Source organism: Aedes albopictus, chromosome 1, assembly GCF_035046485.1.
Source record: "Aedes albopictus strain Foshan chromosome 1, AalbF5, whole genome shotgun sequence".
In the NCBI taxonomy this organism is placed as follows: domain Eukaryota; kingdom Metazoa; phylum Arthropoda; class Insecta; order Diptera; family Culicidae; genus Aedes; species Aedes albopictus.
This window is the reverse complement of record NC_085136.1, coordinates 9372974-9517152: the sequence shown is the minus strand read 5'-3', so window position 1 is coordinate 9517152 and position 144179 is coordinate 9372974. Positions and strand designations below refer to the sequence as shown.

Below are 144179 nucleotides of genomic sequence, written 5' to 3'. Positions count from 1 at the left end.
GTAAATCAGAACACTGATGATTACATCACCAGTTTGATACATGAAGATCACCCACTTGAACATCTGACATCATCTTTCATTTCCATTCAAATCACATATCCGCTCCCTCTACGTTACTCAACGAATCTGGAAGAAAACCTCTCTAAATCCCATTCTCCGCAACCTTCATGTTCAAATGATTGGTTTCATTGCCGCACCAAGCTGCGCCCACCTCTCCCTCGATATCTACATTTTAAATACCGCCAAGCAAATGGACACGACCACGCGATTGAGCTGGATAGAGGGACCTAACGTCGCGCCGTCATCGTCGCTGGCGATTTATGCGCCTGCCGTTCAGTATGGCTTTGGTTTCTTCTAGCATCGGTAGTAGGTACTAGAAGCACACACCCTCCGTCGTCGTAACATTGGAAAAACAAGAGTGAATCATCGGATTTATCACCTTCTCCGCCAGTAGGTGCCGCCATGTGGAAATCGAACTGACACAGATTTAGTGATTACGCAGCTAATAACGTGCAGTTCAAATCTTTTTGAGATGTGCAATAAGGATTCCGTTCGATCACGTTTCCCTCGCGTCTTAATGGACGTTACGAAAAGTGTTGGATCAAGTGTGAGATGTGCAATCTAGTTAGCATCGATGTGACGCGGACAAGTGTCTCCTTATCGGTGAAATAAACTTCACCAGATATCGTCAAAGTGTGCCTTGCGTTTATCAGTCGATACGCGCCCCGCCCCGCACAGCCTACCATGATTAGGAAAATGAAACGAAATCGCATGATGTTGTGCCTGCTGTTTGTGGTGTTTTGTTTGCTAGTGACCGCCAATTTTTTGATTCACACCCAGTGCCTAAAGCCTTCGATCAGCTACTACAAGATCTTGGAAGATCACATACGCGATCGCCGGTTAGAAGACCGGTCCAAGTACATCCTGTTGTACACGAACTTCTTCGACGTTAAGAACTGGAAACTGTCCGCGGAAACCGTTGGACCGGATTATTTCCGATCGCTAGAATGCCCGGTAACGGATTGTGTCCTGACCAACAACCGGGATCTGCTGTCCACCGTAACGGACTACGACGCACTTGTGTTCCACATTGCCGAACCTTGGGCGTACTCGCTGTTCGAAAAGGTGCCCAAGCTTCGCTCGCCGAATCAGATCTACGTCGCCGCCAACATGGAATCTCCTGCTCATACAAAGCATCTGCTAGGCGGCGATCACCACTTCTTCAACTGGACCATGACCTATCGGCTGGACTCGGACGTCGTGTGGAACTACAACAACTTCGTCGATGCGGAAACTGAAGTCGTGGTGGGTCCTAGCGAGCGACCCCAGTGGCGGAGGGACTTTGAGGAGTACTACAACGAAACTGTTCTGGGAATCGTCCTGGAAAAGACCAAAATGGGAGTTCAATTCGTTTCCCACTGTGGAACCATTTCCAAGCGGGACGACTTGGTTCGGGAGATTCAGAAGCTGATGTCGGTGGACATCTACGGAAAATGTGGAACCCTGGAGTAAGTACCCTAAAGAACAATACTGCTTCCAATTCATCAAAGCACACCGAAACCGTGATTCCGAAGCATACTAGCCTATTTCATTATTCATTCATCACCCGTAAAGCTACAAGTTAACTAATGATGGACACTTTTTTACGTGCCATTGGACTTCGGACTATGTATTCCGTGTTCATGATTGGTAGTTAAACTGCTTCGATGCAGACACAGGATGTTGTCAAACACGATAAAGATCAATTCGGTTGCACTTTCCACAATGTATGGCGAGGGGGGGTCATGCGGTGTTGACATAATAGCTAACTTTCGGCGCCAAGCAAAATTACAGGATAGATAGTAGAAAGCATCGTGGTGCTTGGAGTGACACGTTTCTGCTACATAAAATCGCCCGTTTACTATCATGCAGGGTTACACTGAAACCTCCGTTTAGGTAGGATCCATTTAGGTAAAACCTATTTAGATCCCTCCATTTAGGTAACGTTACCTAAATAGAATTTGATTGTGTTCAAAGCACTCCAACTGCACTCAACAAAACAGATAAAGTTGGTTTACGAAAAAAAAGCAGAATTAAAAGTTAAAGGACGTTTACGGAGTGTTTAAGAGTACCCGAGAACTTCCTGAAGTTTAGGCCATCTGATCTACAACCGTAATCAGTGATCTTTTGGAGCATTATGAATGAAATTTATGCTTACACAGCCTCATGTTCCTATGTGTTGTCAAGTGGTGAGTTCGTTGTCAGTTTGAGGATCTCCAAGAACTTCCTTGCGTATAGGTCATCGAATCTACCAATTATTCTTTAAGGTTCTCCAAGAACTCCATTGAGTACAGGTCATCGAATCTACGAGGGCTACTAGTTGTATCTAAGAGCATTAAGATTGAGGTTAACACTAACACAGCCCCAGGCATCTATGGTCTATCAAGTGGTGGGTTCTATGATTGTATAGGAATATCCGAGAACTCCCTGGAGTTAAGGCCATCTGATCTGCAAGCGTAATCAGTGATCTATTGGAGTATTATGAATGAAATGTATGCTTGCATAGCTTCATGCAATTACACAGCGCAACATTTTTTTGTCTCAAGAGCAAACTTACAAAAAGTTAATTGGTCAATCAACTTCTAAATCAACGACTCAGGCAAAATATTTCGTTTTACTTAATCAAATTTGATAGATTTAAGCATTTTATGTTAGTATGAAAACTTGCATTAAACTTTTGGAGGGTGACTTGTATGGGAAATATCGTACCTAACATAAATCGCTTATATCTATCAAATTCGATTTGGTAAAACGAAATATTTTTCATGAGTCGTTAATTTAGATGTTAATTGACCAATTAACCTTTTGATTGATTAAAAAAAATAGTTCCTTGCTTAATTACTTGCAGTCAAAAAAGCCCAAAATCGCATATTTTGCCCTATAAATTGAGGTATAGCTCAAAAGTGTGACGTGTTGGAGCAAATCTGAGCCCGGATTCGGATTCAGCGGCCCAAAATCTGTTAGAGACACATAAGTTTGCTCTTGAGACAGTCCAAAAGTTAATTTTTGTTACGCTGTGTTATGTGCTGTCAAGTGGTGAGTTCGTTGTCTGTTTGGCTGTCTCTAAGAGATATACGCAATAGAGAAAAAGTTAAATGGACTTGTATATTCCCCTGAAACTGCTCTGAAGACCATTGAGATACCTTGAAACGCTTTGAAACACTTTGAAACGCCTCTAAAACCCCTTTAAAACCTGCGTGAAAGCAACCTACGAGCCTTTGAGGCCTCCTAAAGCCCTCTTGAAACCTCCTGGGACGCCCTGAAACGCCTTGAAACGCTTCAAAACGCTTTGAAACACCTTTTAAATCCCTAAAAAACCTCCGTGAAGGTCTCTTGAGAGCCTCTGAAGCCCCCTAAAACCGCTGTGAAACCTCCTGAAATGTCCTGAAACGCGTTGAAGTGCCTTGAAACACTTTGGAACGCCTCTGAAACCCTCATTAAACCTCCATTAAATTCACCTGCGAACTTCTTATGTCACCTTAAGTCACCTCAAACTCTCCGGAAACATCCTGAAATGGCCTGAAATGCTTTGAAACGCCTGGAAACGCTTTGAAACGCCATGAAACGCCTGTGAAGCCCCTATGAATCCTCCATGAAACTCGCCTGAGAGTTTCTGAAGCCTCGCAAAACCTCTCTGAAACCTCCTGAAACGCCTTGAAACACCTCTGAAACACAAATGAAATCCATGTGAAACGCACTTGAAAGCCTCTGAAGCCCCCTAAAATACCTCTGAAACCTCCTGATACGCCCTGAAACGCCTTGAAACGCTTTGAAACGCTTCGGAACGCCTCTGAAACTACTGCGAAGTTCCCCTGAGAGCATATAAAGCCTCCTAAAAGCCCTCGGAATCCTTCCGAAACGCCTGGAAACGCTTTTGCCTTCCCCAACTCCCTTGAAATTCCTTTGACCATCCCCCCTTTACATCTGAAAGCCTTAACCCCCTCCCCTTTCCATCTGCAAGGCACTCGCCCTTCTCAAACTTCTTTGCAACCTTGAAATCCATTTAGGTAATGAACTGAATCTATTTAGGTAAAAATTCTAATTAGGCAGTCCCGTCTCGTTACCTAAATGGAGGTTCGGGTGTAACTGTAATGATCGATTTTCATCGATCTGTTGTTCACCATCATCTAGATGGTGCACAGGGGTGAATTGAAAGATCTCCCTCATGGGCGATTGCCCGCCATCGCCTTGACATGTGGCCAGGTCAAATTTCTATCGACTTGCATTATTTCGTTGTTGAGACTGCGCCACCATGAGCCTCTGGGTCTGCCTCTGCTGCGATGTCCTGCTGGGTTCCAGTCTAGCGTTTGTTTCCAGATTTCGTTTCCGCCCCTGCGTAGAGTGTGGCCGACCCACCTCCACTTTCGCTCCCGAATTTCTGTCGCTATCGGCTTTCGATGACATCGACGATGGAGCTCCACGTTGGAGATCCAATTGTGAGGCCACCATGCACGAACTATGTACCGCAGGCATCTATTGATGAAGACCTGCAGCCGTTAAGTGTTCTCCACTGATACACACCAGATTTCACTGGCATATAGCAGCACAGATTTCACGTTCGAGTAGAAAATTCGGATTTTGGTGCGTCGACTAATCTGGTTGTTTTTCCATACATTTCTTAAACTCGCAAAAGCAGCCCTCGCCTTCTTGATCCGTGCACCTATGTCGATCTTGGTGCCGCCATCGTCCGCCATTTGACTACCAAGATATTGGAAGCTTTCAACATTCTCCACTGATTGTCCAGCTACCGTAAAGCTGGAAGGGATGACCGTGTTTATATCCAACGATTTGGTATTGTTGACGTTAATGGTAAGACCTGCCGTTGAGGAGCGATATTGGCAAGATCATCGAGCTTGCTCTGCATATCAGAGCGCCGTTGAGATAGGAGAGCAACGTCATCAGCCAGTTCGAAGTCATTTAGGTGCTCCATGGTAATGGGCTGCCACAGCAATCCACGATTTGGTTCACGGTCAATCGCACCTACCCGTCGATTACGTTGAGGAACAGTAGCGGTGATAGTATATACATCCTTGCCTCACTCCAGCAACGACCCGGATGGGATCGGACAAAACACCATTGTGCAGTACTCTGCACGAAAATGTCCTGTACTGTGCTTCAATGAGGCCGATGATTTTCTCAGGGACACCCTTGCGCCTGAAGGCTTCTCACATGTTTCCGTGATTGAGACGGTCCAAAGCTTTTTCATAATCAATGAACACCAGGAAGAGAGACTCTTGGAATGCCTTGATTTGCTCCAGCATGATACGAAGCGTGACAATATGGTTCATACAGGATCGTCCGGCACGGAATCCTGCTTGCTGCCGTCGGAGAGTTGCATCAATCTTCTCCTGTATCCTCCTGTATCCACAGTAACATGATGCCTCGCCAACCATCGCATACAGTCAGGTCACCCTTCTTGGGTACCTTCACTAAGACGCCTTGCATCCAGTCGGCCGGAAATGTCGCGGTTTCCCATATGTTGCAGAATAATGGATGCAGTAGTTACGCGGATACTACGGGGTCAGCTTTGAGCATCTCAGCTGATATGCGATCGACCCCTGGGGCTCTGTTCGATTTCATGCTACGGATGGCTGTTTCTATCTCCTGCACTCGGAAGGTGAACCCATAGGTTGATACCGAGGGTGGATAGTTGGATTAATAGGCGCCATGGGGAAGTTACATTCCACCTGACACAGGTCATGGTTGCTTCCGACAGTATCTACACCGTTTCGGGCATGCGGATTCTCCCGAATGCCCAGTGTGCAATGGTTTAGAGGAAACGGCGGAACACGTTTTGTTCGTGTGCCTGCGTTTTCGCACAATGCGTGACCGCATGCTTGCCACATGCGGGGAGGACACAAACCCGGACAACTTGGTCCAGAGGATGTGTAGGGATGAGTTTGGCTGGAACGCCGTTTCAACGGCTATCACCAATATCGTCTGGGAGCTACAGAGGAGGTGGCGCGTGGACTCGGAGAATGGCTAGTTCAGATGCAGTACAAGAGGTGGTCCAGGGGTTCGGAGTCGGCTTCGTAGGTCATACCGGTGCCCTGCGGTCGAGATCGACCCTTACAGCGATTAAGTGGCCGCGGAGAGGAAGTCCCGGTAGCGGTGCTGTCGTGGCGTCGGTCTACTGGGTTGGATCCGAGCCCGCGGTTGGAAAGGGGTCCCCGGCAAGGGTCGGGGCAGGTGGAGACCCTGCTGTCAGCCACCTTCTGGTGCAGCTGATAGGGCCTGAAGGGTAGTGATACCCTTGCCTTCAGCAGGTCAGATCGGGTTGCACGTGGGCATCAGTTCTTGATGTCTGCAAAGCAGTTGGGCGCGGGCGGGGTTGACCCTGCCCGCCTTCCGAGGACAAAGGGAGTGGCGAGGACCACTCGGGAAACTGGCTAAGCGCCAGCATGTTACCGTGATGGACTCTTCAGAGCGAGTCATCGATGTTCGTTGCTGCTAGGCTACGGCAGCTAACCTTGAGGGTGCGATGTGCACTAGCCCCTCTCTGAAGCAATACCTTCTTGGTGGTTCCGGAGAGACGTAGGGTTTGGCGACCATAGGAATGGTTTAGTGGGTACGAGGAGAGAGTAGTCCTGGCTTTTACTTTTGTTGTAGAAGACGGCCTCAGCCCTACACTACCCTAACCTTCCTGTTAGGGTGTCTGTTGAGCAGATTATCCCCCTATGGTTTAGAAGGAAAAAAAATCTCCTGCACTGATGGAGCTTCGGTGTTGACACGGGTAATGCGTCGAACCCTTGGCGGATCATGCTGTGGTGTTGATGGCGTGACCGACACTTGAAAAAGGTTTCCAAAGTGCTCGAACCAGCGTTTCAACTGATCAGCCGGGTCGGTCAGTAACTGTCCAGACGTGTCTTTCACGGGCATCGTAGCATTCATTTTAGTCCCACTAAGGCGACGTGAAAAATCGTAAAGGAGAAGTTATTATGGGGGGAAGAAAAGAGTTTGAAATTAGGAAATTTTGCATTACGTAATATGCGATATGGCACGGTAAAGGCTGGGCATGCTGCGCAATTCAGATCCCATTGTGATCCATTAGCCTCTGCCCAGCAACTCCTATCCCTACCTCCTGGTGGTACCGGCCGGAAACTATGAGCAACCTTAGGGAAGATCGGGTAACCAACCCCGGGGGGAACTTTGGTCGTAGGCTGACAGGGAAGGGCGGGGGGGATTGCTTCGGCAAACCTGAGCGTCTGTTCTCCAGGAGGAGCGGCTCACAACAGTGTCTGATCCCCATGTTAGCTGCGGCTGATCAACGTCCGAGTGCCAGGGAAGGACTCTAAGCTCAACTGTGCACTATGGTCCTCCGGAAAGTAGGGGGTTGGTGTCAGGCCCTACGAGCCAGCCGTAAAAAAACATTATAACGGAAAATCAGCAACAGAATAATACGAACCGCGACCAACGGCAACGACCCCCAGCGAACAAAATGGACTTGCGATTGGAAACTCGGTACGTGGAACTGCAGATCTCTCAACTTCATTGGGAGCACCCACATACTCGCCGATCTACTGAAGGACCGCGGGTTTGGCATCGTAGCGCTGCAGGAGGTGTGTTGGACAGGATCCATGGTGCGAACGTTTAGAGGTAATCATACCATCTACCAGAGCTGCAGCAACACACGCAAGCTGGGAACAGCTTCCATCGTGATGGGTGATATGCAGAGGCGCGTGATCGGTTGATGGCCGATCGACGAAAGAATGTGCAGGTTGAGGATCAAGGGCCGATTCTTCAACTTCAGCATAATAAACGAGCACAGCCCACACTCCGGAAGCACTGATGATGCACTAAGGCGATTCAGGTGGCCAAAAATCGAAAATTGACTTTATTCAATTTGAGATTTAGGTTCGGTAGTTGAAAGAAGACCACTTGGACCGGTAAACCCTAGAATATTAGTTCGCTAATCCCTATACTTATCGAGATACTGACAGCAGAATGAGACCATTGTCAATTTTTGGTAAAATGAGTGAAATGTTCAACTTCGCATATCTTCGGCGTAAATGAACAATGGTAAACTTTTAAATAAGTTTCTAAAAGCTTGCCTATAAACCTTTCGAATGACGTATCAGACGTAGAAATGTTGATTGTAAAACTATTAATTGATGCAGCATTAAAACTATCAAATTTTCCATACAAAAAAGTTTCGCAAAGTTTCGCTTCGGGACTACTTCTATGTCTTTGTTTAGGATCCCTGGGAGGCATTGAAATCAAATTTGGCTGCTACTAGCTGCTATTCTGCAATTCCAATCAAGTTGTCGGCGATGATTGAGAAACTGCAATATAAAATCACTCTATTGGTAATTTAATACCTCTGAGGAAACATTATGTCGTCATGGCCACTTTTCACCCGAGCAGAAGGGAATAACAACAGCATAAAAAACTGTGTTATTTTGGCAAAATAACTGGGTAATGAAATAAGGTATTTTCATGTTATTAACATAACAAATTATGTTATAAACTTGGCTGTCATAAGCGGCAAAATAACTAAAATCATAACAATAAAATGTTCCTGGAAGACCAATTTGATAACATGTTTTGTTAGTTCGATAACAACATAAAAACAGTGAATTTTGAAAATATTTCAATAACAAATGTTGTTATTTTAAAGTTATTGATAACAATCCGAAAGCAAAATTAGTTATGATATCAAACTAATAACAAAGTAAGTAATAATGCTAGGGACGAATTTCGCGCCAACTCGACCAGTGGTTGGCAACACCCTCTCAGAATCGAATGAAACTTGGTGGACATAAAGACTAGGTTTTTATAAGCAACTTTGCATACTTAAATTTTCGAAAATTTTCAAGAGTAACATTTGAAGAGGGCCTAACTTTTTTTCGAAGATTTTTTTAAAATCAATGTAACTCAAAAATGACAAGACCTATAGAAAAGTGTTGTATGGGGGACTTTTAGAGAATTGTCCAAGCTTTCATGAAAAAATATTTTAAAAATTCTAAATACATTTTTACACGCTAAAAAATATATTTTTAAAATTAAAAGTCAATTTTCAGAAAATGCCCACATTTTTATGTTTTGAATTTTTTTTCCAAGAAAGTCAATATTGTTGCCTAACTTTCCTCCATACATCACAAGATGGGCACTTTTAAGGAAAAAAAGTTTTTCTAACAAAAACTTTTTCATGTTATTTTTTTAGCGTGTTGCGCATTAACTCGTACAGGATGTATCAAGAATCCTTATACCCATTTAATAACACTCATTGGGCATTACAACTTTGTTTGATTGGGTGCCTTCTTTTTCTTGGCGTTACATCCCAACTGGAATAGAACCTGTTTCTCAGCATGTTTTGATATCTGAATGCTTAAAACAGCATTCTGTTTGCTGAAATTGTATTATTGTGTGCCTAGAACCAGTGAACTAACATCATTATTAGAAGCGAATGATAAAGAATCGGTTTTATTTCAACAATGGCTAACCACTGATCGATGCAATTTGGAAACTATTACTAAGACTATAGACGAGTTTGTTCCGTATTTTGTAGAAAAAGTTGATAAGCTTATAACTCATGATTTCATTTATAAAGAACAATCCTCATTTTTGCGGGATAAAAAAGAATCTCTTAAACAGGGTGAAGTATTAACAATTTGTGACTTTTCAGAAAATTATTCATTTATCATTCAAAATTCAGCTCAAGGTTACCATTGGAATAATTCTCAAGCTACCATTCACCCCTTTGAAGTGTACTACAGAAAAGAAAATGAGTTGGAAAACTTGAGCTTTATAATAATATCTAAAGTACTTACACACGATACAACAGCAGTTCAGTTATTTATATCAAAACTGCTGGATTTCATTAAACAATCGATTGATTTCTCAAAAATTACTTTCATGTCAGATGGAGCAGCAGCTCATTATAAGAACAAAAAAAAAATTTGCCAGTTTGTGCAGTTTTCGGTCCAAGTATGGATTGGAAGCAGAATGGCACTTCTTCGCAACTTCACATGGCAAAGGTCCATGTGACGCTGTTGGAGGTACTCTCAAGCGAATGGTAAAACGAGCAAGTCTTGCTCGAGATTATGGAAACACAATCACAACTCCTCGAGAACTGTATGACTGGGCAGTTAAACAGCTAGATACACATATAACAAAATTGAATTTTAGCTTTATTTCAAATGAACAATATGCAAAAATGACGGATGAACTTGAAGAACTATACACATACAGTCACGTAAAAACAATACCTGGTACACAAAAATTTCATTCATTTGTGCCAATTTCTGAAAATCAAATTGAAGCGAAGAAGTTTTCGAATTCAAAAGATAATCCAAAAAAGTTTACTTTGTTTCAGATAGACTAAAGATCTAATATTCAAAAAACGTTACAATAGAATGTATAAAAGAAGGATGTATATATTGTAGAAAAGAAAATAATTGAATACACATATACATATGTACATATTTCATCAATACACAAGCGTTTTCATTGATATAAAACCCTAAAAGCAAATTTGTCTTGAGCCCTTTCCAATATCAAGCACGTTTTCAATGTCAAGCACGTTAAGATATTAAAAAAGTAGTTGAGCCCATTAAGTTTTAATAGATTGTCATTAGGATTCTGGATACATTACTGTACGAGGTAATGCACAACACGCAAAAAAAAAATAAAATGAAAAAGTTTTTTTTAGAAAATTTTATTTTCCTTAAAAGTGCCCATCTTGTGATGTATGGAGGAAAGTTAGGCAACTATATTGTCTTTCTTGGGAAAAAAAATTCAAAACATAAAAAAGTGGGCTTTTTCTGTAAATTGACTTTTAATTTTGAAAAGATATTTTTTAGCGTGTAAAACATTTTTTTTATATTTTTAAATATGTTTTCTTGAAAGCTTGGACAATTCCCTAAAAGTCCCCCATACATCACTTTTTTGTACAAGTTATCATATTCGAGTTATATTTTTTGTGAAAAAAACGGCTAATGCGTAACACGCTAAAAAAACTAACATGAAAAAGTTTTTGTTAGAAAAACTTTTTTTCCTTAAAAGTGCCCATCTTGTGATGTATGGAGGAAAGTTAGGCAACAATATTGACTTTCTTGGAAAAAAAAATTCAAAACATAAAAAAGTGGGCATTTTCTGTAAATTGACTTTTAATTTTAAAAATATATTTTTTAGCGTGTAAAAATGTATTTAGAATTTTTAAAATATTTTTTCATGAAAGCTTGGACAATTCTCTAAATGTCACTCATACATCACTTTTTTGCACATCTTATCATATTCGAGTTATTTTTTGTGAAAAAAAACGGTTAAAGAACTTTGACTCTTTTTAAATGCTAGTCTAGGTTAATTTTGAAAAAACAAAATACGCAAAGTTGCTTGAAAAGGTAAAGTCTTGAAACCTACAAAGTTTCATAACATTCTGAGGGGGTGCTGCCAACCCCGAAGACGAGTTGGTGCGAAATTCGTCTAGGGTCTTGTACCATTTGGGCAGGTGTACCTATTTTTGGCACTTGCCGCTGTAACTAAATCAATGTTATACCTAATTGGCACACGATGAGTATCTAATTGGTACACCTACAGTATCAGTAGGTCGGCTCCAGAGACACGTTCTTCTCCATTTGGGAAATTTGTGCCATTAACTTCATTCAATGTTTTGCCAATTGTTGCATACTTCATAACAAAAACATAGAGTGTGAAACAAAATTGGCAAGTTTTTAAGGCGTGCAATAATTAGCGGTTTGCCCTTCAATTACAAAATAATAAAAGTCGGTTCAGTGGTTAAAAAGTTACGATTATTTAAAAATTTAAGTAAATGGTAAATCTTTTTTTTTTTTTTGACTACCCTTTAAAACAATCCTAGACTTAAAGCCTGGAACACATAGCGTTCGTTCCGTCGAGATCTACGTTTGTTTTTACAGCTTTCCCATGGGAAATCTGTCAAAGTACTGTCAGTCACGCACACGCAAATGTATGAATTGTGTGGGGCACTTAATCCTAATGACGAAATAAAAAATATATATGTATGAGTCTAGGTATTTTTGATGAACTACAAACTCATAAAGTAAAACAACATTCTGAGGTCCACTATATTGAATTACTAAGGAATAGCTACAAATATACGTAACTAAATACTAAAAAAGGAACATAAAACAGGTCATAATTATCGGAGTGTTTATAAAATAATAAACTGAAAAGCTCGTTCAGTCTCAATTAGAGGAACTAATATTAGATCATACACACGGTATGCTGTAAGCAATGTACTGTAAACAAAATCGCGAATGATGTAGTTCTAATTTTGAAACTTGTTATTGTTGTGCTATTGTTTATTAAATATGTGTACACTCTCAATAGAATAATAAGAACTAAATATGTTCCATAACAAAACATATGATTAAAATATTATTTTATGGGTGTATATCAATAGCCTGATCATAACAAAATAAGATTGTCAAACAAAACATGTTATGGAAAACTAATGCCGTGATAAGTCAATAATAACAAAACACGATATAAAAACAGTATGTGTGATTTAATAGTTATTAGTTTGATATTTCCCTCTGCTCGGGCACTGTAGACCAATCATAGTGAAGTCTAAATCTGGTCTTGGATTTAGCGTTAGCGAAGCGTGTTTTTACGAATTGGAATCCATTTGGTAAATGGGAACAGAAATCCTTAAACGCCTAAAAGTATGCAATGCCCTTGTAATTTTATGCTATTTGAAACTGTTCTACATGTTTTTCATACATTTAAGGCATAAACCCTACGAATAGGAGCAATGCATTATAAAATTGACTCGAAAATATTTTTGACCACCTGTTTGTATGGAGCGGCCCCATAGTGTGATGACAAGGACGCATTTTACGCGCAGCTCGAACGCGAGTCCGATCGCTGCCCAAGCCACGACGTCAAGTTCATCATAAGAGATTTAAACGCTCAGGTAGGCCAGGAGGAGGAATTCAGACCGACGATTGGTAAGTTCAGCGCCCACCACCAGACGAACGAAAACGGCCTACGACTCATTGATTTCGCCACCTCCAAAAATATGGCCATACGTAGCACCTTTTTCCAACACAGCCTCCCTTATCGTTACACCTGGAGATCACCACAGCAGACGGAATCTCAAATCGACCACGTTCTGATTGACGGGCGGCACTTCTCCGACATTATCGACGTCAGGACCTATCGTGGCGCCAACATCGACTCCGACCACTATTTGGTGATGGTCAAACTGCGCCCAAAACTCTCCGTCATCAACCATGTACGGTACCGGCGACCGCCACGATACAACCTAGAGCGACTGAAACAACCGGATGTCGCCTCAGCATACGCGAAGAATCTCGAGGCCGCGTTGCCATGCGAGAGCGAGCTTGATGAGGCCCCTCTAGAGGACTGCTGGAGTACAGTGAAAGCAGCCATCAACGACGCAGCCGAGAGCACCATCGGGTACGTGGAACGGAATCGACGGAACGAATGGTTGTACAGCTCTGTAACGAAGAGTGCAGAACGGTTTTGGAGGACAAGAATGCAGCGAGGGCGGTAATGCTGCAGCAAGGGACTCGACAGAACGTGGAACGTTACAAACAGAAGCGGAAACAGCAGACCCGCCTCTTTCGAGAGAAAAAGCGCCGCCAGGAAGAAGCGGAGTGCGAAGAAATGAAACTGCTGTGCCGTTCCCAAGAAACACGGAAGTTCTATCAGAAGCTCAACGCATCCCGCAACGGCTTCGTGCCGTGAGCCGAAATATGCAGGGATAAAGACGGAGGCCTCTTGACGGACGGACGTGAGGTGATCGAAAGGTGGAAGCAGCACTGCGATCAGCACCGGAATGGCGTGGAGAACATAGGCACGGGTGACCACGACACCTGTCCATCGACTACAAATCGGCATACGACAGTATTGACCACGCAGAGCTATGGAGAATCATGGACGAAAACGGCTCTCCTGGGAAGCTGACTAGACTGATTAAAGCAACGATGGATGGTGTGCAAAACTGCATAAGGGTTTCGGGTGAACTATCCAGTTCATTCGAATCTCGCCGGGGACTGCGACAAGTTGACGGACTCTCATGCCTACTCTTCAACATCGCTCTTTTTTTTTTGCGGACCTTTGCGGACGACATGGACATTATCGCCAGAACATTTGGAACGACAGCAGAGCTGTACACCCGCCTGAAACGCGAAGCCGCAAAGGTCGGACTGGAGGTGAATGCGTCAAAAACAAAGTACATGCTGGTAGGCGGAACCGAACACGACCGGATCCGTCTGGGTAGTAATGTTACGATAGATGGGGATACTTTCGAGGTGGTGGAGGAATTCGTCTACCTCGGATCCTTACTGACGGCTGACAACAACGTGAGTTGTGAAATTCGAAGGCGCATCATCAGCGGAAGTCGGGCCTATTACGGGCTCCAGAAGAAACTGCGGTCGAAAAAGATTCACCCACGCACAAAATGCACCATGTACAAAACGCTAATAAGACCGGTGCTCCTTTACGGAAACGAGACATGGACCATGCTCGAGGAGGACCTGCAAGCACTCGGAGTTTTCGAGCGACGCGTGCTAAGGACGATCTTCGGCGGTGTGCAGGAGAACGGTGCGTGGCGGAGAAGGAAGAACCACGAGCTCGCTGCACTTTACGGCGAACCCAGCATCCAGAAGGTGGCCAAAGCCGGAAGGATACGATGGGCAGGGCATGTTGCAAGAATGCCGGACAACAACCCTGCAAAGCTGGTGTTTGCATCTGATCCGGTTGACACAAGAAGGCGTGGAGCGCAGAGAGCACAATGGGCGGACCAGGTAGAGCGTGATCTGGCGAGTGTTGGGCGTTGTAACGTTTTGACGTTTTTATTCTTTAGAGTAAAATAAAGTTTGAAGTCAATTAGATTAAATTGTTATATTTTTTGAATATTTTGTTTTTGATTTTAGAATTTGTTTTTTTATGATTAATTATTAGTTTTCATGATTATTTTAGTTAATTTGTAGCTTTTGACGTTTTTATCTTTTCAAGTAAAATCTCATTTGAATTAGATTCGTTGAATTTGCCTTAGAGTTTGAACCGTTTCATTTAGTATAGATTATCCGTTTCATATATGGTTTGTGTCTAGGCTAAGCTAATGACGATTCATGTTACGTATCTTATAGGACTTTTTCGATGGCGTTAAATAGTTTTACGGCCATGTGCGATTTAAATTTGGCGCACTTGTATATAATAGTTTTTAGATTCAATAGACGACTGCTTCAATAGCAGGAAATTTACTTGACTAGAGATTTCGACTGACTCCATCACTTGATAGTTGAGTCGGCTGGAGAACAGAAGCGAGCTTCGGCGACCTTCTGCCAGTTTTAAGTTTTGTTAAGGTGTGTAGTGTTTTGTAGTAATGTAGTTCTGTGAAGTAGTGCTGTTGAAGTGAATTTATAATAAATTGTCTTTGTTTTCCGTTCTATAGTTACTTAATTTTTGGATTTTGTCGCCAGGGGCAGACGCTCTGTTCCCTGTGCGTTTAATTGTTGTTAAAAAAGGTAAATATTAAAAATTGAATTCGTTTTAGTGTATGTTGTTTAATTTTGTGTTCGTCTTTGGACCTTAGCGTCCAAGACGCTTTTTATTTTGGGCTTTAAGCCACTAGTGCTCGTCCTCGCCCGCCAGTTACTGGCAGTTAAACGGACTCAAGGGGATACTTCCGGCCTACCTGCGTGCAGTTTAGGCACGATCAGGCAGAGTACCGGCGCCGACACCCCTCCGCACCTTTAGTTCGGCGAATGTCAAGGAGAGCCCACCGTCGGCGACGATTGGCCACGAAGATAGCACCGTCAACGACCAAAAACCTGCGCAGGTACGTTAATCATGGCCATGATCACACACACACAACACACACACACACACACACACACTTGACGAGCATTTTTGTAAAATAATATACACTCTGGTGAATTCAATTGTTTTAGTTTTTCTTTGTTTCTACAATTATTTTTTGTTCTATTCCTCAAATTCCTGTTTAATAAATTCACTTCACCGACCTCTAATTGTTTGTTATAGTTTATTCTGAGTTTTAGTCCGTTTTTGTGTAAATTTCCGTTATTGCTTCAGTTATTTGTGTATTCGATTTGATAAGTTTAGGGGTTTTACTACGGCCAGCGACCGTTCGAGAAAGCCCTTGAGATAAGAGTCGTTCAAGTCGGGCAAACTTTAGAATGAACCGGTGGTCTCTCGTTCGCGAGAGTGGCGCAAAAGCCACCGCGTTTTATAATCTCCCGAGCAAATTCGACGAACGGTTACATTGGCGCCCAACGTCAAAAACTATGAATTTCTTACTAAAATAGAAATCGTTTACTTTGTTTGAGTTTTTGTACTTTTGTTTGGATTTTGTTACTTCAATTTCCCTTTTTAGCTTAGATTTTGTTTTTTTTAAGTTTGTATGATAATTTTGGACTTTGAAGTTGATTTTTTGTATAGTTTACGGTTTTTAATTGAATTGAGTATGTATTTTATTAGTTTCTTTCGATTTTCGTTCATTTTTCGGTATTTCAGACTTTATTTCGTTAAATTTTTAGTTCAGTTCCGTTTTTTTTGTGAAATTACCTTTAGTTGAATCTAATTTGACGCGGAGATCTACTTTAAGCATGACTTGCATGTGAGATGCCTTTTTTTGAAAATACGAAGCAATTTTTTTTTTGAATAATGAAGAAATATATGCATAGAAAAACGTTTTCGACGTTTTTCTCTTTTTAAGCAAAATTACTCTTGAATTCGATAATCGAATTCATTTTGTGTTTGTTTCCTAGACGTGTTTGGTAGACTGCCTTTGGCTAGTCAACCAAATGCATTTCTCTTAATTGTTTTTGTTAGCGAAAAGGCTTATAAATCTATTTTAGTATTTTACTTATTCTATGTTAATTTTTAAATCTAGAATTAGTCAAAAATTAAAAGTGACTCACCCGTAGATTTGACCCTCGCGGAAATTGTCGTTGCAAAACTGAGGGAAGAAGTGCTGTGGCATCCAATCATGTGATGGTCCGGTAGTCCGTAGGCACACATGATGGTCCGGTGTGCGAAGAAAAATTTCCCCCGTAGGCAAAAGGATCGTCATCTGATTCATGCTGTAGTTTCCCATTTCTTTCGCGTTCCATCTCTTTTGCTTTGTACCGTCGAAGAATCGTCGTCGTCGTGCTATCTGTGAAAAGAAAATATGGATTAGAAAGTTGCAAAACATGTTTATATTTACGTTTGGATATTTTTTTTTATTGAAATAGTTTATATCGCGAAGTTAGTATAGTTTTTGTTGCAGTTAGTCTTGGGTATATTCCCCAGACAGCAACCGCAATAAAAATAATAAATAAATTGATCGTGTCGGGTACGGAAACAAAGTCCGTTAGCGATGTTTACATTCGATCCGTAACATAGTCGGATAGAAAACTGTCGCCATCTTAAACCAATGCCAAATTGCTTTTATACTTTACCTTTACCGTTTTCGCATATTCCCGACGAAGTCCCGCGACGAATACCTGTAAATAAACACAAAAAGCAATTAATTCTTAAGGTTAAAATAATAAAAGTATCAAATACTCCCCCGGTTTATCGAAGAATTTGTTTTTTTTTTTTAATTTTTCCACTCGCGATCGCGACGATCACCACCGATTTGTAAACACAAACTGATGTGTGTTTTTATTTTTCTTTTTCCGTTCATTTTCGTCTAGCGTCGGTGACAGCGCAGACGTCACTCGCGTTGACAGTATACGTTTCGTTCGTTTCGTTGCAGTTGGTAGTAGAACTTGCATGCAAGATGTTATGCTGTCAGTTTACATTGGATGTTTACATAGAGCTGTTCGATATTTTTTAGCAGATTCTGAGTTTTGTCAAATTAAGTTTGATGTTTAGAATTTATTTCTGCTTACGTTTATGCAGTGTTGGATTGCGAATGAGTCAAACAGAGTTTTGATGTGCAATCAGCTGCGGTTTAGTTCCGTTACGTTAAGGAGAGTCAGGGAGGAGGTCAGACGCAATGGGCTGATGGACTCTGACGATCCGAGTTTAAGCAGTTTGGTTTGCGATTGTGTCAACGAGGGTGTTGATGATGCAACTAACTGTAGTTCCGTTACGTTAAGATCATGGCTATGTAAGTTTTTTGACATTGCGGAGTTTCCATTGTGGTAATCGTTCAAGGAGTAACGGTTATGTAAGTTGTTTGACAGTGGAAAATTCCCTTTGTGGTAGTCGTGTTCGAGTCTTTCCGTGTTGTTAATTGCTCTATGACCATCAATGTAAACTGGACATAAGTTTTGTGTTTTACGTTAAGTTTGATTCAACTGTGCAGTTTTTTTTTGAGTATTTTGTGAGTTATGAAAATTTGATCAGTTTCTCTGATCAAATTTTCATAAAACTGGGTGGTGTGATGTAACGTTTTGACGTTTTTATTCTTTAGAGTAAAATAAAGTTTGAAGTCAATTAGATTAAATTGTTATATTTTTTGAATATTTTGTTTTTGATTTTAGAATTTGTTTTTTTATGATTAATTATTAGTTTTCATGATTATTTTAGTTAATTTGTAGCTTTTGACGTTTTTATCTTTTCAAGTAAAATCTCATTTGAATTAGATTCGTTGAATTTGCCTTAGAGTTTGAACCGTTTCATTTAGTATAGATTATCCGTTTCATATATGGTTTGTGTCTAGGCTAAGCTAATGACGATTCATGTTACGTATCTTATAGGACTTTTTCGATGGCGTTAAATAGTTTTACGGCCATGTGCGATTTAAATTTGGCGCACTTGTATATAATAGTTTTTAGATTCAATAGACGACTGCTTCAATAGCAGGAAATTTACTTGACTAGAGATTTCGACTGACTCCATCACTTGATAGTTGAGTCGGCTGGAGAACAGAAGCGAGCTTCGGCGACCTTCTGCCAGTTTTAAGTTTTGTTAAGGTGTGTAGTGTTTTGTAGTAATGTAGTTCTGTGAAGTAGTGCTGTTGAAGTGAATTTATAATAAATTGTCTTTGTTTTCCGTTCTATAGTTACTTAATTTTTGGATTTTGTCGCCAGGGGCAGACGCTCTGTTCCCTGTGCGTTTAATTGTTGTTAAAAAAGGTAAATATTAAAAATTGAATTCGTTTTAGTGTATGTTGTTTAATTTTGTGTTCGTCTTTGGACCTTAGCGTCCAAGACGCTTTTTATTTTGGGCTTTAAGCCACTAGTGCTCGTCCTCGCCCGCCAGTTACTGGCAGTTAAACGGACTCAAGGGGATACTTCCGGCCTACCTGCGTGCAGTTTAGGCACGATCAGGCAGAGTACCGGCGCCGACACCCCTCCGCACCTTTAGTTCGGCGAATGTCAAGGAGAGCCCACCGTCGGCGACGATTGGCCACGAAGATAGCACCGTCAACGACCAAAAACCTGCGCAGGTACGTTAATCATGGCCATGATCACACACACACAACACACACACACACACACACACACACTTGACGAGCATTTTTGTAAAATAATATACACTCTGGTGAATTCAATTGTTTTAGTTTTTCTTTGTTTCTACAATTATTTTTTGTTCTATTCCTCAAATTCCTGTTTAATAAATTCACTTCACCGACCTCTAATTGTTTGTTATAGTTTATTCTGAGTTTTAGTCCGTTTTTGTGTAAATTTCCGTTATTGTTGGAGTTCGTACGTTTTGTACATTAGCTTCAGTTTATTTGGAGTCTTTAATCGGCCGTTCGGGAAAGCCCTTGAGATAGGAGTCGTTCAAATAGTCGGGCGTATCGAAAATGAACCGGTGGTCTCTCGTACGCGAGAGTGGCGCAAAAGCCACCGCGTTTTTCAGATTCTCTCGAGCTAATTCGGCGAACGGTTACAGCGTGACCGACGTTGGAGAGCTGCAGCTGCAAATCGAGTATTATGGCGGCAAATTGTTGATTCAGTATTATCATGAATTTGATGTTAACTAAATAAATGAAATGAGGGTAAGCCCATGGTGAATTCCCCCGAGCTGACGGTGAATTCCCCCGAGAGGGTAAACTGATGGTGAATTCCCCCGAGAGAGTAAGCCGATGGTGAATTCCCCTGAGAGGGTAAGCCATAATAAAAAAACGAATTCCCCCGAGAGGGTAAGATGACGGCAAATTCTCCCGAGAGAGTAAGCCGATGGTGAATTTTCCCGAGAGGGTAAACCAGTGGTGAATTCCCCTGAGAGGGTATACCATAGTAAAAAGTGGATTCCCCCGAGAGGGTAGGCTGATGATGATAAAAATAAGGACGAGAGATGATGATGTGGAGAGATGAGAGGAGAGGTGAGAGATAAGAGATGATAATGGAAAAAGATGATGATGATGGTAATGAGAGATGTGAGATTAAAGGTGACAGATGATAGATAAGTGATGAGAGATGAAATATGAGGGACGAAATATGAGAGATGGTAGATGAGAGATGAGAGTTGATGATAATAAGAGATGTTGATGATGATGAAGGGTGAGAGATGAAAGATGAGAGAAGATGATGATGATGAGAGATGAAAGATGAGAGATGAGCGATGAGAGATGAAAAATAAGCGATGAGAGATGAAAAATGAGAGGTGAAAGATGAGATGAAAGTTGAGAGGTGAGAGATGCGAGATGAGAGGTGAGTAATGAGATATGAAAGATGACAGATGATGAGAGATGACTCATGAGAAATGATGACGATGATGAGAGCTGAAAGATGAGGGACGATATAGGTGAAATGGTAGGCGAAAGACGAGAGTTGAGAAATGTAAGATGATAATGATGAAAAATGAGAGAGAAGAGATAAGAGATGAGAGATCATGCTAATGAGAGATGATGATGATTAGAGATGAGAGAGGGTGATTAGAGATGAGAGATGATGATGAGCGATGAGAGATGAGAGAGTAGAAAAAATGAGATATGAGATATGAGAGATTGTTATGACTGTGGTAAAGGTCGAAAAAGGTAGTAAAAGTGACAAAGAAGGTTGTTGGAAATGAGGATAATTGTGATGGTGACGATTGATAGTATCGTTTTTAGAACGAAGGCAATTGTAAGTTGTAGTACAATAAAGTGAAATGTAAACAAAGTGAATATAGTTGATCGAAAAATGGAGGTGAGAGAGGAGAGATGAAAGATGAGAGATGACGGCGATGATGAGAGATGAGTGATGAGAGAAAAGAGATGAAAAATAAGAAAGAATTGATGATAGACGATAATAATGAAAGTAGAGATAGGCATGACTGTGGTAAAGGTTAAAAAAATAAGACAGTAAAAGTGACAAAGAATGTGGTTGAAAATGAGGATGATTGTGATGGAGATGATTGATAATATCGTTTTTAGAACGAAGGTACCGTAAACTGGGATGTAGTTGATCAGTGGGGTGAACCTGATCACTCAACTACCCACGAATATCGACTTTCAAGAAAGTTGCCATTCCATTTTAATGTTACGTCATTGGATTGCGGATGGTTAAAATAGAATTGTTGCTTCCTTGAAAGTCGATATCCGCGGGTAATTGAGTAATCAGATTCACCCCACTGATCAACTACACCCCAGTTTACGGTAATTATAAGTTGTAGTACAATAAAGTGAAATGTAAACGAACTTAATATTGTTGATTGAAAAACTGAAGTCAGCGGGGAGAGATGAAGATAATGAGAGATGAAAAATGAGGAACGATGATGATGATGAGTGATAAAAGACGATAATGAGAGAAGAGAGAAGTGAGATAAGAAAGAAGAGATGATAGACGATAATAATGAGAGATGAGAGATTGGCATGACTGTGATAATGGTGTTAAAAGGTAGTAAAAGTGACAAAGAAGGTAGTTGGAAATGATGATGATTGTGATGGTGATAATTGATAATATCGTTTGTAGAACGAAGGCAATTGTAAGTTGTACTACAATAAAGTGAAATGTAAATGATGTGAATATTGTTCATTGTAAATTTTAAACTTTCAAAATAATGAAAGAGTAGGACAGGGGGAGAATGTAGGGATTGAGTGGGATACCGAGAAAAGCATAAACAGGGCATATAGCATTAGAAGCGAGGATGCGTTATCGGATAAACAAAGCAAAGGAAACAAACGATCAAGATGAAATAAATCTGCAGTCTTGTAAAGTATTTCGTACGAGCAGGATGCGTCATTCATGATCTTCCTCGTCGGTGCAGTTTCGGCCGGCGGAATTGGCTGGACCGGAATGCCACGGTGTCCATCTGGACACGACAGTCAATACAATATATCCCAGAATCATGTCATTTAGGATCATGAGTATAGACTACCCACTAAGCCAGAAGAATCATGGCCTCTAAAAAAGCCAAACATTTTTATGCTCTTAAGAGCTTGAATTGAAATGAAATGTTAAAATTTGATTTATTTTGTTTGACGGATTCATTTTTCGTTCTCCAGATATGCATATTTGTTTGTATTGTTGTGAACTTTGGCTGAATTGTCAGTTTACGTGGCCGAACGAGGGAACTATGCCAACGAAGCATCCCAATACCCTAACTGTCCACTAGTGCGGGTCATCGGAACCGTTTCCTCAGATCAAAGCTTTTTTGGTTCCGTTTCGGGTCCTGAGTATCTGTGCAAAATTTGAGCATGATCGGTTGTGTCTACACTTTGCGCATTGCAATTGAATTTTGAATGGGGTTTTGTATGAGAAAACATACTTTTTCGCATGTTTGTCATAAGTTGAGAAAGTTTGTCTGAAACTTTTTAACAGATACTATAAAATGATAGCCTAGGATGTTCTGAAAAACTTTGTTGAAGACCGCAAAGCGATCCGATGCTTGTGAAAATAGTTATAACCAACGAACCACATGCATGTGCTTATGTTTTAACATGTAAAGGAATAACAATAGCAACAAATTCATGCTGTTTCGCCAAGCAATGCCAACGCTATAACTTTTTTCATACGCCTCAGATCACTTCGCGGTCTTCGACAAAGTTTTTCAGGACACTCTAGGCTATGTTTTCACTTTAACGGTTACACGGTTTTAGAAAAATTTGAGCTTGTTATGAGAGAAATGCATAAAAAGTGTGTTTTCCTATGTAAAACCCCATACAAACTTCAAACGCGATGCGCAAAATGTAAACATAACCGATCGTGCCCAAATTTTGCACACTTATTTGGGTCCTGAAATGGGATCAAAAAAGCTTTGATCTGATGGGATACCATTGAACTTTTCATTTTTCCATATAAACGATGACCCACTCTACTGTCCACCCAGCTAACACACGATCGCATATCCCGGTCAACCATTTCTTTGAAAATCTTTACATTTCGTTATAACGATCTTTAAAGACGCTCATATCAAAAATCGATAGCGATCGTCGTTTCTTAAAGAAATTTAAATAAAAGCAAAGTCACATCGTTATCGATTGATAAATATTTTAGAAGATAAATCGATACAAAAATAGTGGGTTCTGTTTCAACGACCTGCATATGCTGCAGAATAGGATGCTAAAATGGAGGCGATATGCGTACACTTTACACGCAGTTAAATGAAAGCATATACGCATATGGCCTCCACTTTAGCATTCTGTTCTATACATCATATGCGACTTCGTGTTGGGTGGGCAGTTTTTGAGGACCCATCGCCAAGAAGAACAGAAGAAAAGTCGAATAGTAGCATCTCTAAGCATTCAGCTTCTGATGGAACAGATTTTGTAAATCAAAACACTGATTGAACTGATCACAATTACATCATCAGTTAGATAGAGGAGATCGGGGTAAAACGCGCCCCCTAAGGATTGACTCGATTTTAGCCATTAAACGCACAATAATGACCATTCTAGTTGCTGGCATTCCAAAGTTCAATATGTTTTCTTCCAATTATTGAAAACATTAAATCAAATTACGTTGTAGAAGCTAAACTATGATTGTAAAAATGAAAAATTGTTGGTCAAATATGTGTTTTTCATTGTTTCGCCAAGAAATAACGTGATTTGGGTGTTGCATGCATCAAGGCGTTTACTCGACGTTAGTGCAGCAGCTAATAACGCTATAAATGCACATTTGAAAGGTTCTGATTTTTGTTTTTGTGTTACTGCAGTCATAATTCAAACGCCAACGGCTGCTTTGGAGTTACAGAAGTTACAGCGAAGGCCGGCGCATTTTGCCCCAAGAGTATTCGCGACTTTGGACCTTATAATACGCGTTTTTATACCTAAAACGGCACTGTTTTCGCGCAAATTATAAATTTAAAGGGATTTTTATATCAAGTTTTGCAATTTTGTTCTATTTTGACCTCCAAATCTGTCTTTGTAGGGCACATCTGCATCCACCCACGCACATCAATACCCTTAACAGATAGCTTGAAGAACACTCTTTCTGATAAGGGTGTTGATGTGCGTGGGTGAATGCAGATGGGCCCTACAGAGACAAAAACATGTTTGTTTACGCAAAGCAGATAGGCCGCATTCGCATTCTGACAACAAAAATGGTATAAATCGTTTTTCAATTTTATTATTTTATTAGTTTGCCAAATTCCAAATTGTATTGATTGAGAAGATAGAAAATTGAAAATGCTAAAATTTTATTATCAGGGAGGTATTGAGGGGGGTCGTTTTACCCCGGTGGCGCGTATTAAACCGATTCCCCCTACATGCAGAGATGTCACAGATGCACTGATACACAGCTCTGCGAACAGATCATCAATGTACAGGGTGCGGCAGGAAAAAATGCGAAAAGTTCAAGGCACTATTACACGCTAAATATAGCACATATATGACTATTTTTTCATGACAGTGTATCAGTCAATGTCTATATTCTAGCACTGAAAAATAAAAATGAACATATTTGATGTTTAGCATGTGATAATATAAGCCAAATATGCGGGTATCAATAAACTGCGCGCCCAATGGTCATTAAACAAAATGACTATAACAGTAACAAAATTAGCTTAAATTCGATGAACAACCAGACCACACTGATCCAGAACCATGTAGTTTCACATACTAGATGAAATAAGTATATATATTTGATGATACTGTAGAGAAAATTAAACATTTTGTTTTATCAGATACGAAATTTAGCGACCTGTGTACTTTTCTGCGGTTTGAAAATTCTGATAGTCTTCAGCTTCAGACGCCGCCCTATAAAGGTTAGTGACCAAAATAGGAAATTTTTTAATTAACTTTTCAGAAAACTAGCCTATTAGAGATCATGGAACGTTGAAGCATAGATCGGTTAACGTCAAATGGACGAAAACAAGGTTTGAAGTTGGAAAACACTTTCGCATTTTTTCCTGCCGCATACTGTAATGTGCGCTGCTGCTGTGCTTTGCTACGAATGAGGCCCAGCAGCAAACACACACCACTCAGCGGTGAAAACTTTGCGTGAGAGTGAGAGTGTGTAAAAGGCCACATCTGCTGCGCGAGACGCCTCAGAGCTCCAACATTTCTTGGCGTGAGCTTCGCTCATTCCTAGCTCTGCGTGGGACTCTGCGCTGTAGGCTCTCGGCCGGCAGAACAGAGTAGCGCAGCACATGCGTGATGTGCGTTGAATTCAAGGACACTGAGTTCTCCTAATTTTATCTCACGAAACCTATAAGGCAAGCGTATCCTTATACGGGAGAACAAAAGATGTTTACCGTCTACCCCCGTTGCGTTGGTTTGACCGTATCTAATCTGAACACTTTTTAAATTGACCCCCTCTAATCTGCACATCGTTCAAACCAAAAAAGGTTCAAACGTCATTCTGCTCATGGAACGGGGTGAAACGGAACGCAGCATCAAAACAAAACAGCAAAAAGGGTTACCATCAGTGTGTTATTCGATGCCCACAGGGTTACTAGAATTTCAAATTAAAAATGAACCCCCGTTGGTTTGCATGAGGTGTCGTTCAAGCCAACGGGGGTAGACGGTACACAGTTCCTACAAATTCTTAACACGGGGAATATGAACACAAATCACTACCACATAGGCATTTGGATTGGCTTATGGCATCCCTATCCCACCAATTGAGTTGTCCAAAAAATGTCTCACGAAACCTAATGCAAGCCTATCCATATACGTGAGAACAAAAGGTGTTTACAAAGTTCTTACAGATAGATTAACACGGGAAATCTGAACACAAACCACTACCACATAGGAATTTGGATTGGTCAATGCAATGTTTTCGTAGCCAGCATATGTAGCAGTGATTCAGGCGTAGGGCTTAAGGTGACAACCTATATGTCGTATATTTCAACACAGCAGCATAGTTTCATTATGGGGAAAGAAAACAAGAAGACCATAACAGTCCCGGGTTGAATTGTATTGTGCGTTGCATGAAAAACACAGTTATGGCACAGAGAACAGACATCCAAGTCCAGTTCCAGAGCTGTGTAAGGAATTTAACGGCCATTTGAAATGGCAACACAAGTGGCAACTTCGTGGTGGCGCTGCTGTCACAAAGTTCACACGCTGTTGTCGGTGGTGAATATAAAACTTATCTAGATATGCGTACTCACCACTGACTGTGGCAATTTGCCGCATAGGTGACGCTAGTGTTGTCAACGCTAAAAAAATTGAATCCTTACACAGCATTCGAGAAAATTTTCTATAGGCTTGGATGTCTGTTCTCTGTGGTTATGGCGACTACTTTTCCAGGTCTTAAATGATGGTTAATATTCAATCGCAGTGCAAATAACACGTGTAGTCGCAGCAGTCATCACATCACTCGGCCATGTGGTGGGTGACCTTTCTTTCATGAAATATCAAAGAGCGGTATGATGGAAAATTTGAAAACAAGCTCTGTTTCCTTAGGCGACTGTCTCGCGCGTATTTTTGACTGTGGCTAAAAGTAGTCGCCAAAGTAGATTTCATTTTTTGATTCATATAATACTTTCTCTTGCTTTCCTGCGCACACCGTTATGCGCGATGCGACGATTCCGAGTGCGTGCTAGGAAGAAGATAATTAAAAATACGCACCCTTATTCTTTGGCCGCGTATAATGTGTATTATTTCTCTTTCTTACTTTGCGCTCTGATGCGCATGCCATCTCTATCATACAAGAATCATACTTGAAAATTTGACATCATCCATACAAATCACATATCCGCTCCCTCTTCGGTACTCAACGAATCTGGAGGAAATCCTCTCTCAATTCCGCATCCTCAGTGACCTGCACGTTCAAATGATTGGTTCGTTCTGAGACTGCATACCAGCCCCTAGCAAATGGTCCTAACTATCGACATCTCGCACAATCTCGTTCAGTACGGCTTTGGTTTCTTATAGCATCAGTAGTAGGTACTAGAAGCACACACCTTCCGTCGTCGTAACGGTAGAAAAACCACCTTCTCCAGCTGGTGCCGCCATGTGGAAATCAGACTGACACAGAGTTAGTGATTACGCAACTAAGTTAACGTGCAGTTCAAATCTTTTTGGGATGTGCAATAAGAATTCCGTTCGATCACGTTTCCCTCGCGCCTTAATGGACGTTACGAAAAGTGGTGGATCAAGTGTGAGATGTGCAATCTAGTTAGCATCGATGTGACGCGGACAAGTGTCTCCTTATCGGTGAATTAAACTACACCAGATATCGTCAAAGTGTGCCTTGCGTTTATCAGTCGATACGCGTGTCGCCACACAGCCTACCATGATTAGAAAAATGAAACGAAATCGCTTGATGTTGTGCCTGCTGTTCGTTGTGTTCTGTTTGCTGGTGTCCGCCGGCTTTTTGATTCATACCCAGTGCCTTAAGCCTTCGATCAGCTACTACAAGATCTTGGAAGATCACATACGCGATCGCCGGCTAGAAGACCGGTCCAAGTACATCCTGTTGTACACGAACTTCTTCGATGTTAAAAACTGGAAACTGTCCGCGGAAACCGTTGGACCGGATTATTTCAGATCGCTGCAATGCCCGGTAACGGATTGTGTCCTGACCAACAACCGGGAGCTGTTGTCCACCATAACGGACTACGACGCGCTTGTGTTCCACATTGCCGAACCTTGGGCGTACTCGCTGTTCGAAAAGGTACCCAAGCTTCGCTCGCCGCGTCAAATCTACGTCGCCGCCAACATGGAATCTCCTGCTCATACAAAGCATCTGCTAGGCGGCGATCACGACTTCTTCAACTGGACCATGACCTATCGGCTGGACTCGGACGTCGTGTGGAACTACAACAACTTTGTCGATGCGGAAACTGAAGTTGTGTTGGGTCCTAGCGAGCGACCCCAATGGCGAAGGGGCTTCGAAGAGTACTACAACGAAACTGTTCTGGGAATCGTCCTGGAAAAGACCAAAATGGGAGTTCAATTCGTGTCCCACTGTGGAACCATTTCCAAGCGGGACGACTTGGTTCGGGAGATTCAGAAGCTGATGTCGGTGGACATCTACGGAAAATGTGGAACCCTAGAGTAAGTACCCTAAAGAACAATACTGCTTCCAATTCATCAAGGCACACCGAAACCGTGATTCCGAAGCATACTAGCCTATTTCATTATTCATTCATCACCCGTAAAGCTACAAGTTAACTAATGATGGACACTTTTTTACGTGCCATTGGTCTTCGGACTATGTATTCCGTGTTCATGATTGGTAGTTAAACTGCTTCGATGCAGACACAGGATGTTGTCAAACACGATAAAGATCAATTCGGTTGCACTTTCCACAATGTATGGAGAGCGGGTGGGGGTGCCATGCGGTGTTAAATTACGGACGGACTTTCGGCGCCAAGCAAAATTACAGGATTGATAGTAGAAAGCCTCGTGGTGCTTGGAGTGACACGTTTCTGCTATATAAAATCGTCCGTTTATTATCATGCAGGGGTAGCTGTAATGATCGATTTTCATCGATCTGTTGTTCACCATCATCTAGAAAGATCTCCATCATGGGCGATTGCCAGCCATCGGCATCGCCTTGACCTGTGGCCAGGTCAAATTTCTATCGACTTGCTTTATTTCGTTGTTGAGACTTCGCCGCCATTAGACCTGTGCGCCACCGCGCCACGCCGCCATCGCCGACACTTTTTGTCCCACGCCGACGCCGATCGTGGTATCGGCGGCGCGCCATACGCCGCTGTTTGTCACGCCGCCGATTTTCATTTGATCAGTGTACGAACACAATTAAGTTCACATAAAGTAAAGATAAATAAAATCTCACGATCACTTTTATAAAAGTTTGACTGCATTCATATTCGGTTACTCTTGCAGCTATAGACGATAGTTAAAACCATTCTGTAACAGGTTTCCATGAGATTATCCAAAAACGGATCGTATTTTGGAAATTATACTATTAAGAGAATATCATTAAAAATAAAATCAATAGCTAATGTTTTGCCCTTATGAAATTATAATTGACTGACGTACTGACGTTCTAACAATTTCAAGTCTGGTCATTGGAATTTTGGCCTGTCTATTTTTTTGAATTTCTATTGTTTTAGACAAACTCTGCAGAAGACTTTTATTAAGAACTTCTGAAGAAATTCAAATGGAATTTTAGGGTTTCCATTCAAATACGAAACTCTTGAGACTGTTTATTATTCTATTTTTCATTATATGTATTTCATTCATTATTCATCATTCACATCTCTCCAGAAGTTGCTTCAGAGATTCTTTCAGAAGGATTCAGTCATGCCTCCAGGAGTTTCATCATAGATTTTTTTTCTCAGAATATCTCTCCGGAAGATCTCGACAGAAGTACCTTCAGGGAAAACTCCAAGAGTTCTTCAGAAATTCTATTAGTAGTATTCAGGAGAAACATCATCCAGATTCATCCATGGAGCAGATCCTTCCCTTCAGAGATTTCTATGGGAAGTCATTCAGAGATTAGTGTTAGAGTTCCTTCAGGAATTCCAAAAGGAAGTTTTTCGGGAACTAGCCCAGACGTTTCCTCAGAAATTTCTTCAGGAGACCTTTCAGAAATTCCTCTAAAATTCCAACAAGGGATTTCTCCTGACGTTCAGTAGGGATCGCTCAAGGAGATCCTTCAGGGATCACTCTGGGAGTTTCATCAAGGGTTCCTACAAGAATTCCTTCTAGCATATTGAAAAAAAAAAAACAGATTAATCCACCTAGTGGTGATAGTGCCTTTCTCGTCGAACATGTACTCATGATCTTTCCTTGGTTGGGATACGACTGGGATGATTTTGATTCAGAATGTTGGCTTCAGCCTTTTGGGGGAATCGAAAACACTAGTTTATTATTTTTTCCGACGTTTCGATCTGTATGGGGCCTTTTCAAGGGTTCAATCGGTCAAGGTTTCCTAGTCAAGATGGCCTTGCCTAACTTAAAAATGTCATACGGAAGTTTTGGTATTTATTGAGTCCGTTCGGTTTGAAACCGTCGTGATGTGGACAATCTCCTACCTATCGGGCGGTTTAGAATTCGGTCCCTGTTTTTGGAATCTTCTACTATTGTTTGTTTAGCTAGTTTCTGTGCTAGGGCCATCATTCCGAAGCATGATCTTTCCGTCGACGTAATGTGAACTGTTCCTGAATCCTGAGAATACCTTATTTAGAAAAGCAATAATTTTAATAAAATTGGGAAATTTATTAATTGAACATATTCCGACGTTACGTTAAACGTATAGACTGGGCTGAAAAATATCAGAATTTTCAGTTGACTGCTTGAGCACCTTCACTATCACTGAAGACCGATCAACATCAAGACGATAATTACAAGCTAGGATATAACGTCTTTCACAATCACAGATGACTTTACGGCAGGCCTGCCCAACCTTTCGTGACCGCGGGCCACAAGTGATACTCCATACCAGTCGACGGGCCAGATATTAAATTTCGACATCAAATTTCGAAAGCACGAATGCAACAGTGAAATTTTGTACATCCGATTACCCGTTCTCACGGCAAATCACAACACTGACATCATTTGGGTCATAAAAATGTGTGCAAAGAATTCTTGATTTTTTGCAAAAATCACCCTGAATACTTTTTTTTCTGAATTTTGCCCAACTGCAGATTGCAGCAAACAATTTGCTGAAATTTAGCAAACTTCCCTGATTCGTTCAGTAAACTCTGCTGTTCAGCAGCAACGTTTTTCTGAAATTCAGTAAATTTTGCTGAAATTCTGCTTCAAATTTGGCTGTACCTTTCAAGTTTAAAATTTTTAAATTTATGTATTTAAATTTTTTAATCTTTGAAAATTTTTAACAAAACATTACCTATTTCGAGTTCATTTTTAATATTAAATTTTATTTAAATATGAAATATCTTCAAATATTTCAATCCTTGGGCCAAGTTTCATTCATCGATTCCGCGGGCCGTATGTTGGACAGCCCTGCTTTACGGTCTTCGACATAGTTTTTTCTTCACACTTTAGGCTATATTTTATTATCATAGGTTACAAAATTCATGTGAAATTGGACAAAAAATGCAAGCAAGTGAAATTGCCCATACTAAATCCCATAAAAAAATCCCAGTAGTTTTAGACGGAAAAGAGGATTGAAAAAACTTTCTCCGGGGTTGATGCGATAATTTTCTCATATAACGTTGGCCTATCCTACAGTATATTTTTACACCTCAGTGATTTGATGAGATTGCTTTAGTACAGACAAACAGACATATCATTTGTAACATATTGATATTATATTCATCGTTACGAAAAAACAATCGCCAAATGCTAATCAGGTTGCGTTTCACTGCGGCTTGATGTTGGTAGTGAGTAGACGTCAAACGAGCAACAACGATTAATATTTGTTTCAACCGATGAAAACAAGGACGATGGAGAGTGAGTAGAGTAAGACGTCTGTATGTATGTGGCCTTAGTTCAATCAAGATTTTGTTTTCTTACACATATTTATCGCTTGCATTGACTTTGTTCATTTTTGAAGTTCCTGCGAAGCACCCTAGGAAGCACCGAATGCTGGTTTTGCATCACTATCGGTAGCCTCTAATGTGGTCTGAGCCTATTTTCTTGCTAATCGTTCCTCATGGTTTAAAAAAAGACCGCGGTTCGATGTGTCGCATGCACAGGTTTGGTTCTTTTTGGCATTTGGCCACTTCCGGCTGGACATCCTAGATCGGTCCTGGAACACTATCGGTAGCCTTTATAAAGATCTTCGTTGTGGTCTGAGCCTATTTTCTGACTAATCGTTCATCACGTTATTTAAAAAGCCGCTGTTTAATGTGCCGCAGGCATGGGTTTTGTTATCTACTACATTTGACCACTTCCAGCGGGACACCCGGAACCGGTTCCGGAACTCTATCGGTTGATCCAAATATGATCTGAACCTATTCTCTTTTATTAACCGTTTATCAGGTTGCCTGAAGAGCTTGCGATTTGATGCGTCGCATGTAAGGGGTTGGTTAACTTTTATACTTGGCTACTTCCGGCGTGACATCTGGAACCGGTTCAGTAACACTACCGGTTCCGATATGGTCTGAGAATGTTTCCCTGCCCACTGTTCATCAGGCTATCGAAAAAGCCGCTGTTTGTTGTATCGCTTGCATGGGTTTGGTTCACTTTCATATTTAGCCACTTCCGGCGGAACATCCAGAACCGGCTCCGGAATACTACCGGTTCAGATATGGTCTGAGAATGTTTTCCTGCCTACTGTTTATCAGGTTATCGAAAAATCCGCTGTTTGATGTGTCGCATGAAGGGTTTGGTTCACTTTCATATTTGGCCACTTCCGGCGGGTCACCCGGAACCGGTTCCGGAACACTACCGGTTCAGATATGGCCCGAGACTATTTTCCTGTTTACCGTTCATCATGTTTTCGAAAGTGTCGTGGTTTGATGTGTCGCATGAATGGGTTTGTAGCGTTTTCATATCTGGCCCCTTCCTGGGGTACCGATCCGGAACACCTAAATGGCCATAACTCCGGAACGGCTGGACCGATCCGAACCATTTTCAATAGGAAACAATGGGACCAGATTCCGCGTCGAATGAACCGTTGGTCATTAAAATCGGTTGAGGTTTACTGCCAAAAAGTGATGTGAGTTTTCTTTTGTACACACACATACACACACACATACATACACACACACAGACATCACCTCAATTCGTCGAGCTGAGTTGATTGGTATATGTGACTCGACCCTCCGGGCCTTCTATCAAAAAGTCATTTTTGAAGTGAACATATAGCCTTTCCAGTACACTTAGTGTACGAGAAAGGCAAAAACTTGTAGTTAGAATGCACGAAATGTTGCTAATTGACAAATTAGACCCTTCTAGCATCCCTTCTGGAATTCCTTAATGAATTCCTTCTGAAACTTCTTCGGGGATTCCTCTTATTACTATGTATTACTACTTACAGGAGTTCTTTCAAGAATTGCTCCAGAAGTTCCTTCGGTGATCTCTCTAGGAGTTCGTTCAATTCCTTTGCGGGTTCTTCTGGAAGTTCTTCTAGGGATCGCTCCTGGGGTTCTTTCAGATTTTAGATGGAAATTTTCCAGGAGAACGCATGGATGCCCCCAGAAGTTACATCAGAGGTTTCTCCAGAAGCTCATTCAGGAATTCCTACAGGAGTTTCTTCAGGGAATCTCGTAGGAGTTCCTTCAATATTTTCTTTTCAATATTTTATTCTTTCGGGGATTCCTCTTAGAATTCCTTCGGGGGCTCTTCCTAGATTTTTTTTTTTCGGAGTTTCCTCCTTCCTCCTTCCTTCGCGATACCTGCTAAAGTTTTTTCTGGGATTCCTCCTGATATTCCGTCGTGGATTCCTCCTGAAATTCCTCCGCGGTCTCCTCCTGGAGTTCTTTTGGTGATTCCTCTTAGAATTCTTTCGGAGATTCCTCCTGGAATTACTTCAGGGATTCCTCATGGAATTCCTCCAAGGATTCCTCCAGGACTTCACTTAAGGGTTTTCTTCTGGAATTCTCTCGGGGATTCCTCCTGAACTTCCTTTATGGATGCTTCCTGAAATTGTTTCGGGGATTTCTCCTGTTACTCTATCGTGGATTTTCCCTTATATTCCCTTAAATTTCTTTAATGATTCCGCTTAGAATTCCATGAGAAATCCCTGGATTTCCTCCAGAGATTTCTCAGGGAATTCCCTCAGGAGTCCGACTGGAATTCCTTGGTGGATTCCTTCTGGAATTCCTTCGGTGATTTCTCCTAGAATTCTTTCGGGGATTCCTCCTGGATTTCCTCCAGAGATTTCTCAGGGAATTCCCTCAGAAGTCCTCTTGGAATTCCTTCGGGGTTTCCTCTTGAAAATCTTTCGGGTATTCCGCATGGAATTCCTTCGGAGATTCCTCCCAGAATTCCTTTAGGGGTTCCTTTAGGGAAATCCTTCGGGGATTTCTCCTGGAATTAATTCGAAGATTCCTTCTAGAGTTCCTTTGAAGATTCCTTCTTGAATTCTTTCAGGGATTCCTTTTGGAATTCCTTCAAAGATTCCTCCTAAAGTTTTCGGGAATTTCCCCTGTTATTCCTGATATTTCGTCGGGGATTGATCCTAACATTTTTACGGGAATTTCTTCTAGAATTTCTTCGGGAATTCCTAGAATCGCTTCGCGGATTCCTTCTGGAATTCTTCAGTGATTCCTCCTAAATTTCCCTCAAGTATTTGTTCTGGCATTTTTCGGGGATTCCTCTTGGAATTTCTTCGGTGATTTCTCTGGATATGTTTTGTTGATTCCTCCTAGAATTCCTTTGGGCACCTTTCGCTTGAAAATTCCCACTGGAGTCCTGCTGGAATTTCGTTGTGAATTACTGTTGTAATTCCTTTGGGATTCGTGCTGAAATTATTTCAGGTGTTCCTCATGGAATTCCAACGAGGATATCTCCTGGAACTCCATTCGACATTCCTCCTAAAATGCCCTCTAGAATTCCTCCAAAAATATTCCGGGGATTTCTCCCAAAATTTCTTCGGGGATTCTTCTTGAATTTCATTCAGGGGTTCCTCATGGGATTCCTTCGTGGATTTCTCCCGGAGTTCTTTCGAGAATTTCTCCTGGATATTTTTTATGATTTCTAGAAATCCTTCTCGACTTCCTTTGAAAATGCTTTCTGGAATCCCCAAAGATTCCTTTCGTGGATTCCTCCTGCAATTTCTGCAGGATTTCCTTCGGTGATTTCTTTTTGAATTTCTTCAGCAATTCCTCCTGGAATTTGAGGATTGTTCCTAGAGTTCCTTCTTGAATTTCTTCGGGGATTTCACCTGAACTTTCTGTGGGGGTTTCTCTTGAAAACCTTTGAGGATTCCGCTTGGAATTCTTTCCCGAAATTTCTTTGGTGTATGCCCCTGGAAATCCTGTAGGGATTACACCTGTAAATTCTTCGGGGATTCCTTCTAAACTTGCTTCGGAGGTTCTTCCTGGAATTCCTTAGAAGATTCTTCCTAGAATTCTTTCGGTATTCCTTTTGGATTTCCTTCGGGGATTCCTCTTAGAGTTCCTTCAAGGATTTCTACTAGAATTTCTTCGGGTTTCCTTCTGGATTCCTCATAAATATGGGATTCTTCCTAATATTTCGTCGGGGATTCCTCCTGGAATTCCTTAGGGATTTCCTCTTGGAATTCTTTTGGCGATTCCTCTTCGATTTTCATCAGAGATTTATCCTGGAACTCCTACGGAATCCTTCACAAAATTCTTCGGGAAATTCCTCATCGAATTCCTCTGGGGAATCCTCCTTGAACTCCTTCGATGATTCTTCCTAGAATTTCTTTGATAATTTGTAGTGTAGGATTAGCAAACGTTAAAATGCACAAAAAAATAAACCAAAAAAATCAGGGATTCCTATTGAAATTCTTTTGCTGAATCTTCCTAGGGTTTCTTCGGAGATTCCCTCTAGAATTCCTTCGGAGGTTTCTCCTGGGAGATCTTCCTTCGAGGATTCCAACTAAAATTCCTTCGGGAATATATTCTGATATTCGATCGGGGATGCCTTCTGGAATTCTTTCGGAATTTCTTTATGGATTCCTCATAATATTCCTTCGGGATTTCCTCCTGATATTCCGTCAAAGATTCCTCTTGGAATTCCTTCGATGATTCCTCTTTGAATTTTTTCGGAGATTCCTCTTGGAATTTCTTCGGCGATCCCTCACAAATTCCTTCGAGGATGGAGTTCATTCGGCAATTTCTCCTAAAAATCTCTGGCATTTCTCCTGGAATTCCTTCAAAGATTTTTGCTGGATAATTTTCGTTGATTCCTCCTAGAAATTCTTAGGGGTTTCCTTCTCGAATACTTTCAGACATTCTCGATGGAATTCCTTTGGGGATTGCTGCTGTAATTCCCTTGGGATTCCTGCTTGAATTCATTTGGGGAATCTTCCAGGAATTCCTTCCAGGGATTCTTCCTGGATTTCCTTCTGGAATTCTTATAAGAGATTTCTTCAGAAGTTTCTGCAGGGATCTCTCTAAGAGAGATTCTTGTCTCAAGAGCAAACTTATGTGTCTCTGACAGATTTTGGGCCGCTGAATCCGAATCCGGGGGCTCAGATTTGCTCCAGCACGTCACAATTTTAAGCTATACCTCAATTTATAGGGCAAAATATGCGATGTTGGGCTTATTTTGACTGCAAGCCATTAAGCATGGAAATATATGTTTAAGCAATCAAAAGGTAAAATGATCAATGAACATCTAAATTACCGGCTCATGCAAAGTATTTCGTTTTACCAAATCAAATTTAATAGATTTAAGCGGCCCAAAATCTGTCAAAGACACATAAGTTTGCTCTTGAGACAGACCAAAAGTTATATTTTGTTACGCTGTGTATTGTATTGCCCTTCATTGGCAATGTAGTAATGCAGCATGCACTACCCTAAGGATACGGGTAATGTCACAATAGGTCTAATTACTTCACTGGTCGCAATGACGGACCAGAACAGAAATAAAAAAGGTTTTCATTCAAATGCAATGTATGTAGTTTATATCATCAATGGTCATTAAAAAAAAACTCAGACTACAAATTCTAGAGCGAAATGACAACTTCTTTGCTTTGCATCATGGTCAAATTTTGGTCACGCCGATTCACGCCGCCGCACACAGGCGTAAATGGGCCAAATTCCTGGCCATAAGTCGAATTTTTTTTTTTTTTCAGGGTTTTCCAGAGTCTAATATTTTTTAAAGATAAATGAAGTAATGCTTCATCATGTGGCAATCAATAAAATACTTTGGGATGCATATTTTTGCCTTTCTCGTACACTAAGTGTACTGGAAAGGCTATATGTTCACTCCAAAAATGACTTTTCGATAGAAGGCCCGGAGGGTCGAGTCACATATACCAATCAACTCAGCTCGACGAATTGAGGTGATGTCTGTGTGTATGTATGTGTGTGTATGTATGTGTGTGTGTATGTGTGTATGTGTGTGTACAAAAAAACTCACATCACTTTTTGGCAGTGAACCTGAACCGATTTTAATGACCGACGGTTCATTCGACGGGGAATCTGGTCCCATTGTTTCCTATTGAAAATGTTTTGGATCGGTCCAGCCGTTCCGGAGTTATGGCCATTTAGGTGTTCCGGACCGGTACCACAGGAAGGGGCCAGATATGAAAATGCATTTAACACATGCATGCGACACATCAAACCACGGGATTTTCGATAACCTGATGAACGGTAAGCAGGAAAATAGTCTCAGACCATATCTGAACCAGTAGTGTTCCGGAACCGATTCCGGATGTCCCGCCAAAAGTGGCCAAACATAAAAGTGAACCAAACCCATGCATGCGACCCATCAAATAGCAGTTTTTTCGATAACCTGATGAACAGTGAGCAGGAAAATAGCCTGTGATCAGGCAGAGACCACTGGTAGTGTTCCGGAACCGGTTCCGGGTGCCCCGCCGGAAGTGACCAAATATAAAATTGAACCAAACCCATGCATGCGACACATCAAATCGCGGCTCTTTGGATAACCTGATGAACGGTTAACAATAAAATGAAATCAGATTATATTTAGGAAAACCAGTAGTATTCCGGAACCGGTTCCGTGTGTCCCGCCGGAAGTGGCCAAATGTAGATGGGAACCAAACCCATGCGTGCGACACATTAAATAGCAGCTTTTTCGATAACCTGAAGAACAGTAAGCTTGAGAATAGCCTTAGATCACAGCAGAGACTACCGGTAGTGATCCGAAACCGGTTCCGGGTGCCCCGCCGGAAATGGCGAAATATAAAAGTGAACCAAACCTTAGACCAAAGCAAATGCATGCGACACATCAAATAACGGCTTTTTCGATAACTTGGTGAACGGTAAGCAGGAAAGTAGCCTTAGATCACATCGAGACTACCGGTAGTGCTCTGGAACCAGTTCCGAATGCCCCTCCGGAAGTGGTCAAACATAAGAGTGAACCAAACCCATGCATGCGACACATCAAATCGCGGCTCTTTAGATAACCTGATGAACGGATAGCAAGAAAATGGTTTCAGACCATATTTGGTACAACCAGCAGTATTCCGGAACCGGTTCCGCTTGTTGCTGGAAATGCATATGAGAGCCAAACCCATGCGTGCGACACATTGAATCGCGGCTATTTTGATAACCTAATGAACGGTTTGCAGGAACACAGCCTTTGATCACATCAGATATTACCGGCAGTGTTCCAGAACCAGTTTTGTATGTCCCGCCAGAATGACCAAAATGTAAAATGAATCAAATCCATGCATCCACATCAATTTTCGGCTTTTCAGAAAACCTGTTGAACAGTTAGCAAGAAACTAGTCTCAGACCATATTTGAAACAATAGGTACAGTCTTGGAACCGGTTCCGGGTATCTCACAGAAGTGGTAAAAACAGTTAAAATAATAGATGCAAGCGATAAATATGTGTAAGAGAACAAAATCTTGACAAAACTGATGCAGGCTCATCAAATCACACCTTCTCATATTACTGAGGTGTAAATATACAGTAGAATGGGGGTTGCATGAGAAAATTGAAATTTAATCGCATCAACCTCGAGCAAAGTTTCTCAATCTCCTTTTGCGTCTATATTTTGATCCGACTGATTGCTCCTCGCGCTCTTTGATATGGTTCTAATTTGAATTGTATTTAGTACGAAAAATTTTACTTGCTTCCATTTTTTGGCCATTTTTGTTTTTGAATCTAGTAAGCAATGATAATAAAATATAGCCTGAAGTGTGCAGGACAAAGTTTATCGAAGACTGTAAAGTGATTTTTGGTTGTGAAATAAATTATATTTTTAAGCTTGTTATTATCGTGTTGGTATTGATGGGTCTCCAGTAATAGTAAAGGTGGTCACGCAGTCAACTAAGAGGTTTGATATTTTTCAGCTTTGCCTATAAATTGAACATAACACCGGAAATATGTGCCATCTGTAAGTTTTCCAACTCGACGGTGGCTTGGATAAAATTCTTGCTTTTATAAATAAAGTATTCACAGGATTCAGGATGCTTACGTCGACGGAAAGATCATGAGTACATATTCGACGAGAAAGGCACTATCACCACTAGGTGGATTAATCCGGGTTTTTTAAGAATAAATGCCGAAATTTGGCGACTTTCTCTACTGTTTTTTTTTTTTTCATTTGCATCATAACTCATCGGAAGAACTTCAATTATCGAAATATTGACAATTTGAAAAAATAACTGAGTATGTAACACAGTTCTCCTGATAAGGGTGTATCATTTAAACAAAAAACTTCACCTGGTGTCATTTATTTTGCAGAAAAGTTTTCAAAATCATGTTTCAATTTTGAACCATTTTCAGCATTCAAAAAGTTTTCAGATTCTGCAGCATTCCGCGATCTGGATAAAATTACAATAAAATATAAGGCATATCCTTTGTGAATCGCAAGAGAACGGGTACCAGAAAGGGGTCGTACACAAATTACGTCACGCTTTTAGGGGGGAGGGGGGTTTTGCAGAACGTGACGACCCATACAAAAAATATTGAGATTCCATACAAAAAGTGTGGCATAGGGGGGAGGGGGGGGGGGTGTTGAAAAAGGTCGATTTTTGCGTGACATAATTTGTGCATCACCCCAAAGTACCAGACGAAAAAATAAATCATTTTGAAATTTACACCTTTTTGACTAGTTTTTAGTTACAATTTAGGTTTAAGGTTGAAGGATTCGTCATTGATATTATCGTCATCATTGAAATTTCAAAAGCAGTTTTCTCGAGCAAAACACAAATGGTCGTTATGAAAATGTATTCACAGCATTCCGTTCTCCATCTGGCATACAGTGAATACATTTTCATAACGAACATTTGTGTTTTACTCGAGAAAACTGCTTTCGAAATTTCAAAGATGACGATAATGTCAATGACGAATCCTTCAACCTTAATTTCGAAAAAGCAACTTCGTTTCGACTACTTTTTCAATGAACGGCCACTTATTCTCGGTAGATAGATCATAGCAGAATACAAATCTGGTCTTCTATCTCATAACAAAATGTGTCAAATGGAATTAATTTAGTAAATTTGGGCAGAAATCTCCATGCACCGATAAACGCCTAAATGTATGCAATGCAGTAGTAATCTAATGTAGCTAGAACGGTTCTATACTATTTCCTGGAAAGACATTTCCCGGAAATCATTTCCCGGATACCCCATATCCCGGAATTTTCCGGAATAACCTATTTCCCGGAAAACCATTTTCCGGCATGCTCCATTTCCCGGAATGCCCCATTTTCCGGAAAGGCAGTTCTAGGAGCACCTGAGACCTCAGAAGATATTTTAGAATCTTCAAACATGATCTTGTTTTTTGTTTCTTATTACGACTAACTTTATCAGTTGATGATTAATTTCCAGAAAATCAAGCCTTTAAACTATATTCTATTTTTTTTTGTATAACTTTATAAATGAATGGAACTCAGATTCTCGTTTCAGTTCACTTAACAAAGAAGAGCCGGCATCGTTGAGTCGATTGGACATATTTTGACTGGCTTTTCAATAACAAATTGTTCTTCCTTTTCGTCAAAGGCTGTTCTAGGTGCATTTATATAGTTGAACTGCTAACTGCATAGGAGATTTGCCCTTCTTCAATTTACAGGCTGTTCTTTCTAACGATGTATCGTTACAGAATCGATTCTTGCCCAATTTATTAATTCCACACGCGGAAAAATAAATTGTAAACACAATTGAATTCCAGTTCAAATCAACCGATTTTTCAGTTTACTATAGCGACAAACTGATTTCTAGTTTAAACTGAACTGTTCTATTGTTTGATAATACAAACATTTTCATTTGTCGAAATTTTTGACAGTTTGTTAAAACAAACAGAGATATGGTTTTTTTTCAACATGAAATAATGGATTGATTCAAACGACTGCACTTTTGCCACTAGCAAACCCGGAATGTGATTGTGTTGGTGATTGCAGCAACTGCGGCAGCTCGGAAATCTATTTTTAGACCGCCAGTACGCGGATGGGGAGGAGAACGACTAAAAAAAAGACAAAAAAGGCGAAACCGATCAACTTTTTGTAGATGCTGTCGTGAGTACCTGCGCGTTATCCATCACGGCCAAAGCTGCACTTGGAAGTTGGTGTGATGGATTTGCTGCACCTTCTTCGTTGTGGCGATGTTGAGATAAGCATTTTATAGATGTGTGAGTGCTTTCGGACCATGTTTATGGTTTTTATTTTGTTGAAACAAATGAATTTTTTGACATTATATGAAATGATGGTAATCGGTTGTTTTTATCGATGAACTCTAAATGAAAACAATTAAATATAACTTTGGAATAAGTAAATTCTCAGTTTGAAAATCAACCATGCGTTTTATTGTTTTAAACAAGCGCCATTTTTCTGCGTGCATCTGGTATTTGTCCTTCTTTAAAAAGGGGCTGTTCTTTCGACCTGAAAGAACAACACTTTTTTAAGAGAAGGAAACATATCAGATAGGGTTAATAGTTTGGCCGCCACTCAAATAGAGGCTTGCAGCAAAAACCTAACCTCATCGAATTCTCATACGATTTGTAAACATTGCCCTCATTTTTTTTTTTTTGAGGGCAAAGACGGCTTTATGGACCGACGCCGAAGGAATGAAAGAGAAAGAGATAATGCTGACGTCACTGTGCAAGCTTTCATACGCAACGTTGTATTGCTCTGTGCGTTCAAGATGCAAACGGTGCCCAAATGCGCTTCAAATGCGGTAACACAGCGTCAACAAAGGGAACTAAGCAACCATAGCCAAAATCAACGCCAACCTTGGATCCAAGTGCTGCCACTGACATCGGGTTACTTGTTAGAAAATCTTACCGCATTTGGTGTTCCCGCATTTGATATTTGCATTTCGAATGCACACAGCAATAACTAGAAAGAACAGCCTATTAACCCGGAAGCGGTCGCGTCGTGTACTAAGTACACGCCCCGTTCCATGAAAAATGCATACTTGTGGTACACAGCGTAAGCGTGGTGTCGCTGAAGGTGATCGAAGACGTGACTGCTCGACGGTTAAATAACGAAGGGCAGATATCCTATACAGAAAGCAGCAAGTACAGTATCGGACAATAAAAATGCACCAAAGCCGTTTTCCCATATAAACTAGTCAACTTTGAAATGCCATATCTCAGTTATGGCTCAACCGGTGGTTTTCATTTTTCTGTGATGAATTACAAAACATTTCAATTTTCAAAAACTATTGAAAATGTTCAGTGATAACTATTGATACAAAAGTTACAGATAGGTTGAATTTTTACAATAAAAATGCACCAAGACAAAAAATTATGTAGCCAAAAATACTGAAGTCAAATCACTATGGTGTCTTCGGCAAATATGTTTCTTGTGTGATGACTAATAAATTTGCTGTAGATACCATAGCTATCTGACTTCAGCATTTAAGGGTACACAATTTTTTTGTCTTGGTGCATTTTTATTGTGAAAATTCAACCTATCTGTAACTTTTTTATCAATATTTATCACTGAACTTTTTCAATAGTTTTTGAAAATTGAAATGTTTTGTAGTTCGTCACAGAAAAATGGAAACAATCGGTTGAGACATAACTGAGATATGGCAATCCAAAGTTGACTAGTTTGTATGGGAAAACAGCTTTGGTGCATTTTTATTGTCCGATACTGTACATACCAATAAAACACATGGTAACAAACATGTGTTTTATTGGCACTTGCTGCTTTCTATATATGAGATTTGCCCTTCTTTATTTAATAGGCTGTTCTTTCTAGTTACAACGTTGCATATTTGATTGCCAGCCAAACTATTAACTCTATCTCATTCTCTAAAAAATGTGTTGTTCTTTCCAGTTAGACTGTTACAGAGTTGTTTAATTGCCAAACTGTCAACTGCACCTTTTGTGATTTTCCCTTCTTCTGGCAATAGGCTGTTCTTTCGAGGCCTGTTTCTTGATCGCTTTCGTTTCAATCTACCCTAATGACCATTTGGCTTAGTAATAATGTGGTCAAATGTTTTTCGATCACCATTACCTCAGTTGTTATTTGAAGGGCCTTTACTGACAGCTATGTATATCTCAAGTGTATTTGTGCAAATCATTCAAATTTTGGCTTCCCCATTTCTTAAATTTGACATTTCATCTCTCATATATTTTCTCATTTCAACGTTTTATTTTTGTTGTTTTTTTGTTTTTGTTCGCGTTTGATGTGTAGGTTTCAGAGATGTTGTCAAAAGACTTAAATTGACTAATCCGCAACCCACCCATAGAGCTCGCAAAAAGTATGGAAATTTTAAACCAATAGTATACTGGTTACTGCGCAAAATGCAACCGCTACCATTTTATTAGATATCATTCCTTTTTTTGTGTTTAGGCTATTCTCTCGAATGTTATCTTTTAGAATTGTAGCTGCCAGAAATGTCATTGAAGGTTTTCCTTCATTAAACAATGGCTGTTCAATGAAGCTGTAGTGATAAAACTGTCGGCATCATAACTGCTATTGTTATGCTTTCTCGATGATTTAGAAATAACGCTGAAAGCCCTTCTTCTATGAATACCAACCAAAATGAGTCATTTATTGTGCATTTTATAACAGTTTTCCAGGAAATGTGCCATTCCGGAAAATGGGTTTCCGGGAAATGGGTCATTCCAGGAAATGTTTTCCGGAAAATGTCTTTCCGGAAAATGATTTTCCGGGAATTGTCATAGAATCAGCTAGAACTGTTGTGTCCAAATTTTGTTATAAAAAAATCAAAAACAACTCAAATAAAGAGCTCGCTATTTGAAGCATGTAATCATATGTTGATGCACCGTTAAGAAAATATTTTCAGAAAAATATTGTTTTTTATAGCTAAACTCATTGAGTTTTTCACTCAGTACTCCACAAACTAACTTTTATGTATAAAGTTTTGTTAAAATGCCATGTTTTAATAGAAAAATTCAAACTGATATATTCCACACGGCTTCTATCATCATGTTCAAACTCCTAAAATTTCAATCCATGATTAATTTTTGAGTTTTGATGTGTTTTCCAGGGCACTATAAAAGTTACCCCAAAATGAAAATGTGATTCCCAAAATAGGGTAGGTTATCAAAAGTTGAACCAAATTGCGGCTTTCCGAAGTAGCGCAAATTTTGAGTGATGTTTTCTCCCATATGGAAACCTTATGTACATGAAAGCCACGGGTATAAGCTTTCTGTTAAGTGGAAAAAGTTTGTATTTGCACCGAATTTCATTGAAAAATTCGATTATTCGTCACCAATGATTTTAATCTTAATTTGAACCATCGTAATCAAAATTTGAACCAATTTTAATATTAATTTGAACTACTGGCGGCAGCAGCTCGAGCATCTCCCACAACATTTAATTTCGTGCTGAACAATAGAAAAACACATGGATCTGCTGATTCTCATAACTATTTTTCATTTGGCAGTGGAATTTGAACTAAGAATGTTCTAAACTCTTCAGGAACTTGGAAACTAAATTTGGAATTTTTCATCCCCCAAGAGTAAACAAAACAACCACTAGCGCAGTCTGCAGGCCAACACTGGAAGCTCGCCCCCGTTTACTAGTTCAAATTTAGATTACAAATGGTTCAACTTAAGATAACATTTTCCAAGTAAGAATTACTTAAATTTGATAATTTTATGACAAATAATGCGGAATATTATTCGGTTGGTCGATTCTACGATAAATAAGCTTTCATTTGACGTGTTCACATATTGCGTGTGATACAATGCATGAGCTGTACTGCCCCCATTCGCACAACAGTCCCATGTGAATAGGAAACCCAGCAAACATGGGACTGTTATGCGAATAGGGGCAGTGTACGAGTGCACCAAAAATGTGCTTTCTCTGGGGGGAAATGGGTGAAATCACAGTGATTTTTTCAATCGCCTGTTTTCCATGACAAAAACGCTTTTTTCAATGCTTTTAAAGTCCATGTTATCAGGTTTAATATTACGAAAAGCTGTTTGACATCTTTTTCGGGACAATATTTGCTTAAAAAGTACGTCGTTTTAATGAATTTAGAAATGGTTCAAATTAAGATTACAATTTGACTAGTTCAATGTTTGATTTCTTACCCTATCTAGAAAAAGATACAACATTTAAACTGAGTTTAAGGGTCCGTTCAAAAATAACGGCCCATATTCCCAAAACTTGTGAAGATAGAACAATTGTTCAACAAGTTTCCCAATTTTGACACTCCTTACAACTTTGCTGAAGACATAAACACGTTATCTACACTTATAAAAGAATTGAATTTCTCTCACACTTCTAGGAGAATTTCTATGAAACGAGGTGGCCGTTGTTTCCAAACAATATTTTACATGGAAATATAATTATTTTTCAGTTCTCTGTTGTCAAATAAAAATGTTCGACGCTTCAAGCGATTTTTGGGGGTGAAAATAAACGATGTCCTTGGAGAGGTTATAAGAAATCATTTCTAGCCTTTAAGTGGATTAATATGATTATTTATAATCCAAAATGCTTCCTCAATATCTAAATTCACAATTTTATCGCTAGTACATACATAATACACCATAAAAACGTGTTAAAATTTTTTGGCCATGAATTGGACCCTGTTACTCCAGTGTGCGCCGCCGCCGCCGCCGCCGCCGAAAGCTGCCACCGGCGTGACGCCGATGAAGCCGCCGCCGCCGGCTAAAAATGGCACTTACGCCGCCGCCGAGCAAAATAAAGTCGGCGCACAAATCTAGCCACCATGAGCCTCTGGGTCTGCCTCTGCTGCGATGTCCTGCTCGTTCGTTTCCACCCCTGCGTAGAGTGTGGCCGACCCACTTCCACTTTTGTTCGCGAATTATACAAAACGTCACTTTTCTATGAAGGGAAAGTATAGACCTTTCATTTGAAGTTGAAAAATTTTTGGCATCCATCTTGGATTTGGTCGCCATTTTGAATTTTATCATTAAATTGCGGTTTTCGCTGTGTTCACAACCACCGATTTCAAATCCGAACTCATCATTAGAAACCTGTGAGTCTAAGCCTACCAAAACATTCAAGAATTTAGGTGTGCATTGACCGCAATAATGATATATCGATTAAAACTTTAGGCGACCTCCCATTTTCCCATACATTCTCACGCACGCATCTGATCGTGCGATAACGGGATCGGTGGAATCGCATGCATGCGCGTGGCGTCTGCAGCAAAATGTACCAATGGCGACCAAATCCAAGATGGATGCCAAAAATTTTTCAACTTCAAATGAAAGGTCTATACTTTCCCTTCATAGAAAAGTGAAATTTTGTATATGTTACAACATTAAATTTTGAGATATTATGCGACAAATTAGGTGCAATTTGACAGGGGGAGCGACACTAGTTTTGCCAAGCCAAAAAACCTCAGAAAAAGTTGAAAAAAAGCCCAAAAAAGTCGCTAAAACCCACAAAAGTTGTGCGGGTTTTACCGGATTTTTTCGACTTTTTTCGGCTTTTTTGGGGGTTTTCGGCTTGGCAAAACTAGTGTCGCTCCCCCCGCAATTCGATGAAAAATCGTCATTTTTGTCACCTTGTCAGCCCCTTGCCAAGCGAGGGGTCCATCAATCTAACCCAACCAAAGTGGTTTTCATCCCTTTTTATCATATTCTAGCGAAAAAGCAAGAAAAAATTTAAATCCCAGACTTTATGTAAATGGCGGCCTGGTTTCATCGAGAATTACTCATTGTAAAATATGTACATACATCTGTAATTTTCATGGGATCCCACTGCTTATAGATGCAATACATTACAGCAACAATGAAAAAATAATGATCATCATCTTCTTCTTCTTCTTTATGGCTCTACGATCCCACTGGAACTTGGCGTGCCTCTAATCAACTTAGTGTTCTTAAAGAGGGAAAACATCATTTCGAAATCAGTATCAATAAGTTTTACGTAACTATGTTATGTTAGAACTGAAATGCAGTGAACAGTTGACCCAGCGACAACTCGGCCAAATGGCCTTCGGCCCATTGATCTTCGGTCGAATGGTCTGACACCGGTCCAGGTTCGTGGAATGTTATGTTGGTGTACAAAATGCCTAAGATTGTGCATAAATAAATACAATACGCATGTTATGCTGGCCGCCGTCTATCACCGATTGCAAGAGGGTCCGTGGGGCAATATCAGGCTGGATTTATGGGTGAACGCGCTACAACGGACCAGATGTTCGCCATCCGCCAGGTGTTGCAGAAATGCCGCGAATACAACGTGCCCACACATCACTTGTTCATCGATTTCAAATCGGCGTATGATACAATCGATCGAGAACAACTAAATATGGCAGATTATGCACGAATACGGATTCCCGGATAAACTGATACGATTGATCAAGGCGACGATGGATCGAGTGATGTGCGTAGTTCGAGTATCAGGGACACTCTCGAGTCCCTTCGAATCTCGCAGAGGGTTACGGCAAGGTGATGGTCTTTCGTGCTTGCTGTTCAACATTGCTTTAGAGGGTGTTATTAGGAGAGCGGGGATAAACACGAGTGGAACGATTTTCACGAAGTCCATTCAGCTGCTTGGTTTCGCTGATGATATAGATGTTATGGCTCGCAAATTTGAGACGATGGCGGAAACGTACATCCGACTAAAGAGTGAAGCCAGGCGAATCGGATTAGTCATTAATGTGTCCAAGACAAAATACATGATGGCAAAAAGCTCCAGGAAAGAATCACCGCGCCCGCCACCCCGAATTTCTATCGACGTTGATGAAATCGAGACGGTTGAAGAGTTCGTGTACTTGGGCTCACTGATGACCGCCGACAACGACACCAGCAGATAAATTCAAATTACAAAACGCTGATTAGACCGGTAGTCCTCTATGGGCACAAAGCGTGGACTCTACGTGCAGAGGACCAACGCACCCTTGGAGTTTTCGAACGGAAGGTGCTGAAGCCGTGCTATAACCGTCACAATCGTCACAATATTCCAAGCTCTTACCGTGGAAACTCTGGTTTCCAATCAAACAATCGCATTATGATTCATAATGCAACTCTTTGTCTTAGGGAAGAAAAGTAGGCCGTTACGATACCAAAAAGGCAAGTATAAAAATAGATATTATAGTGCGGAGTTGCAAAAAATATGCGGTGATGCTTTCTGACCACTTGACTAATTCCTAATCTTGGTAATGCTTTCAAAAATAATTAAATTGTCTTAAAAGGTTATTATCATTCTTAAGTTGTAACCGAAAAGATATTGGAACCCTACAAATTCTCATTTTATTTTCCGTATCGAGCCCCACGTTTGGGAATTTAGGTACCAAGAATAAAATGGCATATCAAGAGGGATTTGGAGAAATTTGCGGTTCGGTCGGTCGCAGTTGTAATGTACTGGTAGAATAAACCGTGTTTTTCGAGTAAAAAAAAACAGTTTTATATCCAAGTGGTGTTTTAACGAATAGACAAAGTCGCGATGACTGCAAACATGGTGTTTTCGAATATCTGTGGCTCTAAACAGAGTGAAATACCTAATTGCTTTTTTTTGAAACTTTGTCGGCATCCATTGAAGAGGACGCACGGCGTGTTGTGTTCTTTTTTTTTTCAACTTAGCTCGCGTGTGTGTGCTCTTGCGTTTTCTCTTCCAGCACCGCTACTGCGCAGAAGCAGAACAGTGTGTGCGATAAACGCAGTTGATTTTCGTGTCGTTGGGTGGAAGTTTCGGTGCATGCGTGTCTGTGCTCCAGATGGTGGGCGACAGTTCTTTGTCAAAAACGCAAACGTGTGTTGCAGTATATATTGCTGACTGCACCCCAAATTGGACTGACACAATAGTGTGCACACACCTTCAAAGTGTGATTGCAGCGCAAGGACACGTCGGATCGAGTTGAGGTCTTCGGTGCACTTATTCCTTGTAAATGGAGGAATAAATGCACCGAAGACGTCGAGACGATCCGAGGCAAATGTGCACTTTTATCACACTTTTTAGGCGTACCAAAAAAAGTGTGATAGTCCAATTTGGGATGTAGTCTGCAATAATATCGTCATCATGAAACGCGAAGTGAAGTGTGGTGTGTTATGTTGCATAATTTCGATGCAAATTGAGTAGAAACATTGGCAAAAAATGAAAAAAAAATCGGTACATCCTGTTGTTGTTCTTTATGCGGTTATGTTATTTTGAACAGTGCGATGTTTATGTTATGTGATTTGCTTTAATATTGTGAATGTAAAGTTGAAAAAATGTGTGCAGTGAATATGTGGTCAAATGATGACTAATTATGCGCGCGTTAAGGTGCAGCGAGGAGAATCGGAAGAAGCTGAACCGGCAGCCCATATCATATTTGGTGAGATTGTTCTGATTATTATTGATGCTACTATGACTCACTAAATACGCGCCAGTTTTGAAGACATTTTCTTTAAAACAGGAAGTGTGTTTGTATTATCATTATCCATTTGATAACGGTAGTGCACGCATGCGGGGCTTATTGCAAGTGAAAGTGACTTCTGAATGGAGTGTCTCTCCAACCATTCTGAAATGGGTCACCGGATCTGCAATAGAGCTATCACTGTCTAACTCCCGGACTAAAGCAATTTGCAACGACATAACGGTGTTGCAGGCTGCTTTCTTCCATAATATCACTGCCGGACAGTGGGTGTTAGATGGAGTACACACACACACACACACACACACACACACACACACACACACACACACACACACACACACACACACACACACACACACACACACACACACACACACACACACACACACACACACACACACACACACACACACACACACACACACACACACACACACACACACACACACACACACACACACACACACACACACACACACACACACACACACACACACACAAGAATAAAATGGCATATCAACACTTGAATAGTGCCCAGTTATCTAATAGATGACGAAGTCCAATCCCAGGATGACGAGGTTTCATTATTGTTCTTGGACCATCAGTCAATCCTGTAATCGTATTTCTTCTGGTGGATTGCCTTTAGTTCGCAGCGTTATTTGCTTACATTGCTTGAGTTTTGTCTAGGAATTTGTTATCCTAAGGGGGCATCCTGAATCGGGCAACAACACAAGACCGTCGATCGTTTGTTGTCCGTGTTAAGGCCGGACGGGACGGTGGTTGAATCGTCCGCCATTGCTCTGTTGTTAATAAGATGCAAATCTCAACTTCTACTGCATATTATTGGCTAGAAATTTGATCGTTCATTTGCTCACTCGCGGTGCACAATCGACTAAAGTTTCAGCTACGTCAGTGCAGTGGAAATTGATATTTGCATCTTCAAAATCGTGAGGCAAATTGTTAGAAAGAGAAGGAAGATAGGAAAAATTACACGTCGTCCCGTGCGGCCTTAAGGGACTGGGACGGCTTGCATGTTTTGTACTGGATTGCTGGCCAAAATGACTGGAACGCTAGAAATGCACATTTAAGTTCAGGGACAGATGTACAAACCACAGTATGGGGCCGTACACAAATTACGTCACGCTTTTAGGGGGGAGGGGGGGTTTTGCTAAGCGTGACGACCCTTACAAAAAATATTGAGGTCCCATACAAAAAGTGTGACATAGAGGGGAGGGGGGGTTGAAAAAGGTCGATTTTTGCGTGACATAATTTGTGTATCACCCCTATAGTATACAAAATAAACTAACAACATTTTCATAACAATTTATAAACGTTAAAAAGTTCCTCTGCTTTATGCCATTACAGTTAGAAGAGTTGTATATCTTTGAACTTTTGAAATATTATCTTGTTACTATCTGGTCAGCCTAAGTTAAATGGAAGCATGTACGCATATGGCCCCCACTTTAGCATCCTATACTACATCATATGCGACTTCGTGTTGGGTGGGCAGTTTGTGTGGACCCATCGCCAAGAAAAGAACAAAAGAAAAAGTCGAATAGTAGCACCTCTAAGCATTTCAGGCCAAACATGTCTAAAGGTCCTATCTGCAGAAGAGATACTCTCTTTGGTTTCCCTCTTTGTCGTTAATATCTCAACTGTTTATTTGTATGTATTATGATTGTCTCCTTGCATTGAACGATGGTTAAAACAATCGTCTTTTCATTTGTACTGCAAAAGTTGTTGAAAATTGTACCATTACATTGCAATAATTGAAAGAGAAAGTGAACAGAGAGAGCCTCTCAAATGCAGATAGGACCTATTGAAATGTTTGACCTGATTTGTATAAACGAAGCATTCAGCTTCTGATGGAACAGATTTGGTAAATCAAAACACTGATTGAACTGATCATAATTGCATCATCCGTTAGATACATGCAGAGATGGCATAGATGCACTGATACACAGCTCTGCGAACAGATCTTCAATGGAATGTGCGCTGTTGCTGCGTTTTGCTACGAATAAGGCCCGGCAGCAAACACACACCACTCAGCGGTGAAAACATTGCGTGAGAGTGAGAGTGTGTAAAAGGCCACATCTGTGGCGCGAGACGCCGCAGAGCTCCAACATTTCTTGGCGTGAGCTTCGTTCATTTCTAATTCTGCGTGGGACTCTGCGCTTGGCTGTAGGCTCTCAGCAGTACAGAATAGTATAGCACATGCGGTGTGTGATGTGTGTTGAATTCAAGGACACTGAGTTCTCCAGATTTTATCTCAGGAAACTTATGGCAAGCGTATCCATATACGGGAGAACAAAAGATGTTTACAAAGTTCTTACAAATTCTTAACACCGGGAATTTGAACACAAATCACTACCACATAGACATTTGGATTGGCTTATGGCATCCCTATCCCACCAATGCAATGTTTTCGTAGCCAACATGGACTTATCCACCGATGAACCAAATTCATCGCAGTCCGGGAATTTTGACACTAGAGCGGGGCCATTCCCAATCAAAATCGTTCAATTCTGATTGGAAACGGCCCCGCTCTAGTGTCAAAATACTCGGACAGCGATGAATTCGATTCATCGGTGGATATTGTGGATTTGGAAGAAAACCGAAGAATGAGCATCGCTCAAATTTCACTGCATTACTAGCGAACTTAAGGTGAGATGAGACGGACTCCCCATGGTACTCAGAAACATTTTTCCGTTGTGAAAACAAAAACCAATTTCACACAAAATTCCGGACTTGCTAACTTATTGTACCTGTGCGCTTATTGTTTTCAGTAAATATTATGCGTTGCGCGAAAATTTGTACGCGCAAGCGCCCATACATCTCCGCCTGTAAGAAAATCATTTTGGTGTTTTCAGCGCAGTATTCCTTGGCCAATTCGCGCACTTAAGACACTATAACGATTAAGGACAGACTTGTTAGGATCCCAAAATGGCCGCCACAATGGTCGACTTTGACACCTTCTCACGATTTCGAGCGCACAAATCTCTTCGTAAACAAAACCAGCACGCCTGATCTTCGTATTTTAAGTTTATTACAAGTGAGCAAGAACAGAATAATAAAATGCACTGTTATGTTGCCCTTAAACATACCAGTGGAGGTCTATTAGCGATTTTGCACCTTTCTCGTTCTCTATTTTCTTGCAACGGGTAATAAACACTTTCCAGTTTGAGTTTTCGCAAAAAAAGCAAAAAATAAATACCGAAATTATTTGTCCTATTAACAGCGGACAGCGGCTAGCGTACGATTTCACCTTAACCACCAACACCACATGCTCACTCACGCAAAATTTGGCGCGCTCGCACTGACAGACCCCCAGGTAGGATAAAGTCTTGACTGTCGACACCAAGTCGGACTGAAAACGAAAACATCAGGGATGCATGTCGGGTCGGATGAGAAATGACAGAAAGTTCGCTGAAAACTTCGCATCGCTGGTCCAACTGGCGAACTCCGATTTGGTGCTGCGAGGTCAATATTTCAACACAGCAGCATAGTTTTAATGCGGGGAAAGAAAACAAGAAGACCATAACAGTCCCAGTTGAATTATTGTACTTTATCTTGCTTTCCTGCGCACACCGTCATGCGCGATGCGACAATAACGATTCCGAGTTGAACTAGGTAGAAGATAATTCTAGAAACGCACCCTTACTCTTCCTGATGGCTGCTTGTAATGTGTATTTTTCACCAGGGTGCCAGGCCGCCATTTTTAAGAATCCAACATCAGTATGTAAACATTTGTGTATCCACAATGGATTCCATTGTGGATGCACGATAGATGTTGGCTCCTGTCAGATGCATTAGGTGGGACTAGGGTTGCCACATACGTGGTATTTTTCTCTTTTCTCACCTTGCGCTCTGATGTGCATGCCATCTCTATCATACAAGACGATCAAAGCGGTCCTGGAGAATTTGACATCATCCTTCATTACCATACATATCACATATCCGCTCCCTCTTCGGTACTCAACGAATCTGGAGTAAAACCTCTCTCAATCCCGCATCCTCGGCGACCTGCATGTTAAAATGATTGGTTTCATTGTCGCGCCCAGCTCCCCCTCAACATCTACATTCTACATACATACTAGCGTCTAGCAAATGGACATTACTATCGACACCTCGAACAACCGCAGCGATTGAGCTGGATAGAAGGAAATGCCGCCGTGCCGTCGTCGTCGATGGCGATTTATGCGCCTGCCGTTCAGTACGGCTTTGGTTTCTTCTAGCATCAGTAGTAGGTACTAGAAGCACACACCCTCCGTCATCGTAACGCTGGAAAAACAAGAGTGAATCATCGGATTTATCACCTTCTCCAGCTGGTGCCGCCATGTGGAAATCAGACTGACACAGAGTTAGTGATTACGCAACTAAGTTAACGTGCAGTTTAAATCTTTTTGGGATGTGCAATAAGGATTCCGGTCGATCACGTTTCCCTCGCGTCTTAATAGACGTTGCGAAAAGTGGTGGATCAAGTGTGAGATGTGCAATCTAGTTAGCATCGATGTGACGCGGACAAGTGTCTCCTTATCGGTGACTTAAACTACACCAGATATCGTCAAAGTGTGCCTTGCGTTTATCAGTCGATACGCGTGTCGCCACACAGCCTACCATGATTAGAAAAATGAAACGAAATCGCTTGATGTTGTGCCTGCTGTTCGTTGTGTTCTGTTTGCTGGTGACCGCCAGCTTTTTGATTCATACCCAGTGCCTTAAGCCTTCGATCAGCTACTACAAGATCTTGGAAGATCACATCCGCGATCGCCGTTTAGAAGACCGGTCCAAGTACATCTTGTTGTACACGAACTTCTTCGACGTTAAGAACTGGAAACTCTCCGCGGAAACCGTTGGGCCGGATTACTTCCGATCGCTACAATGCCCAGTAACGGATTGTGTCCTGACTAACAACCGGGAGCTGCTGTCCACCATAACGGACTACGACGCGCTTGTGTTCCACATTGCCGAACCTTGGGCGTACTCGCTGTTCGAAAAAGTACCCAAGCTTCGCTCGCCGCGTCAAATCTACGTCGCCGCCAACATGGAATCTCCAGCTCATACAAAGCATCTGCTAGGCGGCGATCACGACTTCTTCAACTGGACCATGACCTATCGGCTGGACTCGGACGTCGTGTGGAACTACAACAACTTCGTCGATGCGGAAACTGAAGTCGTGGTGGGTCCTAGCGAGCGACCCCAATGGCGAAGGGGCTTCGAAGAGTACTACAACGAAACAGTTCTGGAAATCGTCCTGGAAAAGACCAAGATGGGAGTTCAGTTCGTGTCCCACTGTGGAACCTTTTCCAAGCGGGACGACTTGGTCCGGGAGATTCAGAAGCTGATGTCGGTGGACATCTACGGAAAATGTGGAACCCTGGAGTAAGTACCCCAAAAAGACAACACTGCTTGTTCCAATTCATCAAAGTAAATCGATTAAACCGAAACTGTGATTCCGAAGCATACTATCCTATCATTCATTATTCATTCATCACCCGCAGAGCTCCAATTTAACTAATGATGGACAGACACTTTTCCACGCGCCATTGAGCTTCGGACTATGTATTCCGTGTTCATGATTGGTAGTAAAACAGCGGTCTGCATCAAACACGATAAAGATCAATTCGTTCGGTTGCACTTTCCACAATGTTGTTGATGGGTGATGGGGTGGGGGGTGACATGCGGTGTTGACATAGTAGCTGACAGAAATTAAATTACGGAAGGACGGACTTTTGGCGCCAAGTAAAATTGCAGGATAGATAGTGGAAAGCATCGTGTCGGTTGATGGTGACAGGTTTTTACTACATAAAATCCCCCGTTTACTATCATACAGGGGTAGGGGGAATCGGTTTAATACGCGCCACCGGGGTAAAACGACCTGTAGAATTCGGATGCATTAATCACACGCGTTTGTACTTCGAAATTACCGAATTTATTTCTCCGCTTCTTGTCTACGACCAGACCTCACACACGCGTCGTCTATCCCCTTCCGTTCTTGCTCGTCTTTTCTCCCGTACGCCCGGTTGCCAACTATACTGTCATTCTCTTCATCCAAATTACAGGGTCGGAGTGAGGCTCGACCCGACATCCCTCCCAGATCAAAATTCCCAATTAATATTCGTAATCCGTCAAGTATTTCGGTTTGCGATGCGACCGCATTGGACGATCAACCAACTCTTGTTGAATGGGTGGATTCAGTGGTTCCTCATTGATATTTTGGTCCACTGGCTCCATTCCTGCTGATGGATCTGTGGACCGCCTAATACAAACCTGTGCTGGAGTGTCTCCTTCATCTTCTCTTACATTTTTGTCCGGTCCGTGCGATGGTGCAAACTTCATCAGTGATTTCAAATGGGCCGTGTTGCGGTGAATAACTCGATTCGAATCGGTGATGATGATGATGATGGTCCCGCCACATATAGCCGATATAGCCCATATAGCCGAGGCGGTAAACGCACGGGTATTCAGCATGACCATGTTGAGGGTGACGGGTTCGATTCCCGGTCGGTCCAGGATCTTTTCGTAAAGGAAATTTCCTTGACTTCCTTGGGCATAGAGTATCTTCGTGCCTGCCACACGATATACACATGCAAAATGGTCATTGGCAGAGGAAGCTCTCAGTTAATAACTGTGGAAGTGCTCATAGAACACTAAGCTGAGAAGCAGGCTTTGTCCCAGTGAGGACGTTACGCCAAGAAGAGAGAGAGAGAGGTCCCGCCACATACCCCTACAAAGGTTTGAGCTAGACGAAATATCTTTAAGATAATTATTAATTATGATCAATGTAATCAGATTTTGCAAACTAAATACGGACTGATTATTTCTACAGATATAAACAACATTCGAATTTGTCATACTATACAGCAAAAACATAAATTTCAAAATACTGCTGCTCTCAACTACAGATCTTTGCAAGCATTACTAGTGATCATGAAAGATCAGAAAATCAAAAATATTGCGAGGATTGATAACGTTCGCGCGATGTCAAAACAGTCGGCAATATTCTCATCTTCAAGAAATTCCCGACATTCAACTAGACAACTCACTACTAATCTACAGAATCCTTCAACAGTATAAATATTCCATTTGATAAATAAATACAAAAATGTCATTTATACCTGTCACCGCGCGTGAGACTCAAACTTTTGTAGACTTCTCAAAAAAAGTTCAGTTATTGTCGCGCTTATCTTTTATTAGAGTCCTGCGGCGGTCGTACGCTCGCAAGGCATACCGCCGCATGACAGTCGCAAGGCAAAACAAAAGAAAAAGTGTTCCCGCCAAAAACAAAAGCACGTGGGTTTAGACCTGTGCGCCGCCGCGCCACGCCGCCGCCGCCGACACTTTTTGTCCCACGCCGACGCCGACCCAGGTGTCGGCGGCGCGCCATACGCCGCTGTTTGTCACGCCGCCGATTTTCATTTTTCGCGCCGGTGATCAATGATAAAAAAGATAAAAAAAATTCACGATCGCTATCATAAGAGTTTGATTACAATAAATGATTTCTCAACTCTTATGTCGTTTTCGTTTTTGCGGTGGTGCTACACCGGTGTAGCACTTTTGCACCGAAAATGCTCGTTTTTGATTATCGTGCTACATCGGTGTAGCACTTTTTCTGCACCGCGCACGATAGTGTAGCCCTCAAAAAATCGGGAGTGTAGCTGGTGCACACCGTGTCCACCAATCAGCGTTGGCAAAGTTGTCAATATGTTGGTGTTTATACACGCACACCAATGCAACTGCACCGGAAATGTTCGTTTATTCAGCGAAAAGTGTAGTACGAAGCGGTGTAGCACCGCCGCAAAAACAAAAACGACATTAGAATACACATTCACATATCTCCAGAAGTTTCCTTAGAGATTTTTCCAGAATGATTCATTGATGACCCCAGGAGATCCACCTGGGATTCCTTAAGACAATTCTTTAGGTATGCCTCCAGGATGATTTTTTCTCCAGAAGATCTCTCAAAAATTCTTTCAGGAGAACTCAGGGATGCCTCCTAGAGATACATCAGAGATCCTTCAGGGATGCTCATAGGAGGTCCTTCAGAAATTAGTCTCAAAGTTCCTTCGTGAATTCCTTCAGAAGTTCCTTCAGGAATTCCTACAGGAGTTTCTTTAGGAACTAATTCAGGAGTTTCTTTAGGAACTAATCCAGGAGTGTCCTCAGAGATTCCTCCAGAAGATCCATCAGAAATTTATGGAATTTGTTCAAGAATCCCTCCTTAAATTCCTTCGAGGATTTCTCTTGGAATTGGGTCTTTTAGGGGTATCCGAATTGGGTTTTTAAATTTAAAAAAATGTATTGATTTTTTATTTTTAAACAAAAGAGCACCTTTTTCTGAGCCGCTATGATTTTTTTCAGATTTTTAGAACTCTATTTTGGTATCCAAAATCAATTTCAAAGAGATTTTTTGAAATCACCTTTTGACAGCTGGGCAACTGCTTGACAGCTCCGCTCAGTACAAAATGCGACGAGGGGTGAATCGACAAATTGCTCCCATACAAATTTCAAATTGATTTTTAAATAGGTTCCCGGGCACCAAAATTGATGAAAATTTGGATTTCGGCTCAGTTTGGCATGCAGATTCAGAATATGGAATTATCTCAACACCACTAAAGAAGCCAATTGTTTCATAATCGGAATCTCCACCCAAAAATTAGTCGAAATCCAAAATTTCTGTTCAAAATCCAGTCCAGGAACTATTTTTAAAATGCATTTAAAATTTGTATGGTGAACAGTTTTTGTTCGGGTTGAACTGTCATTTTATCGACTGAACTGTCATTCTATCCACAAAAAATGAAGCTGTTTTGTTAATTTTACCATCAAAACGAAAGTATTGGAATGCAATCACATCACGTTATACTCAAAAAATGAGTTCTTTCGATTGGGCTATAGAAAATAGGAATATATTTTTAACTAAACAACCCAATTACCTCGGGATGTGAAGAAAGAGTAGGCGTTGCCGCGAGTGGATGTGTTTTAGTTTACATGTCACGCTTTTTTCGTGTCTTCGTGAAAATTTTCCACCGCGATTCCTCTTGTTATCTGTTAAGCACTACGCCACCGGGACAAAACTTCCGCGAGTGAAAATCAAAGTGTGGCCCTTCAATGTGTCGGAAGTGGCCCAGCGCACGATCCAGCGCAAGTGTATCGAATCGGGTGCGTTCACGGTGAGCGCGTTGCGGTGGAAAGAAGCAGCATTTTGTGTGGAAGAAGATCGGTGGAAGTGGTTCATTGGACAACCATACCGGATACTTTTCCGCAATCTATCTGCTGTAGTCAACTCCAAGAATTTGCGTCGGAAGAACAAGCCAATGGGAACATTTGCTGTTGGATAAGCGTAACAAAGAATAATCGTCATTTTCTCCTAATTTGGTAAGCTCGTTTCATGCTTTTCTTCTTGAATGTATTATCCGTGGAGTTGAAAACCGTGATTTTTCATACACAAAAATCGATTTTGCGGTGTCTTGTGTCTGGAGGAAAATCAACATCGATTAAAACGTTAATGACTTTCATTCCGCTCATTTTCCTTTTAAATTATTTAGCATTCTAATTTTCGTAGGATATTGTTCGGCTGATACTTTTCAAGTCAAGTAGTTGCAGGAGACTTATCTTGGTGAGCCCGTCCCAATTGAACGCCTTGTTTTGTTGTTCTTCTTTGTGTATATTTCAAAATAACTACACTAAATTAATTTCATAACAATCCAGTCCCATAACTTAATCATACCCGACCTTTCCCGTACCAAAATCCCTTCTCCTTTCTATTTACGAGAGCGTCGGTGAGTCGCTGGCATCTCGATAAATAGATATCATCCCTTCCCTATTATCCCTTCCAATCCACATAACGTGTTTCTTATCGTTTCAGAGAGCGATCAATGGCGCTTAAGCCTAGGCTTGTTAGCCAGGACACATGGTCCAAATGCCTGTGCCCCAACCCGGAAGCAAAAAGGCCCATGGAGTGACACAATTTCTTAGCTACGTCACTCCCAACGTTGGTGTTAAAAATCACTTACACTCACATCAACACATCTACATGATCAACTCAAATACACTTACACAATCTGAATCTTGCCGCATCACTCGCTTATGGTGAATCCCCAATCAACCCATTCCAAAAATCCAACTCCTTGACACCTATGGGGGCGCCGGTGAGTCGCTGGCCTTTCATAAAGTAGGTGTCATATCATCACATCCTTTCCTTTCCTCGTAACGGAGAAGATGGGCGTGGCCGGCAATGTAAGTTTTCATGTCTTTTTTACTTCAACCTCTGATTGGATAGCTGTTTCTTCCTAAATTGCATTCCATAAGCAATTAGAATAGGAGTATTAAAGTTTTAACATGACAACTTTCAGTATGCAATCTACGAATTACTCCGTTACAACGCAACGCAACGCAACGCAACGCAACAACCCAATTACCTCGGGATGCATCAAGAAAAATTTTCAGAGATTCTTTCAAGGATTGCTCCAGAAGTTTCTTCGGTGATCTCTCCAGGAGTTCGCTCAGAGATCCCCCTGAAATCTCCAGGAGGATTCTGGGATGCCTCCATCTGTTCATTCGGAATTCCTTCAGAAGTTCCCTGGGCCTAGACTATTTCAACGGGAGATCGTTCAGGTATCCTTCCAGAAGTCCCTTTAAAGATTTTTTCAGGAGGATTTATAAATGCCATCTGGAAATTTATCAAGAATCCCGTGAGGAACTCCTGCAGGAGGCCTTTAGAAATTAGTCTTGGAGTTTCTGCAGGGATTCCTTCTGAAGTACCATTGGAAATTGTTACAGGTGTTCTTTCCAGGAGTTCATAAGAGATTCCTCCAGGAGTTTCAGGGATTCTTGCAGATGTTTCTTCTGAGATTCCTCCTTAATTTCTTCAGGGATTCCTAAAGACGTTCCTTCAGCAAACCTTCAGAGAATCTTATACGAAGATCCAAGGATACCTCCAGGAGAATTCAGGAATTGTCCCAGAAGTTTATTCAGGGATTCCAATATAAGAGTTCCTTCCAAGATTCCTTTAGGATATCCTTAGGGGATTGCTCGAGAAGTTCCTTTAGGAATTCCTCCAGAAGTTCTTCCAGGGATCGCTCCTCGGGTTCTTTTAGATTGTAGATACCCACTGATGCCTTCAGGAGTGTTATCAGAGATTTCTCTAGAAGCTCATTCAGGAATTCTTACAGAAGTTCCTTCAGGGAATCTTGTAGGAATTCATACAATAATTCTCTTAGGATTATAATCACGCATATCTCCAGGATACTCTCGAGGGATCTTTCATGGAGTGTCTACAAGAATTCCTCAAGGATTTCCTTCTGGAATTCTTACAGAAGTTCTTTAGATACCACCTGCAAATCCTTCCCCCTACCCGAAAAGATTCGCTGAGGACTCCGCCTGGAAATCCTTTGGATATTCCTACCGGTATTCCTTCGAGCAGTCCCCTGGAATCCCTGCAGGAATTTCTTCTGTAATTTCTTCGGTAATTCATACTAGACTTCCTTCAAGGGTTCTTCTGGACTTCCTTCGAGAATTCCTTCTTGCCTTTTCTGGAATTCTTTCAGGGATCGCTCTTGGAATTCCTCCGGAGATTTTTCCTAGATTTTCTTTCGAGGTTTCCTCTTAGACTTCGTTCGAGGATTCCTCCTGAAATTTTTTCGGGATTCCTTCTAATATTCCGTCGAATTTCTTTGGTGATTTCTCTTCCTTCGGGGATACATTCATTCTGCAATGTCTACTGGAATTCCTTCGAGTATTCCTCCTGAACATCCTTCATGGTTTCCTTCTGAAATTGTTTCGAGGCTTTCTCCTGATATTGTAACGTGGATTTCTCCTGAAATTTCTTCGGGGTTTCCTCCTGGAATATCTGGAATAATATGATTTCTCTTAGAATTCCTTCGGAGATTCCTCCTCTATTTGCTTCATGGAATTCCTTCTGGAATTGCTTGAGTGATTTCGCCTAGAGTTGCTCCGGGGATTTTTCCTGGAATTCGTTCGGGGATTTCTCTTCAAGTTCCTTCAGGAATTTCTCCCGGAATTCCTTCGGAGATTTTTCCTGGACTTCTTATGAGGATTCCTCTTGAAAATCCTTCGAGTATTCCGCTTGGAAATCCTTCGGAGATTCCTCCCAGAATTCTTTCAGGGGTTCCCCCTGGGATTCCTGCAAGGATTTCTCCTGATATTTCTTCGGGAATATCTCTGGAATTCCTTGGTATTCCTGCTGGACTTCGTGCAGGGATTTGTCCTGCTCCTCGGGAATTTATTTAGAAATTCCTTCTGGAATTTATTCGAAGATTCCTCCTTAAATTCCTTCGGGGATTTCTTCTAGAGTTCCTTCGGAGATTTCTCCTGGAATCCTTTCCGGCATCCCTCTTGAACTTCCTTCGAGGATTCCTCTTGAAATTTCTTCGGGGATTCCTTCTGATACTCCATCGGGGATTCCTCCTGAAATTTCTACGAGAATATCTATTCGAATTTCTCCGGAGATTTTTCCTGGAGTTCTTTCGGGCTTTCCTCTTGGAATTCCTGCGGGAACTCTTCCAAGAATTATTTCAAGGGTTTCTCATGGAATCCCTACGAGGATTCCTTCTGGATACTTTTCGATGGTTCCTCCTAGAAATACATTGAGGATTTCCACGAATTCCGTAAAAAAATCTGGAATTTCTTCGGGGATTCCTCCTGGACTTCCTTCATTAAATCCTCCTGGGATTTTTTCGGGGATTCCTCTTGATATTCCGTCGTGGATTCCTTCTGAAATTTCTTTGGTGATTCCTCTTGGATTTCCTTCGGAGATTCTTCCTGAAATTCTTTCAAAAATTCAACATGGAATTACTCCAGGCTTCCTCCTGGAATTCCTTCTTAAATTTCTTCGATGATTTCTCCTAGGATTTCTTCGGAAAATTCTCCTGGTATTCGAAGAAACTTTCTTGAGTTCCTTCGAGGGTTCCTTTTTTAATTTCTTCAGAGATTCCTCCCGGAATTCCTTCAGAGGTGCCCTCTGGAATTTTTTCCAGACTTCCTTCGAGGATTTCTTTTAAAATTCATTCGGGGATTCCTCCTGACATTTTGTCGGGGATTACTCCTGGAATTCCTTTGGGATTTCCTCATTAAATTCCTTTGGTGATTTTTCTTCATATTTCTTTGGAGATTCCTCCTGGAATTCCTTCGGGAGACCTCATAGAATTGCAGGGTTTCTTCCTGGAATTCCTTCGGTGATTCCTAGAATTATTCCGGAAATTTATCTTGGAAATCTTTCGGGGAATCCTTCTAGAGTAATTTCGGGGATTCCTCTTAGAATTCCTCCGGGGATTCTTCCTAGAATTTCCTCGGAGTTTCCTGCTTGAATACCTTATAGGATTTCTCCTGGAATTCCTTCAAGGAATCCTCATGGAATTCTTTCGGAAATTCCTACTAGTATTCTCTCATGGATTTCTCCTAGAATTCTTTCAGAGATTCCTTCTCTATATTTTTCGTTGTTTCCTGTCAGAAATCCTATGGGGATTCCTTCTCGAATTTCTTTAGAAATTCCCGCTGGGATTCCGTCGGGGATTTCTCCTGGAATTCCTTTGGTTAGTTCTGCAGTAATTCCTTTAGGATTCCTGCTTGAATTACTTTGGGGAATCCTCCTGGAATTGCTTTCGAAGATTCGTTCTGGATTTCCTTCTGAAATTCCTCGAAAGCTTCAATCAGGGATTTCTTCAAAATTTTCTGCAGGGATCTCTAAAAGATATCCTTGAACCGCCAGAGATTCCTGCAGAAGTTTATTCTACACAAGTTCCGGCAGAGATAAGTTCAGAATTTTCTGCATGGATTTCTTCAGGAGTTTCATTCAGGTTCCTCCTAGGATTCCTTATGAGATTCCTCCCTGAAATTATTCGGAGATACCTTAGTGAAAATAGTTTGACCTTATTATCAAGTTTGATAGCTTCTTAAGGTTCTGAGAAGAAAAAAAAACAAAGAACTATAGCAAAATCAATATTGTATTCGAAAATTGAATTTGAAAATATGGTCAAATTATGGTCACGCCGATTCACGCCGCCGCCGCCGCCGCCGAAAGCTGCTACCGGCGTGACGCCGATGACGCCGCCGCCGCCGGCCAAAAATGGCTCTCACGCCGCCGCCGAGCAAAATATAGTCGGCGCACAGGTCTACGTGGGTTTCGCGAAGTGACAGATGTTTTTGGATGTATTTGTGACGAACGGCAAGAGTGGCTCAGTGGAATGAGTGTTCTTGCTGTCAAATCCCATATAATGGAATTATATACTTTTAAATCTGGTGACGCTGTTATGATTAGTGACTGTCGCGCTTATATCAGAAGCCAGAGGCAGATAATCGCCATATTCTGATTTTTCTTGAGAGGCATAATACTAAAACTACGTCAACAAATATGAAATCCATCATCATCATCAGGGCGAACATAATAGTCTACCAGTGCCTTGGGGCAAGACACTGTGCTGGAGAGTACATTTTCCGTCACAGAGTTGCTCAGAATTTCACTGGATTGCTCCCGTTTTTACATAAGTGTTGCCTGATTTATTGCAAAATCAAAACAATGTTGCCCGATATCTCGCTTCTCTTGCAGTTTTAGGGGTGTTTTTCAACAAATTTCATCGATCATTGGTGAAAAGAGTTACTCAGATTTTCTCAGAGTTACTCTCGTTTGCACAGTGTCTTGCCCCTAGACCAGTGCCCTAATAAATGAATAAAAATAAACTACAATCAGTCATACAAATAATCAGCTCACGAGAGCCACGTCAAGATACAAAATTATTAAATTGATAAAAACAATGATTAACAAGTTGTTTAAAAAACAGCTTTCACGTGTGAAATACATAGTCTCTTGAATTGTGATATTGTCGCTGCACCCGTGATGTAGTCAGGCATCGAATTGAAAACATTTATGCCTTTATAATACAATGAGTTTTGTGAAGCACCATGTAAAAAATTGGGTGTTCTTATCTGTTCCGCGTTGCTAGTGTTATATCTATGAATGTCACTTCCTCTTTCAATTCGATCAGACAAATATCGAGGTAGCAAACCATTTATTACTTTAAAAATGAACACCATCGTTAAATATATTATTCTTTGCTTCACCGATAACCATTGTAACGCGTCCAACAAAAAAGCGGAGGAAGTGAATCTGTTGCATCTTATACTTATGACACACATGTGATACAAGAATCACTGTACAATTGCGCTTGAAATGAGTGCCATACTGAAAATTCTCTCAGTTCAAGTCAGTCTTGTCAGAATTTTCTTGACACTGCGTACCGTTGTACAAGAATCACACTCGTATCACATGTCTGTCCGGGGTATTAAAATCAAACGCATTATTTTATTTTGCAAACGCTGTAACCTCGATATTTGTGTTTCATTAGCCAAAAATTAAATTGAAGGGCAGAAGTCCAAGTGAGGTGAGATGGTCGATTTGTACAACTGTATTTTACTACTAATAGTTAAATCGTGTTTTAATCTGCAAAGAATTCCATTTTCTTGATAACATTGTCAATATGAGAGTCAAATTTTAAGCTATCATCAATAATCACGCCAAGATATTTAATTTCTCTAACGCGTTCAAGGTTCTCCCCATCAATACTTAGAGAGACATTTACATTACTACGACTCCGCGAAATTATCATAAATTTTGTTTTACTGATGTTCAATTTTAATTGTTTGTACTTCAACCATCTACTTAGAGAATGCAAATCTTCATTCAAATGTTGTACGGCTTCATCTATATTTTTAGCTGCAATGAATAACACGGTATCATTAGGGTTACCATATTTGTCATACATGAAAAGAGTACATTTAAGAATTCTGATAATAGAGTACAAAAGAGTACGGTAATCCAAGGTGATATTAATTTTTCTCAAGTGGTTATTGTTTACAATTAAAAGTTCCTTATTGTGTCATCACAAGAATTGTTTTAAAAATTTGGTATGTGATTCAAAAACCTTTAGTTTCCTACTGAACATTAGCAATCGTGTACTTTTGAAGTTCTTCGATACTAGGAAATCTACCCAGGTAACCAATAAGAATTTGAATAAGCAGTACATCAGTTTTATATTTGCATTTATTGAGCTTACTGTCCTAGCATAGCAGTTCAACAGCTAAGACGTCTTTAATTAGCATACAAAAAGCTATCCAACAACCATTAGCTGTTATGTAGCATTTCAAATGCACAATATTTCTTGGGTTTTAAGCATCCCGAATGCTATTTTATTGCCTCAAAACTGCTAGGAATCTGATATGTTGCTGCTGATGTTGCTGAAAAACTCAATTCGTTTTTTTTTTTCATTTTTCTGTCTTATTGTCACGTTTATGTAGACTATAATCGACGGCAGTATTATTTATGTCTGGTAAGTTGCTCTAGCATAATTAAACTCATGCCAAATTAAACAAAACATCGGGAAGCATACGATTGTATACGTTTCCTCTATCTGTCGCTGGCGTTCCAGTTCAACTTCGCCAAAAGCAAAATTATTCAATTTGGGAGGAAATGTACTCAATCACAACAAACCTTAAATAGAACAAAAAATTAGCGCACTTCACAGTTTCATGTTTAGCTTATCCTGTAACGCGCAACAGCTCCTTCGCAATCGACGGGTCTTGAGATCAAATTTCATTCAGAGTAGAAATCAGAAAAAAAGGCTAAATAAACACAAACACCAAAAATATATGCAACAAAGAGCAGGATGGCAAAAAAACAGAGTGTGTGGTGGAGGGAAGTGAGAGGGGTGAAATTTCTATTTTTGTTTGTTTTGTATGATGCGTTACATTCAAGGCGTTACTATTTTGACAGTAGTTTATGAAGTTCCTGAAGGTCTAGCATTTAAGCAGCCGTATATTGGGTCAAAACCTGCATTTAAGTAGCATTTAAGGCGCATATACGGCTGAGTAGCATGAAATGGCCAGCTGTAAAGGCGCATATAGTGCAGAAGTAATGCTGAATAAAGTGCTTATTGGCTACCTGGGTATGGTTTACAGACTATCTGTAATCAATGACACTTAAAGGTGGGTCATTTCTCAGGGGAGAAAACACTACCCTTAATAAATTGATTTGTTAATAGACTTATTTCAATACAAATTTTGTGTATAAATTACAGTGCGGACTAAGCGGTTTGTTTTTAAAAATTGCCTGCCTTAGAGCTGATTGCTGGCTAAACATTTCAAAAGGCACTTGAAAAACAGACACCCTCCTTGTTCACTCTCTCTTTCGTTTATTAAGTAAGACGTTTTTAATCATATTTTCATTTAAAACGAGTTGTGAAACGAGGGGTGCCAAAGTACAATAAATTGCATTTTACCGATGGACTTATGACACATTCTACCGTGACGTTACAACGTTTTGACGCCTTTTTGGTCAGATTTTTCACCTTCAAACATTTTTGCATATTGTAACGTCACGCTACTCATTTTTAACATACTTCCCCGATGAAAACTAACTGTTCAACACATTAAACTTATTGGAAATTTTACAAGGAATCCGAATATGCAATAATATTTGTAATTGTTGTAATTTCACGGTAGAATGTGTCTTATGATTTTTTTTCGTTAGAAGAGATCGTTTTACAGAAATATTTCATCAAGAAAATATATGTTTGTAAAAAAGAGTACAATTGGAGCTATTTTACAAACAAGAATAGTACGTCTAGTTTTTTGCTGAAAAAGAGTACATGTACTCTTAAAAGAGTACGTCTGGTAACCCTAGGTATCATCCGCAAACAGGTTAATATCACAAAATCGTAAAACCCGTCGCATGTCATTAATATACATTATGAACAAAATGGGCCCTAATACACTTCCCTGCGGTACACCAAAGTTACATTCCACAGGGCTAGACACAGAGTCATTAAAAGCAGTCCTTTGGGTTCTTCCACACAAATAGCTTTCAAACCATTTATATGCAGTACCCGAAAATCCAAAGCGCTTGATTGTTTTTAACAATAAGGGCCTAGAAATTGTTTCAAAAGCGCGTTTAAGATCCAAAAATACAGCAAATATAGTATCTTTACGCTCTATGTTTTCTTTCCATTTAGCTAACACCAAGTTCAATGCGGTTTCACAGGAATGACCTTCCCGATAACCCGATTGCTCTGGTATTAGTAAGTTGTTAATGTTCAAATAATTCAATAGCTGGCCTTTGACTACAAGTTCTAAAATTTTTTCTAGTGTGTGCAACATGTTGATGGGACGAAACTCTTCGGCTTTAATCGTCCCAGCAACTTTTTGAATAGGAATCACTAAAGATTCCTTCCAAACCTGTGGCACGTGCCCAGTTTGCAATGATTGATTTACCAAGTCCAGCAAGTTGTATCCAATGACATGAAAGCAATCTTGTATGATTTTAGCGGTAACATTATCAATACCAGTCGTTTTTTTTTCAGCGAAAAGCATTTTTTTCTAAGTTCTTCAAGCGTAATAGGGTGAAAATCATCAAATCTACATCTACTATTAACTGGCTGCTTTATTTCGTCCGGTTCATCGACACCAGCGTACATTGCTTACAGCGTTTAACACAAGCTTCTGCCTCTTTATCAATCAATGGCCACCATACTTTTTGGCGGATGTGACAGGATAATCTACGACGAACTACATCCCCGCAACTTCGACATCGTGGCGTTGCAGGAACTTTGTTGGACTGGACAGAAAGTGTGGAAAAGCGGGCATCGAGCGGCTACCTTCTACCAAAGCTGTGGCACCACCAATGAACTGGGAACAGGATTTATAGTGTTGGGCAAGATGCGACAACGTGTGATCGGGTGGCAGCCGATCAACGCAAGGATGTGCATGTTGAGAGTTAAGGGCCGTTTCTTCAACTACAGCATCATCAACGTCCACTGCCCATACGAAGGGAGACCCGATGACGAGAAAGAAGCGTTCTACGCGCAGTTAGAGCAAACATACGATGGTTGCTCGCCGCGTGACGTGAAAATCGTTGTCGGCGACATGAACGCGCAGGTAGGAAGGGAGGAAATGTACAGACCGGTAATCGGGCGAAACAGCCTGCACGCCGTATCGAATGATAACGGTCAGCGATGCGTAAACTTTGCAGCCTCCCGTGGTATGGTAGTCCGAAGCACCTTCTTTCCCCGCAAAGATATCCACAAAGCCACCTGGAGATCACCCGACCACCAAACAGAAAACCAAATCGACCACGTTCTAATCGACGGTAAATTCTTCTCGGATATAACCAACGTCCGCACATACCGCAGTGCGAATATAGATTCGGATCACTACTTAGTCGCTGTATGCATGCGCTCAAAACGTTCGACAGTTATCACCACACGTCGAAGTCGAACGCCGCGGCTCAACATCGAGCAACTTCGTAACGTAGAAGTGGATCAAGACTACGCGCAGCAGTTAGCAGTGGCCCTACCAACGGAAGAGCAGCTTGGCGCAGCTACACTTGAAGATGGCTGGAGGGACATCCGATCCGCCATAGGTAGTACCTCGGCTACAGCACTAGGCTTCGCGACTCCGAATCACAGAAACGACTGGTACGACGGCGAATGTGAACAGTTGAAAAACGAGAAGAATGCAGCATGGGCGAGAATGCTGCAACACCGTACGAGAGCGAATGAGGCACGTTACAAACAGGCGCGGAACAGGCAGAACTCAGTCTTCCGGATGAAGAAGCGCCAGCAGGAAGAACGAGATCGCGAAGCGATGGAAGAGCTGTACCGCGCTAAGGACACACGAAAGTTCTACGAGAAGCTGAACCGCTCGCGCAGAGGCTTTGTGCCACAAGCCGACATGTGCCGAGATAATCACGGGAATATTCTCACGAGCGAGCGTGAGGTGGTCGAGAGCATTACGATGAGCACCTCAATGGCGACGTTGCAAGTACCGAAGGTGGCGTGGTAACAGATCTTGGAGTATGTGCACAGGACGAAAGACTTCCGGCCCCTGACCTTCAAGAGATTGAGGAGGAGGTTGGCCGGTTGAAAAACAACAAAGCCGCTGGAGCAGATCAACTACCAAGCGAGCTTCTAAAATACGGTGGAGAAGCACTGGTGAGAGCACTACACTGGGTCATTACCAAGATTTGGGAGGAGGAAGTATTACCGGAGGAATGGATGGAAGGTATCGTGTGTCCCATCTACAAAAAGGGCGACAAGTTGGATTGCGGAAACTACCGCGCGATCACACTACTGAGCGCTGCCTACAAGATACTCTCCCAAATTTTATGCCGCCGTCTATCACCGATTGCAAGAGAGTTCGTGGGGCAATATCAGGCTGGATTCACGGGTGAACGCGCTACAACGGACCAGATGTTCGCCATCCGCCAGGTGTTGCAGAAATGCCGCGAATACAACGTGCCCACACATCACTTGTTCATCGATTTCAAATCGGCGTATGATACAATCGATCGAGAACAGCTATGGCAGATTATGCACGAATACGGATTCCCGGATAAACTGATACGGTTGATCAAGGCGACGATGGATCGAGTGATGTGCGTAGTTCGAGTATCAGGGACACTCTCGAGTCCCTTCGAATCTCGCAGAGCGTTACGGCAAGGTGATGGTCTTTCGTGCTTGCTGTTCAACATTGCTTTAGAGGGTGTAATAAGGAGAGCGGGGATAAACACGAGTGGGACGATTTTCACGAAGTCCGTTCAGCTGCTTGGTTTCGCCGATGATATTGATATTATTGCTCGTAAATTTGAGACGATGGCGGAAACGTACATCCGACTAAAGAGTGAAGCCAGGCGAATCGGATTAGTCATTAATGTGTCGAAGACAAAGTACATGATGGCAAAGGGCTCCAGGGAGGAATCACCGCGCCCGCCACCCCGAATTCATATCGACGGTGATGAAATCGAGGCGGTTGAAGAATTCGTGTACTTGGGCTCACTGGTGACCGCCGACAACGACACCAGCAGAGAAATTCAAAGGCGCATTGTGGCAGGAAATCGTGCTTACTTTGGCCTCCGCAGAACTCTACGATCGAACAAAGTTCGCCGTAACACGAAGTTAACCATCTACAAAACGCTGATTAGACCGGTCGTCCTCTATGGGCACGAAACATGGACCCTACGTGCAGAGGACCAACGCGCCCTTGGAGTTTTCGAACGGAAGGTGTTGCGTACCATCTACGGCGGAGTGCAGATGGAAGACGGGACTTGGAGAAGGCGAATGAACCACGAGCTGCATCAGCTGCTAAGAGAACCAACCATCGTCCATACCGCGAAAATCGGGAGGCTACGGTGGGCGGGTCACGTCATCAGGATGTCGGATAGCAACCCGATTAAAATGGTTCTCGAGAGTCATCCGACCGGTACAAGAAGACGTGGAGCGCAGCGAGCTAGGTGGGTCGACCAAGTGGAGGACGATCTGCGGACCCTACGCAGAGTCCGGAACTGGAGACGAACAGCCATGGACCGAGTGGAATGGAGGCGGCTACTATGTACAGCAGAGGCCACCCCGGCCTTAGCCTGACCGGTAAGTAAGGTAAGGTAAGTAAGTTACAGAATGACCCATATTAAAAGCCTAAAGGTAGTCAATTTCTTTAAAAAAAAAATCGTCTCACTTTCGCAAGAATACCTATGCTCTTTTCAAAAAAATAAAACTTACAAGTAATCGTTTATTCGAGCTCCACAACTAAACTGAATGATTAATTCTCACATTCTAGAACTTTTATTACCTAAGGTTAGTTAAATGTTGTCTTTCTCTGTCTCTCCGTGGCGTGGGAATCATCTGTTGCCTCTTCTTGATGCGGCATCAACCCGTGGGATCGTGGGTAGCGGCTAAAGAAACGGACTCGGATGCTGTGATTCCAGAGGATTTGTACAATAGATTGCAGCAAAGGGCGACTCTTCTCTCAAAACTAGAGCAGTTGCAGATTCCTAACTGCTACTTTAGGTTCGGAATTTCGTGCAATTTGAGTCCTTTGTAGTCAAGGTCATGCAAATACATTTATGCATGTGAACTCATTTTTTACAATAGTGAGTGGCTACTGGTACACTGACGGTAATCCAAAAGTTACTTTGAAAGCACGATAAAGGCATTGCTAGGTAAATAAATTAGGTTTCTCTTTCCCCTTATTATGTCATAAGTATTTAAATTTACTTTGTAATCATCAAAAAGCTTCCATTTAGATCTTTTAGAAACTGTTCAACTTCAAGTATTTTATATTTTTTGAATTTTATTCTTCCAGATGCCCCCGAGGATCGCCCCGGTGCACCGAGATGCTCACCACCGACTATCGGTTCTACTTTGCGTTCGAAAACTCACTCTGCCGCGATTACGTCACCGAGAAAGTGTACACCGTGATGGATGCCAGCTGGATCGTACCGGTCGTTTTCGGGGGAGCAGACTACTCTCTGTTCCTACCACCAAACTCGTACATCGATGCGCAACAATTCAACACTGTTGAGGATCTGGTCGAATATCTAAGTTATCTGTCCCAGAATCCGAGGGAGTACGCGAAATATTTCTGGTGGAAGGAGCATTACCGGATCACGGGGAGTCAACCGTTTTGTGATCTGTGCCAGAAGTTGCACGACGTTGGAACGCGAGAGAGGGTGCAGTATTACAAGGATATTGAGGAGTGGTGGTTCGATGAGGCTTGCCAAGCACAAGCTAGAATAAAATTCTAAAGAGATTTATATGAATAATAAAATACTTTTAATATCATCAGATTCTTTAAGAAATTAAGTAACTCATTGCTCCTGGAATGGGTCCTTTTTAATATACTTATCCAGCTGACCGTTGCTCTCCGGGTCCACTTGGGACAACTGGGTGAAACCTTCATCGTCCACGAAGCAAATCTCGTGTCCATCCGGATCAGCCAAAATAATGACACGGACCGTGGCCTTGCCTGGAGTGTCCAACGAAATCAACGGCGTCAAAATGGTCCCATTGCTGGCCTTGATCACTTCATCGATCTTCGGCTGAAGATCAAATGGAACGGCAAAGGCAATCCGACCATAAGCTTTGGCGCGATCCAGAGGATCGTCAATCTTATTCAATTCCAGAACAAATCCGTTCCCTTTGTAGGTCAACTGCGCGCACTTGTCACTTTTCGCAAGTTGCTTCATTTCCAGTGTTCCGTGCCAGTACTTGACCGATCGCTCCAGATCGGTCACATTCAGCGTAACCTTCTTCACCGGGTCCTCGGCCGGATCATGCTTCTCGTTGATCACAAAGAACTTGTAACCATCCGGGGACACCAGCAGGAAGTGATCGTTCTCCTTGACCATGGGATAATTGTTCTTGGTGGCTCGATCGACCACATCCGACGATTTGACGGTGATACCCCCAAAATCGTTTCCCAGACTGTACTCCTTTACACCGTAGTTGTAAGTCAACTCGATGACAAAGTGGGTCGATTCCGGACCGTAGCCGATCATGGTTTTGCTCCAACGGTTATCGTACGGACTAGAATGAAACATTTTTAATTTCGATTATGAATCAAGAACATTTCTCATTTACCCATTACAAGCAGCGTCACAGCCCTGGGTGAATTCCTCATGACGAAGCACCTGAAGTGTAGAGAAAAAAAACTGCTAATCACTGTGTTCTGCTTCTCTAGTTATGATTCCAACAGGTGTTATGACCTTGAAATCAAACGAAACGATTAGTCATTCGCTTATAGGCTGTAAAATTCTCACCTGCATGCCGAGAATGTCTCGGAAAAAGTGGGCATTTTTAGCCCGATTTCCGATTTTGAAGACGTAGTGAAGGGCTCGGGCGGAAATCATCTTGGTCCCCAGATACAGTGAAGATGCCGTTCCGGAAATTCTACTGATAAAGCAAGATAGAGCTACGAGAACGACCCACTTGAGACGCTAGTCAAATAACTAACATAACACACTTATCTGTTATCGACGTACAGACAGACGATTCAGTACTGAGAGCGACGTCGCCACAAGATAACGGTACCGATGCAAGAGAAACTGACATGCACCGGTATCAATGCACAAAAATGCAACCACTGACTGGCTGCCGGTCGGAAAATCAAAACAAATCTCGAGGGGTCCACGCAGTGATGTTAAACGTGTTAAACAATAGAGGTAATAAACTATAGAGGGAGAATGTCGCTGGCGTCGCCGCCGCAACATCTCTTGCTGGCGAAGATAGGGAGGGATATAAGTGTCAAAACGAAAAAGTATGCAGTTTGACAGATAGATACCCGGGATGTTTGCAAACGAGAACAAAGGGAACAGCAGCGACATTCGTCCTCTATAGTTTATTAACTCTATTTGTTAAACACACTCAGTCTTATTTTTCGTGACGCACAAGGACAAGGACGTGACGTTGACAAGGAAATTTCCCGCTAGCTGAGCCATTTTACGAGACGTTTCGGATCAGCTGATCGCTCATTTCATGAATGAAAATTTGACAGGAGGTTGCGCCCAAGCCCGTGAGTGTTAACATCAATATCATCACTGTTGTCGTTTCGTAAAATAGACTATAAAAGACAATAAAAGACTATAAAAGACAATAAAATCATTCGAAATTTTAATAATCTAGATTATTTAAGCTTTAATAACTAAAATTCTCATCCAAAAGACAATGCCTGATGGACCGTTGAAAGACCCCTTGAAAATGGATATGTCACAGTTGATCTGCACAATGGGCTGAACCGAATGGAAAAGTGGTAATAATAAGCCATTTTAATAGACGTTTGGGTTCATTCAAATATTACGTAACGCTAATGAGGGAGGGAGGTGATCTACCTTGATAAAAATATCAAAAAAATATGAATAATTGCACAGCACACTCACCATCACCCCTATTGTTATATTCCATTCGGCGAATGGTAAAGGGCACTTTTACAATAAAAACCCGGATTAATCCACCTAGTGGTGATAGTGCCTTTCTCGCCGAATATGTACTCATGATCTTTACGTCGACATTAGCCGATCCTGAGAACACTTATACGCTTAATACGATTCATGTAAAATTTGACCTCCTTATGGACCAAATTGTGCACAGTAATTTTAGACGCAAAAGGAGATTGGAAAAACTTTATTCAGTTTGATGCGATCAAATTATAATTTTCCCATAACACATTGATCCATCCTAATTTATATTAACACCACAGGAATTTGAAATTGTGTGATTTGATGAGATTGCTTTGGTCACAATTTTATTCTCAAGCATATATGAAGACTTTGACCATTTCTTCACATTTAATCTTACCCAAAGTTTACCAGGCTTTTAAAAAAGTAAATATTTGATTTATCGCTAACATTGGTTTTGTTCACTTTCATAATTCCACTATTTGATGTACCGCATGCATGGGTTTGGTTCAATTCCACGTTGGATCATTTCCGGCGGATACCTGGAACCGATTCCATGACACTACTTGTTGTTCCAAATATTGTCTGTGGTTATTTTCTTGTCAACTGGTTATCAGGCTGGCTTATGAGCCGCGAATTGATATGTTCCATGGGGAGCATCCATTAAGTATGTCACGCTGACATTACCCAAGTAACATTACTAGCTGAACAATAGTTTCTTAAGCCAAAGTTTGCATAAGAGTGGTTTGTTCCACTCTTGTACAGCAAAAATGTTTGTTGGGTATGAATGTCCTTAGCTCCCCTCTGCCCCTCTCGTACGTGTTTCTCCTATACTTAATACATTGCTTGTCACACTTAACTACTCCCTCTCCCCTAGGATCGTGACGTACTTAATGGCCTCATGCATGAATTTGGTTTACTTCTATATTTTACCATTTCTGGCGGGGCACTCGTTACCTGTTCTTCAACACTACCGGTTCTCAAAATATGCGTCTGAGACTTTTTGCTGACAAACAGTTAATTAGGTTATTGAAGAAGCCGCGATTTGGTGTGTCACATGCACAGGTTCTGGTCACTTTTATATTTTACCGCTTATGACGAGACACCCAAAATCAGTTCCCGGTCAGGACCTGTTGTCCCAAATTTGGCTGAATTTTTCAGCACTGGTTCTATTACTACGTAACGGTTGAGATTTGACCATATGATTACACATTTTCGTCACCATTTATGATCCTCTATCACTCCTTAAAAAATTTGCATTCACGAACCTAACACCCTGCATAGTCTGAACCTATTTGCTTGCTAACGTTCATAAGGTTATCAAAAAAGCCGCCCTTTGCTGTGTCGCATGAATGGGTTTGGTTCATTTTTATATTTGGCCACTTCCGTTGGGACCCCCGGAACCGGTTCCGGAACACTACCAGTTAAGATGTGTTCTGATACTGTTTTCCTGCTAACCGTTGATCAGGTTATCGAAAATGTCGCTGTTTGATGTGTCGCATGCATGGGTTTGGTTCTCTTTTATATTTGGCCACTTTCGGCGGGACATCCGGAATCGGTTCCGGAACACTAACGGTTCAGATATGGTCTGATACTATTTTCCTGCTAACCGTTCATCAGGTTAACGAAAATACCGCTGTTTGATGTGTCGCAAGATGAGTTATGTTAAATTTTATATTTGGCCACTTCCGGCAGGACACCCAGAACCGGTTCCGGAACACTACCAGTTCAGATATAGTCTGATGCTATTTTCCTGCTAACAGTTCATCAGGTTATCAAAAATGCCGCTGATTGATGTGTCGCATGCATGGGTTTGGTTCTCTTTTATATTTGGCCACTTCCGGCAGGACACCTAGAACCGGTTCCAGAATACTACCGGTTCAGATATGGTCTGATACTATTTTCCTGCTGACCGTTCATCAGGTTACCCAAAATGCCGCTGTTTGATGAGTCGCATGAATGAGTTATGTTCAATTTTATATTTGGCCACTTCCGGCAGGACACCCAGAACCGGTTCCGGAACACTACCAGTTCAGATATGGTCTGATGCTATTTTCCTGCTAACAGTTCATCAGGTTATCAAAAATGCCGCTGATTGATGTGTCGCATGCATGGGTTTGGTTCTCTTTTATATTTGGCCACTTCCGGCGGGACATCCGGAACCGGTTCCGGAACACTACTTGTTCTGATATGGTCTGAGACAATTTTATTGCTTACCTTTCATCAGGGTATCGGAAATGCCATGGTTTGATGTGTCGCATGCATGGGTTTGTTGCATTTTTATGTTTGGCCCCTCCCAGGGGTACCGGTCCGGAACACCTAAATGGCCATAACTCCGGAACGGCTGGACCGATCCGAACCATTTTCAATAGGAAACAACAATGGGACTATATGCTGCGTCGAATGAACCGTCGGTCATTAAAATCGGTTGAGGTTTACTGTCAAAAAGTGATGTGAGTTTTTTGTACACACACATACACACATACACACACACGCACACACACACATACACACATACACACACACAGACATCACCTCAATTCGTCGAGCTGAGTTGATTGGTATATGTGACTCGACCCTCCGGACCTTCTATCAAAAAGTCATTTTTGGAGTGAACATATCCACTTATTCGCGAGCGGTAATGGCGGCGGCGGGCATATCCAACCGGTTCGGATTTTGACGTTTCTTGGGGGAAAGTCAAAACAGTTTCATTCTCCTCCTCACCCCTTCACCCATCGTTTGGTAGCGCCAACCGATTGCGATCCCCAAGAAACGTCAAAAATCGAATCGGTTATTTGTGCCCGCCACCGCCATTACCGCTCGCGGATAAGTGGATAGCCTTTCCAGTACACTTAGTGTACGAGAAAGGCAAAAATGGTGGTCGTTATGTATCTTAACCATAAAATTCTGAGAAAATTTTCATACACTGAAAAAAATCCAAACTTAAAATTTATAGAGTCAGCACCTTTACAGTTCATAAGACTCCTCGAGAATTATTTTTATGTGTGGTAATATAAACTTTATGTCAAGCTTTTTTCATTTCATCAGTCGACCAATATGAAGTGTATACGGTCGTTTTGAACTTTATGTTTGTGCAAACATTAAAATTATAAGGTTCTCTGTTATAGTTAAAAATTATAGAGGTTCACTTATAATTATAATGTTTGGTTTCCAGCCACGAATTGAAAGAGATTTGCAACGGTCGGCAACAGCTCTCCATGTTGATTTGCAGCAGAAGGACAAGCGCTTCATCCAAAAAGCTTCGAAGGCTGTCGGTAAGTAACTGCAATAAACGTGCACATTTTGCAATCATAGCTTTGCTTTATTTACAGGGAAGCATCGTAAGAACCGAGGTAAGAACCGTGGGAAATAAGAGCGGTCACAAAAGCCAGCAGGAAAAGCCATCGAAAGCATCAGTGCCACCGTGTCACCGTTTGAAACTGCGCAAAACTCCTTCGACACCGATATTTTCGTGCTTCATGCTTCCAGCGATCCAACCTCAATCGGTTTCCGGACCACCGTCCGAAATTAGCGGCTAAAAATCTGGAATGTTTGGACCTACGGATATCCAGTGAAAGCCATCAATGCCATCTTCGCCAACACCAGCACCAGCATGAGCAACGGGACGGCGAAGGTATGAACGGGATGTTTGATCGCCAACGGAACCAACGTCAGCATCTTCACCATGACCTGCCGCGACCGATCCATGTAAAAGACTGTTTTCAAGGTGCTGCCTCGGGTGGTGCGTCCGGACGATCTTCAAACTGCATCATTTGCCTAATAAAATATATGTATTTAATTCAATTTACATCAGATTGTTTTAATCAAAACAAGATTGAAGAAACATTATTAAATTAATTATAACTTTCATTTGAACAAAACTTATAAATATTATGTTTGCATGGCTAATATAAATCATAAACCTCACACATAAATTTCATGAATCGTCATTAATAGTTTCTATTAGATTTGAAACATAACTGTCATATGTGATACACGGTATAATTTTTATTTCTCTCTCATATAATATTTATTTGTGAATACAAATTGCAAAAATCTATGTAGTTTCACTTATAAAAGTTATACGGAAAATCGCCTCAGTGTACATTTTTCCGCGAAAAACAATAGAATGTATTGTGTTTTTAAGAGAAATTTTTAGGGCAATTTTCAAAAGAAAACAATATATCCTAATGTTTTTTTATTGTTCTTACAATACAAATACAATTAATTGGATGGCGTCAAAGGAATCGTTGTTATAATGAAAATATAATATTTGTTGTTATTTGTAAGCAGTTTTCGCTTTTGAAAATCCATAGAATTTATATTGTCCGCTAACATTTATATCCAGAATTTATGAGCACTACACACTTAAATTCAGAAATTGATCTCGGTAAACGGTTTACCGAGAATCCAACAGCTGATATCTCGGTAAAATATTTACTGATTCTCGGTAAAATTTTTACCGAGATTTCGGTAAACCATTACCGAGTCTCGGTGAACTTTGCCGAGATCTCGGTAAAAAGTTGGATTACCGAGATCTCGGCAAAGTTTTAACGACATCTCGGTAAACCTTTTACCGAGATTCAGTAAAAATTATTACCGGGTTCTCGGCTGTTGGATTCTCGGCAATCCGTTTGCTGAGGTCGGCGATTTAATTTAAGTGTGTAACGACCCCCAGAATCATATGCACTTTTTACCCTTCTTACACCCATAAGAAGGGTATAAATACCGCTCGAAAAACCGACTTTCGATCCGAGGCCCGCAGGGCCGAGTCTCATATACCAATCAACTCAGCTCGACCAACTGAGCAAATATCTGTGTGTGTGTGTGTATGTGTGTGTGTGTGTGTGTGTGTGTGTGTGTGTGTGTGTGTGTGTGTGTGTGTGTGTGTGTGTGTGTGTGTGTGTGTGTGTGTGTGTGTGTGTGTGTGTGTGTGTGTGTGTGTGTGTGTGTGTGTGTGTATGTGTGTGTGTATGTGTGTGTGTATGTGTGTGTGCGTATGTTACAAAAAAAATTCACGCACGTTTCTCAGCCGTCTGATATCCGATTTGGATTCTCTTAGTTGCAAATGAAAGCTATAACATCCTAGTAGAACCTAATTGAATTTTATTACGATCGGATATTTGGTTACCGAGATATCTTTCGATGAGTACTTTGAAGTCATATAGGTTAGCTTTTTGAGAGATTTTTGACATTTAGCATATTGATGAATATCTCAGCCGTCTGTCAACCGATTTGAGTTCTCTTGGCAGCAAATGAAAGCTACAACATCCTAGTAGAACGCTCTGAAATTTTATTTCATAATCTTTGTACTTGCCTGGAATTGCGCGCTCCCGATCGCTGCGCCTCAACTCCTGAGACTGCGGTGGATATGAAGATTGTCGCGGTTGGAGCGCCGTAATTGTCACGTCACCCTCAGCAACATCTGAATATTCGCCTGCGCTTGATTCTGCTTGCGAATAGAAATCTTCATCGGATCCAGATGCTTCGTCATCGGGAACTTCTTCATCTGTAGGCCGCGGTGGTTCAGCTGGTGGATTCGCTTCTATCGGACTGACGTCGAAGTCCAAATTAACGAACGTCCGCACTCGAGTTGGCTTGCTCTCCATGGCGACTGGTTGCGCCCGCGTCTCGGATTGAGACAGTTCGTCCATGAACACTACGTCACGGCTCTTGAAGATCCTTGAACATCCTTCTTCACTGGGTCGTAAAGGCGGTAGGCCGGTAGGCTTTGGTCAGCTCGTCGAAACCGACCAGGATGCACTCCATCGATTTCGCATCCCACTTCTTCCGCTTTTGCTTGGGAACGTGTGCCATCATCTTCGAACCGAAAACTCTCACAGCTTCCTTCCGCTCCAGGCTTCCTCTGGTGTCAATTCGTGACCTTTGGTGGGGGACCGATTGATCACGTACGTCGCAGCTGCCACCGATTCCGCCCAGAAGGACTTCGGTAGCTTCGCCTCGAATAGCATGCATGATTTTGACCTATTTAATATTCATTACAGCTTAGTGTGCATAGTCAACTGTGGCACAATACATTGAAATCTTCTTGAGCACCCCTACCCGCGAAAAGTGCATCCTGCATGTGTAGGTAACTGTCAGCTGTCAGCCGACGAACCACGAAAAGCGAAAAGTTGTTACGCGAGACCGGAACGGGGACCGCAAGAGCCGAAAACGCGACAAGAAAAGTGGTGATTAGGCGGAGGAATCGGACGTAATTTTTCGGGGCGCGTGAGGGACAAACGTAAGTACGCAATAAAATATCGAGCCGACTAGGTTGAGGGTGGCGCCGCTTGAGATGAGATTTATTTGAAGCCCGCGGGAGAACAACAAGAAAGCACGATACCTTTACGACGATGGCAGTTTCGTTCTGCGGAAAGCGGATTCTGTTGACCCGGTCCAACCTGCTGGCCAACCAGAAGCGACATGGTTATATCGTACTGTGAGTATCTTTGGGATTGATTACGTAGGTGAGATGTTTACATCATTTCGTTGTTTTTTTTTTTTTTTAGAGTACCGGAGATTGGGGAGGATCTTCCGGAGAGAAATCCCTTGGCCAAATCCGAGAATGGTTTACCGGAGTTCAACAGCGTAACGATCGAAAAGTGCGTCGGAGCGATTGGCCAGCAGGCGATTGCCGTGGAGAAGGGGGTTAAAGCTATTGAAGGGAAAATCACAGCGGATGGAGGTGGTCCATTGGACGTGATTAAGGATGTCATTCTGCCGCTGGAGACGGTAGGGGCTTCGTTGGAGACGACCTGGGGAGTGGCCAAAACGCTGTATTTGGGAAACAGCTCGAAGATGCCGACCAAGAGCTACTTGACCATTCACGAAAGAGCCCGCGGAGCGAGAAGGTGCAAGTTCAACAGTCTGCCAATTTATGGCGCCCTGAAGGAAGCCAACAAGAATCAGAAGTTTCCGCAGGAAGAAAGCAGGTAGGTCGTAGATATCGTTTTACCGGAATGCAATGCCTAAATGATGTTTTTTTCAGATTGATCAGCAAGTACCTTCTGGAGTCTAAGCTGAACGGAATCAAGGTGGAAGGATCGGCCAAGCAGGAACTCAAAGAAGTACTGGAAAAGTTAACCCAGGAGCGGTCCAAGTTCCATGGAAAGTGTGAAGTGGCCGTGAAGAAGTTTTCCCATGTGATTAAAGATCCGGCTTTGATGCAGGAGTTTCCCCCAACGTTGCTCCAGGCTTTGGCTGTGGATCAATCCCAGGTTATCAAGGGGCCCTGGAAGGTGACCCTGCAGCCGTACGTGGTTCAGAAGTTTTTGGAATACTGCCCGGATAGGACTCACCGGTGGAATTTGTGGCAGGCGGACACGAGGAAGTGCTCGAATCACACGGACAAGTCACTGGAGAACAGTACGCACCTGGAGCAGATTCGAGGGTTAAGGAAGCGCCAGGCAAAGTTGCTGGGGTACGAAAACTATGCGGACATGTCCATGGAGACGAAGATGGTCGGTTCAGTGGACGCACTGAGAGGGACTATGGCGGAGTTGCTTCAGTACGCAAGACCGGCGTTGGAGAGTGAGATGGCCTCCTTGGAGGAGTTTGCCGTAGATCACGGATTCAAGGCCAAGCTGGACCTCTACGATGTGCCGTACTGGAAGCGAAGGCAGCTAATTGAGTGCCATGATTTTGACAAGGAAGCGCTGAGAGAATACTTCCCGATGCCGAAGGTTTTGAGTGGGCTGTTCAAGCTGGCCGAGTCGATGTTTGACATCCGGATTGTGGAACGGACCGGCGTGGATACTTGGCACGAGGATGTTAAGTTCTTCGACATCTTCAATGGAAGCAAAGGCACCGAGCCGATTGCCGGATTCTACACCGATTTATACTCTCGCGAGGAGGAGAAGATATCCGTGGCCGGTAATTCCGGATGGATGGTCGGAATTGTGAACAAGAGCACCGTCGCCGGAGACAATCCGTTGGCAGCTCTGATCTGCAATTTCCCAGCTCCTTTGTACGGAAAACCTTCGCTGTTGTCTTTGGACGATGTAAACATCTTGTTCCACAAATTTGGTCACGCCCTGCAACATCTACTGACCGAGATGCCCTACAGCGAACTGGCTGGCCTTTCCAACGTCGAATGGGATGCCGTTGAAATCTCGGGACACGTCCTGACCCATCTGCTGTACGATCCGGATGTTCTTCGCTCAATCAGTTCCCACTACGGCACGGAACAACCCCTTCCAGACGAATGCATCGCAGCCATCCAGAAAAACCAGAAACACCTGGCCGGTTACAGCCTATGTAGGGAGCTATACTTCTCCCATCTGGATCTTGACCTGCACCTCACATCCGATTACTGGTGGGACATCGTCAAGAACCTATACCCGCAGTTCCATACCTTCCCGTTGGACAAAAAAGACGCCCATCCCTGCTCAATGACCACCATCTTCTCCGGTGACTGGGGAGCGGCCTACTTCAGCCGGCTCTGGTCCCGAATGGTCGCCGCGGACGTTTACAGTGCCTTCGTGGAGGCCAAATCCAAAGGCCAGCAGTCGGATGCCGGCCGAAGATTCCGTGAAACGTTCCTTGCCCTGGGCGGTGGATGCCATCCGTCGGAAGTGTTCCGTCAGTTCCGGGGACGCGATCCATCACCCAAGGCTCTGCTGCAGAACCTGGGCATCTACAAGCCGATTCATTCGACGACCACGACTGCTGGTAGTCCGAGCCCTAGTGGAAGCGAGTGAACAAAAAAAAAAAGAAACGATTGTTGTTAAAACTTTTACTTGAGTGTTGTTGAACGGAAACAGTCAATATAAGATTTATTGTATGGTTCAAACCGCACGCGCCGGCTACTCTGAATCCGTATCACATTCCTTCAGCTTTCGTTGCACCATTTCCACCTCTCGTCGGAGGCCCTCGTTTTGTGGATCCAGTTTGCAGGCGGCGATCAGCTCGTCACATCCTTGCCGGAGAAATCCAAGCTTAGTGAGGGCAGCGCCTCTTCGGGCTAGGCAGGCGACCCTTGCTTTTCGATTCGATTCCACCGGGGGATCCAGTAGATTGAGTGCCGTGGAGCAGTCTTCAGCCTGCAATGATTCCAGAGGTAAGCTTATGATCTATGAGATTGGTCCATGTTGGACAAAATTTGTGATCTCAGATAATCGAAAACGCAACTATCAGATCATTAACTGAGCTGGTCATATATCCCGAAATCCGGAACGCAACTTCAATATTTAGGTAACAAAAAGATAGACAAAATGTAGGAATTTCGGGAAACGGAATTCTGCGAAATATAACATTTTGGGAACTACACCAACTTATTCCGTGATTTTTCCAGGGATTCTTTAAAGGTTTTCTTATGGAATTCCTTTGGAATTCTTTATAGATTTTATCCAGGAATCCTTCAAAAATTTCAATGAGCATTATTGTGGTACCACGTGGTGGATGGTAGAAATATCGGCTGATTGATGAAAAGTGTTCGGATACCACATTATGGTTTCTCCAGAAATTTCTGAAAGGACCTCCATGAAGTACTGATAATAATCCTTTCGATATTTATTCTTGAATTCTTTCAGGAACCCTTCCGTCGTAGCTTGCCATGACTTACTTTCTCTTACATATGTGCAGTCAGTTTCTCAACGAACGCATGAAGCTTGTTTCGAAGATGAATAAACACCATTATGCGACATATCAAACTTCATGATTTTAAAAGTTATAGCATATTATCGGGTCTATCCCGTTTGGCATAATAGTCGTTTAGCATAGGTAATGGTCGCTTGGCATAACAATAACTTTGTAATACATTTTTACTGTGTATAAACATTTTTGTGTAGAAACTGTGTGCAAATATTTTTATGTGTAATTTTTCGCGTCAATATCTGTTGTGTTAAAATATACATCATAGACACTTCAAGCAATTCATTATTTTCCATCGATGCTAAAAATGCATGTACCATATAGGGTCTTGTACCATCTGGGCTGGTGTACCTATTTTGGGCACTTGCTGCTATAACTAACTCAATTTCAAACCGATTGATTTGAATTTTTGTATAGTGTTAGGCACGTACAGCATCTAACTCTATACAAAAATTCAAATCAATCGATTTGAAATTGACTTAGTTATAGCAGCAAGTGCCCAAAATAGGTACACCTGCCCAAATGGTACAAGACCCTACTCATTATTAACACTAGAAAACTTATTGAAGGTCAAATATGGGACCTTAGGCAGTAGAATTAATCAAGTTGACCATTTTTAGCTTCTCACATCTTACATTTACTGCCGTAATTCTGCAAAGTGACGTAAGCGACATTTGCCGGCTGTTCGGGTTCGTTTGGAAGTTGACCATCAATGTTAACTTCTTTTCCCGATCAGCCTAGATAGCTGTGTAGTGTCGGTAGCGGTTATCTCAATCGGCTAAGAATAACACTACGGACCGCCTGATCCAGTTGTAAGAGTCCACTAAACAGGTGACCCCTAATTCATGGTGTTATGCGGCTTTATGCTTACCGTGCCAAAGAATGAATGGTTAGGGGGGTCTAATAAAAACCTAACCACAAACGGAGCCTGTGGAGAATTAGGGCGTCCTCCACAGTATTACGCCCTTACTGCGCTAACCGGAGCAATGGTGCAGTGGACCTTGCGTTTCTCTGAGATAATCAGTTGCCCTTCTTAAGTCTCAAATTTGAGGCTAAATAAGGGCGGGGTTATTCAAATGTTGTTAATTAGCTTACATTACTGCCTATATGGGTTCGCTTAATGCGTTTCGCCATTGGCGTTTTTCAATTAACACCGATTTGGTTGGTCGTTGATGTTTCCTTTTTGTGCTGTGATTGTGAAGAGTGTAATCCTGTCTAGTTTGGGTAGTGGCTACGACAAGGAAACCTCAGAACAATTTTCAGCGTAAAAAGCGTATGTAGCCCAAGTGGATCTACTTCAAAAAGTTCAATTTCGTAGGGTAACTTCTGTATAGGTTACCTTGTGAACCCAGCTTTGCTTTTTTCATTATAGATGAACTGTCGTGCCTCGAGCATGCTATATTTTAGAATAACGTTAACAGTATGTTTCAACCTTTCCTTATGGATGCCTTCAAGCAAGCTCTTGTTTTCAGCATCTTTTCGCTGATGTTTGGCAGTATTGCTACGATGATTATATCATCTGAAGTAGCTCAAACATTGATTTGAGATGCTTCACTTTGATGGAATACTTAGGTAGTACAGTTCATGGTTAACTTAACATAGAATTGCACCTAACCCAACTCTGCATGAGCAGAATTTGTCAGTTGGTTGGCTGATTGGCATGTGTCAGATGAGGACTCTCCATTTGATCTTTTTGCACTTTGGAGTGTTCCTTCGCAAACTTTGCGTATTCAGGCGTCCCTGCTCAACAAGCTAGGGAACCTGTAATAATTGGTTGCGATCACATTTTATGGATAACTCGCTTCCATTGCTGCTCCAAGAGAGTTTCATTATGGTTTTGTTATTATACCGCCCTTCATTGTGGTATACCATAGCTACTGCTTTGAAAGAAGCTTGTCCTCTGCGGTCTGTGCGGACCGAAAGAGGTATTCCTGAATGGAACTCGGACCTGTTCAAGTTCTAAATGTCTTCGGATAAACCAGTCTTTTGTATAGCTACGAATCTTTAGCTTCTACCCCGAGGATTGTAGCTATAGAATCGATTTAGTGGGCACTAAAAAGCTCTGCTTACTTCAAATCTCCTGCAGCAAATGGGGCTTTGTCCTATTTATCTCCAGAGGGATTTGAGTTTTTCAAACATGTTTTGAACGCTTGTAGTTTTCTATTGGGTATTTTCATGGCGTGAAATTACTCTGTAGTTTTATCCCGAAAGGGTGCGCGCGTTGTAAAAAGAAGGAATAAGTTCCAGATTTATCTGGTTACGTCGTTCTTTCTGAAATGCTCGAAACGCATTGTCGATTATCACATCTGTGATGTTCGTCTGGCTAACATGCCTGTTCATGTGAACTCACATGTCTCCCAATTTGGGATGTCCACAGTGACTCTTTTACACAAAGTTGTATACGTTTTCAAGAAAGCACTCGCTCAAACGTAGTTTTTGCTTGGGTGATTTCTTGAATATTGAGGATGCTTTTGATGACGTGCCTTTCTATGTCATATTGAAAGTCGCATGACGTCGCAAGCTGCCTCCAATGAGCTATAGGCTCTTTTTACGCTTATGCGTTTTACAGTGTCCTTTTCAGGGCACTGATTAACCCCGTTGTGGTATGAGCTATGAGCTCTCGTTTCGCTTATGCGTTCATTCCCTCTTCTAGGGCACCTCTTCCTATTTCATCACCTTTCTCTTTCCCAATTCCCATCCCTTGTCCCATTCTCCCTCAGGTAAATGATGAAATAGGCTCATATGTATGGCGATGGCACAAATGTCCCAAATGGAGGATAACGTGCCTCTGGAGCCGGCCTTCTGATACCTGATAAGCGACATTGATGCTTTTGACCCATTTTTTGGTTACTATGCATTAAACTCTTGGCCATCCTCTAAGTTTCTTTCCATAGATCATAGATTACGACTAGATCTTGCATACCACAGTGTTATTTTTAATCCGGATCTATATATATAAAAATGGATTTCCGTCTGTCTGTCTGTCTGTCTGTCTGTCTGTCTGTCTGACCGCTATGCATTCGGAAACTACTGAACCGATCGGTGTGAAATTTTGTGTGTGGGTGCTGTTGGGGCCGGGGAAGGTTCTTAGCTTGGTGTGAGACCTCTCCGGTCTCTGGAACGGGGGGCTCCCATACAAGTGACTTTGCGGGGGACGTCCCTATGGAGCAACGTGTCAAAAAACGCAGTAGTCAGGCAGTACGACGTTTATCGGGACAGCAATCTAGAGTGCGTTGCTAAGATCCCATTGCTCAACAAATGTCAAATAAGTAATGTACACGCTGCAGGTTTTTTTTACTACGAAACTCACCCGGCCCTAGAGGAGGTCCGATTGGAGAGCCATACTAGCTGCCTGCCAACTACTTACACGCACAAGCTAGCAGCAGCAAGAAATCGATCGGTTTTGATACACACTACTTTAATCCTTCGGCGTTGGCCCACACGGTTACGCACGGGTGCGATAGCCCTACCGTGGGGCCGGATTATCACAGCGGGGCTGCTCGGGGATGTCCGTTGGTCCAGAATGGCATCGGAATCGTTCCAGCGGCTTTGGCGAATGTAGGCGTCTTCACTCATTGGCAATATCGACACGGCCCAGGACGAGACTGGAGTGACCGTGCCGAGAGAGGTCTCTCCTGGGTTTTTAGTCCTGCGTATAGACTCGGAAGCCATTTTGACTTCAGAGTCGACCCGTGTGAGACCGTATTTTATAATACGGGAAGAGGTCCTAAATAAAATAGTTGGTCCCGTCAGGGTGGCCGGTGATTTTAATGTAGACCAAATTACATGAACGGGAGTATGTCTTTGCCCCAATTCCTCCCATATCTGAATAGAAAGGGGGGGGGGGGGCTGTAGCAACACTACGCTGCACTACTTTTAGCCAATCGCAAAGAACGGTGTTTCTGGGTTGACGGCCATGCCACATCCCAATATAAAAATCATGATGACTATGCCCTACGCCCTTCATCAATGCTAGGTTGTAACGGTTTGGTAGCGGAGTAACCATCTCAGTCATGTGAGGCCTTCTGACAATAACAAGACAAAAAAAAAAAACATGAAATTTCCGCCAACTTTCGGCGGAACATACAAATAATAAAAATCTTAGGATGTCACCAACAGGATACACGTTAAAGCAAAATAAGAACCAGTAAGAGAGGACCTACAAGGGCTGTATTAGTTCCGGTCCAAGGACTGGTGATGTTAAATCGTAGTGGTAGCAGATGTCATTAAGAAGGTGACCCACACATTGACGGTTGGTAGTCGGCAAATATCGCAGCCACATGACAAAAAACAAATCAACGAATGATGCATAGACGTTCCAAACCTGTCACCGGAAGTACTTTGGAGGTATTAACCACACATGGATGGCCTTAGATAGTGCAGCTGCACTGGCATTTACAGACCAGGAAATAAAGGTACTGCCCATCAGAATAAATATGACGGATGGACCACGGTGATCATACAGAACACTTAACCTAGGGGTGTTTAAACGCTCAAACCGAAAACTATTCGATGAATCGCAAAGATGAAGGTATCAGTCTTTGTCGTAAAAATAAGGTGCCTTTAGGTTGTTCGTAATTATGCGTTTTTGATGTTCAAATTGTCACAAAAAGGGTCTGGTCAGAAAGGTTTCTGGAGTCCTCTTGGACGTTTTAGGGGATTTGCGTCGGTTTCAGACGCGCTCCGCGAGTATTCCTCCCAAAATCCCCTAAAATTTGAAAATTAAAATATGGCAAATTTGTAAAAGACAATTAAGAATTTCGAGTATCGGAGTGAACCGTTCATCAATTAGCGAGACAAGCGAGCGAGACCATTAGAATGAGCTACCAAATTTGGCATGTGGAGGTTTTAGAAGACAAAACATATTTATTTCAATGATGATGTAGAACTCTTTCTAGAAATGAGGGCTCCAGTGCAAATGGAACAAGAATGACCTCTCTCCTTCTGGAAAGAGGGGCTTCAATATAAATGAATTAGACATTTTGCATAACTTGAGAACCAGTAAATATAAAGAACCAAATTCGGCATGTGAAAATTACATAAAGCAAGACATGTTTCTTTAATGGTGTTATCCTTTCCTCTATTTGGGAGTAGGGGAGATGCTTTCATATAAATAAAAAAAGTTGTTTCTGCATATCTTTTATAGAAGGCCCTTGCTTCTGAAAGACAGAGTTTATTGCTCACTCCATCTGAGAATTACCCTTTTTTTAATTCTCCTTGGACAATAGGATCATTTCAAAAACTATGACTCTATGAGATATTTCCTTTTCGTTTATGTTACATACACTGTTAGTTTACAATCAATCCGCTTACTTCATCTGAGATTATTCCTTCTTTTAAAAATAGGCTATTCTTTCGCGTTACACTGTTATATAGAAAGAGCCCTCCTCATACAAATGAAACAGCAATTTAAAGCAAAAATAAAATACATTCAGGCAACAAAAATACAAAAGGTGTATTTCTCAGGAAAGAAGCATGTTCTGATATCAGTTTGAACTAATTCTAAGTCAAGAATTGGGGATTGTAGGAAGGGAATAGATGGAGAAACAGATGGTAATGAATGTGTCAAATGGTCCCTTAGTAGCCATATATGTAGCTAACGAACAAATGAACCAATCAGTATTATTTTTGAACGGCTCAATTCGCCTTTATATCTTTAGGGTGGTTGTATATACATGATGAAAAGGCAGCAAAACCTAACTCAAATATTACAAGAAAATAGCAAATACTAAAAAAATATGAACCGTTAAAAATTCCACAAGATCGCATTTACATCATACTCGATTACAGAAGTACAAAAGTTCGATAACATTAAAAAGCCTACATCATCATATTTTCATTGGGCAATACAAGGTTTGCCGGGTCAGCTAGTATTATATATAACATACCAAAAATTGTCGACATTCTGAATGGCGCTTACGTCACTTTGCAGAATTACGGCAGTTTAGAATTATGCCAAATGGCATTATGCCAAACGGGGTAGCCCCATGAATCACCGGAGGAACTTCTGAAGGATCCCAGAGAGATTGTCTTGCTTAATCCCTCCAGGAATACCCAAGAAACAAGACTGGCTGAACTGCAGTTTCTTAAGCTAAAGTTTGCTCAAGAGTTGTTTTTTTTTCATTCTTGTACAGCAAAAATGTTTGTTGGGTAGTGTAACCCCATCAGGAATGCGTAGAGGAAGCCTAAGAAAAGTTAATTGAAAAAAAAAATCGGGAGAAATCCATAAAGGAATACCTACACTGCGGCCACTTTCTATAGCCGCACCCACGATTTCGCACTTCTAGCAATTTCTACGATTCAATCGATATGTGGAACGATGTGTATCAACTAGTGTTTGTAAAATATATGATTTACATGAATAGGTATTGTAAACTATTCGTTTGTTAAGCGAAAAACACGTTATTTCCATAATTTGGACGACCATTTTCTATAGCCGCACTACGGGTTCTTCTTCGGTAATCTGATTTTTTATAAGAAATCATTTGATCAAACTGTCTCAAATGACAGAATTAAACAAATTGGAAATAAAAGTAACGAAAAGCAATGAAAAAATCAACCAATTAGTTTTCTTAGTACAAAAAACTAGTTAACTTTCACTATTTTTACTTAAAAGTTCTCTTTAAATCACAAAAACAATATTTTAAGTTGACAAATATATTGTATTGCATCCTATCGGCAATATTTATTTGAAACATGATTTCATGGATGATTTTTATAAGATTTAAGGCTGTAATACCAATTTAACAACCACTTTCTGGAACTTTAGAATTAAATTTAGCCTTATATTCGCTTTATTTGGATGAATTCGCAATATTTATGACATTATATCACTGAAAATTAAACTAAACAGTTGCTAATGATCCTCATGAGTACAGATTTAAATAATCCTAATGGATGCAAGAGCTTAATTTTGCGCCAGCACTTCACTAAATTTAGCCCAATTTTACAATTTATGATATAAAATCAACCAGAACTACAGGAAGACTACAATCATAACCCCTTTCTTTTCTTTTGCCCCAAAATGAACAGAAACATCTATATTTGAAATCTTTTGATAGAAACATATCATTTTTACTTAACCAAATATCGTCAAATTGATGGAAAGTTGGATAAAAGCTGTTATTACAAATCGTCTTCATAATTTAAAATATTCATCTTATGTTTAAATGGTAGCGAAGACAATGCTGACCTTCCAAGTTGAGTTTGATGAATTCCCGAAGTATCTTCATTGTATATTGATGTTGTATACGATGTCTTTTCCAAGTTTCATCAGGATTGATACACAAAAACTTATGAATTTTCCATTTAAAAGCTTAAAACATCGATTTTTTTACAATTTAATTAGATTAATAGGGGTTATACGCATAAAATTGAAACCGGAAGTATAATGCAATGATTGTTTTAAGTCAGCAGCATTTATACTTGAGATTTAATTCGATTTTTTTTTAGTTTTTTGGGATATCTTTAATAATTTATCCATAAAACACCAGTTTACCAAGTCTGTGCCCTATTTCTCGTATTAAAAGACCTTGTTACTTAAGTATTTCGTTAAACTTCTTTGGTTTGATCTTGATAAGCTTTATTTTATGATAAAGCAGCTGATCTAATTTTTTTTTTTTATCTAGTTCATTTATTTGGGGCTCAATTGCGTATAACGCTTTACGGAGCCGAAGATCTTTTTTTGTACTTAATAGTATACACTATACATAGTAATAACTTTTTAATGATATCTGTTAGTAATGGGTGGAAGCCAGGGTACTCGTGGCAGCTCGAGGTTAGAAGGTCACATTTTGAGGGATGGACAGGGTAAGGATTGGACCAAAGGTTTCACTGCAGCTCATCCGGGGGTGAATCACATCTTGCTAGCGTATTCGGTGCCTTGTGGTGCTGGTACCAACTTGTTGTGGGACTTGGTCTTCCGGATGGCCAGGAGCAGCTTAGTAACACAAAGAGGACAAAACAGAGAAAAAAAAACTGGAGAAGAAAACACAAGCGAATTAAACTTTTATACCAGCAGAGCGAAGAAAGTCGAAAATACATCCCATGTATGTGACATCGCGGGTCCCCAACACATCTCTCACAAGAACAAAGGGTTGTCTACCTCGGGCCTCAAGGGTATCCAAAAGTAGTGCTCTGGAGGCGTCATTATCCGGACATTGCCAAACTACGTGGTCGATGTCATCATAACCGGAACCGCACTTAGTACAAACATTGCTCAACGCGAGGTTAATCCTGTGTAAATGCGCATCTAGCGAGTAATGGTTGGACATAAGTCTTGACATTACGCGAATGAAATTGCGACTTACATCCAGACCATACCACCACACTCGCAAAGAAACATTAGGAATAATGGAATGTAACCACCGTCCCAGCTGGCCATCTCGCCAATCGTTTTGCCAACTTTGAAGAGAACTCTGGCGAACAAAATGGAAAAATTCATCATGTGAAATTCTTCTATCATAGATCTCACCTTCCTGTGCGCCCACCTTTGCGAGAGAGTCCGCCTTCTCATTGCCATAAATTGAGCAATGTGAGGGGACCCATACAAAGGTAATCTTGTATGATCTTTCGACCAGTGCACCCATCTGCTCCCTTATTTTTGTAAGTAAGTAAGATGGATGTTTTACAGGTTTCATCGACCGGAGTGCCTCAATCGAACTAAGGCTATCCGAGAAGATGAAGAAATGGTCTACGGGCATGTTGGAAATCATCCCCAAAGCGAAATTGATTGCTGCTAGCTCAGCAACATAAACCGAACAAGGTTCCTGAAGTTTGCGGAAGGCGGTGAAATTTTCATTGAAGACACCGAAACCAGTGGATCCATTTATGCGAGACCCATCAGTGAAGAATCTCTTACAGGAATTGACATTTTGGTACTTTTCGTTAAAAATGCGAGGAATAGATAGACATCGAAGTTGATCTGGTATTCCATGAATAGCTTGTTTCATGGACAGATCGTATTTAACAGAGGAACTGTCATTAGTGAAGTGTACACGAGGAGGATTATAACTTGGTAGGCTTATGTCAGATGACATGTAGAACAGATAGATTCTCATGAATTTTGATTGAGTGTTCAGACTGAGCATTTCTTCGAAGTTTTCAATGACAAGTGTGTTGCTCACTCCACACTTGATAAGTAACCTTAGCGAGAGCTCCCAGAATCGGTTCTGGAGAGGTTTCACCCCTGCCAGGACCTCTAGGCTCGCATTATGCGTTGAGTGCATACAACCGAGAGCAATACGCAAACAACGGTATTGAATTCGTTCCAACTTTATTAGGTGGCAGTTTGCTGCTGAGTGGAAGCAGAAAGAGCCATACTCGAGAACAGAGAGAATAGTCGTTTTGTAAAGTTTTATGAGGTCTTCCGGGTGAGCACCCCACCATGTTCCGGTAATTGTGCGTAGAAAATTGATCCTTTGCTGACATTTTTGCACCAAATACTTAGTTTGGGTACCCCAAGTGCCTTTTGAATCAAACCAGACCCCAAGGTATTTCGAAGTCAAAGACTGGTCGATTTCTATTCCCAAAAGATTGAGTTTCAGTTGGGCTGGGTTCCGCTTTCTAGAAAACACAACCAATTGAGTTTTTTGCGGAGCAAACTCGATCCCCAAATCTCTTGCCCAGATTGACAGATTATTTAGAGAATTTTGGAATGGTCTTTGCAACATTTCTGCATGTGGGCCTTTTAGAGAAACCACAGCATCATCTGCAAGTTGTCTTAGCGTGCATTGTCCTTCCAAGCAACTATCAATGTCTTTCACGTAAAAATTATAAAGCAAGGGACTTAAACATGAGCCTTGGGGTAGGCCCATGTAACTAATTCTGGAAGTTGTCAGTTGTCCGAGATTGAAGCTCATATGTTTTTCTGACAACAAATTATACAAGAAATTATTTAAAATTCCTGGAAGTCCACTATTGTGCAGTTTTTCTGACAATATTCCTATGGAAACTGAATCAAAGGCGCCCTTAATATCCAAGAAAACTGAAGCCAGTTGCTCCTTTTCCGCAAAGGCCAGTTGAATATCTGTTGAAAGCAACGCTAGACAATCGTTTGTTCCTTTGCCCTTGCGAAACCCGAACTGTGTATTTGAAAGCAAATCATTCGATTCAACCCAATGGTCGAGTCGTGATAGGATCATTTTTTCTAACAATTTCCTTAAACATGATAACATAGCAATTGGGCGGTATGAATTATGATCAGACGCTGGTTTACCAGGCTTTTGAATAGCTATTACTTTGACCTGTCTCCATTCTGGCGGAACAATGTTATTCTCCATCAATGAGTTGAACAGGTCCAGTAATCGTCTTTTCGCGATATCTGGGAGATTTTTAAGAAGATTGAACTTGATCATATCGCGTCCCGGAGCGGAATTGTTTGATGAAAGAAGAGCCATAGAAAATTCCAGCATAGTGAAGGGTCTGTCCAGAGAACCGTCTCCTGAGGATGTTTCCCAAGAAATCGGTTGTGCTGGGACTGAGTCTGGGCAGACCTTTTTCGCGAAGCTAAATATCCAACGGTTGGAGTATTCGTCACTCTCATTAGAAGAAGAGCGGTTTCGCATGTTGCGAGCCACTCTCCAAAGCGTTGTCATTGAAGTTTCTCTAGAGAGGCCCTCAATGAAGTGTCGCCAATAACTACGCTTCTTCGCTTTCAGCAGGTTCTTCAGCTGTCTTTCGAGCTTAGCATACTCTTGAAAAAGATCTGAAGTACCATGCCTACGAAAAGCTTTGAAAGCATCAGATTTTTTAAGATACAACTGGGTGCAATCATCATTCCAGCCTAGTGTGGCGGGTCTTCTTTTGAAAGTTGCACTTGGAACTCGTCGTTTTTGTGATTCTAATGCACTCTTGTATATCAGTTCTGACAGGAATCGATATTCATCCAAAGGTGGGAGGGGGTTGAATGATTCGATGCCAAAAGATACCGCTTCTGCATATTTTTGCCAATCGATATTCCTTGTGAGGTCAAAAGGAACCTGAATTGGTTGGTCTGACCTTTCACTATTATGCTTTATGGTGGTTATAATGGGCAAGTGATCACTACCATGAGGATCCTCGATTACCTTCCACAAGCAATCGAATGATAGTGAACTTGACCCCAGTGATAGGTCGAGACGACTTTCTTTGCCGTCAGATGCAATACGTGTCACTTCACCTGTATTTAAAATGTTCAAATTGAAATCGTCGCACAAATCATAGAAAATGGCCGCTCTATTATCATCATATGGTTCGCCCCACCCTGTACCATGTGCGTTCATATCACCCAGAATTAAAACTGGATGTGATAGTGCAGCAACCGCAGCAAGATGACGGCGGTTAATTGAAATTCTTGGAGGAATGTAAACGGAAGCTACGCAAAGTTCTTTACCCTTTACGTTTATTTGGCAAGCGACGATTTCTACGCCAGGATGAGTCGCGATTGGAATTCTATAAAATGAGTAAGTCTTTTTGATCCCCAAAAGGACCCCTCCATAATGGTCATCTCGATCCTGGCGTATAATGTTAAAATCGTGGAAGTTGAGTTCATCTTCAGAAGAAAGCCATGTTTCACAAAGGGCAAATATATCACAGTCAGAGTTGTGAATCAAAAACTTAAACAGGTCTAATTTAGGTTTTAGACTATGACAGTTCCACTGTAACACAGTGATCATATCTTGTACCTCACTTGATGAGTTATCCATCGAAAGATATGATCGCAGCAAGGAGGGGCCATGATTGTGTCAGATTCCGAAGATACTCTTCTACTGTAGGTATAAACATATCAATAATGCCTCTAAATGTTTCTGGAAGGCTGAGGGCATTATATAAGCGATCCACGAGAACCCTAAAAGTAAACAGTCCTCGCTTGGGTCTAGGAGGCTTGCTTGAAGTGCGAGGAACTTTGGTAGCTTTTTTCTTGCTACCTTGTCGAATATTTGTCTTTGAAGTGTATTTAACAGGCGGAGACGGGGATGACAGATTCTTGCTACAACATGGATCTGAAGCTAAAGGAACCTGATTATTCGGAGTTTTTAAATTTACCCCGCCTCCTTTGGCATTAGGCAAACTTTTGAGGGAAGACTTCAAAAAGACCTTTCGGCGCAATCCCGGGGAAGATGATGACTTCCTTTTTCCAGGTGCGTGTACCTCCGAAAGAGATCCACCCTCATCAGTTTCGCCATCGTCCTGATCATCGGAAGACAACTCCTGATAGGGATTTTCAACTGGGACAGCTGATTCAGACACGGAATCTGGTGTTTTAAAAGATTTCACCATCTCCGCATATGTCTGTTTGGAGCGCCTTATAATAGAGCGACTCTCATTTCGAATGCGTCTTTTGTAAGCCGGGCAAACTTGCAAGTCATGTGGATCTCCACCACAGTAGCTACATTTTTCCGCTTCCTGTGTGCAAGAGTCCTCCAAATGAGCTTGGTTGCATTTGCCACAACGGGGCTTGTTGTCGCAAAAGCTATCACTGTGACCAAACTGCTTGCATTTGGTACAATTAAAAACCTTCGGCCTAAAAAGATGCACTGGGTAAAAACCACCATCGATTACAACAAATTCCGGGAGGACGGAACCAGGAAAAGTCACTCGAAAAAACGCTGAAGGCGAGTACACCTTTTTATTTCCTTCCATGGAAGCCTTAGATAAGCGTTTACAGTCTAGGATAGCCACATCAGGAATTGACCTATTTTTGAATCGACCAAAGCCGGTCTTGATGTCCTCACATGTCAGCATTTCGTCGAGGATCTTCCCCTCCACCTCCACTTCTCGTGCTGGCACATAGACCGCGTATTCAACAGTAAACGCTTCGTGTTGAGCAATTTCATTTGCTGCTTTGTAGCTAGGTGCGGTAACACGCAGCTTGGATGCTTTCACTTGGTGAATAACGGTCCCAGGATACTTACGCGTCAGCTCTCGAGAGATCGAAAGCATATTCAATGGTTTTCATTTGCGCCGGAAATAGACAACCCAAGGCCCAGGCGAAGATGGCTGATAAAACCGCGTACGAGCAATAATATCATTGGGAGGCGTTTCGCCTCCATTGGATTCATCCATGCGCAGGAGAAGAATTAATACAAAATTGGTTTATATTTTAACACACTCTGTGTGGAACGTTAGCTAATAAGAAGAAAAAAAAACCGGCAAAAAAAAAATCACAAGAAAAAATATATATATAAAGAGAAAAAAAAATTTACAATTGCTCACTCTGGCCTCAGCAAGGATGGAAATCTAGTGATCATGATCAGATTTCGAATGTGTCGCGGTCGAACGGCATCGCGCGATCATAGCAACAACGATAACATTTTGTCGTCAAGCATCATAACAAACTTCGCTCCGAGAAGAATGATTCGCTCGACATGTGCGAGCGCGATGCGATCGTTATCATGAAGTCGAAATGATAAATTAGTGATTTCATTCACTTTTTGAGCATTCTTGGTGATTTAACTTCCAGATATGCTTATAAACGTATCATTTCGAATCATGAATGCGGCTTACGGGTGCATAAGTGGCAAACAATGTGATGAATAAAATTTATCATGACTTGTAACATGATCCGATAAAGGGTCATCACGCGATAAAGCGTGCATCAGATGCTTTAATTGTTCTGTGATTCGAGCACGGTGTGAGGCGTCGGCATCATGCTACTGCAAGGACAAGGCAATCTTGGATTATTCGTATCCTGTATCATTTATCGCTTGAAGTGATTTTCTGCCATCCTTGGGCCTCAGCCCACTGTTGAGCCTCAGCCCACTGTAGAGCCTCAGCCTACTGTTATTGCAAAGTGGACAAACAACTAACACGTGATGACGTGATGAGCGGAGGAATGGGACAACACAAAACGAGATCGAATATCGATTATACTTATCGAGTGTATAGATAGCTGTTTGTTGGTGATGCCTCGGATGCACAGACAAAACGCTGCTGCTGCTTTTGTATCACCCGTCACACTCGTCACCGCCGCCGCCGCGCGCTGCTGTTGTTGTCGGGCCCGCTATTGATGGCGTGGGTAATTAAATTTCCGTTACACAGTGCACTATTCCAATGCCTGCTTCCTTCCCGCGATCGCGGATCGCCCAAGACAATCGTCTTCGTCCTCGGTAGGATAAATAACTCGCGATATAAAAAACCACTAGGTGGGCAAAAAAACTCCACCGGCTACAAAGCGATTGACTGCGATTCAGACACGGTACACACGACCGGCTGCTTCAAACGATCGGTAAGGAATGAAAGCAGCTGATCTAAGGAAAACCCGAAGTGCGGCTATAGAAAATGGTCGCCCAAATAGTCGAAAAACTGTATTTTTGATATGGAAAATATACACATGAAGAAAGTTATGCTTGCAAACATCATATTTTGCAATAACTATCAGATGCATATTGTTTTCCATATCGATTGTATCTTTGATATTGCTAGACATGTGAAACTGAGGGTGCGGCTATAGAAAGTGGTCGCAGTGTAGATATGCTACATGACGACAGTATTGAACCATTTTCAAAACTTGGCCCTCGAACGGGATTCCGGAAAATCGATAAACCGATTTCAACATGGCCAAGTGTATTCTTCTAAGTGACCAATCATGGTGATAATATGTCTTGCAGCATCTCTAGGTATTCCTCTTTTGATTCCTCTTGATTTTTTTTTAATGAACTTTTCTTAGGATTCCTTCACGCATTCCTGATGGGGTTACACTATTCCTGGTGGGATTATTCAAAACAAGCTTTCTGGGATCCTTCCAGAAGTTCCTCCGGTGATTCTTCCAGGAATTCTTTCAGACATGTTATCCAGGGATTCTTCCAGAAATTCCTCATGGGATTCCTCCAGAAGCTCTTAGCTGGGATTTATGAAGAAACTCCTGTGGCGATTCTTCCAGCAATTTCTCCTACAACTCTTCCAGAAGCACTAACTGCGGTACTTCCAGGAATACTTCTAGGAATTACCTCTACGGATTCTTACAAAAAGGTATTTACTCAAAGATCCACTTTCACAATTCTCAAATAATTCCTGTAGACATTCCTGCAACGATTCCTACTACAAAGAATTTCTCCAGAAATTCCTTCAAGAACTCTTGGTTGGACCATTCCAGACAATCTTCCATGGATTATTCTAGAAGTTCCTCCGGTGATACCTCGAATAACATCTTCAGAGATTTTATCCAGGAATTCCAGCTGAGATCCATCTATCAATTGTAACTGTGGTTTTACCAGTGATTTCTCCCCTAGGGCTCTTTCATAAATTCTCACTGTTATACCTTCAGGAGTTCTGCTAGGGATTTATCTAGAGATCTCTCGTGGGATTTTTTGAGGCATTTTTGCTAAGATTGCTCATGGGCATATTTCGGACACTCTTTCAGAAGTTCCTCCGGTGATTCCTCTAGGAATCTCTTGAGAGATATTATCCAAAGATTTCTGCAGTATTTTTTCATTGGGTTCCTCCAGGAGCTCCTCGTGAGCTTCCTCCAGAAGTTTCAGCTGGCATTTCTCAAGTAAATCTTTCTGAGATTCTTCCAGCTATTCTCTCTAAGACTCCTACAGAAATTCCAACTGTGATACTTCACAAATTTTAGAGATTCTTCTAGAGCTTTCTTTTGGCTATTTTGCTAGGATCCTTCCAGGCAATATTCCTGGAATTCTTACAGAAATCCCTTCGGTTGTTTTGCCAGGAATTCCTCCAGGGATTTTATCCAGGGATTCCTCAAACAACTCCTCCTACGGTTCATCCAACAATTCCTCCTTTAGAAATTCTTACTATGGTCCCTCCAGGAATTCTTCTACTGATTCTTATAGGAATTCATCCTGGCATTCTTGCTGAAATTCTTCCAGGAAATCTTCCTGAGGTTCTTGCAGAGATTCCCCCAGCGATTTCTTCAGGGCCTTTTTCATGGATTCCTCCAGAATTCCTCTAACGGTTCTTTCAGGGATTCCTGCAGGTGTTTCTATGAGTATTTTTTCTTTGGATTTCTCTAGGCATTCCTAATGGGGTTTCTCTAGAAATTTCTGTATAGTTTCCTTTCACCTAAAATTTCTGCTGAAATTTCTACAATGATACATCCCAGAATCCTTCCAAATTTTTTTTCCAGAGATTCGTTTAGATGTTCCTCCACGATTGTTTTGTGCAAGAGATTTAATTTAAAGATTTCCTCATCAATTTCTCATCGGATTCCGCCTGGAACGCTTCTTGGCCTTCGTGCAGGATCTCCAACTGAATTCCTTGAGCAATTCCTGCTGTGATTCTTCCAGCATTTTCTCCTAGGACTCCTCTAGAAATTCTAACATTAATCCGTTGGACCTTAGGTAAAAAATAAAAGTTCAAAAAATCGCCAACAACCCATTTCTCAACAGAATTCAACCAAATTTTGAACACAAACTCGCACAACACTATAGTTTTGGAAATGAACGGGATCAAAATTTTCAGAGACTTCTGGACGAAGTAAGGCCGGTGGGTTACTGGGTCAAGTCGGGCAAAAAAAAAGCCAAGTACGATTTGCACCCCCATTACTATCTTCTTAACGAAGTTTTTTAATGGGAGTTTGCACATTCGGTTGCCTAACGATAGTTGATGTTGCTACAGGTTCGAATTCGAGATTTTCCGATAGATTTCTTTTGAGCTCTTGAGATATTCAACATTTCTGAAACGAACATTTCTCAAAGGAAATTTAACACGAGATATTGTTCCCTTATTGACCCCATAGGCACATAACATAAGTGGAACTCTGGCTCAAAAAGTTGATGCCTTTCCGAGTTCGTAAGCTGGTATACAGGGCATCGAAATGTCAAATGCATTATAACATTATTGTCATACTATTTTCTAGTATGTATACCATTTTTCTTGGCTGTGAAGTAAAGCAAAGACCTCATAGATCTAGACTGGCAGCACGAGGAGAACTAAAATAGGACATACATTGTAATAAAACTTTGTAAACTCAAGTCAAAAATACGTTTTATGGCTTTAAATATAAAGGGAGATCGATATGTAAACCGTGGATGTGTTATTTCGAAGATTTCAATGAATTTATGACAAAATGAATAAGTGGATTTCCAGCAGCTAGTTTTGCGCATATCTTAGATGCCAATCTTCGTTCCTGTATTCTTTGCCAAAACTGGAATACTGGTTGGATCAGATGTTTTTTGTTTACCAAAATAAATGACAGTTCGATGCCTTTTATGAAAGATATAACAGTTTCGCGTGCTAGAAAAGGATACAACTTTTTCCTTCACTCTGTCCATGGAGTTCCACTTATGTTATGTGCCATAGGTCATCGGAGACATTTTAAGAACATGTGTTGCCCTTGTAGTACTATTAATATATCCTGAATATCTCGATGGATTGTCCGAAGCCATCCTTACAAAACATGAACACTCGAAATAATCACCATGGATTATTTTCAATTATTCTTATCGCTTTTATTTGCACCAATACTTGAACCAATATGTCAACGAACAGTAGTTTTGGACGATCTGGCCTTGACTACAGAGAACCGTAGATGGACTACAATTAGACCTATTTGCATGCGGAAAACAACGGTTAGCTCCAGAAACCAATACTTCATCGAACAGGAGTAAGTAAAAGCCTCGACTAGATTCCTGAGTACCCGGGATGGCCTGGCTGAAGTCAGGCCTTGAGTTCATTGGGCTGTAGATAAGCTGATAATCACATGTTTTACCTCTGTGGAACCTCTGTGCACTACATGAACTCATATTCTATCATGTGTAAAAAAAAGTCTCGCACAACAATTCCTAGGAAAATTTGATGACCTAAGCGAAGTCATGCCTTGACTTCAGAGAACCATAGACGGATGAGAGTTTTCTGCACGCGGAAAACAATGGTTAGCTCCAGAAACCAATACTACTTTGAACAGGGGTAAGTCAATTCCTCGACCAGATTCCTGAATACACGGGACATCTCGATTGAAGTCAGGCCTTGAGTTCTATGAGCTGTTGATGAACTGTAATCACATGTTTTGCCGGTGTAGAATCTCTATTGACTACATAAACTCACTTTCCATAATGTGTCAGGGAAGAGGTCTCTCACAACTATTTCAAGGGAATTTTGATAAACTAAGCGTAGTCATGCCTTGAGTACAGAGAACCTTGATTTGACCCAGTGACCCACCGGCCTTAATCTGTTCAGAAGTCCAAGAAAATGTTAATCTCCTTCATTTCCAAAACTATAGTGTTGTGCGAGTTTGTGTTCTAAATTTGGTTGAGTTCAGTTGAGAAATGGGCTGAAATTTTTTACCTCGGGTCAAACGGGTTAATAGCTCCCGGAATTCTTCTAAGTATTTCTCCAGAGATTCCTTCAAAATATCTTGCTGGGATGATTCAATCTTTCTAGGATTCTTCCAAAAGTTCCTTCGGTGTTTCCTCCAGGAATTTTATTCTGGGATTTCTCCTTAAATTGTTCGAGGGGATTCCCTCAGGCAGTCCTCTTGACCTTCATCCAGGAGCTTCAGCTGGGATTCCACAAGCACTTCCTTCTGTGATTCTTTCGGGAATGCATTCTCCTGAAATTCTTACTGTTATACCTGTAGGAATTCCTCTAGTGATTTTTCCTGGCATTCTTGGTAGGATTCCTCCGGGCAATCTTCATATGGGTTTTTCTGAATACTCATCCAGGAATTTTTGCAGTGATTTTATCCATGGACTATTTTAGAGATTTCTCATAATATTCCTCCAAGAATTCCAGCTAAAGGAATCCCAATATCTCTAGAGGAAATTCCTTAAAGAATTTCGGGAGAAATCAAATATCTATTATAATCCCATCAGAAATTCCTGGAGGAAACATAAAAGATATCCCATGAATATATACCAGGAGGAAACCCCGGAGAAATCTGTGGATGTATTCGGTTCCCGAAGAATGTATTCGGTTCGGGTGGAGAAGTCCTAGGAATTGTTGGAAGAACCGCAGGAGTTGTTGCTTGGGGAATCTCAGCAAAAAGAGTTTCTGGGGGAATCCCATGAGGAAATTCTCGAGGAACAGAGATCTCCCGTTAGCCCAGTGGTTAAGGCTATGGATCGCCAATCCGGAGACGGCGGGTTCGATTCCCGTTCCAGTCGGGAAAATTTTCTCGACTCCCTGGGCATAGTGTAGCATTGTCCTTGCCTCACAATATACAAATTCATGCAATGGCAGGCAAAGAAAGCCCTTCAATTAATAACTGTGGAAGTGCTCAAAGAACACTAAGTTGAAGCGAGGCAGGCCAAGTCCCAGTGGGGACGTAGAGCCATAAAGAAGAAAAAGAAGAAGAAGAAGAAGAGATTCCTCCAGGCATTCATCTAGGAATTCATCTAAGAATTTCTCCAGGCATTACCCCAGTAATTTCTGCAAGAATTCCTTCAGGAATTTCTGTGGGAATTCCTCCAGAGATTCTTCCAGGAAATACTTCACGGATTCCTCCAGGGTTTTCACTAGGAATTCCTCTAGGAATTTAATCAGGAAATGCTGCCGGAATTCTTTCAAGGATTCCTGTAGGAGTTCCGCCAAGAATTTCTCCAAAAATTCCTCCAGAAATTCCTTTGAAAGATCCTCCAGAAATTCCTCCAGGAATTTGTTCAGAAATTTCTCCAAAGATCCCTTTAGAAACTTTACTACGTATTCCGGGTTTACCTTCAGAAATTCCTCCAGGAATTCATCCAGGTACACTTTCAGACATATCTTTCAAGACGTTTCTACAGAAATTTCTCCAGGGATTCCTCCCAGAACTGCTCTAAGGATTCCTCCAGAAATTCTTCCTGGGATTGCTCCAGAAATTCATCTAGGAATTTCTTCGGGGATTTCTCCTTGAATTTCTCCAGGTATACTTTCTTCCAGGGTTTCCTCCAGGCACACGTGTAGGAATTCCTTCGGGAATTCCTCCATGGAATGCTCCTAGAATTCTTCCAGGGTCTTCTCCAGGAATTCCACAAGTGATTCCTTCAGAAAATCCTCTCTGGATCTTTTCAAATATGTATATAGGGGTCCCTTTAGAAATTCCAGAAATCCAGCCATAATCTTTTCCAGGGATGCACCCAAGAAATTCTCCTGGATTATCTGAAGCTTGTTTGAATTACTTCAAGGATTTCTAAAGGAATTCCTCCAACGGCTAGTATTGGAATTCTTTCAATTGTATATGATACATGAGCAAAGAAATAAATTCTCCAGGAAGTCATTCAGGAATTATTTCACAATTATCTCCAAGAAACTTTTCAGGAGTTCATCCACGGATTTGTTCAGGAACCCATTCATTAATTCCTTCAAGTACAACCCCTACAGTTTTTGCAAAAAGTTTCCTTCTGAAATTCGTACTGCATAGAAAACCTTAGGAAGTTACCCATTAACTTTTTTTACAGGCACTCCTCAAGAGACTTCTCTAGGAGTTTTCCAGGGATGTTTTGAGGGTGTTTCTTTAGAAAGTCCCTCAGGAATTCGTCCAAAATTTTGTCTAGGAATTCCTTTAGAAACTACCCCGGAAATGCCCCAAGGGTTTTTTCCAATGATTGTTTTAGGACTTATCCTTAAATTCTTTCTGGAGCGGATGAGGAAGCCCCACGGAGCTACAAAAGCGATAAGCAAAACATTTTTTCTTTGTTTCCAAACAGTGCTTGAGCAGTGTAAAACATAGAGTTAATGTGTAGTAACAAAAAAAGTTTTTCTGGGAACTAAAATTTAGAATAATGACTAATTAGATTCATTGTTGAACTAAAATTTAAAAAAAAAATCTCGAATAAAGTATTTGTTTTTCTTAAAAAATAAGTGTTTGGCTTCGAAGTAATAAATCTCATAAAGAAACAGAATCGTTAATGGGAATCTAAACCAAGCTGCATAGTTGAGTAGTTTTCCCGCGTTTTATATGCAATCAAAGAATCTGATAGTTGCGTCTCGAAATATCCGAATTTTAAACATTTTTAAACAACTTACGCATCGTTGATAGTTCTCCATAGCGAAATGCGCAGCCGATCGGTTCAAAAACAGCGAGTAATATTCCTTCGTCAGTCGAATTCCCGCCGAATAGGCGGAAATCGCCCCCAGATGGTTACCCTGCTGGAAGAACGAGTCTCCTTTCTGCTTCAGCCATTCGGGATTTCGCTCCTCTGGACGCAAGTCTTCATCCACAAAACCGGTTGCCTTCTTCGCCGCTGCCTGCTTCATGATCCAGTCGCGCTCGTCCTGCTCCATGGATTCGCGCTTCGGTGTCACAAAGTTCCTTTTGGTGAACGAGACTTCTACCGTTCCACTTTGCCGGATTTGGGGGGTTTCCTCTATTATCTTGGTTGGACGAATCGGTACTGGCTTCTTGAATTCCTTTGGACGTGGCGTATCTTTCTTCGGAATAACCTTCGCCTTTTTCTCGCTTTCCATTCTCTCCAGTTCCTTCCGTTTACTTTCCGCCAACAAATCTTCAATCGCTTGTCTCTCGTTCCCATCCCTTTCGATTTGCTTGCTTATTTCGTCGCGTTTCTTTTGCTCCTTCTCGATTGCACGTTGTTTCGTCTTCTCCTCTAACTTCACCTGATGTTCCTTCAAAAACGCTTCCTTCAATCTCAATTTCTCACCGCGCTCCACTTGTACTTCCAAGTATCCCCACTCCACACCCTCATCATTCTTCTTCAAGCTAAACACCACTTCGTTCTCTAGAATTGCACATCGACTCTCCTCTTCCGCAATCGCTTCCGCCAAAAGAACCTCCCAGTAGTACGGTGCCTTGTTGATCTTGAGCAACCGCTCGCTCGTGAACACTTCCTCCTGGTGCAGATTATTCTTCGGGAAGGGCACCTGAATCGTCACCCAATCCGAATTCTGACTCCAAGAATAATCTTTCAATATCACTGGCATCCTGACGGTCGACTGTTTTGCCTCCGAAGAAGGACAATAAACAACGATCAAACTTTGAAGTTCGCGGGTGGTAACCAAGGATACATTCGCGCAGACGCGTGCTTCGTTGGCGCGTTACCCGCGTATTGACACGTGCTCGTACCGCTGCAAGAAAATAAAATCGGCCATTCTCACATTGCGTTTCCACTTTTATTTCGTTTGATCAACAAGCTTTTACCATCCTAATTTACAAATATCATCGCTTAAGCTACGCTTTGTCATTTGTTGTTCGATTCGATAGCGCCCTTATCTAATTAGTCAACAAAATTACAGCTATTTTGAAATTATAAAAAAAAAATATCCTTTTACAGCACCATGTGCAGCTAACAGCTAATATCCCAGAACCGTGCTCAGAACTCGCACGAACGCGCGCGCCGTTCAATCAGTAGTACAAATCCTTCCAGCTCTTGAACTGGTCCCAGAACGTCAGATTGAGGATCGTGTGCGGAGCGATACGCCAGTAGTTCGGTACGAAGCCCTTGTACAGGCCGTGCAGACCTTCTGCGCGCAGGGTTTTACTGAAGCAGTCCCACACGCTGCGGTAGAGCATGCCCCGCCCGTTGGCGTCCACACCTGGAATAGGAAAAAAATGATAGATGTAAATACATCGCAAATATATTACTTTCAGATATAACCAACAGTGTATGTAATAGTTCATTACTTTTCGAAAAAAGAATCTAACGACCGAGTATCATCGTTACTTTAACAACATGTAACTGAAATTAACAGCAATGATAATGGATAAGTCGACAATGGTTTTTCATAAGGGCCTAACTGACTTTATCGATTTCTCTTCGTACACTCTCTTCTTCTTCTTCTTCTTGGCGTAACGTCCTCACTGGGACAAAGCCTGCTTCTCAGCTAAGTGTTCAATGAGCACTTCCACAGTTATTAACTGAGAGCTTCCTCTGCCAATGGCCATTTTGCATGTGTATATCATGTGGCAGGCACGAAGATACTCTATGCCCAAGGAAGTCAAGGAAATTTCCTTTACGAAAAGATCCTGGACCGACCGGGAATCGAACCCGTCACCCTCAGCATGGTCATGCTGAATACCCGTGCGTTTACCGCCTCGGCTATATGGGCCCTTCGTACACTCTCTTTTTCACTAATAACTTGATCAAAACAAACAAAATCATTATTCTTTTTGTTTCTATAGCAACATGTAGTCGTCTTCTTCGCATTTCAGCCAAAAAATCTTGGGAAAACTCAATACACATTCTGTCATAACACAAAGAGAGGATCGATGAAGAGAACTCGAAAATGTCAGTTAGGCCCAAATGAAAGATCAGTGTCGAAGTTGTTTTTGGACGCGGCGACACTAGCCAGTAGCTTTTGCTTATTGGCATACATCGCAGAGCTATTGGATATTTTTTCGGAACACAGCATAGGGCTAAAAATCTCAAATATAAAGACAAAAAAAAAATCCGGTACAGTGCCACTACCCAAGTAACAATCTTATTATTTATCTTTATTTATCTTTATTAAAGAGATTTTCAGCCGGCGGCTGGTTCATTTCTGAAGTAACAATCTTGATTCTATTTGGTTTTATTTGTTTTTATGATAGTTTTATCGGAACATTACATACTCTAGTTGATCTTATCGAAGTTTCAGCTGCGCACAAATATTCTTCATCAATTTGTGGTTTTATGAACACCTCCAAGCATACTTGAGATTCAGTCCATAAAACCATAAACACAACAAGAACTGTTGAACTTATTTTCAGGGCATCTTGGGAAGAACAGCAAGTTTTAAGAGAAACTTAAAATCAACTCTTCAAGAGCATCTTAGGATGGGCCACTTTAGTCTTATGGCGGGTTTATGGTTGAGTTGATGTCGTTTTGCAGAGCAATTTGGTTTATGCATGGTTTTAAAGAACAGGCATTGAAGAATACTTCAAATTATTTAATTATTAATTTCATAATAATTTTGTTGCTTGGGTATAGCTGTGGAGGCTTTTTTGCAGGCGTAATCAACGTGGCTACCGAAGGTAAGCTTATCGTCGATCATCACCAAGATCATCACCCAAGTGATTAACGGAACGCTTCGAAGTAATAGTGCAATAGCTTACATTGATCACCGTTTGTTACTCCGAGTTTCGATTGTTTTCAACCACCACCTCAGTTTTGTGGTGAGTCAATTCCAGTTTTCTGGACCTAATCCACTCCTCCACAACTACGATCAAGTGGGCAGTAGTCAATTCCTCTTCTTCGAGCGATACACCATAGACCTCCAGCGTAATGTCGTCAGCGAAGCCAACGATCGCCACTCCCACCGGGAACTTGAACCTCAACACCTTGTCGTACATGACATTCCATATCACCGAACCCAGGATGGAACCTTACGTGACACTGAGGTTATGTGAAGGCACTTCCGGTCCACCTCTGTGTCGCAAACGAGTATTCGATTCTGGAAATAACTTCCGAGAATATTGTACAGGTACCCGAATATCCCCAGATGCAGCATCACATCGGCAATTGCCGCACAACTGGCGCTAGCCCAATCAGGATGGCGAACCTTAGGATCTAAAACAATCTGGAGAAATGACTGGACTGACTATGATGAACGGAAGCAACGTCGTAAACTACAGCAAAAAGCTGCCGATAAACCAAAGAATAGAAGAAAAATGTTAAAAAATCGCCAAAGGAAAATGGCAACAAACAACAATGAATCACCGCCAAGCTATTTTCATAACTATAATCATGACGACAGACATCGAAGCAATATTGACGATGACACCACTAGACTTCGCCCGTCCCGCCACAATAGTAACAGGAGCACAAAAAACCATTCCCGCCATCATGATGCGCAAACTCTTCCACTAGCAGGTCCTTGCTAGCAGCAGCGAAAGTATCATTCTCAAAGCCACCTTCGGCGCACCGAGGCGTAAAGTTCCATAGAGGTGAGATCTTAAATCCGATTCGTGCAGACTGCCAACTCCCGCGAACGAGTTCTTCTACCAGCTGTAATAGGACATTAGGCCCGGCGATGCGGAATTCTTTCAGTAATCATTGCTCATCGTGTTCCTGTCAACAATCGAGTTTTTGAATAATTTGACGCTAGAGACAGAATGTTTTTTTTTTTAACTAGTTCGTTTATTTATGGCTCAATCGCGTGCAACGCTTTACGGAGCCGAGATTCATTTTTTGTATTCTATTACATACAACGTTATTGCTTTCTTATGTCAAGGTTAGTACTGGGAGGAGGCCAGGGTACTCGTGGCTGCTCGAGGTTAGCGGGTCTCATAATTTTTAAGGAAAGGCATGGTCAGGATAAGGTTTCAGGGTTTGCAGTAGCACATCCGGGAGGTATAATGGCTTTTGGCGTCGCCTCTGGTGTTGGCATGGGCTTGTCACGGATTCTCATCTGCCGGATGGCCAGGAACATAACACAAAAGGACAAAACACAGAGAAAAAAAACTGAAGCGAAAAAAACACAGGGAGATTAAACCTTTATACAACACATGCGAAGGAAATCATAAATGGACCGCATATAGATAAGATCACGGGTTCCCAACACATCTCTTACTGGAACAAAGGGTTGTCTACCTCGGGCCTCAAGGGTATCCAATAGTAGCGCTCTGGAGGCGTCATTATCCGGGCATTGCCAAACTACGTGGTCGATGTCATCATAACCGGAACCGCACTTAGTACAAAGATTGTCGAGCGCAAGATTTATTCTATGCAAATGTACGCCTAGCGAGTAATGGTTGGACATGAGTCTTGACATCACGCGTATGAAGTCTCGACCTACATCCAAACCGTAATGCCACGCTCGCAAAGAAACATTAGGAATAATAGAATGTAACCACCGTCCCAGTTGGCCATCTCGCCAATCATGTTGCCAACTTTGAAGAGAACTTTGACGAACCAAATAGAAAAATTCATCATGTGAAATTCTTCTATCATAGATCTCGCCTTCCTGAGCGCCCACCTTTGCGAGAGAATCCGCCTTCTCATTGCCATAAATTGAGCAATGTGAGGGGACCCATACAAAGGTAATCTTGTATGATCTTTCGACCAGTGCATACATCTGCTCTCTTATTTTTGTAAGAAAGTAAGATGCATGCTTTACAGGTTTCATCGACCGGAGTGCCTCAATAGAACTAAGGCTATCCGAGAAGATGAAGAAATGGTCTGCGGGCATGTTGGAAATCATCCCCAAAGCGAAGTCAATTGCTGCCAGCTCAGCAACATAAACAGAACAAGGTTCTTGAAGTTTCCGGAAGGCGGTGGAGTTTTCATTAAAGACACCGAAGCCAGTGGACCCATTTATTCGAGACCCATCAGTAAAGTATCTCTTACAGGAATTGACATTTTGGTACTTTTCGTTAAGAATGAGAGACAGAATGTTGTCAGATATCTTCAGGTATTAACGCAATCAATAATGACAATCTTTCTTCTTCTCAATCTCATACCAATGAAATTCTAATATACTGTCAAAATTTTAATCGTATGAGAAGCTCGTTGAAAATCAAGCAGATTCATAAAAATTTATTAAGTTCATCTTTTTCAGTTGTTCTCGGTACTGAAACAAGTTGGGATGAAGACATAAAAAGTGAAGAAGTTTTTGGAAGTGATTTTAATGTTTTTCGAGACGACCGCAATTTACAATTGTCACAAAGAAAGTCAGGAGGTGGAGTTGTTATTGCGGTGTCCTCTAAATTCAACTCGGAATTGATAAACTCATCGAAAGTTAAGGAGTTTGAACATGTTTGGGTTAAAACTTGTATTGCGGGTGAAACACATGTATTTGCATCAGTTTATTTCCCTCCAGATTTTGCAAATAAAACGGCATATGAAGTCTTTTTCGCGAACGCTGACGAAATTTTATCACAGCTACCCCCAGAAATAAAACTCCACATATACGGTGATTTTAATCAACGCAATGCTGATTTTATACCAGACATAGACAACGAAGGTATTTTGTTACCAGTTGTTGGGGACAACGAAACATTACAATTTGTGTTCGACAAAATTGCCATTATGGGATTAAATCAAATAAATAATGTAAAAAATCAACAAAATTGTTACCTGGATTTATTATTGACCAATGTTAACCTTCCAGGACGCGCGCCATCAAGCAACCGAAACTGCACCTCGCACGCGCTGTATACGAAAAGCGAGGTTTTTTGGTAGTGTTGTACTTTTTACAACAGCGCGCGCGCTGAAGGGTTAACGAGGATTTCTGCGTTAATGCATGTGTTTCTCCTCTATGGAAAAATGAAGCATTTCATACTGCCATAGAATATTCTCTATTCGTCCACAACATTCCGAGATCTAATGACTATGAATATGAGGAAGTATTCGAATACCATAAAGCAAACTATGACAACATAAAGCATAAATTAAATGTGGTAGACTGGCAATCAATCTTGAAAAGTGAAGATAATATTGAAAATGCGGTTGGTACCTTCTATAAAATATTATATGAAATAATCGACAAAGAAGTTCCTACTAAAATGAAAAGGCGTCATGGAAATTTTAAACATCCAGTCTGGTTCAACAAAAATATCATAAATTTAAGAAACCGGAAGCAAAAAACTCACAAAATGTATAAGAAGAATAACACTGATGAAAATCTACAAAAATATTTGGAAATATGTGACCAATTAAATACAGCCATCAGTATAACACTCGAAGAGTATAATGCGAAAACTGAGAACGAAATCAAGTCTTGTCCAAAAAATTTCTTCAATTATGTTAAGACTAAATCAAAATCAAGTAATTTCCCCTCAAAAATGATATTAGATGAAAAAACGGCTGAAACCTCTAAGGAGATTTGCGATCTCTTCGCTATATTTTTCCAAGATATCTATACGACTTTCTCCGAGAAAGATCGTGATCTAGAATATTTTTCATTCATGCCCTCATTTTCAAGAGATGTTCATGTAAGTCATATCAATGTGGAGGACGTTTTAACAGGTTTAAAAAGTTTGGACGCTTCAAAAGGATCAGGACCGGACGGAATTCCCCCAGTATTTATGAAAACTCTTGCAATTCAGTTGACATCTCCTCTATTTTGGCTATTTAACATGTCCCTTGAATTATCTGCATTTCCCAGTATTTGGAAAAACTCATTTTTAATCCCTATATATAAATCGGGAAAAAAGTCCGACATACGAAATTACCGTGGAATTGCAATTATTTCTTGTATCCCAAAACTGTTTGAATCCATTGTTAATAAAAAAATGTTTAATCAAGTGAAAAACAGAATAACGAATTCTCAACACGGGTTTTTCAAGGGCCGCTCAACTGCAACTAACCTGCTAGAGTTTGTAAATTTCACAGTAAATGCTATGGACCACGGCAATTATGTGGAGGCTCTATATACTGATTTTAGTAAAGCTTTTGACCGCATAGATATCCCTTTATTGCTGTTCAAACTCTCGAAAATAGGAATTGATGATAAACTGCTTTCTTGGATTCAATCATATTTAACAAATAGACAACAAACAGTACGTTTCGAAGGTAGCAAATCTCAACCCGTTAATGTAACGTCTGGTGTCCCCCAGGGTTCACATTTAAGTCCTCTTCTTTTCATTTTATATGTGAACGACGCATATTAAAGGGTGATACGGTCAAAATTTGGTCACACAATTTGTTTCATAACTTGAGACTGCGTGCACCAAAACAGCTGATTTTTGGACCAGTAATGGTACATTATATGTAGCTTATACCATAAAATTTTCATCAAAATCGGTTCAGTATTTGCGGAGATATTGTGAATCCTGAAAACTGCAATTTGAAATTTTTGTACAAAGAGGATTAAAAAATAAGAACACATTTTTACTCTTTTATTTATAGAGCCAGAAATACTGAACCAATCGCACTGAAAATTTTTCTGTATGTAAAGTGTACATATCAAAATGTTGTGTAAAAATTTCACTCAATTTGATCCAGCCGTTACAAAGTTATATTTGTTTAGGTGGTCAACTTTTGTCAAATTTTTTCAAGTCAAGTCAAAATTTGGTCACACAATTTTTTTCATAACTTCAAATTTCGTACACCAAAACAGCTGATTTTTGGATCAGTAATGGTACATTATATATAGCTTGTACCATAAAATTTTCATCAAAATCGGTCTAGTATTTGCGGAGATATTTTTGAACCCTGAGATCTGCAATTTTAAAATTTTGTGCAAAAAGGATTCACACATTTTTACTGTTTTATTTATAGAGCCAGAGATACTAAACCGATTTCAATGAAAATTTTTCTGTATGTGAAGCATGCATATCATAATCTTGTGTAAAAATTTCATTCAATTTGATCCAGCCGTTACAAAGTTATATTTACGTAAGTGGCACCCGGTCAGTTTTTTTCATATTCAAACTGCTACAACTATGAAAGTATTCATACAAAATGGCTCAAAATTTTACTAAGAACATATTTTCATAATAGTACTATACTGTATAATTTTAATAAAAATCGGAGCAGTATTGGTAGTTCTATAATCAAAATTGTGCTTTACTGACCTTAAATTTCCGAAAATTTACTATGGAGCGCCTTTGTACAAAATTTTAAAAAGGTAGGTCGATAGTTTTATCTATATATCAACCAATACTCAATCGATTTTGATGAAAATTTTATGGTATAAGCTACATATAATGTAGCATTACTGGTACAAAAATCAGCTGTTTTGGTGTACGCAGTCTAAAGTTATGAAAAAAATTGTGTGACCAAATTTTGACCGTATCACCCTTTATATAAAGGGTGATACGGTCAAAATTTGGTCACACAATTTTTTTCATAACTTATTAATTTATGCAGATGATATGAAGATTTTCATGGAAATCAAAAGTGAAGAAGACACTAGTATATATCTAAACGAAATACGTTTGTTCTACATATGGTGTAATAAAAGTTTGCTTCAGTTAAACGTTAAAAAATGTAATTCTATCACCTTTAGTAGAAAAAGGAACCAGCATATAACTAGTGTGACCTTAGGGGATCAAATCGTTGAACGATGTGAAAGAGTTAGAGACTTAGGTGTGATCTTAGATACTAAAATGAGTTTTATCGATCATTACAATACAATAATTCATAAAGCTGCCAACATGCTGGGGTTCATAAAGCGATTTAGTATCAACTTTAACGATCCATACACTATCAAAACATTGTACATTTCTTATGTGAGATCGATTCTTGAATATTGTAGTATTGTTTGGTCCCCATTTATGAAAACTCATGAAGAACGCATAGAATCGGTGCCGAAGAAATTTTTGCTATTTGCTCTACGTAAACTGAGATGGACAACTTTTCCACTTCCTTCTTATGAATCACGTTGTATGCTAATAAACATACAAACTTTAACGGAACGTCGTGAATATGCTATGATAACATTTGTAAATGACATTGTTTCGCAACGTGTAGATTGCAGTAATCTGCTATTCTGTATGCGAAATTCAGCCCAATCAATAGAATGATGTTAATTTATAATAAGCATTACGAATCTATCGACTTGACCATGTCTCGCGTAAAGTTAAAACAATATATCAACTCTGTACGATGCAATAGAATATAGAACAAATTATGTATGTATGTAGTCTACAAACGGTTGACGAAATAAATAAATAAATAAATAAATAAATAAATAAATAAATAAATAAATTGAGCGCGTTCCTTACATCTAGATTCACTAATGCACAGTAGCGAATCCCCCTCCTCTCACGCTGGAGTGATATCTCGCTGTCTTTGTAACCGACAGGATAGCGTCTACAGTCGACCTCCCCTTCCGGATACTGAGCTGGTTGAATGGTCTCTCGCATTTACACCCTCGTTGTGCCATTCTGTTGATGGTGATCTTCTCGAGCACCTTCCCCGCCGTGTCGATCGAGCATATTGGTATATATGCTGACGGGTCTCCAGGTGGTTTCCCCGCCTTTTGGAATAGTACCAGGCTCTGCCTCTTCTATACTTCTGAGAAAACTCCCTGGTCCTGGCATTTCTGCATAGCAAACCTGAACAACTCGGGAGCCTCTGCAATAGCTACTTTTAAGGCCAAGTTCAGAACTCCGTGCGGACCTGATTCCTTACCTACGCTAAGGGACTTTGCTATCCCCACAAGTTGCACATCGGTGACCCTCTCCTCATCGCCAGCCCCAGGCTCCAGCTGTCCTACGAAAGGAGCCTAAGGACTACCCAGGTAACCAATAAGCAGTTGAAATGCGCCTTTACAGCAGGTCAAAAAATGAAAATAAGCCGTATATGCGCCATAAGTGCTGCTTAAATACAGGTTTTGGCTCAATATACGGCTGATTAAATGCTTATCTCTCGAACTATCGAAAATGAAAACGAAAATATGTGTAGAAATCCACTCTTATTTTCTCGCTGTCCTTCCTTTCTCTCTCCCGTTCCTTTTTTCTTCACTTTGCGCTTTAAAAAGAGGTGGTTTATGCAATTCGAATGTGCTGGACAGTATTTTTTGCTTGAAAACTCCAAAAGATCGTGCATTTGAAATGCTACGCAACAGCTGTCACATTTTCAGTAGCAGTTCGGTTGCTAATTTAGTACAGTTTAGCAGTTCAACTGCTATGACAGAGCAGGTGGAATGTAGATATAATGCTGAAATACGGCTTGTTAAAATGCTTATTGGTTACCTGGGTAGGCGAAAAAAAAAACCCTCGGTGATCCCCTCCAACATCTCAGGATATTGCTCTTTTAGAGCCATTACACCTTTTGTCTTGGCCATCACGATCCTGTAGGCATCACCCTACGGATTCGCATTGCCCTTCGACAGAAACCCTAAATGCAGGTCTATTTGCTTGCCCTTATCTCGGTCTTCAGCGCGACTTTGTCGGCGGCGATCCCAACCCATCACATATTTTGCTACTCATCGGTACGTGCTCATGGCCCGTAGGCAAGTGCGACCGAGGAGGCGACACAAGTTCGCAAACGCTTGAGTTCACCAGTACTATAGGTCTTCTATTCCCAGGGTAAAATTACCTAGCCATGGTCGCATCGCGTGCATAGTGCAATAATACCAGCTTGTCTCCGCTTAGACCGAGTAAGTTTCGTTCACAACGGCGGAGCGCCTCCCTAAATACTTCGTCATTGAAGTATGATGGCTTCTATCTACAAGGGCTTGTCCTTGACCTAGTTGCTCATTTCTCGCCCGATGTCAGCTGTTATTGTAGTCGTTACTCTAGCGAATCGCCAGGTGATCACTGTAAGTGTAGCCCTCGTCTACCTTCCAGTTCGGACTACTTGTTAGGCCTGGACTACAATAAGTAACGTCAATAATCGACTCCGCTCCGTTCCGACTAAAGGTACTTTTGGTACCGACAAGACATTAGCCAAATCGACATCTAGCATGGAGATCCTAGCAGGGTCTGACCCGCTGGTTCGTGAAACGGCTTCCCCATTCCACGGCCCAGGCATTAAAGTCACCCGCTATTACCACCGGCCTACGCCCCGTCAGCACGGTCGTCATAAAGTCAGGCATCAGCATGAGCTGCTCCATCGACACAGCTACAAAAGAAAACCGTTTTGCCCTTGGCGACCACGAAGCCCCGTAGGATGTAAACTGGGTGTTTACCCGCTGTCCATGTCGTCGCCATATTTCCGGACCCATCGACGACCCAGTTTCCGTTACCAGCGGGTACTCGGTATTGCGATATCCGTCCCTCACTCAGAAACTGCCTGACAAAGCAGTTGCTGAGCTGCGTCACAGTGGTTCAGGTTCAGCTGCGTTACCTGCACTGTGATTTGTCCGCTACGGCTCTTCTGAAGGCTGGACACCTTGAACCTCACGTTTAGTGCTTGTTGTTCGTGGATTTCCTACCTGGCTACCTGTCTCTGCCAGGCCCTTCCGTAGTCGAACGGCTGCGAGGGCCACCTGCACCGCGCTTTGGATCTAGGTTCTTCACCCCCAGAGTCGCCTGCGTCGTAAAAGCCCTCATCTCGATACCCTCACCAAGGACCTCTTCCACCAGACTTTTGTAGGCGGTGCACCTTGTCGCGCTTGAGCCTGGGGATCATTTTACTTGTACGTCGGCTCCCAGATCCACCAGCTTGGCGTCGCTCCTCATCGCCTTCAAGACTTTCGAGTACTTGGACTGTTCGGTCTTGATGACGAGCGCGTCGCCCATCTCGCGTTTGGCACCTACCCTCCTACGTCTCCTAATTTTGGTGTCCCTGCGCTCATGCACATCCTGCGGTTTCTTATTTCTCCTCTACAGCTCAACTATAGTCCAAGGGGGAGGGGAGTCGTCCCCTGATCCGCCCTACCTAAGCAACACACATTGCCCAGGTACCGAGCATCTTTTTTCACATTCCTCGGCATGGGTCGCTTGACACCTTGGATTAGCAGTCCTATTCTTAGCCGGAAACTACACAGGATTGTTAATACCCTGGACTACCGTCCGTGTTGCAATAAATATCGGGCCTTGCACTGTTGCCGCAAAGCCGTGAAATGCTCTTCCGCGTCCGTGATCTCGATTAGGGCTTTGATCTTCAGAGTTGCTTCCGCGATGAGTGCCCTCACCATGACACCTTCGACAAGAACCACTTCCGCCGGACAATTGTGCGGCGCCTCTACAGGTTTTGTCGCGCTTGAGCTCGAGGATCATTTCGCCGGTATGAGTATGTACGTCGAACACTGCCGTACGTCGGTGTAGAATCATCTCCTGGAAGCTTCGGTCCCGTTCACTCGTTTGAATACATCAATGCCTCTTCGTTGAATTCCGCTCTTTAACTGAATTCCCCGTTCAAGCTCCGCTTCGATTTCCGCAATCTCACTGATATTTTTTTTCGTGTATCCCGTTTGTTATTAACATCGCTGCCACTTTCATATTCAATTTCATAACTCTACTTTAGGTTTCAAGATGCACGATCTTGACATCGCTGCTCATCGCCTTCAAGACTTCCAAGTACTTAGACTCGTCCATCATGATGACAAGCGCGTAACCCGTTTCTCGCTTGGCACCCGCCATCCTGGCGTTTCTTTGGCTTAGCGTCCCCAAGCTTTTGATACTCCTTCTTCCTCTGTTCCTGCTGTTATTCCTCATGAAGTTTTTCCTGAGATTTCATCCAAAGGTTTTCGGGATGCCTCTGCGGTTTTTTTTATTTTTTTTTTAAATTTTTTTTTGGATTGAGTTTTCTTGTGGTGATTCATCTGAGATTTCCCTTAGTATTTTCCGGGATGCTTTACAGAATTTGCATCCCAGAATTTCTCTAGGAGATTTTCCCAAGAAAGAGACGAACCAGCCAAGGGCTGAAAGTCTCTCAAATAAAGATAAATCAATCAATAAAATCGATCCAGGAGATTCTCCTGGTTTTCATTTAGCAGTCTTCTGAGATATATTCAATGATTCCTTCTGGGCTTTACCCTGAAGTTCCTGAGACTTTGCTTAGAGTACGTTTGGTTACAGAGACATCCCACGGAGCTTTCCCAATATGACTTTCAGGATTCTTCCAGGAGTTCCAGCAGTTTCATTCGCAGTATCTCTGGAATTCCGTGTGAGAAATTGCAGGAGAAATCTTGGAATGAATCGGCAAGGTATTCCGAGCGACACGATTAAAAAAATCCGAGGAGGAACTCTGAGATGGTTCCTGGTAAAATCACCAAACGAAATTCCGGGCAGGAACTCCGAGAGTAATTCATGTTCTGAAACCGGAGAGGAAATTTGTAAAATACCGTACCTCAATTCTGGATCAACCAAGAGAAATTCCGGAAACAGCACTGCAAAAGTTTCGGAGGAATTTTTGGAGAGCCCCGTGAAAATTAGAGGAGGAACTATTGAAAAGCAAGAAAACCTGCGAAGAACCGAGAGTGCAATAAGAGTCAACCCTTGTTGACATAAGAGAAATTCGAAAAATTGTTCCAGCCTTATTTCTGAAAAAAAACCTTCTGATTCTTCGTTAAATTTGCATTTCAGCTTTCCAGAGAAATTTTGTAAACAAAGATTTCCAGGAATTCTGGGTAAATTTCAAAGCAAATTCTTAGAACAATGCACAATGGGAAAAAATAGGTATAAAACGCGAATAAATTCAATATCTCTGCTCGGAGTGGATGGATTCGAATGAATTTTTGACACAAACGTCACGTTTCTTTTGTGTTTCCTTTTTTTGTTGCGATTCCGCTGACGGTTTGACCAGTGCTACGCCGTCCGGATAGCAGTGGGATACGTATAGCATCAAGCAGTGTTCAAAATTTCAAGTCAATTGGTTTTGGATTGAATGAGTTATAGCGAAAAACTGTCCAACATACCAGCCACTGCCCAAGTGGCTCGGTACCCTTAGCTACGCCGCACACTGGGGCAGGATTGAAAATACACGGAAAAAACCTCTAGCTCGTCGAGATGTCGAGATACGCACTTGGTGTCTTCAGAGAAAATATTTCTATGAACAAGGTCAATATTCTGAATGGTAGCATATTTTTCTTACGTTATTCGCATAAAAGTCCTATAAGTCATTTTGGCCATCTAGCGGTATGGTGTCTTCGGCAAAATTGTTCGGCTATTTATGCTGAAAAAGTTTGCCGAAGACGTCAAATTTCCAAAGCCTACTGTTCTTGAGATATTAGTCGTTTTATAAAATACCTACCTAAGATCGAGTTTTTTCATTAAATTACGTTTGTAAACAAATTTAATGTCCGTTTTCGAGTTATAATAATGAAAAATACTAAAATAAAACATATGTAAAATAAATTAGTTGGAAAAAACAAAATATGCATTGATTTTTCATAGAAAGTTCCTGAAAATCACGCAAAATGTAAATAGGACGTTCTTGCAGTCGGGCAAGTTCGGGCAAGTTTATTCATCGGCGATCACCTAAAAAATACATAAGCTTTCATGTAAATTTTTTTCACCTACATGATATTTGATGATTTTTTTTAAATATCGTTCAAAGTTTACTGTTTTGTGTGAAATAGTACAACATTTTTGCACATATTTTACCATGTTGTGTGTTGCCAAGTGAACCATGAGAAGTATAAATGCAATCTAGTTACAGGTTTAGTCATTTTTAAGCTCCAAACAAATTGTAAAACACAAAAATGTCCTAAACACGCCATTTAGCCTTGGTTTTATCATTATCTTATATAATTTTATTGAATAGAAATATTTTTTGTGTGTTCAGTGATCTAAAAACTCACTTTTATTGGCGTTTCGGACATTTTTGTGTTTAACCATTTGTTTGGAGCTTAAATAGGGTATGTGTGCCATCAGTAATCTCACGCTCCCATATTCATCCTATTCGAAAACTAGCGATTACGGCACCGATTGATTTCGTTCTTTTTGTTTTCATGGGTGCTCACTTTTAACAAAAAATACAAAAATAAGAAACAAAACAAACAGCGCTTCAATCCTTTGTTTTTCGTAGGATGAAAATGGGAGCCACGTGCTTAATAAGGGAACGAATACCCTATGACTAAACTTGTAACTAGATTGCATTTATACTTCTCATGGTTCACTTGGCAACACACAACATGGTAAAATATGTGCAAAAATGTTGTACTATTTCACACAAAACAGTAAACTTTGAACGATATTTAAAAAAAATCATCAAATATCATGTAGGTGAAAAAAATTTACATGAAAGCTTATGTATTTTTTAGGTGATCGCCGATGAATAAACTTGCCCGAACTTGCCCGACTGCAAGAACGTCCTATATACATTTTGCGTGATTTTCAGGAACTTCCCAAGTAACACACTTGTCACTGAAGAGTCACGGCGGCGCAGGTTTTTGTTGCGCAGAAGTCACTGTGACTTACTTCTAACAAATAAACACTTACTTGCTAGAATTAAGTCACAATGACTTCTGCACAACAAAAACCTGCGCCGCCGTGACTCTTCGGTGACAAGTGTGTTACTTGGGTTTCTATGAAAAATCAATGCATATTTTGTTTTTTTCCAACTAATTTATTTTACATATGTTTTATTTTAGTATTTTTCATTATTATAACTCGAAAACGGACATTAAATTTGTTTACAAACGTAATTTAATGAAAAAACTCGATTTTAGATAGGTATTTTATAAAATGACTAATATCTCAAGAACAGTAGGCTTTGGAAATTTGACGTCTTCGGCAAACTTTTTCAGCATAAATAGCCGAACAACTTTGCCGAAGACACCATACCGCTAAAATGAAAGATGGCCAAAATGGCTTATAGGACTTTTATGCGAATAACGTAAGAAAAATATGCCACCGTTCAGAATATCGACCTTGTTCATAGAAATATTTTCCCTGAAGACACCAAGTGCGTATCTCGACATCTCGACGAGCTAGAGGTTTTTTCCGTGTATTTTCAATCCTGCCCCAGTGTGCGCCGTTTGCGTGTGGTTCCAGAATCAAACAGTGCCCAAGTAACATTTTGATGACTAATTGGTCTTTTAGATGTTTTTAAAACCGTCATGAAACCTTATAACTTTTTTTTTTGGTTTTATGATGGTTCTGATAATCTCTTCTATTACTAAAAAATGTTACTTGGGTGTGGTCCCATAATTTTGTGAGAAATAATGTGACGTGCATACGCGACGAAGTTGAGACTTGGAGTAAGTTCGACTGCGCTGTAATGATGTTCACATGGAGATGGCAGCCCAAGTAACAATTCCATTGCTGATTGGTTTTGTTTGATTTTTATTAGGGTTTTATTACAGCAATAATCAAAACTTACAGTTTTATGACTACTTTTATAAAAACCATTAATGAAATGTTTTATAGTATACTTGAAGATATCCATAAATCCTGATTTTAAGAGTAAACAAAACTCTCCGATATGTAAACCTTGGGGGTGGAAGCTCAGGTAAAATATTATCTCCTGGGCGCCCATTAAAAACACCACCCCCGGCGAAGACTGGCGCTCGAGCCTGGCTATTTAGCACTGTAGTTGGAGGAAATGCCAATGCAGAACCCGTAGCTTCCGGGAAGGTAAGCCCAGCTCCCTGGGTTAGTGGGTTGGTGTCAGGCCCTGCGAGCCAGCCGTAAAAAAGACTAGCACCGGAAAATCAACAAGAGAAGAATGCGAACCGATACCAATGGCGACGACCACAGCGACGAAAAGGGACTTGCGATTGGAAGCTCGGTACGTGGAACTGCAGATCTCTCAACTTCATCGGGAGCACCCGCATACTCGCCGATATACTGAAGGACCGCGGGTTCGGAATCGTAGCGCTGCAGGAGGTGTGTTGGACAGGATCCATGGTGCGAACGTTTAGAGGTAATCATACCATCTACCAGAGTTGCGGCAACACACGTGAGCTGGGAACAGCTTTTATAGTGATGGGCGACATGCAGAGGCGCGTGATCGGTTGGTGGCCGATCGACGAAAGAATGTGCAGGTTGAGGATCAAAGGCCGATTCTTCAACTTCAGCATAATAAACGTGCACAGCCCTCACTCCGGAAGCACTGATGATGACAAAGACGCATTTTACGCGCAGCTCGAACGCGAGTACGACCGCTGCCCAAACCACGACGTCAAGATCATCATAGGGGATCTAAACGCTCAGGTAGGCCAGGAGGAGGAATTCAGACCGACGATTGGAAAGTTCAGCGCCCACCAGCTGACGAACGAAAATGGCCTACGCCTCATCGATTTCGCCGCCTCCAAGAACATGGCCATTCGTAGCACCTTCTTTCAGCACAGCCTCCCGTATCGTTACACCTGGAGATCACCACAACAAACGGAATCGCAAATCGACCACGTTCTGATTGATGGACGGCACTTCTCCGACATTATCGACGTCAGGACCTATCGTGGCGCTAATATCGACTCCGATCACTACCTGGTGATGGTTAAACTGCGCCCAAAACTCTCCGTTATTAACAACGTACATTACCGGCGGCCGCCCCGGTACGATCTAGAGCGACTGAAGCAACCGGATGTCGCCACCGCATACGCGCAGAATCTCGAGGCAGCGTTGCCGGACGAGGGTGTGCTCGATGTGGCCCCTCTAGAGGACTGCTGGAGTACAATGAAAGCAGCCATCAACAATGCAGCCGAGAGCACTATCGGGTACGTAGAACGGAGTCGACGAAACGATTGGTTCGACGAGGAGTGCAGAGCGGTTCTGGAGGAGAAGGATGCAGCGCGGGCGGTAATGCTGCAGCATGGAACCCGACAGAATGTGGAGCGATACAGACAGAAGCGGAAGCAGCAGACCCGTCTCTTCCGGGAGAAAAAGCGCCGCCTGGAAGAAGCGGAGTGCGAGGAAATGGAACTGCTGTGCCGTTCACAGGAAACACGCAAGTTCTACCAGAAGCTCAACGCATCCCGCAAAGGCTACGTGCCGCAAGCCGAAATCTGCAGGGATAAGGAAGGGAGCCTCCTGACGGACAAACGTGAGGTGATCGAAAGGTGGAAGCAGCACTTCGACGAGCACCTGAATGGCGAAGAGAATGTAGGCACGGAGGACCAAGGCAGCAGAGGAAATGACTATGTTGGTGCAGCAGAGGACGGGAACGAACCAACTCCCACGCTGAGGGAAGTTAAGGATGCCATCCACCAGCTCAAAAACAACAAAGCGGCTGGTAAGGACGGTATCGCAGCGGAACTCATCAAGATGGGCCCGGAAAAGTTGGCCACCTGTCTGCACCAGTTAGTAGTCAAGATCTGGGAAACCGAACAGCTACCGGAGGAGTGGAAGGAAGGGATAATCTGTCCCATCCACAAGAAAGGCGACAAGTTAATGTGTGAGAACTTTCGAGCGATCACCGTTTTGAATGCCGCCTACAAAGTGCTATCCCAGATCATCTTCCGTCGTCTTTCACCTAAAGTAAATGAGTTCGTGGGAAGTTACCAAGCCGGTTTCATCGACGGCCGGTCGACAACGGACCAGATCTTCACCGTACGGCAAATCCTCCAGAAATGCCGTGAATACCAGGTCCCAACGCATCACCTGTTCATCGACTTCAAAGCGGCATACGACAGTATCGACCGCACAGAGCTATGGAAAATTAGGGACGAGAACAGCTTTCCCGGGAAGCTGACTAGACTGATAAGAGCAACGATGGACGGTGTGCAGAACAGCGTAAGGATTTCGGGTGAACTATCCAGTTCATTTGAATCTCGACGGGGACTACGACAAGGTGATGGACTTTCCTGCCTACTATTCAACATCGCCCTGGAAGGTGTTATGCGACGAGCCGGGCTCAACAGCCGGGGTACGATCTTCACGAAATCCAGCCAATTTGTCTGTTTTGCGGATGACATGGATATTATTGCCAGAACATTTGGAACGGTGGCAGAACAGTACACCCGCCTGAAACGTGAAGCAGCAAAGGTCGGACTGGTGGTAAAAGCGGCTAAGACAAAGTACATGCTGGTAGGTGGGACTGAGCGAGACAGGACAAGCCTTGGCAGCAATGTTACGATAGACGGGGATACTTTCGAGGTGGTAGAAGAATTCGTCTACCTCGGTTCCTTGCTAACGGCTGACAATAACGTGAGCCGTGAAATACGAAGGCGCATCATCAGTGGAAGTCGTGCCTATTATGGGCTCCAGAAGAAACTGCGGTCAAAAAAGATTCACCCCCGCACCAAATGTACCATGTACAAGACGTTAATAAGACCGGTGGTTCTCTACGGACACGAGACGTGGACGATGCTCGAGGAGGACATGCAAGCACTCGGAGTTTTCGAGCGACGGGTGCTAAGGACGATCTTCGGCGGTGTGCAGGAGAACGGTGTGTGGCGGAGAAGGATGAACCACGAGCTCGCTGCACTTTACGGCGAACACAGTATCCAGAAAGTGGCCAAAGCTGGAAGGATACGGTGGGCAGGGCATGTTGCAAGAATGCCGGACAACAACCCTGCAAAGTTGGTGTTTGCTAACCATCCGGTTGGTACAAGAAGGCGTGGAGCGCAGAGAGCACGATGGGCGGACCAGGTGGAGCGTGATCTGGCGAGTGTTGGGCGTGACCGAGGATGGAGAGCTGCAGCTGCAAATCGAGTATTATGGCGGCAAATTGTTGATTCAGTATTATCATGAATTTGATGTTAACTAAATAAATGAATGAATGTAAACCTTCAGGCATTCATTATTACCACAATAAAACTGTTCAAACTCTCAACAGATGGCGATCCGTTCGATTAGTAACGACATCTGTTGGTAGAAAAGCAAAAACTACGACACTGCTAGGTTTATTGCGGTCATCATAAAAGTAAACTTGCTTTCGTTTCATTTTCGCTAATTTTGGTTGTCGCCATATTAAAGAATCAACTGACATGAATAGAAAATAGTTAATTTTGCTCAAATAAGCAATGAATTGATAGTTTGCCACCATTTCCATAACATGCTCACATAAATAAATTGTTTGAGCTGATTTTTCTTGTGATTCGAGATAGTTTTACTCAATTAACAAATTAATTTATTTCATTCCGAGATAATAATATTCACTATTTCCGAAGCGCATTAATTTTATGTTTCTGCAACCCCAATATTCACGGTAAAGTGGAATGTGCATAAGCCTACCACCTCAATAAATACTAATATATTACTTTGAAATGATCGCTTCCTACTTACGAATCATGTATCCTCCTGAACTTTACGTGCCATCAAATAAGCTCCTTTGCATCTTGAGCTGTCATAGTTTTTGTTGAAAAAAAAAAAACAACAACAATCATCATACACATGCAAAATGGTCATTGGCAGAGGAAGCTTTCAGTTAAAATCTGTGAAAGTGCTCATAGCTCATGATCATTTTTCATAGGAAAACTAAAAAATTACGTAGAAACAATAACAATATGGCAATAGACCGGCCCACATTTGTATAGCGAGAAAGAAAAGTTGAAAAAAAATCACGGGGCACCCTCCATAGCCGCCTATGATGTAGAGCGCAAGTTTCGAACAGCAAACACGTGCTGCATGCAACCACCAAGAATAAACAGGGGAAGATGTCCTCATCCTGCTTCCGTTAGCTGAAACCGCAACTAAATTAAATTTTATCATTATATGGTCTTCTACAAAGTTTTTCCTTAGGGTATCAACTATTATTTTTTCAATCATGAGCCAAATCAAACTCTTTCAACCAGCGTGCTGAATGAGAGACTGGAGGTCATCAAATTTCCCATATATTTGGACTGAAGACCCCATGCAAACCTTCAACTCATTTGCGCCAGCTCAGTTTTAAACCGATAGAGCTGAAATTTTCACAGATTGCTCTTTTCATCCAAAGGCACGATTCTAGAGGGTGCCCCATGGAATTTTTCGACATTTTTGTACTTGGGCCAGTCTAATATGGCAACACTTGTTTCACAAGAAAGATGCATAATAGCATACTGAAAAAGTGTTCAGAACATCAGAAGTCATGAAAACCTCATCCAAGAAAGATATAGAAGACTTAGTGGTTTTTCAAGGTTTGAAAGGGTTGTATATACTAAATTTATTATATATCGGTTATTTAAAAGATAGAGCAAAAATGTCTTCGGCAAAATTTTTCTGCATGATATTATCTACAACTTTGCTGAAGACACAATTTAGTTATCGTGGCTTATGTGGAAAATAGATTTTTTTATCTAACTTTTGAGTAAACTTATCAAAGAACAAAACTTATCAAAAGTTGCTCCTAAGAATTTGTAACAATTTTGCAGAATATCACATTATATAATTTTCACATTTTCACATTCAAAATGCTCAGATCGTATTTTTCGCTAATTCAACCACTGTGGCATGCGGCGCTTATAATAAGTGAAAGTAACTTCTGAATGGACATCCACCCTTTCTGACATGGGTATCTGAATCTTCAATGGAGCTTTTACATTCCAGCTACTTAAACTCCCAAATTAAAGCTCTTTGCAGTACCATCTGAATGATACTGTAGAAAGATTTCTTCCATAATATCACTGCCGGAAAGTCAGTGGGTAATAGTTAGATCACGATCGCATACACAAATCTTAATCTCTGGAAGAGTTCTCCGTTTCCTGCTGAGTTAGATAGAATGCATAATAAATTCCAAAAAGTGTTAGTGGTTTCCATCGGAATACATCATAAGCATCCTCAGCCACCTCAAACCTTATACAGGCCGGACTCGATTATCCAGGGTCAAGTTCTGAGACTTTCCAAACATATATCTGGAGAACGGAATGCTGTAAAAAAACTTTAGACATATCAAGCTAACCTTGATTAGTAATCAGTCAAAGTTTCAGCTTTGTAGAGCATTCCATTCCTCAGATATATTTTTGGGAAGCTTCGGAACCTGACTCAGGATAATCAAGTCTGACCTGTAGTAGAGTACATGCATCAGTTTCGGTCAGTCGTTCCTTTTGGCTGTACAGGCCAAGTAACATAGCCTATTGCGATTATTCACTAGATATTATTGTTGTATACGGATGGTAAAATTATACTTGATCAAAACATGGTAAACATTAATTTCCCAAAAACAAAATTGTCCCTTATATGTCTACTTTGGCCACACAACACCCATAAAAATACAAGCGACTCGCCAAAATAGAAACCGGAGTTAGAAATGTGTCCAAAACAGACACAGCGTTTCTATTTTGGCAAGTGCTTCTTTTAATGTAAAATCTAAGTGTTTGCACGGTTCCAACATATTGTTTTCCACAAATTATAGATTGAACACTTTCTTTTAACACATTGGCACAGATCCCATGGTATTGAAAGATATTCCAGGGAACAGACACTGTGCTTGCATATAGTTTGTTGGAGACATCGTTTCTATAGAAGTATGGAATTTTGGAATGAAGTTCCCGAACAAAAAATTTCCAAGTAAATGTTGCAGATTTTGTAAAATAAATTGGAGCTTTGCGACCTATAATTTGAAGAAAATTCAATGGAAGAATTAAAAACCGAATTGGTGACAACTGGGAAACAGTCAATTTTTGACCCTTCAATATTAGTTGTTTTCAAAATGGATACAACTTCAATTACCTTGATTAAACAGCCTCGTTGCAATCACATCGAACGGCGACATAAACACGCAGCAAAAGAACCCACTGAACATGCTGGCAGCGAACGCCGTAAACGCCACCGACTGCTGGAAGAACTCAAACTGCACAAAGAAATCCTTAAAGCTGGAGAAGGTCGCCAGCTGTGCTGACGATCCCACGGCCGTACGCGTCACGATTCCCGGATAGCCCCGCCACAGGCCTTTGATACCGTAGGTCCGGTAAATCCCGGCCAAGGCGTCCATCGTTCCCGTGTGATTGTGCTGGAAACCGACGGCGTACTTCCCGTGCGAGGTGGCCTGAATCTGCGTCTTGATCATGTAGAGCGGGCAGGCCACCGTCGCTCCGATCACTCCACTGAACCCACCCCAGTAGATCGAGTACATCAACGTGCCGAACTTGCTGCTACCTCGAGTCCACTCGTAGTTCTCCGCCGTCTGGTAGATCCCTAACCGGATGCTGTTCATCGTGAATTGGAACGCCAAAGCCGATACAAGCCCTTTCTGCAGCCCGGATATGCCTTCCGCCTTGAGGATCGATTCTATGGACTTGAAGATCGATCTGTATGGATTGCGTTGCGTCTTGGACGCAGCGTCCATCAGTTCACCCTGCAACTGCTGCCGGGTCTTGATGACGTCGAAGGGATTACTGAACAGCCCGGCGCAGGTCGCCGCGAATCCTCCAAGCAGGAAGTCCATCCCAACCGATGACGATTGCTCCGGCGGCGGTAGACGATCGTTCGCGCGCTGCAATTCGATAAAGTCACATCAGCCGTAATTATGTAATTTTTCACTTGGGAGAAAAACTAATGTAAATCGTGATGAGGCGTTTCATGAGCCGGTTAGGTGGGCGACACAAGCACGTGACAATAACTAGATGTTCATTCTCATGCGTCCCGAGATGGAACCCAATGGCCACACACAGAGAGAATAAGCACCTTCTAAACCAGAGGAGCGCACTTATCTAGTATATGTACGTTCTGGTTCTCCCTCTATCACAACACTAGCGAGCTATGAAGGAAGGGTAGCTGACCAGAGTCTATTTTTGCAATCTGCATCATCCGCTAAGCGCAAATCACCACAAACAAGTGCATCGGGTTCAGATGATGTTAGGTTTGGCAAAGCATGCCAAGAAATTTTCACTTTTCGGTTTGGTCGCCTGATTCTATACAAACGAAACGATCATAGCAAACCGCGGCTGGGGATCGTGTGTGGGAAAATGGCGAGCAAAACACAAATTACGATGAGAGATTATGTTTTCGAATGTACTAACCATTATGATGAATTTGAGAATTCGAATTCAACGCTGGATGGACGGAAACCACTGCATGTTGGCGACTCCAGTTATTTTACAGGACATCTTGATGCCCTACTGTCAAATTTACGAAAAACATGATTTTGATAAAAACTCTACTAAAGATGCTTTTCTTCACTTTTGTATTTTCTAAACAAATACTTTTACCACCAATGCAAGACTACAGCTGAAAGAGGAAAATCATGGGAAAACGAGAGTCTGCGCACTAGCGGCTACTTTTTGAAATTAAAGCTCGCAAAAAGTTTCCTTTTTGCGGAAACTTTTTTGCTGAAACAGGACTAGGGTGGGTCTGTAGAGTATGCGATTCAGTGATTTTTTTTTCGATTATTGAGTACGCACAACTAGGAGATGGATTAGTTCCAAAAAAATCGATTTAAAGCACGTGTTTTGTCACAGAACGTTTTACTATGCATATGAACAAATATTGGTGACATAAAATTGAATAACAATCGAAAGATTCTAAAATTTTAGGGCGAAACAAGGATAACAAGAAAATTGTCAGCCTTCACATCGTATCTTTGATTTTTACTTGGAAAGAAAGTTAGAGATACTTAAACCAGTACTTAAAAAGTAGGGTAATTCGCCAATTGCTGAACGGTTAGCACTGAATATGTTGTTATAGAAGAATATCCAATGAACGTCTAGATTCAGTCATTTCTTATACTTTCCATTGAGTTTGGATTTTGTTAAATTTCATTTTCTAAGAGAAAATAGAACATTTCTAGTGGAGGTCTGGAACTTTGATAGATTTTCATTTTCAAGTTTTTGGGAGTTTTAGAAGGGTTTTGAAGAGGTTCACAAGGGGTTCTTTGGGGCTTCTAAGGGGGTTTCAATGATGTTTCAAAAAGGAATTTAAAGGCACATTAAGGTTCTCTTGCTTCTGAGGGTTTTCTGGGAAATCCAGGTGGGAAAAAGGGGGATTTTAGGAAAATTCAGAGGGGTTTCAAGGTGTTTCAAGACGTTTCAGAGTTTTAGGGGAACGCCCTTGAAATCTCCTAGTATGCCCCAGAAACTAACTGCAATTTCCTGCGGCCTCTAAAACAGCCCTGTGAAGTCTTTTCAACCCCCTTAAAACCTATGCAAAACCCCTCAACCCACTGAACCCCCATGAATCACCCTAGAAACACCGCTTAATCTCCCTGAAATTCCAAGAAATGCCTATGAAACCCCCTGGAACACCCCTGAACTCGAACGCCACTGGGGTCCCCTGAAACCCCATGAAACTCCACGGCGTGCCCTAAAACCGTTGAAAATCTCTGAAACGCTTCTGAAACCCCCTGGAAGCCCCTTAGAACGCTCCTGAAACTCGATGGAAGGCCCCTGAAATTCATGGATTTCTTAGAACATCCCAGAAACACCTCTGTTACGCCTCTGAAACCCCATGAGACACCCTGGAACACCTCTAGAACGCCCTTGGGACCCCTTGAAACCTCCTGAAGCACCACTAAACACCCCTCAAAACTCCTGGTACATCTCTGGAACGCCACTGAGACCCCTTAAAACTCCCTAATGCATTATGGAACCCTCTGAAACCATCTGGAACATGCTGGAATGCTCCTGAGACCCCCGAGAGCTCTTGAAGCCCATTGAAACCCCCTGGAACACCTTTGGAACATATTTGAAACTTTCTGGAACCCCACGAAACGCCAATGAAATCCCCTGAGACTCCCTTGGAACCATGTGAAACTCCTCGAAGCACCATTAAACCCCATGAAACCACAAGGAACACCCTTGGGACCCCCTGAAAGCCCTTGAAATTCCTTGAAAACCCCTGGAATGCCTCTGAAACAAATTTGAAACCCCCTGAATCCCCACTGAACGCCTATGAGACCCCCTGGAGGTGTTCCAGAAAGCTCCTGACATCCCATGGCACGCTAATGGGACCCCTTGTAACACCCCTTGATTGCCCCTTGGGACCCAGATGATAAAAATATTCAAATTCAAAGTGTATGTAAAGAATGAAAACAGTATAGTTACATTACACGAAAAAGCAATTGAATGGAATGTTAAATTGAAGTAAAAACTCCTTCAGAAATTTCGTCAATGGTTCCTTCAGAAACTCCTGCAAATTTTCTCTGGAAAGTCCAAAAGGGGATTCTTAATGAATTACTAAATGCATGTTCCCAGAGTTTCATTTAAGGAGAACCTCCGACAAGATTCCTCGTTGGAGAAAACCCTGAAGGAACCCTTGGCAAACTTCCTGATGGTACATTCCTAAATTTTTGTACAAATTAAAATAAGATAGGATTTTTTTTGGAAGACTTACTGAATAAATTCGTCAAATACTCCTGAAACAAATCCTCGATTAACATCATGAAGCAATCCTTGCAGAGCTTGCAGAAGAAACTCTCAAAGAACTTCACAAATAAATTATTGAGGAAATTCCTGAAGGAATCATTGCGGGAAATACTGTGGAACAATTTTTATTCGTTTTTTTTTAGGAATTCCTGATTGAGTCCATCTTTAGTGACGTATCTGAAGGAAGAAATCAGTAATCCTTATACGAATACTCAAAGAAATACTTAAAGAGATACATGCAGGAATTTCTTAAATGTTTCTAGCAGATATTTTGAGATTGTTTTTTTTTCGTAGAAATCGGAAAAAGACACTCTGGACGAATTTTTACGAAAAGGCGTGGATAATTTGCTCAAGGAGTTCAATTTTTTTATCAAGAAGTTCCTCTCAATAATTTCTTAGAATTTCCTTCAAGAACTTCTGCAGGATTTTTTCTAAAGATTCCAGATTTTTTTTTTTAATTACTACACGATTTCTATGGAACATTTCTAGAAAAACCGTAGAGGAATTCTTAGAGGATCTGGTGAAGGAATTACTGAACAAAAAACCTTGCGGGAACGCCTATATAAATCCTTGGGGTAATCTCTGAAGAAATCCATGGAGAAAACTATGGAGGAATTCCAGGACAAATTCCGAGAAAATCTTTGACGCACACCTTACTGACAACGATGCCATTTTTATGAGTGTGTTCATAAATTTCAATTATCGCTTTTTCGAAACAATTCTGCTAATGTCAATTATTGATAATATGGAATGCTTATCCAATGGCTTTAAAATCAAAAAGCGACAATGGCATCGAAAAAAAGTTCGATTTTAAGTTGTGACTTAATAAATTCGTGAGTATTTTGGCCTCTGTGTTAAAGCCCTTTCCGATGCGTTTCAAGAGGATTAAGGGTCGTTGTAGAGGGATTCAGGGAGAAACCTTTGGGGCCTCATGAGTTGCCTGTATCACTCCATGGAGTACCCTTGGAACCCCATGAGGCTCCCTAAAACGCCCCTGAGTCCCTCTAGCACTTCCATGGAGCGTTCTTGATACCCAGTGGAGCTTCCTTAGACCCCTAGAACGCCTATGAGACCCTCTGGAGCCCCCAATATATTGGTAGCTAAATGGCGATACCAAGATCAACATAGGTGCATGGATCAAGAAGGGGAGGGGTACCTTTGCGAGCTTAACTCATTAACGCCCGAATTATGCCACGATCATGATCAACGTCTGATTTATGTGCTGCCGTTCTACGCATAGTTGTCCCATGTTGAAAAACTTGAAACTGAGAAAATTGCGATTTAAGTTTCAAACAGGTTTTTCATGTTTTTTGACCAAATGGTGTAACAAATCGGATTTAAGTTTTCATAGTATCGTTAGAAATCGCTTATGTTTTCATGCCTGAAGTATTTCCACTCAAATATTTTAAAAAATATGGTATTTTTAGCAAAAACTTTATTAGTGGGACTGTTATGCCTAGAAATGTGGTCCTGTTGGCGAAATTTCTACGCACGATAATTAGTCGTCTCTTTTCACGCTCGATGTGGTCTGTTCTATACTTTTTAATTATATTTTTTAATAACAAACAATGTTAGCTTCTCTTATAACATTATAAGACTCTCATGCATAAGGCTCAAATGACTCGAGGCAAAACGGAGCCGAAAGACAACAAAAGAGTGACCTCACATTTTAACACTTTCTTAATAATCGGTTAAGTAGGAACTAGGTGAGTGAGTTGATGAAAAAGGAGTTGATTAGTGAATTGATGAAAGGATGAATGTGAGGTGCTCCAAAATTAAGTGAGTTGGTGAGTGAGTCAGTTACGAATTAGGAAAGTCACAGCTAACAGGGAGTTGCCCCGTTAATTTTAATGTGTTGATAAGAGAATTATTAAATTGGTGAGTGTCTGTGGGATAGTAAGTGAATGAGTTAGTAAGTCAGTGAGTGACATAGTGAGTAAGTGAGTTTGTTGGTTTATGAGTATGAGAGATCTGTTCCGTAGAAGTGGGTGCATTAGTAAGTGAATTAGTGAGTTTGTAAGTGAGTTATAAAGTATGGGTTTCGTGGCCGTGCGGTTAGCAGCGCCAGCCATTTAGGCGTGTTGATATCCACGTAGTGTGACTTCGTTTCTCACTCCAGTCTGAGGAAACTTTCCATCAATCGAAGAATTCTTCATTGGGCCACTGGGTATTGTACACTCAAATCTCCATTAAAGAAATAAGTCGGGGTTATTTAAATGTATTCATTACGTAAATGGATTCATTTTTTTACTTAAATAGCTCTTCCATTGCAGTTTACGTCGAAATATATACATACAGTATTATCGAAATAAGCGATTAGAACGTTAGGCCAAAAATGTTATAAGGTCGGAAAAGTCATTAGGCCGAAAATGTTGTTAGGTCGAAAAGGTCACCAGGCCGATATATCGTTTGGTCGGAAAAACGTCGTGTGTCCGCAAAATATTGTTACATACATCAAAGTATTTATATGGCCGAATAAGTCATTAGGCCAAAAATTTCATTGAACCGGATTGGTCATTAGGCCAAAAAGGTCTTTAGGCCGAATAGGTCTTTAGGCCGAAAAGGTCTTTAGGCCGAAAAGGTCTTTAGGCCGAAAAGGTCTTTAGGCCGAAAAGGTCTTTAGGCCGAAAAGGTCTTTAGGCCGAAAAGGTCTTTAGGCCGAAAAGGTCTTTAGGCCGAAAAGGTCTTTAGGCCGAAAAGGTCTTTAGGCCGAAAAGGTCTTTAGGCCGAAAAGGTCTTTAGGCCGAAAAGGTCTTTAGGCCGAAAAGGTCTTTAGGCCGAAAAGGTCTTTAGGCCGAAAAGGTCTTTAGGCCGAAAAGGTCTTTAGGCCGAAAAGGTCTTTAGGCCGAAAAGGTCTTTAGGCCGAAAAGGTCTTTAGGCCGAAAAGGTCTTTAGGCCGAAAAGGTCTTTAGGCCGAAAAGGTCTTTAGGCCGAAAAGGTCTTTAGGCCGAAAAGGTCTTTAGGCCGAAAAGGTCTTTAGGCCGAAAAGGTCTTTAGGCCGAAAAGGTCTTTAGGCCGAAAAGGTCTTTAGGCCGAAAAGGTCTTTAGGCCGAAAAGGTCTTTAGGCCGAAAAGGTCTTTAGGCCGAAAAGGTCTTTAGGCCGAATAGGTCTTTAGGCCGAAAAGGTCTTTAGGCCGAAAAGGTCTTTAGGCCGAAAAGGTCTTTAGGCCGAAAAGGTCTTTAGGCCGAAAAGGTCTTTAGGCCGAAAAGGTCTTTAGGCCGAAAAGGTCTTTAGGCCGAAAAGGTCTTTAGGCCGAAAAGGTCTTTAGGCCGAAAAGGTCTTTAGGCCGAAAAGGTCTTTAGGCCGAAAAGGTCTTTAGGCCGAAAAGGTCTTTAGGCCGAAAAGGTCTTTAGGCCGAAAAGGTCTTTAGGCCGAAAAGGTCTTTAGGCCGAAAAGGTCTTTAGGCCGAAAAGGTCTTTAGGCCGAAAAGGTCTTTAGGCCGAAAAGGTCTTTAGGCCGAAAAGGTCTTTAGGCCGAAAAGGTCTTTAGGCCGAAAAGGTCTTTAGGCCGAAAAGGTCTTTAGGCCGAAAAGGTCTTTAGGCCGAAAAGGTCTTTAGGCCGAAAAGGTCTTTAGGCCGAAAAGGTCTTTAGGCCGAAAAGGTCTTTAGGCCGAATAGGTCTTTAGGCCGAAAAGGTCTTTAGGCCGAAAAGGTCTTTAGGCCGAAAAGGTCTTTAGGCCGAAAAGGTCTTTAGGCCGAAAAGGTCTTTAGGCCGAAAAGGTCTTTAGGCCGAAAAGGTCTTTAGGCCGAAAAGGTCTTTAGGCCGAAAAGGTCTTTAGGCCGAAAAGGTCTTTAGGCCGAATAGGTCTTTAGGCCGAAAAGGTCTTTAGGCCGAAAAGGTCTTTAGGCCGACAAGGTCTTTAGGCCGAAAAGGTCTTTAGGCCGAAAAGGTCTTTAGGCCGAAAAGGTCTTTAGGCCGAAAAGGTCTTTAGGCCGAAAAGGTCTTTAGGCCGAAAAGGTCTTTAGGCCGAAAAGGTCTTTAGGCCGAAAAGGTCTTTAGGCCGAAAAGGTCTTTAGGCCGAAAAGGTCTTTAGGCCGAATAGGTCTTTAGGCCGAAAAGGTCTTTAGGCCGAAAAGGTCTTTAGGCCGACAAGGTCTTTAGGCCGAAAAGGTCTTTAGGCCGAAAAGGTCTTTAGGCCGAAAAGGTCTTTAGGCCGAAAAGGTCTTTAGGCCGAACAGGTCTTCTGGCCGAAATGGTATTTTCGAAATGACCTTGTTCTATACCTGACGTCCTCTTCGGCCTATTGATTTTTTTCGGCCTAATGACCTTTTCGGCCTAATGGTCTATTTTGCCTAATGACCAACAAAGCATACAACTGATTAAGCTTTTGCATTAATTTTAAATGACTAGAAATATGTACATATGTATGTATCATTGAAATAAAATATGTTTAGAAATACAACAGCTTAAGTTTTCAAAACATGGGTCATATGAATAGGAACCCCAGCAAAGATTGGGAGTGATTTGCCATTAGAGGCTTCATGCTTCATGTATCTTTATTTGAATATGAAGGGTCAAAATGCCGTTGGTAATGGTACGGTTCTATATTCATCCTATTCGAAAACAAACAGTTACGGTACTATGTTCACTTTTAACACAAATACAATAATGAGAATATAATCCTTTTGGCCTCTATCATTTGTTTTACATATGCACAGAAAGCAGCTTATCTACGACACAACTTACTAACAACAGTTTACTCAAGAATTCACTTACTCATCAAGTATCTGAGCGTCTAGGTCGCTTGTTTATCAAGTTACTCAATAACTCATTAACACATTCATTCAAAACAGTCACTCATCTACCCATCAGCCCATTAAGAAATCAACTCACTTATCAAAACACTCGCTTATCATCTTACTCATTAACTCATCAACCCACACAGTTACAAAATCTCGCTCACCAAGTCACTCACTTACTCTTCAATTCGCTTACTCGGTTGATCCCTCATCAATTGATATATTGATTGCTTGTTCAGTGCCTCTAGCAGTTCATCTTCGATTTGGGCTTAACCCAAAAGTGTTCTTTTTATTTTCTAAATATCCGATAACTAAGCCACTCACTTACCGACACACTAATTCAACCAAATTATTGGGATAACATAGTGAAATAAAAAAGTGAAACTTATCAACTCACTTACCAACAATATTTCAAGTTTCTGAAAATTTTCACATATACCAGTCATTCAATTCAGCAACCTCTTTGTCATTATATTGGATCGGCTTCGCCATGCTTCACGACATTTGAGCCTCTCAATTAGGTGTTTATGTTTGGTTTATGAGCTCAACGCGCATTGCAGCAATATGTATTTAAATCCAGATTGCAACTGCAAGTTGCAAAGAAATGTCAGTTATTGTTTAACTGGAAAACAAGTTTTGTTCCAGCTGGAGCGTAATGCCAACATAAAGAAGGGTTAATACCATGCAGTATTGAAATAGCCATGCTATAAGGTGAAGCCAAGTTACTAAAAATGCTTATTGTATCGGTTTTACGTAGAAATTTTATAGTGGGACTGTTATGCGTAGAATTTCAGTTGTGGGACAGACATGCGTAGAAATTCAACAGTGGGACAATTTGACTTGACATGCTTTTCATTGAGTCTTCGAATAAAGTATGCTATTTTTTGACGTTATATGAAAATATACGTATAAATAGAGCGCCTGGTGCAAAAAAGTCAAAATCGTCAAAAAGTAACATGGGACAACTATGCTTATAACGGCAGTGTGGTGTATCTCAAAACCATAAAAGTCATTTAAATAAAAATCTACTCTTGTACCGACTTTTCGAACCCTCTTAGCAGAATACCCTCTAGAATGAGTGTAATCAGTTTTGTGCCTTTTAGTTTCGCCCTAATAGCTTATCCTTTGACAGATACGCGTATTTCGACTACCACTTGTAATCTTCCTCAGTGTCAGTTATCCACTGAGTTGGATTCAGATGAAAATTTAAAATAAATCAGTTCATCATCAGTCTTGATCAACACAAGTTTACAATTTCCAATACTCAGTAGCGGCACCTATCCAATCAATTACATAGTTCAATTGGCTCATTGCATTGCTTTTGATACCCTGACCAATTTTGCCGAAGACGACATTCTTATATGTTGTCTGATTGTCGAGATACAGAAGCTTAAAACTTCTCACTAGCACCACCTAGCGGATATATTCAAAATCAACTAGCTTGTTATCGGATAACTCTTTATACCCAATCAAAATTGCCCAAGGCAAAGTTCTTTTTTATGGCCCGATTCTCGGTATGCAGAAGTATGAAATTTTCAAGACTAACTAGCGCCATCGCCGCCATCTTGCACTTGAACCTAGAATCAACTAGTTCACAGCCGGATAGCTGATGATAATGATCAGCATTGCCGAAGACGAAAATCTTCCATGCAGTCCGATTCTTGAGAAACAACAGTATAGAATTTCTAAGACTCACCAGCGCCACCTAGCAGATGAACCAAGAATGAACTTGCTTACTATTTGATAGCTCTTGGGGTCCTGATCAACTTTGCAGAAGACGAAATTCTTCTATGCTGTTTGATTCTCGAGATTCTGCAGTTAAGAATGTCTTAGACTCACTAACGCCACCTTGCGGATAAGCCTTGAATTAAATAGTTCACTATCGGATAAATCTTCTGGTCAATTCTGCCGAAGATGGAATTCTTCTATGGGGTTTGATTCTCTAGATACAGCAGTTCAGAATTTCTTAGACTCACTAACGCTACCTAGCAGATAAAACTTGAATCAACTAGTTTACTATCTGATAGCCCTTGATGTCCTGATCAACATTGCCGAATACTCCGCACTTAACCTAGGGGGCGATTTCTTCACCCTGGCTTAAGCGTTATGCCAGGTTTAACTATATGGGTAAGCCTGACTTATTACGGGTTAAGCCGAGCCTAATAAATCGACCCTAAGAATGGTTTCCACTTATACCAGCGCAATGATACTGTCAATGACTGTTGATAAACGCCTTTCGCACAAGGTTACCAACATTTTTTTTCACTCAAATTAAAGTATCAAAACTATGCCGTAATGTGCCTCGGTGTGCCGCACAGCACGTAAGACGGTGTCCTTGACACAGTGTTCCGAGCGACTACTCCTTACCAGAATCTCCCTGAAATGCCTCTGAGACCCCTGAGACTCCCTTAGAACCCTTGGACCCCCTCTGAAATTTCCTGAACCTCTTGAGACCTCGAAGTATCGCCATCGAAACCACCACGTATTCCTCTGCAACCCTCTCGGACCCCCTGAAAGGCCCATGAGACCCCCTCAATCACACCCGAGACCTCGTAGTACTTCCTAAACCTATATTAAGCCCCTGAAACTCTTCTGAATTACCCTGAAACGCCCCTGAGACTCTCTGAAGCTCCCCTGAAACCCCCCCACCCCTCAAATCACCTGGAACCACCTGAGATCTCGTAATGTATCCCTTGAAACCTTCTGGGAGCCTTTGAAACACCCCTGAATCTCCCTGAAATGCCTCTGAGATCTCCAGGTACCCCACTGAAACGCCCCTGCAACTTCCACGCAGTTTCCGCTATTATTACATTTTCTTATGCACAATATTGATTGGTTGTGAAAACCTGTCCCTCTTTTACTCCGTGGCATAAAAACAGGTGCATAAACCAAAAGTGCATAAAAATAACCTAACCTGAAAGTCTCTTAAATAAAGACAAATCAATCAATCAATAAAAATAACCTGCATAAAAAGAGGTTTCAGTGTATTTTATAAAATGTTGCAACTTTGGGCTAAGTTTTCATAAAATCTTTGGTTAAGTTTACATATCATCAGCTTCTTGCTGAGGTAATCTTTCAACCAGCACACGTTTCTGAATAATACATAAGCAGAATGAGCTATTTTGTACTGTGTATCATACTTCAACTTGTTCAATCAAACAGGCATTGTAACAGCAAATTTGGTTTATTGCATACCCGAGTAACAGAAGTAGCCGAATAACAGTTTCTTAAGCTAAAATTTGTTTAAGAGCCACTTATTCAACTCTTGTACAGCAAAAATGTTTGTTGGGTATTTTTCACGAGCAACAACGGAATGACAATAAAATGCAGTTTCCAATAGCCGGCCTGCTGCGATGCTAAATAAAAATACAACCTTCACAATTACTCTGCTACCACTTTTGGCAAATGCCAACTGCCTACGCAGCTCGCTGAGTCCTATTAGCAGATAGCACTTTAGGAGCTGAAATGAAACATACTTCACGGTTAGCATAGCGGTTTCGCGAACCGGAGCAACGGGGAACCGCGTTAAGGCTCAAGCATCCGTCATCATTTTTTGGAAAATGAAAAGCAGTTTTCTCGCTGTAAATCAAAACATCGACCATAAAAATATATTCACTGCATTCTATTCCTCATGTGAAGCACAGTGAATATATTTTCATAGCGAAGACTTTTGTTTTGAAAGAAAAAACTGCTTTTAAATGTTTGATGATGACGATGATTTCAATGACGAATTGTTGAACGTTAAACGTGGCAGACGGTTTGAAAACACAGCCGCTCTCGCGCATGGCTTGCTACGATTTTTTACAAATCCAAATGAATTAATGTGGCAAGCTTTAACAAAGCACTTGTTTAAAAAATCTTGTTTCAAATACAACTGAAAATTTGCGAAGTGAGTGGCAGCATATCAGACTGTAAATAAGACCACGAACAAACGAACGCTCCTCAATGAATATGCGGAACCAACACTTCATCACTTCCGGAAGAAAACATCTAATCAAGTGGTGTTGTATCGCGTACCGAAGAGCAAACAAACACAAGGGTCCACAGCCACACGCTTCCGTAAAACTTTCACTAAGCTCACTTGAACAAAACTGTTACTCTGTCTGTCGGGTTGCGTGGTGCCATCAACCGTTTTATACTTTCACCGGAATGCAAAGGAACACGTCTCAGTTGATAAGAAATCGCAGCCATCTGCGCTCGTCGCACAGCCCACTGGGCTGCGATATCCATACCTTTATTGTCTGATTATTAAATACACATTATATTCGTTATTTATGATGGTCTAGACACTCCAAAACAAGGTATCGGATGTTTAACTTCTGATGAAATAGAAATTCGTTTGATTTGGGATGTAGACGTGGATTGCTATCCGGATATTCGCTTAGAACAGTTACTCAGAGGAGGGTCAGTGTCAATCGATGATTTGTGTTGTTATGACGAGAATTTGCTGTTAGCGCGACTGGGATTTGAACTTACGACATTCGTTTACAAAACGAATGCGTGACCCTCGAGACCACGTGACCACTCAACCTGTATGTCTAGATACATTTTCCTCAATCCAAGGTTTTACAAGGGCGATGTACAACATTCCTTCCCTAGTCCAACATCAAACGACCAACACTCGGAACATCAAAAGCCATTTGCCATGTGGTTATTAGTATACTCCCAGCAAGCAATCACGTGATATTTTAATGTGCTAGAACCTCCCCCCAACAAAAGCCAACAGTCAAAAAGCCGTTGACACAATGATCGTTTACCGGCGCCGTCTAGGTACCAACATCCAGGAAACGGAATGGAAAATAGCTTCTAAGTGCCTGTTTATTAATACATGAGAGTGTGAATCCCAAAATACCGTCCCCGGCTCTGTGCGTCCCTTTGGGTCCATTCTGGGCGCAAACGGAAACATTTCCCTTCCAGTTCGGCACGCTCGAGTGTGTCAATGTCTATGTGACAAATTTCGGTCCTCGTTTTTTGCCGGAAAATCTCTAACTCAAATAGTTCCTTCCCGGCCTCGCCTCGTTCTCCTCAAGCTCAAACAACGGCGACGATGACGAGATTGAATTTCCTTCCGTGAAAGAGGCACTTGGGGTGTGTTTAATTAAAGCCGAAATAGCTCCTCGCTCTATCTGTCTGCTAGTAGAAGTGGCAAAAGTTAGTCGGTCCGGCAGATATGGGCACATAGTTGGCACATCCGCTATCGTTCAGCCGCTGCTGGCTGCCTTTGGGTCAAGTTCGGCGAGCCAAAAGATGAAATATATCACTCAACGACCATTAAAGATAAACACTTGACTGTTTTCGATGGGTAGGATGTTTAATGCGATCATAGACTACGTTGCGTTATCTGTTCAAAAATAGAAATGCTTTCTGATGTCCGACTTGACTGAGCGTATGGAGAGATATGCATAAATAAATTGGTGTGCTCGATCCATGTTATTATTTTAAACAGGGGGCTCAAGGGGGCGGGGGTGGTCACCCCCATCGACGGTATTTTTTTGTATTGAGATGACGTTTGGACTAAAAGGGTAGTGGATATTCCAGCTTTTGCCCGACCATATTTTTGCCGAAGCTTTTAAAAAGATTCTTCCTTTAAGAGTACTTATAGGCTTCTAGTTTTCTTTGTCTAAAAATGATTTCAAAGAAATCCCTTTACTGCTGAAATTACTGCCTTCATAGTTTCTTTGATTCTCAATTTCTACGAACAATTTCGTTGAAAATTCCTATAAGGAATCTAAAATTTCTTAAGAGAACTTATTGATAAAGCTATTATTCTGAAGGTCCAAACATAATGATAATGGCAAAACGGCAAGAATGGAACCACAAATTTCCCAGGAATTCTTTTCTAGGCTCCTCAATGAGTTTCTTTTAGTATTATTTCAAGAGTCCCAACACGGGATTCCCAAAAAGTTTCTTCCAGCATTTCTCCTGAAGTTTTTACTGAGATTCTTTCAGAAGCTCATTTCATGATTCTTCCAGAAGTGCCTTTTAAGACTACTTCTGGAGCTCTTTTCAGAATTCTTCTGGGAGTTCCTTCTGGGTTTTTTGGAAGTAATTTCTTCGGGGATTAATCCATAAATTCCTTCCAGAGGTTCCTCCTTGAGTTCTCTCGAAGGGTGCTTCAAACGTTACTGTCGGGATTCCATCCGGGATAATCCAGTAAAGAAATAATCAAAGTTCTGGGATTCGTTCAGTTATTCTTCTTTCTTCTCGGAATTATATATGTATTTCACTTGGTGATTCCTCAGATAATTCCTTCCGGGATATTCCAGGAGTTCCTTCTGGGATTCTCCAAAATATTTCCAAGATTTCTCTGGGATTCTCCATGTGTTTCTTTTTTATTTATTTCAGAAGTTTTCTTTATGGGATTCCTCCCGAATAACTCACCAGGATTATTCTGGGATTGATACAAGAATTTCTCCAAAATTTTCTCTAGTTCTTTTCGGAATGTTTCCAGAAATCTCTTCACGATTCTTCTACGAGTTCCTTCCGAGATTTTTGCTCAAGCCCTCTCCTGTATTTCGCCAGTATTCTGTAAAAGAATAGAATAATCCAAGATTCAACCAGTAGTGTCTCCACCAGGGATTACTCAATATATTCCTTTGATAATTTAACAACCTATTCTTCCCGGAATTTTCCAGAAGTTCCTTCCGGAGGCTTTAGGACAGAAGGTCGAAGGACAAATTGTCGAAGGAAAAAAGGTCGAAAGACAAAAGGTCGAATGGACACAAAGTCGAAGGGACAAAAGGTCGAATGGGACAAAAGGTCGAATGAACAAAAATTTTAGTAGATCAAGTTACCAGCTGGTGTGTCTCACTTATAAGAATAAAAAAAATGATGAGTCTTTGTTGTTACTCATTGAGAGAACATTAAATGTAGTGCTGTTAAAGAAATCATATGCATTTCAGCCACTAACATTTCCATAGGAAATTTTTCCTTCTTTCGTTTATAGGCTGTTCTTTCAAGTTGTGTTGATGGCAATTTAGTTAGATTTTTTGTTAAGGAATTTTTCCGATAAGCCTATAAGCTCTTTTAAGTTTTGTTACTGAAATAATTATTGAGGTGCTTATATTTCAATCAGACATTTTGCCTTCTTTTATTCAATAGCTGTTCTTCTTAGCTTTACTGCAGAAATATTCATTTACTATTGGTGCTTAGTGATCATCCTCTCTTGGAATGATAGGTAGTTCCTATGAATTGTACTGTATAAGTAAATAATTTCATTTCGTTTGCTCATATAATATCCAGAGATTTGTCCTTCCCTAATTCATAGACTGTTTGGCTTTATTAACCCTAGTAGAATGTTGGGGTCGATATGACCCAGCCCAGACAGGCACGCTGAACGTGCACAACGCCATCGTGGTGCGAAAAACCTAGCATCTTAGGGGGGCTAAATCGCCGTAATGATTGGAGTTTCAAATGACAATATTCCAATCAATGATTCATCCTTCTTCTACCCATAGGCTGCTCTTTCAAGGAATATTGTTGTCCACATTTACCTTCAATGAATAACACTATTTTCAATCATTTATGGGCATTCTATCTTTCCTATCCTATCTTTCAATAATGTTTTTTCGTGAAGTTGTTGAATAATTTTGGAATCACTGGTTCTATTATTTTTATCGGAATTTTAGTTGTCGTTTTTCTGTCATATTTTGATCACTTTTTCATGTATTTAAATTTGTCTTTTGTCTATTTAACCTTTTTTCCCATTCGACCTTTTGTCCGTTCGACCTTTTGTCCTTCGACCTTTTGTCCTTCGACCTTATGTCTCTCGACCTTTTGTCTTCCGGGATTCCTTTTGAGGTTTTTTTTTCAAAAATTCCACCAAAATTTCCTTCTGGCATTTCTCCATATGTTCTTTCTTAAATTCTTTCAGGAGTTCTTTCCGGGATCTCTTCAGAACATTCTACCGGGAGGGATTTCTCCAGGACTTTTCTAGAGTTTCCTGTAGGTGTTCATTCCATAACTCCTTAAGAAGTTCGTTCCAGGATTCCTCAAGGAGATCCTTCTTGAATTCCAGCAGATTCTCTTTCAGAATTCCTCAATGAGTTCCTTTTGGGATCTCTCCTAAAGTTTTTTTTTTGTATTTTTCATGTATTCCTACCAGGATTCTTCCAGATATTGCTTCATAGATTATTTAGGATTTCCTGCCTAAGTTCCTTAAAATCATCCAGCACTTATGAAACAGCACTTTCGGGGATTCCTTCAGGGGTTCTTTCCGAAGGATGCTCCAAAAGTTGCTTCAGGGATTCCTGCAGGACTTCTCGCTGGAGGTTGCTGCAAAAGCTCTTTCCAGGATCCTCCCCCAAGAAACCCTT

The 144179-nt window shown here is 41.5% G+C and overlaps 7 protein-coding genes across 13 annotated transcripts; 4 read left to right on the top strand and 3 right to left on the bottom strand.

Moving 5' to 3' along the window:
* The first annotated feature begins 268 nt into the window (after window positions 1-268).
* On the top strand, window positions 269-1512 carry LOC115256337 (alpha-(1,3)-fucosyltransferase C-like). Its single transcript, XM_029854650.2, has one exon. It carries the CDS (start codon window positions 745-747, stop codon window positions 1510-1512), a length of 768 nt encoding a protein of 255 aa, XP_029710510.2. The 5' UTR covers window positions 269-744.
* A 25693-nt stretch (window positions 1513-27205) lies between these two features.
* LOC109424953 (alpha-(1,3)-fucosyltransferase C) lies at window positions 27206-72124 on the top strand. 2 transcript variants are annotated; one of them, XM_062843432.1, is made up of 2 exons: window positions 27206-28318; window positions 71646-72124. In XM_062843432.1, exons 1-2 carry the CDS (start codon window positions 27555-27557, stop codon window positions 72085-72087), a joined length of 1206 nt encoding a protein of 401 aa, XP_062699416.1. In that variant the 5' UTR covers window positions 27206-27554; the 3' UTR covers window positions 72088-72124. The 2 variants fall into 2 exon arrangements, with proteins under 2 accessions (XP_062699416.1, XP_019555691.3); XM_019700146.3 differs by lacking the exon at window positions 27206-28318 and adding an exon at window positions 53712-54884.
* Window positions 72093-73435, bottom strand: LOC109424954 (glyoxalase domain-containing protein 4). Of its 2 annotated transcripts, XM_029854651.2 has the most exons (4): window positions 73296-73435; window positions 73102-73234; window positions 72923-72972; window positions 72093-72868 (listed from the first exon to the last, which is right to left on the bottom strand). In XM_029854651.2, exons 1-4 carry the CDS (start codon window positions 73391-73393, stop codon window positions 72151-72153), a joined length of 999 nt encoding a protein of 332 aa, XP_029710511.2. In that variant the 5' UTR covers window positions 73394-73435; the 3' UTR covers window positions 72093-72150. The 2 variants fall into 2 exon arrangements, with proteins under 2 accessions (XP_029710511.2, XP_019555692.3); XM_019700147.3 differs by having other exon boundaries at window positions 73102-73416.
* Window positions 73436-80330: 6895 nt separating this feature from the next.
* LOC109413211 (uncharacterized) lies at window positions 80331-83034 on the top strand. 2 transcript variants are annotated; one of them, XM_062843368.1, is made up of 4 exons: window positions 80331-80479; window positions 80551-80677; window positions 80748-81170; window positions 81227-83034. In XM_062843368.1, exons 2-4 carry the CDS (start codon window positions 80592-80594, stop codon window positions 82935-82937), a joined length of 2220 nt encoding a protein of 739 aa, XP_062699352.1. In that variant the 5' UTR covers window positions 80331-80479; window positions 80551-80591; the 3' UTR covers window positions 82938-83034. The 2 variants fall into 2 exon arrangements, with proteins under 2 accessions (XP_062699352.1, XP_019542478.3); XM_019686933.3 differs by having other exon boundaries at window positions 80335-80677.
* On the bottom strand, window positions 82958-105698 carry LOC109413212 (dynein axonemal assembly factor 4). The gene is made up of 2 exons (XM_019686935.3): window positions 104713-105698; window positions 82958-83279 (listed from the first exon to the last, which is right to left on the bottom strand). Exons 1-2 carry the CDS (start codon window positions 105625-105627, stop codon window positions 83043-83045), a joined length of 1152 nt encoding a protein of 383 aa, XP_019542480.3. The 5' UTR covers window positions 105628-105698; the 3' UTR covers window positions 82958-83042.
* A 96-nt stretch (window positions 105699-105794) lies between these two features.
* On the bottom strand, window positions 105795-139956 carry LOC109413251 (solute carrier family 25 member 35). 4 transcript variants are annotated; one of them, XM_062843390.1, is made up of 3 exons: window positions 139882-139956; window positions 127496-128258; window positions 105795-106239 (listed from the first exon to the last, which is right to left on the bottom strand). In XM_062843390.1, exons 2-3 carry the CDS (start codon window positions 128208-128210, stop codon window positions 106049-106051), a joined length of 906 nt encoding a protein of 301 aa, XP_062699374.1. In that variant the 5' UTR covers window positions 128211-128258; window positions 139882-139956; the 3' UTR covers window positions 105795-106048. The 4 variants fall into 4 exon arrangements, with proteins under 4 accessions (XP_062699374.1, XP_062699383.1, XP_062699377.1 ...); XM_062843399.1 differs by lacking the exon at window positions 139882-139956 and adding an exon at window positions 128545-128648; XM_062843393.1 differs by lacking the exon at window positions 139882-139956 and adding an exon at window positions 128472-128597.
* On the top strand, window positions 121410-123615 carry LOC134284480 (uncharacterized). The gene is made up of 2 exons (XM_062843381.1): window positions 121410-123490; window positions 123568-123615. Exons 1-2 carry the CDS (start codon window positions 121808-121810, stop codon window positions 123598-123600), a joined length of 1716 nt encoding a protein of 571 aa, XP_062699365.1. The 5' UTR covers window positions 121410-121807; the 3' UTR covers window positions 123601-123615.
* Window positions 139957-144179: the final 4223 nt, after the last annotated feature.

Bases quoted from the DNA above. Each gene is read 5' to 3' on its own strand.
- LOC109424954 (XM_029854651.2), bottom strand. From the start codon at position 73,393: ATGTCAGTTTCTCTTGCATCGGTACCGTTATCTTGTGGCGACGTCGCT. The intron at 72,973-73,101 runs GTGAGAATTTTA...TCTACACTTCAG, and splicing joins GAGACATTCTCGGCATGCAG to GTGCTTCGTCATGAGGAATT. The intron at 72,869-72,922 runs GTAAATGAGAAA...GTTTCATTCTAG, and splicing joins TGTGACGCTGCTTGTAATGG to TCCGTACGATAACCGTTGGA.
- LOC134284480 (XM_062843381.1), top strand. From the start codon at position 121,808: ATGGTGCGAACGTTTAGAGGTAATCATACCATCTACCAGAGTTGCGGC. The intron at 123,491-123,567 runs GTCCCAACGCAT...ATGGAAAATTAG, and splicing joins AGAAATGCCGTGAATACCAG to GGACGAGAACAGCTTTCCCG.
- LOC109413211 (XM_062843368.1), top strand. From the start codon at position 80,592: ATGGCAGTTTCGTTCTGCGGAAAGCGGATTCTGTTGACCCGGTCCAAC. The intron at 80,678-80,747 runs GTGAGTATCTTT...TTTTTTTTTTAG, and splicing joins CGACATGGTTATATCGTACT to AGTACCGGAGATTGGGGAGG. The intron at 81,171-81,226 runs GTAGGTCGTAGA...TGTTTTTTTCAG, and splicing joins TTTCCGCAGGAAGAAAGCAG to ATTGATCAGCAAGTACCTTC.
- LOC109413251 (XM_062843390.1), bottom strand. From the start codon at position 128,210: ATGGACTTCCTGCTTGGAGGATTCGCGGCGACCTGCGCCGGGCTGTTC. The intron at 106,240-127,495 runs GTAATTGAAGTT...TTCCTATTCCAG, and splicing joins AACGAGGCTGTTTAATCAAG to GTGTGGACGCCAACGGGCGG.
- LOC109413212 (XM_019686935.3), bottom strand. From the start codon at position 105,627: ATGCCAGTGATATTGAAAGATTATTCTTGGAGTCAGAATTCGGATTGG. The intron at 83,280-104,712 runs GTAAGTTGTTTA...GAATCATTGCAG, and splicing joins TGGAGAACTATCAACGATGC to GCTGAAGACTGCTCCACGGC.
- LOC109424953 (XM_062843432.1), top strand. From the start codon at position 27,555: ATGATTAGAAAAATGAAACGAAATCGCTTGATGTTGTGCCTGCTGTTC. The intron at 28,319-71,645 runs GTAAGTACCCTA...TTATTCTTCCAG, and splicing joins GGAAAATGTGGAACCCTAGA to ATGCCCCCGAGGATCGCCCC.
- LOC115256337 (XM_029854650.2), top strand. From the start codon at position 745: ATGATTAGGAAAATGAAACGAAATCGCATGATGTTGTGCCTGCTGTTT.